This window comes from Passer montanus, unplaced genomic scaffold (assembly GCF_014805655.1).
Source record: "Passer montanus isolate IOZ18808 unplaced genomic scaffold, ASM1480565v1 scaffold68, whole genome shotgun sequence".
Taxonomy (NCBI): domain Eukaryota; kingdom Metazoa; phylum Chordata; class Aves; order Passeriformes; family Passeridae; genus Passer; species Passer montanus.
In genome coordinates this window covers 2,953,733-3,060,507 of record NW_024371926.1, presented here as the reverse complement: position 1 = coordinate 3,060,507, position 106,775 = coordinate 2,953,733, and the positions used below count along the sequence as shown (strand labels likewise).

The 106,775-nt window shown below is 52.3% G+C and overlaps 2 protein-coding genes and 1 non-coding gene across 8 annotated transcripts in view; all 3 read right to left on the bottom strand.

Annotated features, from left to right (window-relative positions):
• Window positions 1–3,847: 3,847 nt before the first annotated feature.
• On the bottom strand, window positions 3,848–84,447 carry PUM1 (pumilio RNA binding family member 1). Of its 6 annotated transcripts, none has more exons than XM_039729108.1 (22): window positions 84,196–84,447; window positions 79,818–80,191; window positions 64,615–64,683; window positions 56,145–56,253; window positions 53,693–53,871; window positions 51,460–51,626; window positions 48,490–48,760; window positions 41,554–41,647; window positions 40,171–40,275; window positions 34,600–34,751; window positions 31,487–31,625; window positions 29,961–30,104; window positions 28,332–28,628; window positions 24,237–24,473; window positions 18,747–19,014; window positions 17,314–17,443; window positions 16,321–16,449; window positions 14,852–14,989; window positions 13,015–13,140; window positions 11,918–12,039; window positions 9,534–9,726; window positions 3,848–5,670 (listed from the first exon to the last, which is right to left on the bottom strand). In XM_039729108.1, exons 2-22 carry the CDS (start codon window positions 80,178–80,180, stop codon window positions 5,539–5,541), a joined length of 3,564 nt encoding a protein of 1,187 aa, XP_039585042.1. In that variant the 5' UTR covers window positions 80,181–80,191; window positions 84,196–84,447; the 3' UTR covers window positions 3,848–5,538. The 6 variants fall into 6 exon arrangements, with proteins under 6 accessions (XP_039585042.1, XP_039585044.1, XP_039585038.1 ...); XM_039729110.1 differs by having other exon boundaries at window positions 56,145–56,250; XM_039729104.1 differs by having other exon boundaries at window positions 16,315–16,449; window positions 84,196–84,446.
• LOC120511763 lies at window positions 36,690–36,774 on the bottom strand. Its single transcript, XR_005629824.1, has one exon. It is a non-coding gene; the product is annotated as a small nucleolar RNA SNORD103/SNORD85 (small nucleolar RNA).
• Window positions 84,448–98,551: 14,104 nt separating the features above from the next.
• Window positions 98,552–106,775, bottom strand: part of NKAIN1 (sodium/potassium transporting ATPase interacting 1) — a 30,891-nt gene continuing 22,667 nt past the window's right edge. The window contains exons 2-7 of the mRNA XM_039729213.1: window positions 106,655–106,775; window positions 106,065–106,145; window positions 104,332–104,529; window positions 103,593–103,653; window positions 101,292–101,373; window positions 98,552–98,697 (exon numbers count right to left, since the gene is read on the bottom strand). The exon at window positions 106,655–106,775 is cut by the window's right edge and continues 17 nt beyond it. Coding sequence (XP_039585147.1) covers window positions 98,688–98,697; window positions 101,292–101,373; window positions 103,593–103,653; window positions 104,332–104,529; window positions 106,065–106,145; window positions 106,655–106,775 — 553 coding nt within the window. The 3' untranslated portion in view covers window positions 98,552–98,687. The remainder of the gene's footprint in view (window positions 98,698–101,291; window positions 101,374–103,592; window positions 103,654–104,331; window positions 104,530–106,064; window positions 106,146–106,654) is intronic.

Sequence of the window (106,775 nt, the reverse complement as noted above, 5' to 3'; positions counted from 1 at the left end):
CGGGCAGGGAGCTGTCCCCGGGCAGGGCTGTTGTCCCCACACAGTGTCCCCAGTCAGGGCTGTTGTCCCCACACAGGCTCCCCAGGCAGGCGCTGTCCCCACACGGGGCCCGTTGCTGGGCCTGCACCGCCCCGCCGTGGCCGTTTAGGTGAATTTAAAGAGGGGGGGAGAGGGGGGGGGGGGGGGGGGCAAAACCCAGGGAAAGGTGGGGAGGGGTCCCCGGGACTGGGGGTGCAAAGGGGTCCCGGGGACAACCCAGGGACACCGGGGGGGATCCCAGAAGGGGGGATCCCCGGACAGTGGGGTGGCCCCGGAGCAGGGGGGTCCCAGAGAGGGGGTCCGGGGGCGTCCCTGGGGCCATGGGGGGTCCGGGAGAAAGGGGGGTCCGGGGATAGGAGGTGGCTTTGGGAGTCCCAGGGACACCGAGGGGGCTCAGGGACAATGGGAGATGTCCCAGGGACACCGGGGGTGTCACAAGGCAGGGGGGTCCGGGGAAACAGGGGGGTCCCATGCAGGGGAGGGATCGAGGAGCAGGGGGCCACCGGTGCTGGGGAGGTCCCAGGGACGGGGGTCCCGGTGCCGGGGTGTCCCCAGGCAGGGCTGTTGTCCCCACACAGGGTCCCGAGGCAAGAACTGTCCCCACACAGGGTCTCCAGGTAGGGCTGTTGTCCCCACACAGTGTCCCAAGGCAGAGAAGTGTCTCCAGTCAGGGCTGCTGTCCCCACACAGGGTCCCGAGGCAGGAGCTGTCCCCAGGCAGGCGCTGTCCCCACACGGGGTCCCGAGGCAGGGAGCTGGGGCAGGGAGCTGTCCCCGGGCAGGGCTGTTGTCCCCACACAGTGTCCCCAGTCAGGGCTGTTGTCCCCACACAGGCTCCCCAGGCAGGCGCTGTCCCCACACGGGGCCCGTTGCTGGGCCTGCACCGCCCCGCCGTGGCCGCCGCCACCCCTGCAGGGCCGGGCCAGGGCCGCAGGGTCCCCGCGGGTCCCCACCGAGGCGCGGCACCCCAGGGGTGGCCCCTGAAGGGTGGCGGGGGTTTGTGGGACCCCTCAGGGGGAGCTGGGGGCGGGCGGAGGGCGCTGCCAGCGGGGCCTTGTCCCCCTGCGGCCGCGGTGATAGCGGCAGCTCCGGTCCCCTCGTGTCCCCTCGGCACGGGGTGGCACAGGGCACCCGGCTGAGGTGGCAGGTCGGGCTGAGGTGGCAGGTCCCTTCACACCCCTTCTCCAGCAGCCAGCACCAGCTGTGCTCAGGAGCAGCGAGGCCGGGCCCGTGTCCCTCCCGGGCCGTGTCCCCTCTGTCACCCCGCCGGGCCCGGGGCTCCGGGTGACAGCCGATCCCATTCCCGAGCACCTCGGGGTGCGAGCGGTGCCAGGGCTGAGCCCGGACCCGCAGGAGTCTGGGGGAGCAAACACCGAGCCTGGGCTCGCTGCCCTTCCCCTGCAGCCTGAGTGCAAGGCTCAGTGCTGAATTCAACAGCACAAACTGGATTGATCTCCCTTGTTTAACCGTGTTTGTCCCCAAACCTGCGGCTGACGAGCTCCACAGCAGCAAACACCGAGCCTGGGCTCGCTCGCCTTCCCCTGCAGCCTGAGTGCAACGCTCAGTGCTGAATTCAACAGCACAACTGGATTGATCTCCTTTGTTTAACCGTGTTTGTCCCCAAACCTGCGGCTGACGAGCTCCACAGGCAGCACCAGGTAAACGAGGCAGTGAAGAGCTCAGAGACACCCGAAGAGCTCTAATGCCCCTAAGTTCAAGTGCCCGTGCCCCTGGTGGCTTGGGGCCATGCTGGGGCAGGGTGGTCTCAAATGCTGGGCAGAAACGGAGTCAAACCCCAAATCTGCTGAATTTAACACCAACGGGGTGGGAAAAGGCCAGTCCCAGTATGGGGTCCCAGATCAGCACCGGTGTGGGAACAGATCAATCCCAGCACAGGATCCCAGATCAATCCCAGTACAGGATCCCAAATCAATCCCAGTACAGGGCCCCAGATCAATCCCAGTGTGGGAACAGATCAATCCCAGTACAGGGTCCCAGATCAATCCCAGTGTGAGAACAGATCAATCCCAGTACAGGGTCCCAGATCAATCCCAGTACAGGATCCCAAATCAATCCCAGTACAGGGTCCCAGATCAATCCCAGTACAGGGTCCCAGATCAAACCCAGAGTGGGGTGCCACGGGTGCTGGATCTGCTGAGGGGTGGGAATGGGACGTGGGAAATCTGGGCTTCAAACCCACCCTTTGCATGTGCTAAGCCAAAATAAGTAATTTCCTGTAAAATGGGAATTTTCTTGCCCTCCATCACCTGGCCACACATGACCCTGCCTCCACAAGTTCCCAGATTCATCAGCGTTCCCCAAATGTCCCTCTGGAAAAGGGATTTTAAATGCAGCAAGTGCAGTTAGGGATAGGGAAGGTCCTGGATGCTGCAAATGGGAGAAACTGGTGGGAAGGAGGGGCTGATTTTGGGGTTCTGTTCACACAAAGAAAGAAATAGGGAGTTGGAACTTCCTTAAATAGGGAATTTGGGGAATAGGGGAGACCAGGACAGCATGGGAACAGCAGGGGTGAGTGGGGGCAGAACCATCAGCTCCCTGGAGCAGCCTGGAGAAGCACCAGGGAATGAATTTCTGCCCAAAATCCCATCCATGGCTGCCCTCTGGCAGTGGCAGCCATTGCCTGTGTCCTGTCCCTCCATCCTTGTCCCCAGTCCCTCTGCAGCTCTCCTGGAGCCCCTTCAGGCCCTGCCAGGGCTCTGAGCTCTCCCTGGAGCCTTCTCCTCTCCAGGGGAGCACCCCCAGCTCTCCCAGCCTGGCTCCAGAGGGGCTCCAGCCCTGCAGCAGCTCCGGGGGTTCCTCTGGACTGGCTCCAGCAGCTCCAAATCCTTGATTTTGGGGGCTCCAGGGCTGGGCCAGCTCTGCAGGTGGGGGTCTCAGGAGAATCCTCCATCCCTGTGTCCCGGGGAGCCTGTTCAGGATGGGCCCCCAGTCCTCCACTTTAGAATAATCTCTGGGTGTTTTCTGTCCCCCAGAAAACACCAGCTCAGCTCCCTCCTTCAGCACGTCAGACTCACAAAGACAGAAATGAAGACATGAAAAACGCCCCTTTCCCTGCTCTCCATCCCAGCCCTCCCAGCTCCAGACAGAGCTCCAGCCCTTCCCTGTGTCCTGCTCCCACAGTGAAGCTCCAAATTCCAATTCAACATTCCATGAAAAACAGAACCTCAGCTCTTCCCTGTGTCCTGCCTCTGGACTGAGGCTCCAATTCCATGAAAAGCAGAGCTCCAGCCCTTCTCCATGTCCTGCTCCTGCCTCTAGAATGAAGCTACAAACTCCAACTAAACATTCCATGAACAGCACAGCCCAGCTCTTCCCTGTGTCCTGCTCCTGCCCTTGGGGTGGAGCTCCAAATTCCAATTTAACATTCCATGAACAGCACTCCTCCAAGCCTTCCCTGTGTCCTGCTCCCAACTTCAACGTCACATTCCATGAGAAGCACAGCCCCAGCTCTCCCCATGTCCTGCCCCCGGACTGAGGCTCCAATTCCATGAACAGCACAGCTCCAACCCTTCCCCGTGTCCTGCTCCCACAGGGAAGCTCCAAATTCCAATTTAACATTCCATGAACAGCACAGCTCCAACCCTTCCCCGTGTCCTGCTCCCACAGGGAAGCTCCAAATTCCAATTTAACATTCCATGAACAGCACAGCTCCAAGCCTTCCCCGTGTCCTGCTCCTGCCCTTGGAGTGAAGCTCCAATTCCATGAAGGCAGAGCTCCAGCTCTTCCCTGTGTCCTGCCCCTGGACTGAGGCTCCAAACTCCAACAAACGATTCCATGCAACCCCGAGCCAGATTCCAAAGTTCTGTATTTTTCAAAATAAAGATCACACGTTGTTTAGAGACAATCTACACAAGAGTTACAAAAAATAGTCGCCCAGGCAGAAGCATACACAGGTTTGTTAATTATACACATATGGTTACAAGTGTGCTTGCAAAAAAGTTCATTGGAAATATACACAAGGCTCTGTAAATGTACACCGTGTAGTGTTACAATTCTATATTCAAACGAGGAAAATTGACAGTATGTTACATTCACTTACAAGTAGACAAAATGCAAAATACAGTTCATCTTCTGTACAAAAAAGGGGGAGGTGATTCACACTTTACAAGGTGAAAAGGGGCTCTGATTGTAAGGAAAACTAGGAGGGGGCTGTACTTTTGCACTTTTTGTTTCTTACTGTCACAAAAGAAGCAAAACATTACTTTGTAAGATTCAAAAAAACACTATTTGGAACTGAATCAGGTCTGTAGAACATTTAGAAAGGATCTCTACCGTCCAACTAGGTGACAAATAAAACCAAGCAGTTTATTTTTCTTCCTTTTTTGTTTTTAAACATTAACTAGGCTGTATAAAGAGAACATTTCCTTCAAAAGAAAAAATTTACTTCTGGTTGAAATTACAATTTACAATATACAACACTATATGCTACGACCATAAAAGGTGTGAATATACACTGAAATGCACAGGTTTTGCTAAATTCTTTTTTTTTTCCTGTTTTCTTACCAAAAAACGGGTTTTATGTCGATTCAAACTTCTCCACATTTACATTACAGAGGTTTACAAATGTACAATTGTACAGTCAGAAGTATGTTCCACTACTAGGGTACATTATAGATACAGATCAGACATCAAAACAAGAAAATACTACAAATTTTTATATATGTAAAGTCTACACCAAGTATACACTATATATTTATAGAAGCAAGACCAAAGCCGAGTTGGATTTTTTTGTTTTTCCTCATGCTAAATAATCAAATTGTGTCTCTCCAGGTGAACAGAGGAGTGGGCATAAAAAAATCCCAAAATCCTCCACTTCTAGATCATCTCTGGGTATTTTCTCAAAATGCCAGCTAAGCTCCCTCCTTCAGCATGTCAGTCAAAATAAAATAGAAATAAAGCCATTAAAAAGTCCTAAAACCGGAATTTTGGTGTCTTTGTTTAAAACCTAACTTTAGCAAGTTGAATTTTTCTCTTTTTAGTATTACTACCAGTGGTGTCACTGAACTAAAATTCCAACTTCTTGCTGATTTTTGGGCTAAAAGGAGGAAAAAAAAACCCCAAAAAAAGGTATTTGCAAAAAAGGATGAATTAAAACTGGGTTTTTTTTCCTGTTTTGTTTGTTGTCTTTGAACCAACCACCCTGAAAGTCTCCACATTTGGAATATAGATACAACAGTGAACAAAAATGTGGCCTTCCATGTACATCTGAGACCTATGTACAAGAATTCTATACACCAGTAAAACAGCAGGGCAATTAGTTAATTAAAAAAAATAATTAGTACATGTTATGCATAATAAAATTAAAGAAATTTACAAAGGCTTCTCTTTTTTTTGTGGTTTTTTTTTTCTGCTTTTCTTTGTTTGTTTTTTTTTTGCGGGTTTTGTTGGTTTGTGTTTTTTTAGCAACCGTGGCGGGTGGTGTGGGTGGGTTCTGGGGTGGATTCCTGGGATCCTGGAGTGCCTCTGGAGCAGCCCCTGCTCAGATGATGCCGTTGGGGGGGCCGCAGATGGGCCCCAAATCCACCCCGTTTTTCATGTAGTATTTCTCCAGCTTGGCCAGGATGTGCTTGCCGTAGGTGTACTTGCGCAGCGTGGCGATGTGGGGCCGGATCTGGGGGAAAAGCAGCAAAAAAAGGGATTTAGGAACTTCAGCGGGGCTACACCCAGCCCCTGGGTCACACAAACTCCCCCAGACCCCAGAGGTGTTTGCTGGCACTGATGCCTCAGGTTTGAGCTTTTCTGTTTTTCAGGTTCTGTGCTGCTTTGGTGTGTGGGCCTGGGCTTTATATTAGAGTATGGTGAGCTCTCTGCACAGAGCAGGGAGACAAAACAATTCCTGCTCCAGCTGGGGACCAAGGACAAATGATCCCAATCTCAGCCCAAGAGCACAAACACCGTGGGCTGGAGAGAGAAAAACAAGCAGGATGGGACTGCAGGGGCTGGGGCTGGAATTGGACAATGAACTGCAATGTGCACATGGAGCAGAGCTGATCCCAGGGAGAGACCCCGGCAGCGCTCGTGCATTTTGGGACCATTTGGGTTCATCCTGGGTGCAGCCCTGGCTGGGCTCTTGTGCCACCCAAGGTGGATCCATGAATCCATTTCCCTTTTAATAAATCCCTGCTTTATTCTCTAGCTCTGTCCAGCTCTGTCCTAGGGCAGCCTTCCCAAGGCATCAGCATCACACAACTCCTGGAATCCAGGCCGTGTTCTCCAATGCCCAGTGGGATTCTGCTCAAGGCAAGCACTGGGGCTGTGACTTAAATGGATTCCACTGCCTGGGAAGGGTCAGAGGGGATACTGGGAAGGAATTCCTGCCTGGCAGGGTGGGGAGGGGCTGGGCTGGAATTGCCAGAGCAGCTGTGGCTGCCCCTGGATCCCTGGCAGTGCCCAAGGCCAGGCTGGACACTGGGGCTGGGAGCACGTGGGACAGTGGGAGGTGTCCCTGGGGGTGGCAATGGATGGGATTTAAGGGTTCTCCAACCCAAACCATTCCAGGATTCCATGATTTCACCATTTTCCCCTCTCCATGTGGGAACAGCCCATTGTGCAGGGACACAGGAGGATGTTCAGCATTCCCTGCTCCAAGGGTGGGCACATCCCACCACTGCCCACAACCAGGGATCTCATCTCCAACTGCTCGTGGCTCAGCAGCTCAGCCTCCAGCCCTCACATTCCTGTTCCATTCCAGGGACCCTTCCCAAAGCACAAATCCAACCTGGCTCCTCACTCCCTCCAGGAATGACTCCTGTGCCCAGCAGAAGGAGCAGAGAAGCTCCAATTCCAACCATTCCTTCTCTGTCCAGCTTCATCCCTTTCACTTTCTCCCTTTACTGACACAACTATTAAAATGACTTTTCAATTTTATTTTTTAAAATAAAAACTTCAATAAAATCCCATTTTTAGCCCCATCCCAAGCTGCTGTTTTCCACAATCAGCAGCCATTCCCACAGCCCCTGGCTCCATTTTTCCAGGCTTTCCTGCAGCCTGGGATCACAGCTGAAATCACATTCACTCAGGCCCACTTAGCTGTCAACCCTGAGCTATTTTTGACAGCCCCACTGATAATCTAATTTGCATTTTATTCCAAAGGCTTTGCTCCATGGGAAAAAGAAAGTAAGAAATGTTAGGAACAATAATTTGTATTTTTTTTTAATACACAGCTCTCTGTTATGGATTAACAAATCTAGGGCCCTTCTGCTGCCACAGATAAATTGGGTGTATCCTTTGCCAGATATCTTTATTTAATTATCTTTAGCATTTCTTGTGGACTAAAACAGATTTGGGGTTAAAAGAATGACTCTGAGTGGCTCCTAAACCTAAGAATTAACATCCCTGAGGATTATTCCAGCTGTTTGTGTTGGTTCCATGCATGTGGAGGTCAAAGCAGCTCCCTCCCACAAATTGCCGTTTCTTACAAAAAATCAGTCTGCTTTAGTCAAGGATGCTTAAATATAATAATAATAATAAAAGCTCCATTAGCATTTGAATACCTGGCATTGTTCAAAATAAATAAATCTCAGCTATTCCATGCCTGGGTCAGTCAGGATTTCATTTCTCTGTCTGTACCTGGACTTTTTCATCAAGTAACCCCACCAAATGTCACTGAGGAAAATTAAAATCCCCTCAGCCCCACCCCCATCTAAAGCCTGTTATTCTCCATCCACTGCCATTCTACAGCCCTGCAAATGTGACCTTTAAAGGCAGGAAAATGAAGATATTCCCTGTTTCCAGGGCTCCCTGCCCCTGGAGCAGCAGACACAGGGAGCTGGGGACAGCAGCAGGGCAGATTTCATTCCAAATGGCTTCATTTTGGATAAATCTGAACTCCTGGGATGGTTGTGCATTCAAACACTGCAGGGTAATGCTAAACCATGGAAGTTTAGGATATCAGGAGGATTTTTCTCCATGGGAAGGGTGTTCAGGCATTGGAACTGCCCAGGGAGGTTTGGGGTTCCCATCCTTGGAGACGTCCAAGGAATTCCTGGAGGTGGCACTCAGAGCTCTGCTGGGAACAAGGTGGGGACAAGCTGGGGACAGGGCACAGGCTTCACTCAGTGGCCTTGGGGGGCTTTTCCAGCCTCAGACATCCCAGGATTCTGGGAAGTGTCACACCAAGATTCATTTAAAAGTGAGAAACAGAGGATTCGATTAATGGCTGTGGGCTGGGAGGTGGCACCAGCACGGTGGCACCAGCAAGGCCAGTGGCCTTGGGAGGGACACGGAGGGACAGGCGGGGCTGGCAGCCACAGCCACAGGGACACAGCCACAGCAGACAGGCAGAGGGACAGATCCAGCAGGGACACTGCCACAGGGACACAGAGGGACACAGCCTGAGCGACACAGCTACAGGCAGAGGGACACAGGGACACAGTCACAGGATACACAGGGACACAGGCAGGGGGACAGAGCCCAAGGGACACAGAAGGACACAAGCAGCAGGGACAGAGGAGCACAGGCAGGAGGATACAGAGGGACACAAGCAGCAGGGGCAGAGCCCACAGGGACAGAGAGGGACAGCTTGCAGGGACACAGGCAGGGGAACACACTGGGACACAGGCAGAGGGGCACAGGCCACAAGGACACAGCCCCAGGGACACAGAGGGACAGAGATGGGGGACACAGCCCCAGGCCCGGGTGGCTGCAGTGTCACTCCGATGTCCCCAGCCCCAGAGCTGCAGGCCCAGCCCGCGCTGGCAGGAGCGGCGCCTGCTCCGTGCAGAACTGGGTCACTGGGACACGGGCACTGCTGCCAGCTGCAGCTCAAGCCCAGGGGCAGCTCCATACTCCTCCAGAAAGCTGGAGAGGGATTTGTGACACGGGAATGGAGCGACAGCACACGGGGAATGGCTGCACTCAGACAGAGGGCAGGGACAGAAGGAATACTGGGATGGAATTGTTCCCAGGGCCCCCAACAGCAGCAGCACCTGGAGCTGCTGGAGAGAGCCCAGAGGAGCCCACGGAGCTGCTGCAGGGCTGGAGCCCCTCTGGAGCCAGGTTGGGAGAGCTGGGGGTGCTCCCCTGGAGAGGAGAAGGCTCCAGGGAGAGCTCAGAGCCCTGGCAGGGCCTGAAGGGGCTCCAGGAGAGCTGCAGAGGGACTGGGGACAAGGATGGAGGGACAGGACACAGGCAATGGCTGCCACTGCCAGAGGGCAGCCATGGATGGGATCTTGGGAATTGGGAATTGTTCCCTGCAGGGTGGGGAGGGGCTGGGCTGGAATTGCAGAGCAGCTGTGGCTGCCCCTGGATCCCTGGCAGTGCCCAAGGCCAGGCTGGACATTGGGGCTGGGAGCACCTGGGACAGTGGGAGGTGTCCCTGGGGTGGAACAGGATGAATTTTGAGACCCCTTCCACCCAAGCCCTTCTGTAATTTCCACCTCCCAGCCAGTGAAACACTCCAGCCCCTCTGCCATCACTCCCTGCACGCCCAGCGTGGCAGTGCCAGGCTGTCCCTCCCTGGCCCCCAGTGCCCACCTTGTGCATGACAATCTTCCTCTGGGCTGGCTCTGCCACGTCAATCATCTTCTGCACCACGTAGTTGGCGTACTGATCCTTCATCATGGTGTATAAGGCACTGTGGGGGCCGTCGTTCATGGTGCACACCTCGTCGATGAGCATGGCCCGCTCCGTGCGCGACGCGTGCGTCACACACTTCTCCACCACATTGCTGCAAGGCACGGCAGCGTCAGCGCGACGGGGTGGGAATGGGGAATAAACGGGGAATGGGAAATGGGCATGGGGAATGGGAACGGGGAGTGGGAATGGGGAATGGGCAATAGGATGGGAACTGGAAATGAGGAATGGGAAATGGGAACGGGGAATGGGAACGGGGAACTGGAAATGGGGAATGGGAACAGGAATAGGAAATGGGCTTGGGGAATGGGAACAGGGAATGGGCAATGGGATGGGAACTGGAAATGGGGAATGGGAACAGGAATGGGAAATGGGCTTGGAGAATGGGAATGGGGAACTGGAAATGGGGAATGGGAACAGGGAACTGGAATAGGAATGGTAATGGGAAATGGAATGGGTAAGGAGAGTGGAGAAGGGGAATGGGGAACTGAGAAAGGGAACGGGAATGGGAACTAGGAACTAGGAATGGGAACTGGGAATGGGATTGTGAACTAGGAATGAGAACTGGATTAGGAATGGGAACTGGGAATGGGAACTGGGGAATGGGAACGGGAACTGGCTCCTCAGAGCTTTTCACCCAACCCTAAGAAGATCTCATGTGCTGCTACAAGGGCAGGGGATTTGTGCTGGCAGAGCTCAGCAATGTCAAACAGGGCTTGGGATCGCAGTGGGAATTTGGGATCTGCACCAGCTCATATTTCACCCCAATTTGTGCCTTGGGATCTGAGTGGGAATTTGGGAACTGGACCAGTTCAGGCCCGTGTCCATGACGCTCTGTGAGGTCAGTGTCCACTCTCGAAGGGGAATGGGGAACTGAGAAAGGGAACGGGAATGGGAACTAGGAACTAGGAATGGGAACTGGGAATGGGATTGTGAACTAGGAATGAGAACTGGATTAGGAATGGGAACTTGGGAACTGGCTCCTCAGAGCTTTCCACCCAACCCTAAGAAGATCTCATGTGCTGCTACAAGGGCAGGGGATTTGTGCTGGCAGAGCTCAGCAATGTCAAACAGGGCTTGGGATCGCAGTGGGAATTTGGGATCTGCACCAGCTCATATTTCACCCCAATTTGTGCCTTGGGATCTGAGTGGGAATTTGGGAACTGGACCAGTTCAGGCCCGTGTCCATGATGCTCTGTGAGGTCAGTGTCCACTCTCACAACAGAGAAGCCAAGTCGTTGTTTTGATTTTCTCCACGCTGGAACATGGTGGGAATGGACATCCAAGGTTAGAACAACAGGGAACTGCTTTTTCAGGAATGAAAAATCTCAGCCAAGCAGAGGATTTCCAGAATTCCTGAATATACTAATGAGCAGCCTGAGCTCTCAGGAGATCCAGAAGTAGGGTACATGAAAGGGGACCACGAGCTGTGCTGGGCTCATCCCAAGCCCTGCCTGACTCACAGCATCACCCAGCGGGTTTGCTCAGCTCGGGGGACCCTCCACTAATTAATGCTCCAGCTGGAAAGAAGTTTGGGAAGAAAGAACCTGGCAAAGCAGGGAGGAAGAACCTGAAATAACAACGTGAAGCCACTCTCTCCTAATGCTCATTAATGTTCCACTTCTCTCGTGTCCATGGGTACTCTCATCAGAGGAAGGGGGAATTCTGAGCCTTTGAAGAGCTCAGCCTTCATGTTCCAAGGGCTGGAAGCACATCCAGCAGGGATTCACACACGTGGGAAGCACTGCTTTGTCCTGACATCCACAAATACCTGGATCCTGCTTCACCTACATGTGGCTCTGCAGCATCTGGGAATGCTGCAGCTCCCCTCAGAGGGGTCCTTGGATGGGACTCAAAAGGGACACAGCAAAAAGCTGGGAATGACTCTGTGAGTGGAAACTCCTCTGGGAAAAGTGGGATGGATTGTTTCTGCACTGATTTCCCAAATCTCCCCACGGCTGGACACAGCATCCCAGGGGAATGAATGCTCTTCCTATCCAAGGGGCAGTGACAACTTAAACCCCATGAAAATAAACCAGATAAACCAAAACACACAAGAATTCCTGGTTAAATTCAGGAGCTTAGATTAGAACCACCCTCCACATGTCCATCCTCCTCCATGACACACCTCCATGGCAGACACACCTCAGTTTATAACTGTTATAAATAACATTTTTTTATGAAGCAAAATTAATTTTCACCTCCCCTACACCCACTCCTAAGTCTTTTGCAGCTCTTCCATGTGTCCATGCTCCCAGAGGAGAATTTAAGGAAGGCATCACTACCTGGCAAATTTATGTTGACTCAACACAAGCACGTTGCCTCTGATTTCTGCTACGATCTTGCTCTTATCCTCAGGCCGGCCGTGCTCCAGGACGTGCTGGATAACGTAATTCCCATACTGATCCTGGGGGGGAGACAGCAGAAATGGTCACAGAAGTGGGTAAGTGGACTAGAAGCATTCCCAGTAAACTGATTCCCAAAGTGCATTCAGAGTTAGAAGTTCAATTAGAGATTAATTATAATATTTACTGTACAAATCAGCTCGATACTTTCTATTTCTGCAAAAAATGTGCATTCTAGAGTGGTACCAGGTGGTAAAAATGATGCATTTTTGTAGAAATTCTATTATTTGTAAAACTCAAAATGATATGCTTGCACAGGGAATGTCCATATTGTGCTTATTCCCAGGTTCAGACCTACCAAATCCCACGTCCTGGAGGGGTGTGCCACAGGTCTGGCTAGGGAACACTGTTGTGAATTTAGGAACTTTCAGACCACAGGATATTTATTTTCCAGTTCAGGGCACAACAGGCATGGCTTGACGACCATGCTCAGCCTCTTCCCACTTCCCAGTGCTGAGCACACAGCACTTGGGCACTGGACCAGCTCATATTTCACCAGTTTGTGCCTTGGGATCTGAGTGGGAATTTGGGAACTGGACCAGGACTAGGTTTGCTGGCTGGGTTTTCTCCACAGGCCCCAAGAGCAGAATCTGTGTAAAATCCTGGCACAGCAGGTTCTCCCAGGGACTGCAGGGAGGAGGGAAGGCAGCCAGGAGGGGGCTGAGCACAGAACCAATTCTTTTTAAGAATTCCAGTGCCTTGGCACCTCCTTTTCCCTGGAGTGATCAGCTCCTGGCACCCCTCCTGCTCTTCCCTGCACTGAGAGAAGCACCAGGACACGGGGCCTCCTCAGGAAGGGAGGTGACAACACCCCTGGCACCCCCTGGACCTGTGCCTATGGCTGAAGCAGGCAGTGCTGGTGAAATTCCTGCTGCTGTGCTCACTCCCACCCCTTTTCCAGGTGGGAATGCTCCCTGCAGGAGCTGTCCCAGCGCTCAGCAGTGACCTGGGCACATTGCAGCCCCCTCCCCACTGACCTGCACCAGCTGCTCCGTGTGCTGGTGGAGCTCCTCCAGGATGGGCAGGGTCTGCTCGGGCAGACAGTGCTCCAGGATCCTCTGGATCACCCGGCAGCCGTAGGGGTGCGTGGACAGAGCAAACACCTGGGGACAGAGCACAGGCACCAACATGCCTTTAGTCCTTGAGAATTCCAGAAACTGCCAGGATTCCTGCAGGGAATGTCAGCTCCAGGCAGCACCAGCTGCAACTGGAAACACCCACCAGGGATCCAGGCACATCCCATCCCCACGTGGGGAAGTCTCAGCTTTCCCATTCATGAAAAACAAATGGTAAAACCTCTTGATTCATAAAAAAGCCCTGGAACAACCAAGCATTGCTAAAAGCTTGGTTATTCTTTCCAAATAATTCCAGCACATTGTTTGCCAGCACAAATTTTAAGCTATTTAAGAAATGCTATGAGCCAGAAAAGTTAAAAATGCCCAGCAAAGGATTTTTCTCAACTGTTTGGATTTGTTTAAAAGCCTTAACAGTGCTTAGGAGAAGTGACAACAAAGAATCTTTCTCATTTCTAATGGATTAGCAGATCTGTGGTGAGAACATGACACATTTTGTTATTGCTGCTCCGTTTTCTCTCTGAAGCACAAAGTCCCGTTTGGTTGCTTTGATTTAACAACAGCAGCAAATCCAAGCACTGAAGTTTAAATCAACAGTCACACATTTTTAATAACTGGTGAGTAAACCCTGCAGGGAAACAGGGCTTGGAGTGCAATTAACTGCAGAAAATCATCTGGAGGTGCTAAATTTAATCTGCCGTGAGAAGGTTCAGATTAAACTGCGTCAACTGGTCAAGGAAATGTCAGTGCCATCAGCTGAGCTCCAGAGATGTTTCTGCCTTCCCAAACACCCAGTGGAAAATCCATGCCTAAACTCTAGTCAGGAGCAAGTCTCCAGCCAGAATCCTGTTTGTTTTGACCCAACCAACCAAATCCCCACTTTCCCCAGACTCCCAGCTCCTGCTGTAACAGCCCCTGGCTGACCTCACATCCCTGGGGAAGTCCTCAAAACTTCAAAGTGCCCCTGCAAAGCCAATTAAATTGAGGTGGAACACCCAAAAAGCAGTAGTTTTGTACTGGTACCTGAGGCAGGCAGAGTAAAGCCAGCCACAACTATACCCAGAACATCGATTCAGGAGAGGACATCAATAAAAAACCAAAGAACTAAGGGAGTCAAGGACAATTGCCCATTTCTAGATACTCCTGCATTTTCCCTGCTCTGAGGCCCTTGGAAATCAGCATTCAGCATTCCTCTAAGCCACCTGCACAGACAAGGATCATACTGAAATGTTGCTCTCCTGCGCATCCCCCATTTTCCTCTCTGCTCCCTTCAAAGAGAAACAAATGTGAAATGCACAAAGTTCACCAATTCTCTGGGTTATCAGGGTCACCTGTCACTAAAAGGGGATCAGCCCAGGGCTCAGAACTTGCTGGAATTTTACACAGGCGAGGTGATAATTAAGGAATTAATGAAGTTTAGACATGACTAAGGTACCTCAGCAGCACAAAACTCTGCTCACCAACTTCACTGGGAAGATGGATTAGGGAGAGCCTTGTTTTCCCTCATCACTCAAAAATACTCAATATTCCAGGAGAAAAGACTCATGCAAGGAGGTTTTACTCTGACAGCTCTGCCCAGAAATGGTAACACAGATGTGACCACCAAGGAGTTTCTGGACTCTCACAAGGCTGAATCAACCCTGCAAGCAACAGCTGCTAAAATTGAGAATTCCCAGGAGTTGAAGTCCCAGGCACTCTGCGGCTGTTCCAAGCAGGCAGCAGGAGCTGGGCAGGGCCTCACCTGTCCCTTGAAGGCATCAATGATGAACTGCAGGGACTGGGGCTGCACACACTCGATGCACTTCTGCACCACGTGGTTCCCGTTCTGGTCCTTGACGCACTTGAGCACGTGCCCGTCCAGCTCCCGAACCATCTCGTTCTACAGAGGACACAGCACAAACAGAAAGCACCACCAGCATCCCCAGCTCAGAGAGCACAGGAGTGCTGGCCTGGGCAGGGATGGCACAGGAGTGAGGGGTGCTCCCATGGCCAGGAGATGAGGCTTGGCTGGACACAGAAACCAGCAGGGAAAATCCTGCACTGACACCCCGTTAGCAGCCTGGGAGGGGCCCTGGAACAGGAGCTTGGAGCTCCATTCCAACCCAAACCATCCTGGGAGTCTAGGAAGATGAAGCCCTCCTTCTTGATAAGCATTCTCTCCCAAGAATCTAAATTAAAGAAATCCTAACTGAGCCACAGCATTCCTGTGCATCCCCCATTTTCCTCTCTGCTCCCCTTAAAGAGAAGCAAATCTAAAATGCACAAAGTTCACCAACTCTTTGGGTTAACAGGGTAACCTGTCACTAAAACAGGGTCAGCTCTGGGCTCAGAACTTGCTGGGATTTTACACAGGTGGTAATTAAGGAATTAATGAAGTTTAGATATGACTGATGTACCCCATGTGCAGGGTGGAAGCTTCAATCACAAACAGAAATGACACTTTGGGGCATTTTAATGCTTTGACAAGATCTGGGTGAATTCAGTTTTATAACTGAACCAAACCCAGGAATTTGGGGAGCACTGAGTACTCAAAAATGCCACTCTGGAGGAGACAGTAAATCCTTGGAGCAGCAGTGCTGGAGCCTGGGAACAACCCTGCTGACACACTTGGCTCAGGCTCAGCCTAAAGGGAAGGACCACTCCTAAAGCCTCTTTCATATTTTTAATTTCATAACCTACATTGAGATTCCTGTTACAACCATTCCCAACCCTTCCCAAGCCAGCCTGCCCAGACTATTTTTCATCTCAATTCATTGTTCCTAAAACCCTTGAGGAAGTGCTTTATTAATGAGCTCTGAGTGGGGCTATCAGCCACATCTCTCCAAAGCCAGAACGAGGAGCTCCTCATCCATCTCCCTGCAGGAGCGCAGGATGCTGACCCACATAGCAATAACTCAGTGAATATTAAAGGCAAAACTCTTCCTTCAAGGGATTTAAACATCTCTTTTAATTCACCCTCATTTTCAGTTTTCCCTACACACATGATCTGCTTCCAGGGAATTAACAGAGAAGCAGCCCCATGGCCAGGGAAGAGGAACAAGGAGGTGACAATGACAACCAAGGACAGTGGCACGGACTCGTCACACACAAGGAGCACCACAAACATGCCAGGAACAAACCAAGGGAACACCAGGCACAAGAGGAACAGGAGGGGACAGCTCAGGAACATCAAACATCAAGAAGAAAGTTAAAATTGAAACTTACAATTACCTGCTGGTCTGGGGGGATGAACTCCAGGGCCTTCTGGATCACCCTGCAGCCGTACATCTGCAGGGCCAGGGACAGCACGTGCCCACGGATGCGCTCTGCCAGTGCCAGCTTCTGCTCCAGGCTGCCAAACTGGGACAGGAGAAACAGTCACTGCAAGGACAAACCCCTGCCCTGGTCACTGGCACTGCCCTCCCACCCTGGAGGCAGGAGCTGCCCATGGAGAAGGATGAAAGATCAGCTCCAGGGGAAAGGGGTGAAGTGGCCCAGCCAGACGTGCTCTGTGTCTGCCTGCAAACCCCAAAGGGGCTGGGGCCACCAGGGTGACCAACAACCCTGGACAGGTCACAGCCCCAGGGCTGCCAGAGCTCCACAGTGCTGGGACAATGGCTCAGGCATGCACAGGGTGGGGTGGGCAGGGCCAGGAGCTGGATTCGATCCTTGTGGGTCCCTTCCAGCTCAGGAGGTTCTGTGATTCTGATTCTCAGTTACTGGGCAGAAGCACCAGGAACACCTGGACCAGACCAGTGTCCAGAGAGAGGGGTGGAGGGACACAACACCTTCCGAGCAGCTGCTGTTACTGGAGAAGTTTCTCCCTTGTTCCCAAGTCCAGGAGCACTGACAGCTCAGCACAGCACCCTGGACAAGTTGTGCTGGATCTGCACCTCACAGAATGCCAGGGGGGTCTGGGCTGGAAGGGACCTTAAGGCTCAGTTCATTCCAACCCCCATCCACTTCCCACTGGAAATTTACATCTCCTGAACATTGCTGTTTATCACAAGACATTTTGCTATTAGAAGTGTTTCTTTTCAGATGAATCTGAGTCCTACCCCTCAGTCACCCCAGCAAGAAAGATCCAACAGCTTGTGGGGAGGAGATGGTGCCAGTGCTGAAGGTTAGCCACGGGTTTAGCCTCAAGGCAGGGTTTTCCAGGCTCATCCAACACCTCAGCACAGCATGAACCACAGGAAGAGCTGCAGGGGAGGGCAGACTCACCTCAAAGAACTTCTGAATGACGTAATTCCCAAACACATCCACCATGAGCTGATAGGCTGCCTGCAGGATCTCGTTGAACACCAGCTGACGCTCTGCTGGGGTGGCACGCTCCAGTTTCAGCTGAATAAATCTGAAAAGCAGACCTTGGAGTAATGCCACGGGCACATCTGTTCATTCAACCCCTTCCCAAAGCCTCACCCGAGTGTTCCAGAAATGACCATGAAAAATCCTATTATGGCGTGAAGATTAAGCACTTTCATTAACTTAAGCTTCCTATCACAAGTTAAATATTCACATTTAAGACATTTTGGTCATCCACAACTTGCAAGGCTCTTGCAAACACAGCTATTTTATCCAGCCATCTGAAAGCTCGGGGTGGTCACAGCCATGAGGTGCATGGCCACACGTTGGAAACTTCATTCCAAGCAAAGCAGATCTCAATGCAGTCATGGAGGATGGCCTCATGTCCAGCTGGCTTTTAAAATGGATTTAGCTGTGCCAGCAGGATGGGTGAGCAAACCACAAAGCATGGAAGCTCCTTTTCAAAGAATTCACACAATCACTGGGATGGAAGAGACCTTCAAGCTCATCGAGTCCAACCCAGCCCCAACACCTCAACTCAACCCTGGCACCCAGTGCCACATCCAGGCTTTGTTAAACACACCCAGGGATGGGGACTGCACCACCTCCCGGGCAGAACATTCCAGAACTTTATCACTCTTGCTGTGAAAAACTTTTTCCTGATATCCAGCCTGTATTTCCCTTGGTGCAGCTGGAGGCTGTGTGCTCTGGTTGTGTCAGTTCCTGGAGAAAGAGCCCGGCCCCAGATGAGCACAGGCACCTTTCAGGAGCTGTAGAGTGATGAGGGCACCCGAGCCTAAATCTGAGGCTAAATCTGAGGAGGAATTCCTGCTACCAGCACCCGTCCCCAACCCTACACAACATTCCTAGGCATGCACAGGGTGGGATCGTTGGGGTGCCTGAGCAGGGCCAGGAATTGGACTGGACAATCCTTGGGGATTCTGAGCGCGACACTGGCTTGACTGTCTTGCTTATTCCCTGGTGTGCCTCAGCTTGGGGAAGCGGGACAAAACACAACTGCGAAACTCAACTGTGAAACACAACCAACAAAACACAACTGCAAAATGGAACCAACAAATCAACAACCACAAAACAATCGCAAGACACAACAGCGAAACTCAAGCAGCAAAATGGGACCAACAAAATAACAACCAATAAAACTGCAAAACTCAACCAGGAAAATGGAACCAACAAAACAATAACCAATAAAACTGCAAAACTCAACCGCGAAATGGAACCAACAAAACACAACCACAAAACTCAACTGTGAAACTCAACCAACAGAACACAACTGTGAAACACATGGATGGATACTCCCGCGAGGAGCAGCGTGCCCAGGCTGCCCAGCCCACCTGGATCCGTGCTGATCCTGCGAGAACTCCATGATGTGGCCCGCGATCTCGCGCAGCTGCAGGTTGGGGTAGCGGTTGTTGCGGAAGTCCTCGAGCAGGCGGCTGCGGCCCGAGGGCATCACGTCGGACATGCCGTAGCGCAGGCGGGACGAGGGGAACAGCGTGCTGCTGGGGCTGAACAGGCTGGAGGCGCTGCTGGCACTGCGGTACTTGGCCTCTGCCCCCGGCGCCGCCGAGATGTAGCGGCCGCTGCCGTTCGTCAGCCCCCCTGCGAGGGAACAGGGATGGATGGGATGAGGGAACGGATGGGATAAGGAAATGGGGCAGGGATGGGATGAGGGAACAGGGCAGGGATGGGGTAAGGGAATGGGGCAGGGATGGGGTAAGGGAACGGATGGGATAAGGAAATGGGGCAGGGATGGGATGAGGGAACAGGGCAGGGATGGGGTAAGGGAACAGGGATGGATGGGATAAGGGAATGAGTGGGATAAGGAAACAGGGCAGAGATGAAATAAGGGAATGGATGGGATAAGAGAATGGGGCAGGGATGGGATAAGGGAATGGATGGGATAAGGAAATGGGGCAGGGATGGGATAAGGAAATGGATGGGATAAGGGAATAGATGGGATAAGGGAACAGGGCAGGGATGGGGTAAGGCAACAGGGCAGGGATGGGGTAAGGGAATGGATGGAATAAGGGAACGGGGCAGGGATGGGGTAAGGGAATCGGGCAGGGATGGGATAAGGGAACGGATGGGATAAGGAAACAGGGCAGGGATGAAATAAGGGAACGGGGCAGGGATGGATGGGATAAGAGAAGAGGACAAGGACAGCATAAGGGAATGGGACAGGGATGGGATAAGGGAATGGGGCAGGGATGAGATAAGGGAATGGGGCAGGGATGAGATAAGGGAATGGGGCAGGGATGGGATAAGGGAATGGGGCAGGGATGAGATAAGGGAATGGGGCAGGGATGGGCCTCATGGGGACACAGATGTGACACTGGATCCCCGAGTTCTGTTCCAGCATGAGTGGGGTCTGACATTCAGCTAAGCAGGACTTTGAGGTGGGATTTCTAAGAGAATTTCTAGGTGGGATTTCTGGGCAGGATTTCCTCACTGGAAGGGTGTTCAGGCACTGGAACCACCCAGGGAAGTTTGGAGTCCCCATCCCTGGGGGTGCTCAAGGAATTCCTGGGCATGGCACTCAGCTGGGTTAGTTGATCAGTCACAGGTGGGACTCAGAGGGCTTTTCCAACCTCCAAAGGGCTTTTCCAACCTCCATGATCCCATTTTGTGATTCTTGACCGAGCTGAGTGAGCTGCCCACCAAGGAATTGAGATGGGGATGTGTTCAAGCATCTGTGGCACTGCTGGATTAGGGTGGGGACAGCTACAGACTCCATGCAAGGACTCGGATGATCCCTTCTAAACCAAGATATTCTGTGATTCTGACTCTATTAAATGACATCAGATCTGTGTCTGAGGCTTTCTGACAGAGTGTAACAATTTCTGTTCCTCCTTCTGTGTCCAAAGTGTCTGCACCAGGCCAGTGGCAATCCCAACCCTCCCAAATTTTATCTTTTTTGCTGTTTCCACTGCCTTTGCCTCCATCCTCTCCTGCTGCCCTGGCAAGGACTGAGTTAAAAGAAGTGTGCTGGGGGATAAATATAAAAGTATAAAAAATGTGGATATAAAAGCACAAATCACTATTAAACAGGTAAATATAAATAAATTAAAACCAAGAAAGGTTTTAAACCCATGTGCTTTCACAAATGGCTGAAGTATCTGCAGCCACATTAACAGAGATGCTGTGGGACCCCAAACAGGAATATGGGGACAGGTGATGCTTCATCCCAGAAAGAGAAGCTTTGACAGGAACAAATTTGAACCTTCCAGTGCTGTTTCCCTGCTTGCAATTTTTCAGGATGTGGCAGAGGATTTGATTTCTGCCTTTCCTGCAGGGCTTGGGATCCCTCTGCTGGTGCAGGAGGAGCCTGCATGGATTTTCCTGGGTGGAACAAAGTCCTTCCAGGGAACACATCCTGATCACACAGGGACCTGCAGGGTTGAGGTGAGGCAGGGGAATCCCAGGGAAATGAGCTGCAGGAATCTGTGCCATGAAGGGGAGAGCCCCAAGGAAACCTTCGCAGAGTTGGCTGCAGAGAGGCAGCTCCTGGCAGCTGGGCTGGAATTCAAATATTCCATAAAAACAGAGCTGAGGGACCTGCACTCTTTGGCCATTGACACCTGGAGGAAGCACCCATGCAGGACACTGGATGAGAATTCTGTATCTGATAACAGACTGATTAACTACTAATTCTGACCTCCGTGGCTCACTTCCAGCTCAGGATATTTTGTGATTCTACATCTCTGAGCTGGGCAAATTTCTCTAGAGCTGGTGCCAGAACTCTCCTTTCCCAAGGAAGGGGAAGACCCTTTTTCCTCCTGTTTTTTCCCAAGGAAAAGGAGAGCTGAGAGCTCCTTGTGCTGCCTTGCAATGGAGTGTCCAGCACCTCCTGCACCCCAGCTCCAACAATGAGCAACAACTCCCAAAAGCCACCAGGTGATATTCCTGATATTCCTGTCTCCTGGAAGGAGCAGGATGGCCACAGGAAGAGTAAAGCACTTCCCAGGTGAGGAAAGCCAGGAAGGACAAGCTGAGCAATGGGGCATCGATGCTTCCCACACATCTGGAACTCTCACAATTGCCAATTTTGGCTCTAACAACTGGAGCAAAGTTAACAGTTGGTACTGAAGTGGAAAATGGTTCCTGATGGGAAAGGGGAGGGTTTGGCACTCAGGCTGTTATCTCTTGGTGAAGAGCACAATCAGTACAGAAAATCTGTCAGAGGTTTTCTGAGAAAGCCCCAATCACTTGGAGATTCAGAGTGACTCCACTTTCCCCCCTGTCTGTCTCTCCTGATGGGAATGCTGACTGCAGGCTTCCCCAGGATACTCAACATCATCCTGGGACCACAGAGATCCTGTGGGGAACAAGCTTCCTAAATGACAATTCTGAACCCCACCAAAGGCCTGAAATGACAGGGTACCTCCAGCTCCTCTGTGCCAGGGCTTGGACATATCCCAGACTTGAGTGGGATTTTACCAAAAACTACAAAGAAACTTCTGCTTTTTCCTCTGGAGCCACAGCTGCTCTGGCAATTCCAGCCCAGCCCCTCCCCACCCTGCCAGGGAACAATTCCCAATTCCCAAGATCCCATTCATGGCTGCCCTCTGGCAGTGGCAGCCATTGCCTGTGTCCTGTCCCTCCATCCTTGTCCCCAGTCCCTCTGCAGCTCTCCTGGAGCCCCTTCAGGCCCTGCCAGGGCTCTGAGCTCTCCCTGGAGCCTTCTCCTCTCCATCAGAACTGATTTTATAACAAAGGAAACCAGTCCCCCCTTCCCACTGCCCTCCATTACCAACAAAAGAGAAACTCTAAAAAATAAAATGATTTTTTTCATGGACTTCAAGGTGAAATCCCTCAAAATGAAATCTACCCCAGGTGACATCTGCCCTACAGCATCACCCAGCATGGAACCAGCCAGGGAGGGGACAAGGGCACAAGGACAGGAATATTTTGGGAAGATGGGAAGTCCCACATTGATCCTCTGGAGCATAACCCATTTCTGGGGGTGCTAATTCCAATTTCTTTCCGGAGTTTGTTCCCAGACAGATCCACCTTCCTCTGATCCAGAGGAATTCTTAAGATTCTTCGATTGCAAAGAATTTTTAAGTGGGTTTTTTTTTGGGTTTTTTTTTTTTTTTTGCTGCAAGGGCAACCAGCTTTTTCCTCAGTTTGGAATCTGCTTCCTCCTCAGGACTAATTTATTGTGGCTATTTAACTGTCAGCCAAGGCCTCCACAGCTGCATAAATAAAGTCAAAATCCTTCCAGTTCTATTACAGTTTTGAACAAGGCACGATGGTAAATCTAAACTTGATCTCCAAGAATCATATTTATGACTATTCCAGCTAACCTAGAGCCAGCACTGGATTTATCACACATGCATGGAATAAACATAATAAATACAGTGTCTGCTGAGGGGGGAAAACTGCTCTGAGAAGGAGAAGTTTTGTTAAACCCAGCAGATTCATGACAGAACCAAAACCATGTGAATTTTTGGAGGAAACATTAAATTACCTGCTGCAGGTGCAACAAATAATCTCTTTGGTTTGTTTATGAGGGAATGAACACTGCAGGAGGTTCAGATGGGCACTGCTTTATTATTTAGTATTTGCTTTATTTATTTTTAAGATTTATTTTATTGCAGGCCAGGCAGAAGCTTTTTGAGAAGATTCAGCTGCACAAAGTCATGGATCTTCCCAAAATGATTCCTCCTGTGCTTTTGATAAGGCCACACTGATGGGAAATTTTCCAAGGTAAACTCACCAAATCCTCAGCTCAAAGCTCAGCATTGCTCCAGAAAATACTGGTTAAAAGGAGGAATTGTATTCCAAGCTCATTATTTCCAATTTAATGGGTATTTTAAAACATCCCCTTTAAAACCATTTAAATTGAAGATCAACTCTCCTTATCTATTTTATTCCACAAACCATTGCTTCTGTTACCAAGACCAATGCAAGATAATCCTGTTTTATAAACACTTGGGAATATTATCCCTCATTTCAAGCTGAGGAAATGTCTTAGATTGGAAATGGGGGTGTGTGCCCTGTCCCCACCTGTCAGAGCTGGGCAGTTCTCTGCTGTTCTCTGGGCAGTTTTCTTTCTCTCTCCCACAGCCAATCCTCCCTCCAGGAGATCTCTGCTCTTCATGGCCACTGAGTGTCCCTGCATGGCTGAGAAAATTCCAGCATCCCACTGGGAGATGCTGCGCCCAGGGCAGGAGCCAAGCATTCCTACCTGGATCCAATCTGAGCCTGGAACAGCACAGCAGCCTTTGCCCACTGCATGCCCAGAGGAGCAGCTTTCTCCTGCCCTGCATTGCCAGAGGAAGAGCAGGCCCATCTCCAGCAGCCCTGGAGCTGCAGAGGAAAACTGCAGCCTTGTGCAGGATCCCTGCTCCAGCAGAAGCACAGCTGGCACTGCAGGAGGGCTGAGCCCCCATGGGATGGGACTGTGCCACCACCCTGACCCACAGGGGCTCAGCGCCTGCTCTGACTCTGCCAGGGTTGGTTTTGTACTACTGCATTTGTATTTTTAGTTTCCCTAGTAAAGAACTGTTATTGCAATTCCCACATCTTTGCCTGAGAGCTCCTTAATCCCAAAATTATAATTTGGAGGGAGAGGGTTTACATTTTCCATTTCAAGGGAGACTCCTGCGTTCCTCAGCAGACACTTGGCTGTTCAAACCAAGACAGGAAGGAGGAGAAAAGATGGAAACCTGTTCCCAGCTGAACCCTGTAGGACACACTCACCAGGAGGGCTGGAGCTGAATTAAAGATTATTTTCCACCTAAATGATTGTGAGATCCCCCACAACTCCAGCCCTGGGGAACCAGGGATACCCCAGGAGAGCAGAGCAGGGCTCTTACCCAGGTTGAGGCTGGAGGAGGATCCATGTGAAGACAAGGAAGGAGGAGGAGTCTGCGAGTGGCCGGGGCCTTGGCTGGGCAGGGGCATCCCCACGGGCCCGGGGGAGGAGGAGAAGCCCAGGCCGTTGTAGAAGCTGTGCCCGATGGGGGTCAGGCTGCTCGAGGTCCTCTTGTACAGGTCACTGCTGCCCGTCAGCGAGTCCCGGCGCGAGCCGCTGCCCGTGGTGGAGTTCGCCACTGCAAAACGGGAAAATGGGGAATGGGAAAGGGGAGATGCCACCAGCCCAACACTGGAGAGCCACAGCTCCACTGCACTGGGCTGCTGCTTGGGAAAGTGGTCAAACACAGTCATTAAAAGCAGTTAAAATCATCGAAATCAGTTAAAATCATTAAAAACCGTGTTGTTAATGATAGAACAGCCAAACAAATGATCTGGGATCTTGTCTTTGTCTTCAGTGCTTTGGAGGATTTATTGTGACAGAGCACAGCAAGAAACAGCTCCAAAATTCCCTACGTAGAAAGGTCAAAGGATAAATATCTCCCTAAAGGAAGGGACCACGCTTTGGGGGCACACTGAGACCTCTGAGGACATGCTGAGACCTTGGGGACACACTGAGACCTCTGGGGACACACCAAGCACTTGTGGACATGCTGAGACCTTTGGGGACAAGATGAGACCTTGGAGACGTGTTGAGACCTTTGGGGACATGCCGAGCACTTGGGGGACACACCAAGCACTTTGGGGACACACTGAGACCCTGGGGACACACTGAGTACTTGGAGACATACCGAGACCTTTGGGACATACTGAGCACCTTGGAGACATACTGAGCACCTTGGAGACACACTCAGAGCTTGGGGACACACCAAGCACTTTGGGGACACACTGAGACCCTGCGGACACACTGAGTACTTGGAGACATACCAAGACCTTTGGGACATGCTGAGCACCTTGGAGACACACTCAGAGCTTGGGGACACACCAAGCACTTTGGGGACACACTGAGCACTTAGGGACATGCTGAGCACTTGGGGACACGCTGAGACCTTTGGGGACACACTGAGACCTTTGGGGACAAGACGAGACCTTGGAGACATGCTGAGACCTTTGGGGACATGCCGAGTACTTGGGGACACACCAAGCACTTTGGGGACACACTGAGCACTTAGGGACATGCTGAGCACTTGGGGACACGCTGAGACCTTTGGGGACACACTGAGACCTTTGGGGACAAGACGAGACCTTGGAGACATGCTGAGACCTTTGGGGACATGCCGAGTACTTGGGGACACACCAAGCACTTTGGGGACACGCTGAGCCCTTTGCTCTGGCCCTTCAGGAGAAGGTGTGAGCTCCCCAGAGCACTCCTGGATGAGGCAGATCTGAACTCCCCCTCCTGTTCCCGGCCATCAGAGCTGAGCCCCAGCCCCAGGAGACTCTCCCCATGTTGGCTCAGGAGCGAGCCCAGCCTGGTGCACAGCTCTCTGAAATCCCTGTGCTCACCTTCCAGCAGGTGAGAAATCAGCTCCTGCTTGCCCCCAGCTTTATGGAGCTGGCAATCAGAATTCAATTTCACTCCTAACCCCCATGGTTTTTAAGAGCTGTCTCGATAGGCAAATACAAACTCTTTAAATGCACTGTCAACTTGCAAGGGGAAAAAATCAATTTTGCATTAAAATCTTGTTTAATAAACAGTGAAATTGTTAACTGCAATGAACTGATCATTTTTGGTGAGTGCACACAGGCTTCAGAAGCAGCAGGATCAAAGTTTTATTCATTGATTGAGGGAAAACATCTTTGTGAATCTTGGCACTGAGCAAACCACTCATGGAATTCAATTAGTTAAATAAACTGAGGTGAGAGAAGCAAATGCTTTGTTTACCTGGAACCAAGATGGTTCCAATTCTCAAGGCTGGGTTGAAGACAAATATTTAGAATAACTTTTTATTGCAAACTGTTCCTCTGTGAGGTAACAGCCTCTCCCTGAGCCTGTTCTGATGGAGCCAGGCTGGAGCCTGCCCCTCACTCTTGATGAGAGCAGCAAAGTTCAGGACATAATTACTGCACTGAGACTGAGCAGTAATTAAAACAATTGTTCCACTTCAAAAAAACCACAAACCTAAGGGGAAGAAAAACCTAAAAAACCACAGACATCTCTGGATGAGTTTGATTCTGAAAGGAGCCTTGGTCTCCAGCTGCCCAACATCATCAAAGCACGGATGGGAGGTGTCTACAACCACAGAGTGATTCTTTTGGTGTGTGATGGGAACAATTCCCAGGATAAAGCACAGAAACCACCTCAGATCAGCTTTTTTAAAGGCATGGGGAGTTCCTCAGCCTTTACTCCGAGGTGAGAGGGGTTGACACACTCTGGAACCAATTCCTGTGAGCCCAGTACTGCATATGCAGGGGAAAACACTTCCAAGTTAATTACTCTGCTACTGCTAATTATCACCTACTAAAAGCATTTTTGCCAAGAACTGCTGCAGATTTTGAAGCCTGAAGTAGTCCCTAAAGGAAAATTCCCAGTTAGGTTGGGATGGATGAGGAGGGCTCAGCTCAGAGCACAAACTCCTGAAATGTGGAGTTCCCCTCATGCTCCTTTCCCAGGTGTGGGAATCCTTAAAATCACAGGGTTTTGGGAAAGCTGCAAAAGGCAGGCCTCAGAGACAGCACAACTGTGATTAGAACTAAGCAGTAACCATAAGATCTGTCAGCAGAAAAATGATGCAAGATGTAGAAAGTAAGGACAAATAGAACAATGGTTTGTGTATTAACACTTGTCTAGAATCTAACTCCCTAAGCTACAGAAAAGTATATCTAGTGAGATGTTACGAAGTTCTAAGCTTAAGAATGAAGCTCTGTGCATTGTGTTTTAAGGCCTACAAGCAGGTATGGTATTAGAAATAAGCAAGCATTGATCTAGCAAAAGGTACATGTGCTTACAGTGGTTGGACAGAAGTACTGTCAGTGCTTTTGCTTTGTGTGATTGGTCAAAATTTATCTTTAGTAAGATCTGTCCAGCCACCGTGCCAGGGCCAACCCCTGAGTATTGCCCATATTTTTCCCATATATTGCTCATATTTTTCCTCAACCTTTCTAACCACTGTTGGGGTTTCTTCCCTCTTCTGCTGCTCATGCAAAGCCTTAAGGGCATTTTGATTACGTGGAGCTGCCTCTTGGATTCCTCTCATAATCATTGTTCTGTACTCCTCCATGTCTTGCCTCCCCCCTGTGCTGCTGTAGTCCCAGGCAGGGCACACTGTGGGCATTTTCAGACCCCCAGGGGGTCCTTGCACATGCTCTCTCTCCCATATCCATATCCCAGCTTTTAAAGTGAGTTGTAACATTGAGTTCTGTGTCTGCTGTTGGGGATGTGAGCTGCTGGCATCTTCCCATGTTACAACCATGTCAGGAGAGTGATGCTGGAAAATCAACAGCTCAAGAAACAGCCCTCAGCAGTCCCATCCTGTTGGTGATTCCTAAAATTCCCCCTCTTGGTTCAACTAAAAAGAAACCTCCATAACCGTGTCGTTCATTAACTACCTTGTGTTTCATAGCTTCACTAGAATCTATCTGCTTATTACTTGTTCAATGCATCTTTTTTGCTCGCATTAAGCATTGCTCTGTTACAACACAGCAATTTTAATGCTGTGAAAGTCCAGTCAGTTCAAAGGGTGTAAGTCATGTCTGATGGCAATTCCAAGTCATTGTTCAAAAAAGTCTCACTGGTTCCAGGGTCTTAATTCAAAACCTTCCTCCATGTCTATACCTTCATCCACTATCTCTGTAAGATTTTGAGACTCTCTCTGTATCCATTTCCTACGTCTATCTCTTGTATGATAAAAACTTCTTTGATAGTTTTCTCCATCATTTGTTACACACACCAAAGTTTGCAAGCTGTCACTGTCAGTATCACCACTAAAACACTCCACACATACAAACCCATTTCACAAAGCTCCCTTAGCCAAGGTGCAAAGCTCCATTCTTGGAACAAATCAGCCTGTGATGAACCAGAGGCGTGCTCAGCAGCCCCATCCCACTGCTGACCCACAGCCACCCCTGGCTGGCAGTCCCAGAGCTGCTCTCCTCACCTGCCGTGCCGAAGCCGCCCAGCGCCGAGCCCAGCGTGGCTCCCAGGGAGCTGCTGCTGCCGAAGCCCAGCGAGGTGTTGGCGGGCTGGGCCGAGCCCTGCGAGAACAGCGAGCTGCTCTGCGAGTTGCTGCTCAGGGAGTTGTTGCCGTAGAAGGAGCTGGAGGCCAGGTTGTTGGTGGGCTGCTGCTGGGGCTGGGGCTGGGGCTGCTGCGTGCCCAGGGGTCGGAAGGGGCCGTTGGTGGTCCCTGCCAGCCCTCCTGCTGCTCCGTTGGCCGACGCCGCGGCCGCCGCCACAGCTGCGGGACGCAAAAATGGGCAAAAAATGGAAAAGGCACTGAAAAAACTCATTTTCGCCACAGTTCTGGAAGTTAAAACTTAGCAGGTAGTTTTGAATTGCTACAATTTTTTTCTTTCAGGACCAAACTCTGCATGCATCTCTGTTTATTCTATCTGAGCTGTCCCCAGCCCCCAGACTCCAGCCATGCCCAGCTGTTATTGCTGCTCTTGTGCTGCTGTAGCTGCACAGATCAAAACCAGGAATTGCTCTTTCTCCAAAGACCCAAGAGCCCAATCAGTGCAGCCCCACACTCACAAGGGCCAGTTAAGAAACCAGAGTTTTGAAATAATTGAGATGATTCTTCAGCACATGAAACATGAACCTCGGTGCCAAGAACATCGAACCCGAGGATTTTTGGTTTTCAGCCAGTTCCAAAGTTAAAGAAAAAGCAAAATAAACAAGAGCTACAAGAAAACAATTAAAAGGCCCATTTCATAATCTGAGCCCAGTGCTGGCAGGGGCTGCTCACACCAACGGACTGAAAAATCCTTTTAAAAGCCTTGAACTCCCAAGGAACCCAAATAAATGCCAAAGCAACTCATGGCAAAGGCCTTTTTAGGCACGGTTGTGTCATAAAGCACAAATCATGGCATGGCTTGGGTTGGAAAGGACCTTAAACTCATCCTGTTCCACCCCAGGGACACCTCCCACTGTCCCAGGTGCTCCCAGCCCCAGTGTCCAGCCTGGCCTTGGGCACTGCCAGGGATCCAGGGGCAGCCACAGCTGCTCTGGCAATTCCCCCCCAGCCCCTCCCCACCCTGCCAGGGAACAATTCCCAATTCCCAAGATCCCATCCATGGCTGCCCTCTGGCAGTGGCAGCCATTGCCTGTGTCCTGTCCCTCCATCCTTGTCCCCAGTCCCTCTGCAGCTCTCCTGGAGCCCCTTCAGGCCCTGCCAGGGCTCTGAGCTCTCCTGGAGCCACTGGGAATTCTGAAGGCTCCAGCAGGTAGGAAAGCTGGTGCCAGGGGACAAATTTAAATACCTGCCATGAAACTCTACAAAATCACTCAGGCTTCTGCTCCTGCCCCTCTCCATGGCTGCTCCGGAGGCTCAGCACAAGTTGAGCACAGAGGATGTTTCTCAACAACAATCCCTGCATGGATCTCAGTGAGGGCAAGTTTGTCATCACTGCCAGCGGAGCACGGAGGGGTGGGGACACTGGGGACACAGCAGGCACTTGGTGGGACCAGAAGTCACCTGTATGAACCACTGGGGGGGAAGGACTCACCTGCCTGACACAGGGAGGGGACAGGACTCACCTGCCTGACACAGGGAGGGGACAGGACTCACCTGCCTGGGCTGCAGAGGAGCTGATGATGACAGGGGCAGGGGCCACCAGGCGCACGGGAGCCCCCAGGCCATTCCTGGCCCCAGCGTTGACCACCAGGGCTCCTGTTTGGTCATAATAAGCAGCAGGAGCCAGCACTGGGTAACCTGCAGAGGCAAGCACAGGTGACAGGGCAGGTGACAAACACATCAGCTATGTCCAGGTGAGTGCAGTGCAAGAGGGTTTTTAAAGGAAAAGCTGAATGGAAAAAAAAAAAGAAGGAAGAACGGCCCTGCTTTTCCCAAAAATGCCCCATATTTTACACTAAGAATATTGAAAAGACTTTTTGCCCCCTGAATCTTTTCTATTACACTGTCACCAGTGCAAATTCAGGTAAAAAAGGGTTTAAAATACAAAAGCACCATTTCTGCTTCACAACGTGTGCTGGGATTGCTCAGAGCTGGGGCTGCCAGGGTGCACCCACAGGGAACTTCCACTTCTGTATTTTGGAAGGTTGGTACCATAAAATATTTTTTAATACATGTAAATAAACTCTCATAAATGCTGGTGATACATGCAGCAGCAGCCTGACAGAATATAGTGATTTAGGCACGTCATTATGGAATTCTACATTAAATGAAAACAATAAAATTAAATGCAGTGACTCTCTGAGGTGGGGGGGTCACTAAAAGAATGTTCCTGGGAATATTTGCTTTGCAAATACAGGTACAAACATATATCTATAATTGTATATATGTGTGTATTTGCTTTGCAAATACAGCCCAAATAACAGAGATGAAAGGAAATCTGCAGACTGCTGGAAATCTGCACAGCTCACTTTGTAACTTAATACTGCAACATTCTTCTTTAACAACAAAAAAACCCAATTAAATGACGTGACAGTACCAGCAAGGAGATCTGAAACCCAAATAATCCTTTTTTCCTTACATTTGACTGGCAGGACCTATCTGAATGTTATTCTAATGAGCTCAGATTCGTCCTTTGCCATCACAATAATACCCTGAAAAACTGAATTTCAGCAGCTTTTTACCCCAAAGCCTCAGGGATCAGAGTCACAATTCCTACAGCAGCTCCACCAATGAAGAGCTAGAAATGAGAACTAAACCCTGCTCCCTTTTATCCCTTTTCTTTCCCTGTTTTTAAGCCTCTTGGAAGAGCAATCATGGAAGGAAGCCCCTGTTAAGTCAAGCACCTGGCAGGGATGGAGAGCTGAGATGAATGAACAGGACTAAGAAACCTCTGAGGTTTAAAATACAGATCCCATAAGCTTGAAGGATCCACAGAAAAATGTGGAGGTGATTTTCCAGAGGAGCCATCAATTCTTGGAGTACAATGCAGGCACAGGGAGATAACACTGCTGTCCCTGTGCCACAAGGTCCCTGCGACCCCTCAGCATTGCCAGCTGGGGACACACCCAACCCCAGAATGAACCCCCAAACCCAGCCAAGCAGGCACTGCTGGTGCCAGGCAAAGGCAGCCCTGGGACATGGCAGTTCCCAGGCTCTCCCTGGCCTGGGAGTGCTGGTACCTGGCATTCCTGCTGCCAGCCCCTGGCCGAAGGCGAGCGCGGAGTTGACGGCGGCGGCGGCCACCAGAGGATCCGTCTGCTGGCCCTGCTGGTTCTGGTTGGGAGTCAGGGGACGCTGGCTGGCTCCTCCACGGAGCACCTGCAGAGGACAGAACAGCCACTGGGTTATTCTGGATCCAGGAGACAGCCACTGTCACCAGGCAGGAGCAGCACCAGCGGGGGAAACTTCCCTCCTTCGCTCTGAATTCACTTCAAAAAGGGCATGGAGGGGCAGGGAACAGAGCTGGGAAGGGTCTGGAGCCCCAGGAGAGGCTGAGGGAGCTGGGAAGGGGCTCAGCCTGGAGAAAAGGAGGCTCAGGGGGGACCTTGTGGCTCTGCACAGCTCCTGACAGGAGGGGACAGCCAGGGGGGTCGGGCTGTGCTCCAGGGAACAGGGACAGGAGCAGAGGGAACGGCCTCAGGCTGGGCCAGGGCAGGCTCAGGGAGGATTTTTGGGCAAACTCCTTCACTGAAGGGTGGTCAGGCTTTGGCTGCCCAGGGCAGTGGTGGAGCCCCCATCCCTGAAGTGTGCAAAACACACACGGAGTGGTGCCAGAGTGGTGCCTGGAACAGGGGTCAGTGCTTGGACTCAATGACCTTTAGAGGGCTTCTCCAACCTTTCAACTCCCTGATCCCACCTCCAACACTCATCCTCTGCCAGAAGTGTGCACAAACCACCTGCCCACCCCAGCTCATGTCTGGTCCCTGTAACCACAGCCTCACCAAAAGCCCTCTGAGCAGACACCTCACAAAGCCCAGTTCAGGAGCTGGGGACAGATGACAGGAGGTGACCTGGGTGTCTCCAAGCCACCAGCCCCTGCTGGGGCCATAGATCTGGTGACACAAGACTTAAACCACAGGAAATCATGAGCACAGAGCCCACAGTGGGGTTTGTAGGGACAAGCTGCTGTGGTAGGAGTCCCTCAAAAGGGACAATGCAGAGTGGCCACCCTGCAATTACCTCGGCCAGGCTTGGTTTGGCAGAGCCTTGCTCAGAGCTGGTGCAGGAACCTGCAAGCTCAGCTTATTAAATGAGCCAGCCCCGTGTCCTCAGCACATCCTGCTGCAAAGGTGACATGGTGGGTGTCACCTGCTCACGTTATTAACAGGAAACACTGACTGTGTGCTCTGAGAGGCTGGGGAGGATCCCCAGGTTCACTGACTGGGAGGTGCCCCCCAAGCCTGCACAGGAACCTATTGGAATGTTGGGGGGCACAGGACAGATCATGGACTTGGGACCTGGTTGACACAAGAGATTTGATAACAGGATGCCTTGGCAAAAGCAAATGGAACTCTGAAAATTAGACCTGGATTGCAAGAAGATTCAATCAGCTGGATTTACCAGAAAAAGAAAATCCTATTAAACTCTGCAAGCAAGAGATGCTGTTATATGCATAAGTTTGAATATGTGATTTTAACCTGATCATTGTAGTACACATTACTAGTCTCCCTAAAAGAGTAACTAAGTGTTTGTATCCCACAATAAAATCACATTCTGATCACTGAATCAGTCCCCCTGTCTCTTCCCATTGCCAACAGGAACCCTCCAGCCCAGGGAATCTCTGGGAGCCAGGAATTCCAGGGGGTGCAGACTGCAGCACTGGAATGCTGGTGGGTTTTATTAACACTCTATTAAGATGTCACAAGGGTGACAAATCAAGCGTCCACACTCAGTGCTCCAGGTTCCCAAAGCCTCTGCCTCAGCACTTTTAATGCAAACAATCCCTGCTGCATCCCCTCAGAGCAAGGTTTGCATTCCAAACCCCGCTCCCGACCCCACTCACGCCTGCTCCACGGCCATAAAAGTAATGAAACATCCCATAAAGGCCACTGGCACTGAGATATTTTATTTTAATAGCCTGAGCCTTTGCAATGCTCTCTCATCTCATGCCTGCTGCATCTGTAAAGGCCTTAGAACACCTCCTGACACTGGGTTTGGTTTTCAGCGGGTTTTCAGCTTCTGAGCTGAAGAATTCAGCTGCCAGTTGCTCTTTATTCTGCCACCTCCATCACCAAGGACCAGACAGGAGTGCTGCTGAGGGGACTGAAGCCCAGCTCTGGTTCCTGCTGATTTCCCCTCACACACCAACAGCAGCAGAGGTTTGCTGCTGCACAGCTCAGGCCATTCCCAGCCTGACCCACTGGTGTTCCCCCAGCACTGACACTCAGTCATTCACCACCACCCAGCCACACGTGCCACTCTCCACATGCATGACAGATAAATCAAATTACAAACGTACAGATGGCTCCTGTCCCTTTGTCTTTAGGACAGGCTGAAGGGTTTTCTCCTCATTTAAAACTACCCAGAGCTGAGGTGAGGATCAGTCATAGAAAACATCAGGGTTTTGAATGGCTGGAGCCATGTCAGGGAGGCTTGGGTTGGGTTTTCCACAGAATCAGCTGGGTTGGAAAAGACCTTTGAGATCACCAAGTCCAACCTATGAGCTGACACCACCCTGTCACCCAGACCACGGCACCAAGTGACAAAGTGACATCCAGGTTCTCCTAAAACACCTCCAGGCACAGGGACTCCATTCCAGTGGGCAACCCCTTACACTGTCCCATCACCCTTCCTGGGAAGAAACTCTCTCTGATGCTGTTCCCTCAGAGGGAATGGGCATGGGAATGGGAATGGGCATGGCAATGCAAAGGGGCACAGGAATGGGCATGGGAATGGGCATGGGAATGCAGTTGGGAGTGGGGGCATGGGAATGGAATGGGCATGGGAATTACATGGGAATGGGAATGCAAATGGGAATGGGCACAGGAAGGGGGTGTGGGAAGAGGCATGGGAATGCAAAGGGGCACAGGAATGGGCATGGGAATGGGCATGGGAATGCAGCTGGGAGTGGGGGCATGGGAATGGGAAGGGGCAGGGACACAGGGAATGGAATGGGCATGGGAATGGAATGGACGGCCCTGAGGCTGCCGAGTTTGGACGGCGCTCCCAGGGATGCCCAGGCAGGGATTGCTGGGGCTCTGTGCAGGTCCAGGGGTTACAATCCAGGATCCCTGGGGGTCACTCCCAGCTGAGGCCATTCCCCACCCAGAGCCCAGGAGGTGCCAGGCCTTACCTGCTGCTGGCCCTGCTGCGTTTGCTGCGTGCTCTGCTGGCTGGCTGAGTTGGTGGCGGCGGCGGCGGCGGCCGCCTGCTGCTGGAAGAGGCTGGCAGGGTAAACTCCCCAGGGAGTGACTCCATAGTACTGGTGAGGGACCACAGCTGGACCTGGAACACAGCACGGGCAGGGTGAGCGCCTGGGGGTCAAGGGGCACACAGCACCCAAAACCACCTGCTAATCATGCCTAGATTAATGGGATCTGTGTGAAACCCTCTGCAAACACAGAGGCATTTGGCATTTGGGTCACACATCTTATAAAGTTTCAAGTCAGACCTGGAATTTCATCACTGCACAAGGTCAAACTCAGCCAGCAGCAATTCCATGTTTTTACTGGTGTGCCCTGGTTTTACAGAGAAGGAACAAAAATCTCCAAGCCCAACAGAGGAACCTTATTTCAAGCACAGAGACAACTTCTCATGCCAGCTGACATTCACAGCTCACTGCCATCCACCTTCAGCTCCTCAATAAATTACCAAACCTCTTCACAGCTGGAGTGCATCAACCCTCAAGTATTAAAATGCTCCTTTTCCAGCCCTGCTTTGCATTTGTAAATCTCCCCTAAAAGAGGCTGCATGATCCTGTCCCTTCCCACATTCCCTCCTCAAACTTCACATCCCCTCCTCAAACTTAAGAGGCTTAAAAATAATAAGAATCTTGGAGAGCAGCAGAAAAAGCCTCACTTTTGAAGACTCCTTGTGTTCATCAGGTCTCAGGAGACCACAGAAATTTGGAGATAGCAGAATGGCAGCCTCTGTCCTTAAATAATCCCAGTTAGAGTAATGCTGAGGAAGCTCTCAGTGCTGAAGGAGGAGCCCTTCCCACCCCATAACACGGATGGGAACCCAATAATATTTTTTAATATGACTGTTTGGTATCTTTAGAAAGGTCAGCAGAAAAGCAGCAGTGCTGCCTTTGATTCCCAAATACATCCCCTTTCCAAGGCTCCCTCCCCACAGCAGGAATCGCTCAGGCAGAGCCAGAGTCAGGTGTGACACTGGAATGAACAAATCTTTAGAGAATCTTGGTCATGTCTGCAATAAAACCAGGATTTTTTTTTTTAAGGGAGACACTCAGGACTTGGGTTCTGCCCAAGTGTGTGATTCCATGGAAAATGAGGATGACACAAAAAGGGAGGTGCAAACAGCGTCCTGTGTTAGCCCGGCTGAGACAGCAGGGGGAATCCTGGAAGTCCCCTTTCCTTTTGGTTTTTATTCCTTTCTTCTTGATTTTTACAGTAACAGGCTCAGCTGAACTCCTGCAGGATGTCAAGGAGCTGGATGAGCTCCTGCTCCCACATCCACACTTCAGAACATTCGTTCCATGTTTTGTGCCAAATATTAAATTCGTATTTCAAACACGTAAGAGTTACTCTCATCATATTCTGTTTTTAACTACTGTGCTTTCCCCAAATTTAGGATTGAGGTGCCCAGCTCTGTGCACAGCAGGGAGGTGCTGGCTAATTCCAGGCAGATGCTGAACACCTGGATTTGCATCTCACCCCAAAGCCCATCCTTGCTGGATTTACAGAATCAGAAAGGCTCATCTGCTTCTCCTGCTCCTGATCTGGAGCAGCAACCACTCATTTCTTACCTTCCACCCTGGAAATTCATGAGCAGTGCCAGCTAAAATGGAAAAAAACCCACAGCAAATGAATCAGTGCCGTGAAGGTGGTGCCTGTGGTGCCTCAGCAGGCACACACAGGTAGGCAGGGAGTGATTTTAACCTGTTTATAATCACTGAATGCACATCAGACCCCAACTGCCAGGGTTCTCGTGCACCCAACAGGGCAAGAGCTGCAACTGCTCCCTTTTAATGCAAGTCATTAACCTGCATTTGCCCTCAGGCTGCTGGAAGTTGCTGCAATTCCTTCATCTGGGCAAAATTTGGGCATCTCTCTGGGACATTTTAGTCTCAGCTCTAATTATCAACCAAGCACAACCTAGACGGGCTTTTCTCCTAGGCAGAGGCTGCTGCCAAAGCCCCGAGTGTACAAAAGCAGAGGAGACTTTGAAGTTTGCAGCAGCTGGGTTTGAAAGGGCTGCGAGTCTGGCTCAGCTGCTCCGAGCACAGGAGAGAGGCTCATTATTGAACAGAGTTCTCAGTGAGGGCAAGCGTGGCATCACTGCCAGACCCAGCAGCACCCAGAGCTGACCCCCTGCAGGACACACTGCACCTGCTCCTGCTCTCGTCAGAGCCGGGCATTCCTGGGAAAAGGAAAATTCCAGCGCCTCTGGAAGTGAGCATTGCCCATGCTGTGTCACAGCCAGAGCTGCTCCTTGCAGGGAACAGCAGCAAACCCAGCTGGGAGCGTGCTCAGGACATCACTGAGGGGTTTGAGCTTCCACCTCAGCCTGCCACCCCAAGCTCTCCTGCAGGACAGCAGTGACAGCAGCTCCAGCTGCCCCAGGAGCTCAGAGAGGCCGCAGCAGCAACTCAGCAACTCCAGGGATCTGTGGGGTGATCCCAGTGGAACTCCCAGTGACCTGTGGGGTGATCCCAGTGGAATTTCCAGGGATCTGTGGGGTGATCCCAGTGGAACTCCCAGTGACCTGTGGGGTGATCCCAGTGGAACTCCCTGTGACCTGTGGGGTGATCCCTGTGGAACTCCCAGGGATCTGTGGGGTGATCCCTGTTCCAGCTTCTTTTGCCTCTCCCGCCCCTGGCTGGAATTCCCAGCATGGCACCCACGGGTGCTGCTTTTAGGGATGGCAGTGAGCAGCTGAGCTCAGAGGTGCAGCCCTGGCCCAGAAGGGCAGGACTGCCCAGGCTGGCACTGCTGAGGCACCCAGGACAAACCCAACTGCAGGAGCTCCCAAATGCCAGTCCTGGCAGGGTGTGCACACACCCAGACCTGCTCCAGCTCAGCACCCAGGCTGAAAAACCCCAGAATGTGCAGTGGGAGGATCTGCTTCTCCTGCGACCAGGTCATCCCAGCATCCATCCACCTCCCCACAAAGAGCAGGAACACTCTGCTACCTGCAACACTCCACCCCAGAGGAAAAAATTTCCCAACTGGCCTAAAAAAAGGCAAGTTTTCAGTTTTTTGAGTGACATCTTTCTCAAATGATGGAAGGCAATTCAAAGGCAGCAGTATCTTCCCCACAGTTTAAAATCTAAATGAGGGTTTTTTTTTTAGGAAGCTCTTCCCTCTGCATTCAAATTTGTTCTTTAAAATGCTGCTATTGTTGGGAAGAGAAGAGCATTATCCTAGAGCTGCCAGTCTCACAATCATGACAAACCTGCCAAAATGGCAGAACTTTAATTGACAGATTATCTCTGCCATAAAACACACACCAAAAGTTTCCTCTCTGCTCTGAGAGGAACTGTGAGCAATAAACTCCAAACTCATTTCTTCCATCTCTGAAGCTCCTCCAAGTCCTCCCAATTTAACACTCCCAGGCACACTGAGGAGGCTTTTTGGCTTTGTATAAACATTTAAATTGTCTCATGTTCCTCCAGTGCTGCTCTCAGTCATGAGAGAAGAAAAGGGTTCTCAAACCTGCTCAGGCCCAGACAGGAAAGATGCTTTTCTGAAATAAACATCAACGTGAAGTTTATTTTGTCATTTCTAGGGTGCAAAGCCTGATAAGAGAGTTAAAATAACTCCTATTTCTCAGTGGTGTAACACTATAAATACACCCAGCACATTACACATTGTTTTGTTTCTTTCAAGAGTCATAAATTTAGAATTACTCAAGTAGAGGCCCTGATGCCAAGTTCTGGGATGCTTTAGGTATCCCTGGGGCGTTATTTCCAGTTCAAATGTCTAAAACCCGAGTTAAGCACAGCCTAAATGGAGTTTTCTTCTGGTCAGAGGCTGCAAAAGTTCAGGCAGTTCAGCTTCAGTAGAGCACAGAAAAAGAAAAAAACGCTGTGTTCCACACTTGGTACTTCCTGGAAACGTGGCCCAGCTCCATGAGGTCTTTCTATGAAATCAAGCTGCTGACCTGCTGCTGTGCACTCTGCTGCTCCCCAGAAAGGAGCTCTGCAGGCCCCGAGGTGATGCAGAAGGGCCCAGCAGGAGCCTCTCTGCACAGGAATCATTCACAAACCTCCTCCTTCCTCTGCCTGGAACCGGGGCTGCCGACGCCCTGGAGCTCCTCCTGACTGAAGTTCCCTCTGGCACTGGCCAGCAGCAGCTCAGCTCATTCATTCCCTGCTCCATTCACCATCCCAGGAGGGTTATGGAGCCCTGGAGCAGCAGCAATGTCCTTGTGCCCCTGCCCTTGGCTCTGTCCCACGGAACCACGGCGTCACTCGTTTGCCAAGGGCTGCTGCTGCCTCCACCCAATCTCCCCATGGCATTGCATAATCCCAGCACAAAATTCCCAGCAGCCCAGGCCAAAGCCCAGAGTATAACCCAAACTCCTCACACACATCTGCATGATCCACTAAAACCTCCATCCAAGGGGGCAGCAGTCGCTGAATTCCCACTTCAGAGCTGACCCCACGATGGCCTCAAAGCTTAAAAGCTCAGCAGGGGTTTTGTAAGAGCTGGACCAAAACTGTTCCAGACCACAGAGGGTCACATCCACACACACCCAGGTGGGTTTGATCTGGAACAAGCCATCCAAAAAGAGGACTGGAATGAGTTTACAAGCTGCAAGTGAAGCGTGGCAGCAGCAGGAGCCTCCACGAACAGCCCCACTCCAAACAGAGCAGTATTCATTTGCAGCACAGAACATTCCCTCTACCCTGCTCAAGGAAAGCCAGGCATGGTTAGAAAAATCCTCCTCTAAAAGCACATCCTTCCTTTAAAAATCCCTTCCTGAAAGCACGTTCTTCCTATAAAAATCCTCTCCTAAAACCATGTTCCTCCTTTAAAAATCCTCTCCTAAAAACATGTTTGTGTTTTCTCCCCAGCACTTGGGCGAGAGCTTTATGGCACCCCCAGCAGAAGTTCCACGCTCACCGTGTCCCCCACAGTGCCTGACAAGCTGTGGCACGGAGCTGGCACCTCCAGAATCACCAGTTCAGGCTGTGACAGCTGGGAGGAATTTGGGAACTGATACATGAATGGCTGGAGGAAGATCCTGCAGAAAGAGCAGAGGCTCCATCTTTGCTACCATCTGGAAAAGGGCATGTTCCCAGTGTGAGCCCCAGCAGATATGGATGTGTTCACCTCCTGGGAAGTGGAAATTTCCAACAGAATTTCAGGGAAGAGCTCATTTGTAGGATGCACCACACACTGAACAGAAAGGAGACACAACTTTCCTGGCAGGAAACACATCCTGCATCTTTCCAGCCTTTCAGAAGTCTGTTTTCAAAGATTTTCCTTGCTACTGTAAGTCACCAAAACACCCCAAAAACAGAGCAATATTTGTGTCTGTTCCCTTCCCATTTGCTCTGGGAGCCTTAAACAAAAATCATCCCATTTCATCTCCAGTTTTAACGACAAATTCTGGTCACTCAAACCACACCATTATTTCAATTCTCCCCCCACAGGAGCTGATGCTTGCCTTGCAGAGGCCAGAGCAGCTCTGCAAGCCCGTGGCTGGCAGTGCAGAGGGAGCTGGGAGGTCTCACCTAAGGTGGCAGCTGCCGCCAGCCCGGCCGCGTACGGATCCGTCCCCGGAGGCGCCGCGCTGATGATGTAGGGGTTGGGAACGAAGGCAGCGGGAGCTAAACCTGCTGAAAACATTCCTGTCAGAGACAACAAACCCAGCAGGACTGCAGCCCCGCCACAGCCCCCCTGCTGCTGCCTGGGCAACACCAAACTCGGGCTGGTTTCGTGGTTTTAAGGTTTTTATGGGTGGTTTTCTGTAGGGAGTGACAACAGTGAGTGTTGATGGGCAGAGGAGAAATCTGGCATTAAAAACCCCAATTCCAAGGATTCAATGCTCCTTAAGAGGTAAAATCCTTTATATCCAATCGCTCAGGTGCTGCTGCAGGGCAGACAGACCCTGTTCAGGAGGCTGGAGGTTGTTACTACTCTGTATTTCCTACAGTGAGTAAATCAGTACCCAAACCACCCCACCCTGAGCTCCGTGCCCACCACAGGATCCCAGCACTCCAGCTGGTCAGTGTGGAAAGGGCTCAGAGTGAAAAACATTCTGTGCCTCTGCAAGGGGACAGTTTAATCATTAGAGAAAGCCCAGGTGGGCGGGAGAGGGGTGTGCAGGGGAGGTGAAGGGGAGGAAGTTAAAAAGCTGGATAATTTCAGTCCCTGAACTCCACTGAGCACACAAGGGCACAGCACAGAGCTGGGAGAGCCCCAACACATTTATACTGGGGTTTTGGGCAAGAAGAAACCCAAATTCCCACCACAAATTGCTTATTGTGCTCAAAACATTAATACATTGTTTTCCTGGGTTTCTACACATGATTAAGTGCTTTATTCCCAGTTAATAAAAACATATATTTTATATATTTTAATGAATAATTTTTATGGATATTAATAATGTGTTTGCATAAATTACATTTTTAACTCATAAGACCCCTGGCTGCTCATTCAGTTGACATTAAAATGTGCATTTCCCCTCACTTCACTGTGCTGTCACCCTGATTTATGCTTCACTCAGAGGCTTCCAAAGCCTCTGCTGACTGACCAGCACCCTCAGGAGGGTGAGAGTGTCAGTCCTGCCACACAGGGAACTCCTTTAAAAGGCTTCTCAGGTGTGCAAGAGACACCCTCAAGCCAAACTGGAAAAAAGCACTTCTGCTCACGTGTTGATTATCAGCTGTAAAATACACTTTCATGAGAGTGTCAGTCCTGCCACACAGCCTTTAAAAGGCTTCTCAGGTGTGCAAGAGACACCCTCAAGCCAAACTGGAAAAAAGCACTTCTGCTCACGTGTTGATTATCAGCTGTAAAATACACTTTAAACCCTCCCAATCCTTTTTCCCCTGCAGTTTCCCCACGGATCAGGAGGAGGGCAGTGGAATAGGCAGGAGGAGAGGCAGACTCACCTATGTGTGGCTGGTGGGCAGCAGCCAGGGCATACTGCTGCTGCTGGGCTGCTGTCAGCTGCTGCACCGCCAGTGCATTGGGCCTCTGGAACAGCTGTGGGGAGAGCAGAAACAGCCCTTGAAGTGGGTACAGACAGCCCTTAAAGTGGGCACAGACAGCCCTTAAAGTGGGTATGGACAGCCCTGAAACTGGGCACAGACAGCCCTGAAACTGGGCACAGACAGCCCTGAAACTGGGCACAGACAGCCCTTAAAGTGGGTACAAACAGCCCTTAAAGTGGGTACAGACAGCCCTTAGAGTGGGTACAAACAGCCCTTAAAGTGGGTACAAACAGCCCTTAAAGTGGGTACAGACAGCCCTTAGAGTGGGTACAAACAGCCCTTAAAGTGGGTACAAACAGCCCTTAAAGTGGGCACAGACAGCCCTGAAACCAAGCACCAACAGCCCTTAACCCAGGCAGGGAGTACAAACAGGATCCTTAAATCAGGCACAAAACACAAACCATGTCTTTAAACTGGGCACAAATGCACAAACACCGCTTAAATCAGGCACAAGCACCCCCTTAAATCAGGCACAAGCACCCCTTAAATCAGGCACAAACACACCAACACTCCTAAACTCAGTCACAGAAACACAAACACTGTCCTGAAATCAGACACAAAATGCATCCTGAAATCTGGCACAAACACACCAGCACTGCTGAACTGGGGCACAAACACACCAAAAATGCTGAACTGGGGCACAAACACACCAGCACTGCTGAACTGGGGCACAAACACACCAACACTGCTGAACTGGGGCACAAACACACCAACACTGCTGAACTGGGGCACAAACACACCAGCACTGCTGAACTGGGGCACAAACACACCAAAAATGCTGAACTGGGGCACACAAAAAGCAACAACTCCTTCCTTTCCCAGCAATCCCTTCACACACATTTCCTTTAACCCTACAGATACTCCACTCCACACCTCAAAAGACCTGAACTCCTTTGGAATCAATGCCTGTGTTAATCCACCTGAAAAAACCCCACATTTCTGCAGCACAGCCAGCCCCAGCCCAGCTCTTCCCTCTGCTGTTCCCTCAATCCCAAAGGATTTATCCCAGCTCCTGCTCACACCCAGCTGCAGCCTGGGGGTCCCCAGCAGCACTCCAGTGTACCTTCCCAGTTTGGCTGAATTGGGAAATGGGATAGAAAGGGGACAGCAAAGAGATGCAGAGCCAAGTTTGGGACATCCAAGATCCTTCAGAGCCAGCAGAGGGGACACAGCCCCAGGATCACAAACCCCAGACCAAACACTTCCTTTACCTGCAGCCCCAAGCTCACTTCTCCAGGTTACTGAGAATTTATTCCCCACTAAGAAAAAAGAATACGATTCCCTTTAAGTATTTTTTTCTGAGGGTTGGGGTTTTTTTTCCTTTCTTCAGGGCCTTACTAAAAGTTTTTTTTTTCCAGCTTCTTTTGCCTCTCCCTAAAGGAAATCCCTGGATTCACCCATCTTCAGCTCTAATTAAAACATTTAAGAACAGCCAGCTGAATATATCCTCTGAAATTATCCAGCACGTCCATCCCCCCTCACTTCCAGGGACATTTCTGAGGTGGGAATGACTTCACAAAGCACTGTGAGAAATGTTTTCTCCCTCCACTCCCTCAGAACAGTCTTGGATGCCCAAATGCCTACGATTTTCACACCTATTATCCTGCCCTCCTTTCAGAGAAGTGAACTGCTGGCAGACACAGCAATAATTCTGCCCAAATTTTTGGCAGAAACCCACAACTATCAAGAAGAAGCCCAGAAACATCAAGAAAACTCTATTACTTATTTTATTTAGAGGCAAAAATTGGCACTGGTTCTCTTGAGAGCAGGGTGAATAAAGCTGTGTGAGAATACCCACCTTTATTTTTGTCTTTATACAAGTTCAGGTGGAGAAAACACATCTGAGGGATCAGCATTGGGTTTATGAGGTGGAAATGCAGCATTTAGGGAAGCCAGAATTAACCTGCTGTGTGCCAAACCCTCACCCTCACTACAGCTTTGTTTGCTCATCACTCAGAGGCTATCAGAATGTTCCTTGTGGAGGAAAATATCTGATCTACAGTTCCTTTATTGCCTCCTGGGCCATAAAACACCCTGAGCAGTCTGGGTGCACAACACACCTGCTTTTCCTGCCCTTTTTGTTGTTTTAAGGTGCTATTTGTGGTCACACAAAGCTGGGTGGCAGCTCTGCTCAGGTGCCACCTCTGCTCAGGTGCCACCCATCACCAGGAGTTTGGGCAAAGCTCCACAGACATCCTGGAACACAAACCCTGTGAGGAACCCCTGAGGGAGCTGGGGGTGCTCAGCCTGGACAAAAGGAGACTCAGGGGTGCCCTCATCACTCTGCACAGCTCCTGGAAGGTGCCTGTGCTCAGCTGGGGCTGGGCTCTGTCTCCAGGCACTGACACAACCAGAGCACACAGCCTCCAGCTGCCCCAAGGGAAATACAGGTTGGATATCAGGAAAAAGTTTTTCACAGAAAGAGTGATAAAGTTCTGGAATGTTCTGCCCGGGAGGTGGTGCAGTCACCATCCCTGGGTGTGTTTAACAAAGCCTGGATGTGGCACTGGGTGCCAGGGTTGAGTTGAGCTGTTGGGGCTGGGTTGGACTCGATGAGCTTGAAGGTCTCTTCCATCCCAGTGATTCTGGGAATTCTGGGAACATCCCTGAGTGCAAAGCACCAAGGAGATCATGGACAACAGGAGCAGCTGAACACGGAATGAGGGACAGTGGCTCTGTGGGAGTGACCAGCAGCATCCTACTGATCAGCAAATCTGGGGAAAAAATCCTGTAAATCCCCTAAACTGCTTCCTCCTGATGTGGGGATTGCTCTGCAAGATTCTCAGGTTTGGGGTCTGCTGTATTGGCCCAGCAATCTGAGCTTTTTAGCTTTCTTCAGCTGCAAAATTTTACCAAACCCTTGAGTTCTCACGTGTTTTTCCAGCCTGTTGATGTGGATTCCATCACAGTGAAGCAGAGAGGAAATGGCTGCATTATTATTTCCTTCTCCTGAGGGCATAACAAGCATTTACCTCCCTAAAAACACTTGTGCTCACTTTACACATGTGAGGACTTCCACACCTCCCAAATGCAACTCAATGAACCACCTGGGAATTAGAAAAACTGGGAGAAAGGAATCCACACCCCCTCACAGCCTCAGTACTTCACCATCAATATTTCACCTGCTGCTCTTGGCTCTTCTGTCGTCTGCCTGCTCTGGGGGCTCATCTAGTCCCTGCAAAATCTGACTTCCAGACATAAAAAGTCTGCAGGAAAGCTGGAGAGGGACTTCTTACAGCACAGGACAAGGGGGAATGGCCTTAAACTAAGAGAGGAGGGATTTAGATGGGATTTTGGGAAAGAATTTTTCCCTGGCAGGGTGGGAGGGGCTGGGATGGATTGCCAGAGCAGCTGTGGCTGCCCCTGGATCCCTGGCAGTGCCCAAGACCAGGCTGGAGCAGCCTGGAACAGTGGAAGGTGTTCCTGCCATGGCAGGGGTTGGAATTGGTTTCCCACCCTGACCATTCCAGGATTCTGTGACCTCTCCCCAGTTTAATTCACAGCCTTGCTCAAACTCCCTCAGAAGAAACTGAGCCCAGCTGAAGATTTCATCCTGCAGAATGTCCAAGGAAGCAGAGCCAAGAAAAACCATCCCAACTGCAGCCTTTGCTGAGCCAGACAAGCCAGGGGAGCTCTGGGAATCCTCAGCTCCACGTAAGGCTCGCTGTGCTGTCTCCATCTGCTGACAGCACAGCCCCACACTCCAAACCCAGCAATCAGTGCTAAAAGGTGGGGTTGGGGAGCAGAAAAAGGACAAGGAACCTCTGTAAAGGACTATTAACCTGAATTGACAAAGGTACCAGAAAATTGCACCTGGGGTGTTTCAGGCTGCTGGAAAATGCATTTGGAGTGAAAAGCTACAAAGCCCTGACACGGTTCTGGAGGAGTTCAGGGAGATCATCCAGCATTTCAGTGAGGCTGTTCCATGTGCAGACAAATGAAGGATGATTTCCAGCACGTGGAGGAGCTCACTGAGGGAATTCCAAAGAAGCAGAACCCCAGAGTTATGGGAATTCTGGAAGATCAGATTTCCCCCAGCCAGTTTCTTCTGCAATATCAACATGTGACATCTCTAATTAGATCAGACATGAGTAAAACCTTCCCCTTCCTCACACTGCCTTCAGCTGTGCTCGCCTGTAATCCCTTCCAAGGATGGGATGCTTCAACACAGCCCCAAAAGGCACTTTCAGGGATGAGATCCCTTGTTCAGGACAGATTTCCTGCTGCCAAAAGAATGGCCAAAGTCAGATTCCTTTCACGCAGGCTGAGAGTGGCAGTGGGCAGCAAGGACCCCTGGCTCTGGGGATCAGGAGTTAAGGGAACTGGCACAAGACCCCTGGATTTACACAAACCTGCCCTGAGAGGGCACATTTGTCTGGGGAGTGATTCCTGATCTTTACCACAGCACCTCAGGCTGACTAAAGGCTCCTGTCTGCTTTCACTGCAGGTGGAAGCTGCAGCAAGGGTGAAAACAAAAAATAACAGATCTTGTCTGACAGCCCAGCAGGGCCTGGGGGACCAAGGGACAGCAGCTGTGTCCCCACTGCTCCCCCAAAATCAGGGAGAGATCAGAGGGGACTTGGGTTTCACAACACAGAAATGGAGCTCAGAAGTGGCTGGAGCCCCAGGAGAGGCTGAGGGAGCTGGGAAGGGGCTCAGCCTGGAGAAAAGGAGGCTCAGGGGGGACCTTGTGGCTCTGCACAGCTCCTGCTCCAGGGAACAGGGACAGGAGCAGAGGGAACGGCCTCAGGCTGGGCCAGGGCAGGCTCAGGGTGGGCACAGCAGGAATTTCCCCATGGAAAGGGTGCTCAGGCCTTGGCAGGGGCTGCCCAGGGGGGTTTGGAGTGCCCATCCCTGGAGGTGTCCCAGGAATCCCTGGATGTGGCACTGCGTGCTCTGGGCTGGGGACAAGGTGGGGATGGGGCACAGCTTGGATTTGATGTTCTGGGAGGGCTTTTCCAGCCTCAGTGATTCCATGATTCCCAGACAGTTGGTGACACAGAGGTGACATCAGCTCCACATGGACAGTGCCCGTCCACTTGGTATGAAACAAAAAATGCAAACCCAGCCAGAAATCCTCACTGCATCACCCCTGAAACAGGGACCCTTCCCTGTTCTGCATTTCTTTGGGAGGGTTTATTTCCACCAGTGAGGTGCCAGACGTGCCAAAATTGAAATCTTAATTTTTAAAGGCTGAAAGAAATAAATAAAAACTCCTCAAACTTGTAAATGAGCCTTCACTTAAATAGAAAACTCTGACAAAATGCAAATTCCAGGCTTCCCACTCATGCTGTTCCAGTCCCATCTCTAATGCTTCTCCAGAAGGAGCTCACTAATGTTTAAAAAACCACCCAACTTTCCTGGTTTAGAAGTAATTCTGGCATCCCAGACCTTACACCAGAGCGAGACAAAGACTTGGAACTATCTCGTTTTTTTCCCTTTTTGAACTCTACAGCAGCTATTTAGTTTAATCATTAAATTTTCCATCATTAATTTCCCAAAGATGCTGTAGAACAGAGCAGCCAATTGAGCTCCAACACAGATATTTACATTGCTTTTAAGGCTGTGATAACTCAGCACAAACTTGGCAATGCTTTCCCTCACTCCAGAGTGCCAGAGGCTCTTCTGCTAAAAAAATCAGATATTTTAGGGAAGCCAGGGAGAGTTATAAATCCCTCCAATCAGCTACAACAAAGGATTCCCTTCCACTTTGAGGGATATCACACTTGCAAAGGGAGAGCAATAAAGCTTCCAATCATTACCCAAACGAGCAGGAACAGGAGCAGAGCAGGAGTCGATTGCTGGAGCCAGGCCCAGCATTCAGCAGGAGCCAAGGGAGTCTGGGCTTGTGTGGGAGAAAGGTCAAACAAACCTAAGCCAGGCTCAGATAAGGGTTTGTAGTAGTGGACTCTGCCCTCAGGGTTTAAACCAGGCTCAGCTAGAAGAAAGTTTGAACTTGTAATTGCCTCAGGCTGCTCTGGCTGAGCAAAGCTGATGTAGGGCTTAGTAAAGCACAATGTGGGGCTCAGCACGGCCCAAAGTGGGGCTCAGCAGGGCTCACACCTGGGTTCAGCAGGGCCCACCATGGGGCTCAGCAGGGCCCAATGTGGGGACCTGGAGGGTCCAGTCTGGGGCTTAACAAAACCTAACGTGGGGCCCAGCAAAGCCCAGTGCAGGGCTCACACTTGGGCTGAGCAGGTGTTGGCTCTCAGTCACTTCCTGGGCTCCAGGGTGGGTGTTTGGGGTTTTTTAGCACTTTTTGCTACTTTAAAGCTCTTTTTCAATGCCAGCTCCTCAAGACAGCCAGGATCACCAGAGAGGGCAGTGCTGTGGGAGCTGCTGGGAGAATTCTGATTATTCCAGCTGCCACGGGAGGCAGATCTGCTCTAGTTTCCTGGGAGGACACACACAGCACAAAGATGATGACAACACCTCCAATCTTCCTCCATCCCTTCTCCCACAACAGGACCTGGAGCTCATCCCTCTCCACACCGACCCCATTGGAGCCACAGGGCAGGATCAGGGCCCAGGATCAGGGCTCAGGATTAGGATCAGGGATCAGGATCAGGGCTCAGGATTAGGATCAGGGATCAGGGCTCAGGATTCGGATCAGGGATCAGGATCGGGGATCAGGATTAGGATCAGGGCTCAGGGCTCAGGATCAGGGCTCAGGATTCAGATCAGGGCTCAGGATCAGGGCTCAGGATTCGGATCAGGGATCAGGATCGGGGATCAGGATTAGGATCAGGGATCAGGGCTCAGGATCAGGGCTCAGGATTCAGATCAGGGCTCAGGATCAGGGATCAGGATCAGGGCTCAGGCTCAGCTCTGTACCTGCTGCTGGGAGTTGTAGTCAAAGAGCCCCACGGTGGCCGCAGCCGAGTCCACGGGGACCTGCGTGCCGGAATAGTCGAACTGCAGCGGCTCCATGCCCACGTGCTCCATGGGATCCAGGGGCACGCTCTGGGACTCCATGTTGGAGAAGTCCTCCACGGGCTTGGCCCCGTTGGTGCTGGCCAGCTGGGCCAGGCCCTCGGAGCCGTTCTGGTTGGGGCCCAGCAGATCCACCTCGCTCGCCGAGTTCTGGCAGTTCCCGGGCGTGCGGCTGCGGGGAGGGAAACGGGTCAGGAAAAGGGGCAGCAATGCTCCAGCCACCCTGCACAACTGCCAGGGCAGCTGGGGTACAGCAGGGAAAAATAAACACATGTTCATCTAATTAATTATATGGAGAATTGCCATATTTAAAAAAAAAATTAAAACCAGGTATGCTCCATCACACCCCAGACCCTGCAGAACTGCCCAGGGGTGCTGGAGTACAGGAGGGAAAAATAAAGACATGGTCTGAAATAGTTCACCAAATTAATTCTATGGAGAAATTGATGTATTTAAAAAAATAAGAACTAAAAGCAGGAACACTCCATCACATCCCCAGACCCACCAGAAATCCTTGGAGGTATTGTAGAAGAGAAGGGAAAAAACAGAGATGGTCTGAAATAGTTAATTCTGCTGAGAAGTTTATTTAAAAAAATAAAACCAGGAATACTCCATCCCAATATCACACCCCTAAATCCACCAGAACTGCTTGGAGGTGTTGGAGTAAAGAGGGGGGAAAAATCAAAAAGATGGTCTGAAATAGTTCACAGAGTGAATTCTACTGAGAAATTGATGAATTTTAAAAAATAAACAAGAAATCAAACCAGGAATGCTCCAGCCCAGCATCACAGCAGCAATGCACCCCCAGCCCCACCAGAACTCCCTGGAAGTTGTAGAAGTGTTGTAGAAGATAAGAAAAAAAAATAGAGATGGCCTGAAATAGTTCCCTGAGTTAATTCTACACAGAAGTTGATGTATTTAAAAAAATAAAAGCTGGAGTGCTCCAGCCCAGCATCAGACCCACCAGAAGTGCCTGCAGGTGGTGTAATAAAGGGGGGGATAAGTAAAAAACATGGTCTGAAATAGTCCCCTGAGTTAATTCTACATAGAAATAGATGGATTTTAAAAACAAACAAAAAATAACCCACAAGCCCCAGGCCCCAACTTCAAACACCTGTTACAGTAAAAATGTAAAAAATTCAGTTTCTGTTTTCTGCTCAGTTAAGAGGCAGACAGAACAAGCCACAATCTCCCCAGATAGTTATATTTAATGGAGTATTTGGTGATTTTTAACTGTGTGAAGCTCTGGCACCAAATCTCACTTAACACCACTCTCAGGTAGCTGCCATGGGCATGAGGACTGGACTTCATGGGAATGCTTCACACCCACGGAAGAGCCAGGAATGTGCATTTCCCAGCACTGTGTTTGGCTTTCACTTTTTATTTCACCATTTGTTTGGCTTCTTCAGTTTTCCTACAGACCATGAGGAACCACAAGAGATCCAGAAAATGAGCAAGGGACAGAAATGTATCAATGACATCAAGGGCCACAATTCCAGGAGGTTTTCAGCCCTGCAGAGCTGCAAGGAACAAACCCAAACTCCCAGCTGTGGTGTGGACAGGACAGGAGCAGAACCATGGGGGTCTCCATGGGAATCCCACACAGAGGGATGAAAAATGGGAGTGAAAATCACCGGGATCACACCCAGCCCTGAGCTCTCAGGTGTTCCCACCTTGTCCCCCTGCTTCCCTGAGGACATTTAGCACATCCTGGGGACACTTCAGCATGGAAAAACCTTTCCAAAGCCATCGAGTGCATGGGCAGCTTTGGCACTGGGCTGACTGCCCAGGGTGCCCAGAGCCAGGGGCTGTTCTGCTCCTCACCCCACCAGTGAGGGACGGGGGACACAGGGAGGGTGACACAGCTGGGACAGCTGATCCCAACTGATCGAAGGGTTTATAAAAGAGATTTTATAATTCATTTATCAAATCATCTGGATCAGATAAAGGCAGGAGTTTGTCACACTCAGGGTGGGGAGGGGCTGGGCTGGAATTCCCACAGCAGCTGTGGCTGCCCCTGCATCCCTGGCAGTGCCCAGGGCCAGGCTGGACACTGGGGCTGGGAGCACCTGGGACAGTGGGACAGTGGGAGGTGGCCCTGGATGGGATTTTAGATCCCTTCCAACCCACTCTGGGATTCTGTGATGCCCCAGCCCACAGCACCCAGAGCTGAGGGAAGAGGAGGGTGTTTGGAGGGATGATGTTTGGTCTGCACCAGTCCCTGTCACAGAATCCCAGACTGGGTCAGGCTGGGAGGAGCCCATGGGGTCACTGGTGCCACTCCCTGCTCAGGGCACGGCAGAGTGTCCATGTGGCTCTGGAATGCCCCAGGGAGGAGACTCCAGCCCCTCTCAGGGCAGTTCTGCCTCCTGGGCAGGGGCAGCTCCCAGGCTCAGGCCCTGCCCATGGCTCTGGGGCCATCGCTGGGCCTGGAGCAGAGCCTGGGCCTGCCCTGACCCCTGCACACAGGGACAGCCAGGGACACACAGGGACACACAGGGACACACCTAAAACCGGGCCCCTGTCAGCTGGGGCTCTCCTCCAGGCTGAGCAGCTCCAGCTCCCTCAGCCTTTCCTGGGCAGCGGGATGCTCCAGTGACCCCCAGTGGAGCCAACTCCTCTGAACAAGGGGGGCCTGATACCCTCCCTGGGATGTGCTGCAGGAATTCCTGCCTCAGCTTCACTTCCAGGCCCAGTTTTTCCTTTTCCCTTTCAAATATTCCCACCTCAGCCCAGGAATTTTCACTTTTCCCCTTCTGATTCTCCCCCCATGGCACTGCAGGGGATGGAGTGAGAGCCTGGAGAGGCTGAGCTTAGACCCCAACGCTGATTATTATTAACTGATTAATTACTAAGCACCCATGCACATACCTGAAGTCTTTGACGTCGGCGTCGATCCCGTTCTGAACAGGCAAACCATTGGATTTATCCATCACATCCCCCTCCTCCTTCAGATCTCCCAATTTATCTCCATCAAACGTGCCCTTGCTTTTCTTGTCCCCTTTGTCATTCTCATCACTCTCTGCATCCCTTGGCCCCTGGGCAAAAGAGACATTGTTTTAATAAGCTGAGTTTTCAGATCAATTTTCTGTTACCCCAAGATGGTAACAAATCAAAGACACATGTCACCATAAAAGAAGTTACTTGCAAACATTACTTCCTACAAAAAATAGCTAAAAATGCAAAATATTCAATAATAATCAAAGAAACAAGGGAATTCGCTCTTACTCTTCCAAGAGGTGTTTCATCTCTTCAGGTTTCTTCATTTAGTAACTCAAGGTTTGCTTTTATAGGCTCCAAAAATCTCATCCCAAAATAAATGTAAGGAATTCTCTTTCTAGATGGGACTTAAGCACTTCAAAATCAACACCAGCAAATGCTGCAGGGTCATAAAGTGAATTAGTGCCTCTCTGAAGTGCCTGGATCAGTGTCAGACACAGCTCTTGACTGGACAAGTGTTTGAAAATCACCTCAGTTTTGGAGGCATCAACAGTGAATTCCAAGGCACACCTCATTTAAAAGCACTCAAATAAATCACTGCCTCAATCATCAGCCCCTGTAATCCTGAAGCACATTTCTCTGGGAGAAAAGGGGGGAAAAAAGAGGGAATAAAAGGATTTCTGTTCTGTTGTGCATTCCATGAGTGGCGTTACATCTGCAGCGTGTCTGCATTTTATTGCACTTGGGAGGAGAATAAAGGGTGATGATGCCTGGGGCAGTGTTTTGAACAACAAAAGGGAGAGGAAAAACAACATAATTTATGATAAAAACCAGCAAGGGGCATATAAACATATTTATCAGAGGCAGCTTTGGGGCTGTCACAGGGACAGACATCCAAAGCCTGCCTTCCTCTTGACTGGAGGGAGAAGTGCTCTGCACACAGCATTTCTGCCTCTATCCACTGAACCCTTTTCCTACTCTCTCTAATTGGAGGGAGGGATTTTTCCCTCCTATTTAGAGAAAAAGAAATTGTTCTGAAATGAAAAAAAATCTTTTGGTGTTGCTTCTAAAAGAAAACAGAACTGTGTTTCCTTAATATTCCTTGGAAATGGCACCTCTAAGTGCAGCAATGGAGCAACATTCCCCCAGACAAGGGGGTGCTCAGCAGTGACAGCTGTGTCACCACTGTCACTCTGATTGTGCTGAGGAGCAAACCCCTCCCTGACCCTCAGCTGGGATACCCTGCCTCCTTGCCCTGAGTGCTCACACCCAAAAATCCTCCCAGCTCTCCAGGGCTCTCCCAGGTCCTTGGGCAGCCTCTAATGAGGGCCAGCAACCCCGGCAGGGCTGAGCAGCCAAGGGAGGATTTCCACATTTCTGTGCTGAGGAGCAAACCCCTCCCTGACCTCAGCTGGGATACACTGCCTCCTTGCCCTGAGTGCTCACATCCCAAAAATCCTCCCAGCTCTCCAGGGCTCTCCCAGGTCCTTGGGCAGCCTCTAAGGAGGGCCAGCAACCCCGGCAGGGCTGAGCAGCCAAGGGAGGATTTCCACATTTCTGGAGCCCTTTTCCCACTGCAGGGCTGGGCTTGATGCCAGCTCTCCCCACATGCATCACCTGGAGGCTGTGCCCCTTCCCCACCCCACAAAAGGGGTGCTGCCATTCCCCATGGGAAGCAGCCTGCCCAGCAATCCCAGCTGGGAAACACATCCAGCCACAACAGGAGCTCCAGGGAAGGGGGGCTGACACCATTCTATTTGTTAGGAGGGTGGTTATCCCAAAAAATAGCATGAGGAAAACCTCCAGGACAAGGATGAACACCATGCCAGGGCAGTTATCCCCAGGTAAAGGGTTTGCAGCTGGAATCCCATTCCTGGGATCAGCACCAAGGCAGCCACAGGCTCAGTGCAGGTTTGTGGGGCCTTTCCCAAGGATTAGCCTGGATGGGCTGTTTCTGCTGGGGGGCTTTTCCAAGCACCCAGGGAATGCCAGCACCTTCCCATCTCCCATCCCACACCCCCAAGCCAAGGACTAAACCTGCCCTGTTTGAGGAAGAGCTGAACTGAGAGCAAAGAGAGAAACCTCTGCCCTAGAAATGATTCACAACCAAGCAAACGAAGCAGCAAAGGGAGAAAAGAACAGCAAGGTGCAATCAGGCACTTACAAAGGCTCCTTTCCTTAGGCAGGAGTCTCCAGGAGATGAGCTCAGCACATACTCCACCATGCTCACCCCCAGCCCTCCGCTCTCTGACCGTGGGGACAGCACAGAGTTGACTTCACTGTTCACATGGAAGCCCTGCCCAGGTCTTCTCTGAACCATAATTGGCTGGGAAACAGAGTGATCTGGAACAGAAACATGGGAAACTCTCACAAGCACATCCAACTATTCAAAGGAGGCAAATTAAATCATTCAATATGTACTCCCCAGGGGCTTATTTGCACTCACGAGTGCCAACTCTGTGATTCTGCTGATGTCCATTAGTTAAACTAGGATGGCTTTCTCATTTTTTAAATACTACAACGTGTAAACCTGCAAGTGAGAGCTAGGTTTAAAATCTAAACTTAAAAAATGTCAGAAATTTAAGACTAATTAAAGGTTGCAATTAAAAAACCAAAGGTTTGGTTTTTAGTTTTAGTACAATTCTTGCATTAGCACAGTGAAAACAAGTTTTGGCTTGTCATTTAAAACATGATCCTGCTACTCCACCAGCCCTGTGCCCTGTGTTCCACCAATTGTTGTGTTCATGTCAGGATCAGAGATTTTTTTTGGCTGCTCTTTCCTCAAGAAAAGGTTTCTGAGGAGTTCATTTCTCCTTCCTCATCCCCCTGTCCTCCTGCACCCCTCAGCCCTTTGTCACCCCTGAGGCTTTGAGTCCCAACCAGGACAGACTTGGGGTCTCCAAATCCTGCTGGGCTCTGCAAAAATCCCTGGCTGGGCAGGAGAGAGTGACCCCGAAATGGGGGAAAGGGGGAAAGGGGGAAAAGGGGGAAAAGCTTCCAAAAAAAGGGGAAAAGCCAGTTTTAACCCAGCATTGCTGCCCAACTCTGTGTCACCAGGAGAAGAAGGAAGGGCAGGACTGCAGCTTTGAGCTGGGCTCTCTTTGAAGGGTCTAAATCCACAACTCTGGGGTAGAGTAAAACCCCAAATCCACATGGGAGGCCTGCAGTGCATCCTGTGGGCACGGATGGAGAAGGGATGGAGCCAAGGAAGATCCAGGCCTCACCTGGATGGACTGGGGGGATTATGGGGGGAAAACTTCCCAAAAAGGAGGAAAAGTTGGTTTTAACCCAGCAGTGCTGCCCCGGGAGTGGAAGGAAGGGCAGGACTACAGCTTGTAGCTTTTGGCTGCATGGACTGGGGGGTTTGGGGAGCAGAGCCCTCAGGTGCTGCTCTCTTATTTTGGGGGAGCCAAAGACACTCAGGGCTCTGTGAGCTGTGGGGTGAATGGGAACCAGCACCAGGAGGGATGAGAGGGGCCTGGGGGAGAAAATCCCAACCTCAGCCGGTCCCAAAGCCTGGCTCAGCCCTAATCCCTAATCTCAGCTCCAGGCTGGACTAAACCAGGTACAAGGTGCTCCCAAGGCTGGGACAGGCAGCAGCTGCCCAAAATTCCCCCAGCGCCCAGACTGATCCAGCCAGGCACGTTTGGAGAAGCTCTATCACCTTTGCATGGCCATTTTTCAATGTAAATAATAAAACAAGGCCTTATCACTCATTTAAAATTGGTATTTTCATCAGGGAAAATCCCACACAACAGTGAGGCAAATGCCATTTCCTGGGAGCTGCAAATGCCATTTCCTGGGAGCTGCAGGTTGTGGGAGCTGCACCAGACACCCAGCTGTGTTTCAGGAGCAGACTCATGACACAAAAACCATGGACAGAACAAATCAAAGGTCAGCATTTCAAACCCAGCACTTGCAGGTTTTTTTTCCTAAAACCAACCTGAATAGTCTCCCCCAAAGCTCAAAATCAGGGAGAGTCTCTGAGCCAAGAATAAAATCCTTAGCAGATAAAATTCAATACTAATTCAAAACCTCCTTTTTTTGCTTTTTAAACTGAATGTTGCTCTCCCATCAAATCCAAAATCAGGGACAGTCTCTGATGCAAGAACAAAATCATTGGCAGATTTAATGCAACACTAATTCAAACCATTAATTTTAATTTTTTAAATTTTTTTATTATATATTTTTTAAAAATATTTTTATTTTTATTCCGTTTTTTTAACTGAATGGTGGGTTCTGGTTGGTTGGTTTACTATTTCAAAAATGAAGGGATGTTTTTTTATTCATCTTGTTCTCCGAGACCTTTGTTCAAACTTTCAGCTGATCCATCCCAAGGCAGAAAACACATCAGAAATTGAAATTGTAAGGGTAATTTAAGATTTTTAAGCAGATAAACATGAATTTACACATATTCACATTACACTATGTTCTGACATCCATGGATATCCTTATTTTATCACAAAGCAAAGGCTGTTTGTTTTTTATTATATAAGCCAGATGTGGTTTTAAATCTTTTCAAAGCTGTTTCATCCAGCCTGGCCATGGACTTTGAGTAAATAAATTGCACATTTCTGTATTCAACCCCCACTAAATTAAGGAAATAATTGAGCTACCTGATGTTCCCCAAGCACTGTCTCTCCACTGATCTCCCAGAAATATCCCTTTTGGTCCATCTTTGCTGGAATCATCAGATTCCCAAAACTTTTTACCCGGCAACAGCTGCTGCAATTAAAAAAAAAACAAAACAAAACAAAACAAAAAATAACCAAAAAAAGAACAAAACAAAGCAAAGCATGATTAAAATAAGTATAAAATGCAAACATAAACCCCGTAAGCATCTCCCTTCTATCAGGTAACCATTAAACACAACTGAGAGAATCAAATACTTCCATCTCCCCAGTCCTGATTCTCCTCCCAGCTCCAGGAACCCCCACACGTCAGACACTCTCACAGACACTCTCCAGCCTCTCTGCACTCACAAGGGAAATAAAGGAGGGGGAAAACATTGTGAGTTTGCCTGAGCTCACCTGGGAACAAATTCCTGCCTCCCAATGGGAGCTGCTGCTGGAGAGGCAGGAAATTGGGGATAGAAAAGCTCAGGAGTTGCCTTTTCTCCCTTCTGCTGCAGAGGTTCTTTGGAACACTGATGGGAGGGAGGGCAGCACCCACCACGTGTGGAACGGGACAGAGCCATCCTGGGGCTGGGACAGCCCAGGAAAAGCTCCTGGGAATGGGACAGAGCCATCCTGGGGCTGGGACAGCCCAGGAAAAGCTCCTGGGAATGGGACAGAGCCACCCTGAGCTGGGACAGCCCAGGCAAAGCTCCTGGAAATGGGACAGAGCCATCCTGGGAATGGGACGGCCCATTTGTCCTGGCTCTGGAGGTGACAGACAGAGCAGCTTCTCTGGCAATTCCAGCCCAGCCCCTCCCCACCCTGCAGGGAACAATTCCCAATTCCCAAGATCCCATCCAGCCCTGCCCTCTAGCAGTGGCAGCCATTCCCTGGGTCCTGTCCCTCCAGGCCTTGTAAAAATCCCTCTCCTGAATCCTTCCTCCCATTCTTTGGGGGGTTTTGGGAACAGCTTCACCAGGGATCAGCTCCACACTGGGAATGGGACGGAGCCATCCTGGGAATGGGACAGAGCCATCCTGGGGCTGGGACAGCCCAGGAAAAGCTCCTGGGAATGGGACAGAGCCATCCTGGGAATGGGACAGAGCCATCCTGGGGCTGGGACAGCCCAGGAAAAGCTCCTGGGAATGGGACAGAGCCACCCTGAGCTGGGACAGCCCAGGCAAAGCTCCTGGAAATGGGACAGAGCCATCCTGGGAATGGGACAGCCCAGGAAAAGCTCCTGGCTCTGGAGGTGGCAGACAGAGCAGCTTCTCTGGCAATTCCAGCCCAGCCCCTCCCCACCCTGCCAGGGAACAATTCCCAATTCCCAAGATCCCATCCATGGCTGCCCTCTGGCAGTGGCAGCCATTCCCTGGGTCCTGTCCCTCCAGGCCTTGTAAAAATCCCTCTCCTGAATCCTTCCTCCCATTCTTTTGGGGGTTTTGGGAACAGCTTCACCAGGGATCAGCTCCACACTGGGAATTCCAGGCCCTGAGGTGGCATGGGGACAATATCCCAGTAAATCCTCTGGATGGGGTGGATGGAATTCCCAGCAGCAGATTCACAGCAAATTAACCATGAAATGAGCCTTGCCTCAAGCTGGGATAAAACTCAAGGTACTGAAGATGAAAAGAATCTGAAATTACCTGAAATTACCATGGAAGAAACAAGAATCATCAGTTCTGGGGATCTCCCCTCTGGATCAGGAGTGGTGATAAATCCTGATTGGTATCTGTTTCAATACCCTGACTGACAGCAAATTAAATATCCTGATAACCACTTCAATATCTCTATTTGATATCAAATTCAATGCCCTGATTGATATCAAATTCAATATCCAGACTGGTATCAACTCCTGCTGATAACTCCAGCAGCAGAAGTGCAAATCTAAGGCTGCACTTGAGGAGTAAATCAGTGGCTGGATGCAGAGGAAGCAGCAAGAACTGATTTCACAGCCCTGGGGTGCTGGTTTAAAGCACAATCACAAAGTTGTGCTCTCCATTTCCTCCCCAACTCAACAAAGAGCTGTTTGTTTACAAAACCAATCAGTCTGCAGTGATTTCAGACAGGATTTCTCCTCATACCCTCAACACGGTGTGGGCTGCTCGAGGATAAAAGCAGGGACCTTGCCCCATGCTCCCTTTTCTGCCATCCCAAAATAACCCCAAATGGAAGGGCAGGAGGCTCCCATGGGGAACAATCATTCCCAAACACAGATGAACCTGGTCCTCCACCTGCACCGGGAAGGAGGGAAAAGCCAAGCCACTGCTCTCCAGTATTTATAAATATCAACACACTTCAGGTGTCTTGCAAATTCTTTATGTCCTGCAGCCACAGCTCCACATGGAATCCCAGAATGTTTGGGTGTGAATGGACCTTAAATCCCACCCAGTGCCACCCCTGCCCTGGCAGGGACCCCTCCCACTGTCCCAGGTGCTCCCAGCCCCAGTGTCCAGCCTGGCCTTGGGCACTGCCAGGGATCCAGGGGCAGCCACAGCTGCTGTGGGAATTCCAGCCCAGCCCCTCCCCACCCTGCCAGGGAACAATTCCCACTTCCCAAGATCCCAGCCAGCCCTGCCCTCTGGCAGTGGCAGCCATTCCCTGGGTCCTGTCCCTCCAGGCCTTGTAAAAATCCCACTCCTGTATCCTTGAAAAGAAAATCATGGAATTGCTCTGGTTTGAAATTACTGTTCTGCTCATTCTTTCCTGCCTCTGCCCTGTCCTGCAAGGCCAAACCCCTCTATCCTTTACTTCTACTTGAGAAGAAATTCCTCCCTGGCGGGGTGGGGAGGGGCTGGGCTGGAATTGCCAGAGCAGCTGTGGCTGCCCCTGGATCCCTGGCAGTGCCCAAGGCCAGGCTGGACTGGGACAGTGGGAGGTGTCCCTGGGCTGGAAGTGGGTGGGCTTTGAGAGCCCTCCCCACCCACAGCACTCCGGGGTTCTCCCACACCTGCAGCAGCTCCAGCACACCTGGGGCTGCAGCAGCACTGCCTGCTGGAGGGAGAGCTGCAGCTAACCCAGCCCTTCCCTCTCTGCCCTGCTCTCCTCTACCCCTTTCCTAAGGAAAACAAAACCTTTACCAGCACAATCCCGCACAACTGCACCCCAACACCTTCTGAATCTTCCAGTGAATCACATCCAAGGCTCACAAAACATTTCAATTCTCACTGTCTCCTGCACACCTCCTGCTCCTGCACAAAGAACCCCAGCCCTGTTCCCTCCAGTTTAACCTTTCCCCACCAGAAGCACCAAGTTTCCAACTGGAAGTTCTGCACCATCAGCAGAAACAAACAGAAGAGAGAAGTTTACCTCACAGGAGATTCCAGAGCTATCTGCAGATATCAGGGAAACCCAAAGCCAATATTAACAGATGCTAACAGGGGAGGGGGATTTCATCTGTCAAGTGCTGCTCCAACCAGCACAGAGCATTAGCAAGCAGCAATCACCTGCAATTATGCAACAGGCTGCTAAGACAATGAATTTTTCCTCAGGGAAAGTTGTCAGATGCAATGGAAGACAAAAAAAAAAGGGTATTTTAAGTGACTCTCATGCAGTTCTGCAGGTTGGAAATTTCAAAAGAACAAGCAGTGGTTTAGAACCAGAGTCATTTATTCATTCCCTGGTTTTTATTAAAATTGACCCTATGCAGTATGAAAATAATCCTGCTAAGCCCTCTTACAAAGGACTTACGAGTTAGGCCAATATTCAATTTGGCAGAGCAGGGAGGAGGGGAGGACTTACCCATCATCAACAAAAGCATTTCTTCCAGCAGCCAGGGCACAGAGATCCCACTGAGATGGGATTATGAATTAGACAAATTAAGAAAACTGATCCCCCTCAGACAAGGCAAATATTAAGATAAAAGCAGCCATCTGTGCAGTGCAGAACTGGGTTTGTCTGCAGCAACAGGTAGGGAAGGCAGAGCAGGTATTTATGGGTGTTTACAGGTCCTGCTTTGTACCCAAGATGTTATCAGCCCTCCCCCCTGGGGCAGGGAGGGCAGCACCCAGCAGCAGTGCCAGCCTGCACAGGATGGGCAGCACCCAGCAGCAGTGCCAGCCTGCACAGGATGGGCAGCACCCAGCAGCAGTGCCAGCCTGCACAGGGAGGGCAGCACCCAGCAGCAGTGCCAGCCTGCACAGGGAGGGCAGCACCCAGCAGCGGTGCCAGCCTGCACAGGATGGGCAGCACCCAGCAGCGGTGCCAGCCTGCACAGGATGGGCAGCAGAGCCAGCTTGCATAGGGAGGGCAGCACCCAGCAGCAGTGCCAGTCTGCACTGCCTTGCACATGCCTGGAACATCTCTGCACAGCCCTGGGAGAGCCCTGCACTGCCCTGGGATAGCCCTGGCACTGCCCCAGGACAGCCCTGGCACTCCCCTGGCACTGCCCTGCAAGGAACAGGCATTCCCTGCCTGCTCTGGGACTCACACCGCTCCCAGTTTGGGGAGAGAACAGGAAAGAGAGATAGGATTGGCAATGTCTGACCATTCCTGTGTTCCTGCTCAGGTCTGCTCCCAGCCCTGTCCTGAGCTTTCCTGAAGTGCCAGGGGAGCTGCTGTGGAACCATCACCAACCTTGCTCTACTGATCCCATCTCACCCCGGCCCCACTGATCCCATCTCCACCCCGGCCCCACTGATCCCATCTCCACCCCGGCCCCACTGATCCCATCTCCATCTTGGATCCACTCCCATCTTCAGCACTGCCAGCGCTGGGGAAACTGAAAAACCCAACCCAAACATTATTCCCAACTGCCAGTACTCCCCAGCTGCCAATGAATCATAAATTTATGGGGCCAATAAATCATAAATTTATGGGAACACAACACATCAGTAGCATGGGAAGCAGAGGCACAGGGGTTTAGTTTGGTGTGGTTTTTTCCTTCATTTTTGATTGGTTTGTGGTTGTTTAATCCAGGTACAGAAGTGTCCAGCCCCACTGTCACAACCACTGGACTGAGTCCCTCTGCAGGGGCTTCTCCAGAACCCACCCAGCTGCACCAATGGGGCATTAACCATGGACATGGGCACACAATCATGGAATATCCTGAGCTGGAATATCCACAGGGATCACTGATCCAGCTCCTGGACCCCCAACAACCCCACCCTGGGCATCCCTGCAGCTCTGGCAGCCTCGGGGCCGTGCCCATTCCCTGGGAGCCTGGGCAGTGCCAGCAGCCTCTGGGGGAAGAACCTTGCCCTGATCTCCAGCCTGAGCTGCCCTGGCCCAGCTCCAGCCTTGCCCAGCCTGCTGTCCCCTATCCCTGTCCCTGCCTCTCCAGGTTCTGATGTCCCAGAGCTCCCCTACAATGACCCCAAGGGGCTACAGGACTTTCACTGCCCACACTCAGTGATCCCAGTACTGCCCTGCAAGGGCAGCAGCCCAGCAATAATTAAACACTTTCAGGGAAATGCGTAATAATTTCTTACCAGCATTTCTCTTCCAGGGCAGGCTGCAATTCCCTGCTACCCCCAGATCTGAAGTTAAGCACCTCCAGTTGCCTCATGGCTCTGTGTCCCCATCCTCCTCCCACCCTCGGGATTAAGTTTCACCAGCACCTCACCCAGCTGCTCCTGACTCCAGACACAGACTTTGCACAACCTACTCCAAATCCAAGGTCCCAAATGCCTGTGAGGGGTTGGGGACAAACCCAACTGCACCTCACAGCCCCTCTCTGCTGCCACTATCCCCAGAGACACTGCACCCACACTCCTTGCTGCAAAGCTACAGATCCAAGGGATTTCAGCATGCAAAAGCAGACATGCAGCTCCCCATCTGAGGCTGGGGAGAAATGGAACTTGCAGGGCTTGTGTTAAGCCAAAGATAAGGGTCAGAGCTGTGGGGTCAAGGCCTTAAGGGCCATATGTGATGGGTTGAGCCAGAGCACCAAAATCCCACATGGACCTGCCAGACAAAGCTCCAAGGTGAGTTCCTTCATCCCAGAGAACAGCCTGGCCAAGGTGCTGGAACAGAGGGACAACATCCCCTGCCCCAGAGCTGCTTCCAGCATTATTGACCACAGTCACTACCAACAGCACAAAGCTTTCACAGCTCAGAGTGGAGAAAACAGGGCTCTGGGACTCCTTTTAATTTCCCTGATTGAAAAAATATTGCACTTCCACTTGCTGGAAATTCGGGAATATGAGGCTGGGAGTCTGAGGATGGAAACAGCCCCAAGGGAGTAGAAGGCTGTGGGGGTTTTTAAAGTATTCTTAATGTTCCCAGATAAGGATATCTGTTGATCTCCAAGCATTATCTACAATTTGAGAGCAGGCTAGATAAGAGATTTAACTGTTTGACAGTGCCCTTTATAAAACTGCTCTGATGACTTCACAATCTCCTTCCATCACTGAAATTATGACGGTGCTTAACAAGGAGCAAGGAAACTAGAAGATAAAAGGAATCTAACACTAAATGCAGAAACACCCTTCCTCATCTTTATCCACTATCAATTTATTTCACTATCATTTATTTCAGACTCTCTGACTTTCTCCTGAAGTTTCCTTCTCATTCCAGGAGCAGAAGGGGTAGAAACCACCAGTGCCTTGTTAAGGCATCTAAACTGCACAAAACCCAGGTGAGGAACATGGTCCTGAAGCCAAAACAGATCCTGTGGGACCTCCTGAAATCACCCTTGGAGAGATACAGAGAATATTCAATGGATAGAGGATGGAAACCGTGAGACTGAGGGAGAAAAACACCAAGAGAAACAAGAAATAGTGCTTTAGCTGAAAGAGAAGGGCGAGATGTCACCTTTCCCAGAAAAACCTGCTCATTCCAGCATGTGGAAAAGCCCAGTGACAAAAGGATGCCATTGCCAAAATTTTCTGCATCACAGTTAGAAGAAGGGGAAAAAAATGAGTCATCACTGGGAGGCAAAGCTCCAAAACACAAATCCAAACTTGCTCCTCTCAGAAATGCCTAAATAAACCAAAAGCTGGGAGAACTCAGCATTTTTAGGAATTCCTTCAGGCGTTCCAGCTCCGTGACCTTGTGTCCTGACAGGCAAAGTGAGTGCTGTGCTCACTGGGAACCTGCTCTCAGCCAGCCCGGGCTCTCCCTGGGAAGGAACCTCCTGCCCAAATGAGGTGTCACAAACTCTTCTCCTCAGAACATTCCCACCCCCAGCATTCCACAGGCGAGCTGCACATGGAGCACAGCAGCTGCTGTGCAGCAGCTTCAGGCAGGTTTTTAATGTCAGGTTGGCTCCTTTGAAATCATTTTCACCTCCTCTTAGTCAATAGTCTTGGGGTAAATTAATCCAACCTGGAGAAATGGATTTTCCTCTCAAGTCAAATCAAAATCCAAACCTGTATTATGGTTTTTCACAGAAGGGGGAGAGAAGGAAGGATAGGGGGAGAGAAAGAAGGGGGAGAAGGAAGGCAGAGATGGAAAGCAGGGGTGGAGGAAGAAACAGGGGAAGGAAGGAAGGAAGGAACAGGGGAAGGAAGGAAGGAAGTCTTTGATCTGAGAGAGGGCTCCTCCCTACAAATCCCACCCAGCACAGTCCTGGTTTGCTCTTTTCTCCCAAAAAGCAACTTCAGGGTTCCAGGGGTTTTTATTTTTTACACTGGCTCACGCACTGGGTAACAGACAGGACAGATTAAACGTGGAGGAAATAAACTGGTCTGAGCTTGAGAGGAGCATCACACTTGCACCAAGCTGAGCTGTCACACATGAACATCCTCCTACCAGACATGATTTTCTCCTCTGTCTTTCCACAAGGGACTCACTAAAGGCAGAAGGAAACAGGCAAGGCAAAGAAGCCTTTCCATCCAGCTTCCAGGAACCTACAGGAACAAGCTATTCTTTCAGATCACCCTAAAAACAGATAAATTCTCTCTTTTCCAAGAAAACCAGTGGGCATTTCCCCCCTAAATCTGCCATCTCCTTGCTGCTGTGAGAGATTAAATGAACTCTGGCTGGGGTTCTGTGAAGTGCCAGCTGCAGGCCCATTATCTGTGCCCTGCTCTTATCCCTCCTGCAGCCCTGGCTCACCCTGCCCAGTTACTCCAAACCTTAAGCACAGTCCTGGCCTTTCTGCAAGAGCCAAAAAAAGGTGGCCAGGACTGAAAACAGAGCAGCAGACAATGCCCCACAGCCCAACGAGGTCTGAGCTCAGTGAATCCCACAATAAACCTGCTCCAAGGGTTGGACACCTGTCCCCAGACGGATTTTGAGCTGTTGCTGTGCAGCCACTCTCTCCTGCTGGATGAGCCAACAGGTGGAAATTGAACTGTTCCTCCCTCTGAGATGGATTCCAGCCTGGCAGGTTTGGGGCCTGGCAGGTTTGGAGTTGGATCAACCACACACACACAGACACACACACACGGACAGACAGACACACAGACCTTGCAGGCAGAACGAAGAACCCTCAGCATCACAATCATCCCAGCAGCCTCAAAAAGCTGCTATTTCATTTCTTCCCCCTCCCAAAATACAATTTTTTTTCTCCAGGCCTATCACTTACCTCTCCCATAGCCCGTCCCTCCAGAGCCAGCGCTTGGAAATCGTGATTCAGCTCATCCATGGAACGCACCTATTCACAGATGGGGGAGAAAAGGCCATCAGGAAATGCTCTTCTTTGCTGCTATTTTTATTATAATCACAGTTTATAGCCATTTTTCTGCTCCAGACTGAGAGCCTGTAACAAGGTTATGGAGCTCCAGAGTATGACTTACCTTTAACACTCCCATCAGTTACAACATTTATATACTTTTGTTATTATACACACACATGTATTACTACACACAGATTTATTTCTGTGTGTTAGATTTATGCATGCACAGGAAAGGAACAACCAGCAATTACTTTTAAGACACACAAAGCCTTAACACAACTGTCTCTGCTCATATTTCACAGTGGCTTCAGGTGAGGGAGTCAAGGCATGAGGAGCCAGCATCATTTCAGGTGGGAATCAAGGAAAATCTCCCGTATAAACCTGGCAAATTTACATCCAGGTTACACAGACAGGAAGCAGAAAAAAACAATGCTTTGATTTGATGAAAACTGAGTCATTTAGAGCAGCAAAAAAAAGCATAAACTTGAAACTATTGTATGAAGAAATTGACAGAAGCACAGAACGGATCCACAAGGATCCAAGTCCAGCTCCTGTCCCTGCCCAGGCCCCCAAAAATCCCACCCTGGGCAGCCTGAGCTGGAATATTCACAGGGATCACTGATCCAGCTCCTACACCCCAAACAACCCCACCCTGGGCATCCCTGCAGCTCTGGCAGCCTCGGGGCCGTGCCCATTCCCTGGGGAGCCTGGGCAGTGCCAGCAGCCTCTGGGGGAAGAGCCTTGCCCTGATCTCCAGCCTGAGCTGCCCTGGCCCAGCTCCAGCCGTGCCCTGGCTGCTGTCCCTGGCCCAGAGCAGGAATCAGTACCTGACATGCACTGGGTATGTTGAAACTGCAGGAAAACCCTTCTCCTGCTTCTCATTCCCAAATCTCAGCTGCTGAGCACACAGGAGGAAGCAAATTCAAAAAGAAACCCCAACTCTGGACTCGAGGCCAAAGCCCAGCAGCTGAGGCACGTGCTGGGACTGGAGCAGGTGACTGTCCTCCCCTGCCCCGCTCCAGTGTCCCAGCAGCCACAAACACCCCACACAAGCAGCACAAACTCCCCTCCTACTCGGTGTTTACACATCCCTGCAGCCCAGCAGGGCTGAGGCACCTCTGTGCTCAGCAGGGAGGAGCTGATAAAGCACTTTTAAATGAGTAATGCCCACACTGATCCAGGCTCCTTGCAGCACGCTGCAGGTTTACAGCAGGGTTTAGTCCTGGCTCTGCTCAGAGCCCTGCCAGGCCAAGGAAGGAGCTCAGCAATACCTGGTGGGTGAGCTACACAACAAAAAAAAATCCCAAAAACTGTTTGGATGCTCCAGTGACCAGCACTGTAATGTTACACCACCATCACTGACCTTAACCATGACTTCTGATACTGCAGCACCACTTCCAGCAGGACCTGGATAAAACTCAATGTTTTATTTTTATTCTAGGATAATATTCTATAGATCTCACCTAAGACAATATTCTGTAGATCTCATCTAAGAATCAGACAGAAGAAAGCACCACACTAACCTCTAGAAATCCCCTCCAGTCTAAATTCTTCTACTCCGTGGTTGTCATACTTTGCAAAAGATTAGTGGTATATTAGTTAATTATTTAATAGATATTTACATAATTTGCAAATTCTCAGGGGTCACTCACTCAGAATCCCAGTTTAAAAATCAGGTTAAAAACCTCCTGTTACTGTATCTCAGTTATTTTCAGTTCTGCCTCAGCCTTGCCACCTTTTGCAGTGACATCTGTCACATGGGCCACTGACACCAAGTGAAACCCTTCCCAAAACTGCAGCCCCAAGGACTTTCCCCCCTGCCAGCTCCATCCCTGCTCTGCAGCTGACACAGCCCAGCTGCCTGGTGCCACACAAACGTCACTGGGACCAAATTCTTCCATGGAGCACTTCAAGCTGAACTCATGGAAAGTGCTGCAACCTCCAGATGTGCCAAACCACAAAAGCTGGCAGAGAGCAAATGATTATTTCCATCAGACGTCTGAGGAATGGAGAAGTTGCACAGAGAGATTCAAAAGGTGATGTGAACTCACAGCTGCTGAAGAGATGTCCCAGCAAACCACAGAAGCCACTGCAAAGGCTGCTCAGAGTGTATCCAACAGCTTCCCCAAAACAAACCATCTCCCAGGGGTGGGTGCTGAGCTGTGGGAACCTCAAAATAAAGCTGCTACAAAGATCCAATCACTACACTTCCAGCAAAATCCAAAAGGATATTAAGTGGTATTTTTACTTGATTTGGTCAAAATGGAATCATGGAATAGTTTGGGTAGGAAGGGACATTGAAGCTCCTCCGGTGCCACCCCTGCCATGGCAGGGACACCTCCCACTGTCCCAGGTTACTCCAAGCCCTGCCCAGCCTGGCTTTGGACACTTCCAGGAGCAGCCACAGCTGCTCTGGCAATTCCAGCCCAGCCCCTGCCCACCCTGCCAGGGAATAACTGCTCCCACATACCCACTTTAAACCCATTCTCTGCCAGTCTGAAGCCATCTCCCGTCACCCCAGGCTCGTGTCAAGAGACCCTTCTCCATTTCTCCCTGCAGGCACTCCTGGAAGGCCACAATGAGACCACCCCAAGCCTTCTCTTTTCCAGGCTGAACAATCCCAATTCTCTCAGCAGAGGTGCTCCAGCCCTGGAGATGACTCGGTGGCTCCTGGACTCGCTCCAACAGGACAATGGCACAGGAGAAAGAGGCTGTCCCCATCCCCTTCCCCAGTATCCCTTACCCCAGCCATGATGAAAAGCAGAAAATAAAAACTGCCTTCTCTATCAGCTACCAGATGTGAGGAAATGAAATTATTCATTGACAGATATTTCACATCCCTTATCATTGCTCTTTCAAGAATCCTAACAAATATGGATAAAAGCATTTTCTAAATTGGGTCTTTGTGCCTGATTTTGGCCACTCTGAGCTCAAAGTGTCCATAAACAGCAATTCTCCAGCTCTTTCCCTCAGTCACACAGTTTCTTTACCTTCATTGATCATTGGATCTATTTATTTGATTTTCAAAGACTGCACCCAGAAGATCCTTTTCCCATTTCTCAGTAGCTATAATGTTAAACAGCAACACATTTTCACCTCATTGCACACAAATATCACAGGGCTCCTTCATTTTCCTTCCACAAAGATCAACGTGTCTGAAACAACAGAACACAAAGCCAAAGCCATGACTTCCAACACCTCTGCATTCCAGAAGTCAGGGATTCCTCTGGAATGCCCTTTAACCAAAAAGGCTGATCTTCCATCTCACTGGGATCTGTTCTTGTTACTGATCCCAGAGCTCTGAGGAGCACAGAGCAGAGCCAGGGTGGTGTAAACACAAGAAACAAGGAGGTCCACAGAGACAACTTCTCCCCAGATGAGCACTGACGCCGATTGGATTTGATTACCAGAAAATGTGGCTCACCACTGAAGCAGAGATTTGAAAGAAATCCAGAAGACAACGCCAGGATCAATCGGCTGCATGAGGGAGAGATGCCCTGACACCTGGAGCTGATGTGACATCCTGGGAGGGAGAGGTGAGCTCCACAACCTTCAGGAATCAGGAATCACACAAGGAGAGGGCAGCTGAAGCCCCAATCCCTTGGGAAGCGATCCAAGCAAACCCAACTCCTGCTGCTCTCAGCCAGCAGCACCCCAGGCTGCCCCTGCTCCGGGCAGGCTGTGCCTCTGGGAAGGGATGCAGAGTGCACATCCTCCCAGGAGCCAGCACCCGCCTTCCCGAGGAGGAGAGAACTCCTCCCTCCTGCTCACACACACCATGGAACCCCAGTGCACAAAATGAAGGTTCTGGACATGAGCACCACACTCCAGACCGAGTTCATTGCACAAGAATATTCCTCCCCTCGTCACTGAACGTGTGGATGCACTCAGGAATTATGTAAATCTCATTCAAGAAGAACGATTTCCACACACTAATACAGGAATGTGTGTCACTGTAACACACTCCAGCTCTGGCCACTCCACTGCCTCAGAAACCATCCCCTGCCTGCCCGGTGGGAGCACACATCCCAAAGTGGGATTTGCCACCAGCCATGCTGAGAAACTGGAGCAAAACCACGGGATCACTGCACCTCCCAAGGCTGGGGGAATTCAGCCCCTGCTCTGCACCAGTTCCCACATCTCTGCTGAAAAACATGGGGAAAAGCAAGACACAGCTGGATTCCCACTGCACACCCACCAGACACAGCTGGATTCCCAGTGCACATCCAACAGACACAGCTGGATTCCCAATGCACACCCATCGGACAAAGCTGGATTCCTCACTCACATCCCTGAGGCACAGCTGGATTCCTCACTGCACATTCCTCCCTGTCACACCTTCAAACCTCATTCATTCTCCCAGATCGCTGAGGCTGGAAAAGATCTCTGAGACCATTGAGTCCAAGCTGTGCTCCATCCCCACCTTGTCCCTAGCCCAGAGCACTCAGTGCCACCATCCGAGTCCTTCCTCGGGTTTCTCCAGGAATGGGCACTCCAACCTTCCCTGGGCAGCTCCTGCCAAGGCCTGAGCACCCTTTCCATGTGCAAATTCCTGCTGTGCCCACCCTGAGCCCGCCCTGGCCCAGCCTGAGGCTGTTCCCTCTGCTCCTGTCCCTGTTCCCTGGAGCACACCCCGACCCCCCGGCTGTCCCCTCCTGGCAGGAGCTGTGCAGAGCCACAAGGGCCCCCCTGAGCCTCCTTTTCTCCAGGCTGAGCCCCTTTCCAGCTTCCTCAGCCTCTCCTGGGGATCCAGACCTTTCCCAGCTCCGTTCCCTTCCCTGGACACTCTCCAGTCTCTCAGTGTCTCTCCTGTCATGAGGTGCCCCAGCAGTGGCAGCACAGGGACAGTCACTGCCCTGCTCCTGCTGGTCACACTGCTGCCGACACAGCCCAGGTGGCAGCGGCCTCTGGCACACCTGGGCACAGCTGGGTCCATGCTCACACTGTCACCAGCACCCCCAGGGCCTTTCCCAGCTTTCCAACCTCTGCCCAGCCTGGAGCTGCTGGGGGTTGTGATGACCCACAGGCAGGACCCTGCATGTCACCCTACTGATCCTCTCAACCCCCTTGGCCTTGCACGTGCTCCAGGGGCCTTTCACAACTCCAGACACCACAGACACCCAATCCTACTCCAGGAGGACAAAAAGCATGGAATGCTTTCAGCTCTCCTGTACCACAGCCTGCAACAGCTCAAACCCATTTCTCCCGTGGTCAATGGCCACTTGACACCTCACCAACTGCAGAGCAGCCTCTCAGCAGCTCTGAATCATTCCAGCCCCCCGAGCAGCTCGTGCATGTCAGGCAGCCACCTCACACAGGACAACTGCACTTTCTTGCCTTTTAAATAAGATTAGACAGCCTTAGCATCGCAAAACTCAGTGACAACAACTCAGAAGCAAATGCTCTCCTTGTCCCAAAGCTACCCAGATGCCAGCCCCTGTCCGCGTCTGGAACACTTCTGAACGGATGGAGCTGTACCAGACAGAGACAAAGCTCAATTCCAGCAGCTAGGTGGGGATGTTCTGTGTGCTGGGACCTGCTGCTCACCCACCAACCCAGGCAGACACTTTTCCCTGTCTCCAAGCCCCCCGAACAAACCCCGTCATGGATTTAAGTTTTCCAAGTTATCTCGTGCAGAAGAGCAAAGACTCAGATGCTCATCACAGACATCACCAATGATCCACGGGTCTGGATCAGCCTGGAGAGTGAGAGTAGAGGAACAACCCACACACCTGGACTGGGACCGAGCCCTTCCTGCCCCAGCTCCAACACTGCACCCCAAACCAGGCTCTGGTGTCCCCGGGGTAAAAAACTGCAACACAGCAAAGGGGTCGCAAAGATCTTCCAGGGCTGGAGCCCCTCTGGAGCCAGGCTGGGAGAGCTGGGGGGGCTCCCCTGGAGAGGAGAAGGCTCCAGGGAGAGCTCAGAGCCCTGGCAGGGCCTGAAGGGGCTCCAGGAGAGCTGCAGAGGGACTGGGGACAAGGATGGAGGGACAGGACACAGGCAATGGCTGCCACTGCCAGAGGGCAGCCATGGATGGGATCTTGGGAATTGGGAATTGTTCCCTGGCAGGGTGGGGAGGGGCTGGGCTGGAATTGCCAGAGCAGCTGTGGCTGCCCCTGGATCCCTGGCAGTGCCCAAGGCCAGGCTGGACACTGGGGCTGGGAGCACCTGGGACAGTGGGAGGTGTCCCTGCCATGGCAGGGGTGGGATGGGCTGAGCTTCAAGGTCCCTTCAGAACCAAACCAGCCAAGATTCCATGAAATCACAGGATGCCAGGATTCCCAAACCTGCAGCAGCCTGAGCCCAGCTCCAGCCAGGAGGCAGGGCACTGCTGGTGCTGCAAACTCCAGCTCACTGGAGCCCAGCAAAGCCAGGCCCCAGGGAATGGCACTTGTCAGAAGGGATTCTGCACTCAGGTCAATTAACAGCAGCCAGGGCCCCAAACTGTCCTTCTGATTACTAAACACTGAGCTGAAGCCCCAACAAATTAGCAGGAAAACAACAGGGAATTTACCTTGCAGATTTCCAGGACTGTATTTTTTATTCTAGAATAATCCAGGGGGGGGTTTTACATGCCCCAAGAGCGACCAGCAAAGCATGTGAATTGTAATTTTGGGTAAATATTAATGTCAACAGTCTGTGTTAATACTGCACCTTATATTAAGCAAATATGGTTGCTAAAATGACCTTTACATATAAATTCCAAGTGCAGGGCTGTATCACATTTCAGGTATCCCAGGGGATTGTACACCAGTTTTTTATATATTAAGGAATCCTCATTTATGTAGAATTTACATTCACCTGGGCAGACAGGCAGCCGAACTATCCAAGGCTAAATTTCACTCTCAACCCCAAAGGATTCTTTTTCTTTCTCCTTATCCAAGAGATGTTTCTCAGGAAGCAAAAGGCAAGTGGAATTAAGCAAAGAAATAAAACAATCTGGCATACAAGAGGAAAAAAACCCAGAAAACTAACTAGAAATTCCTCTGGAGAAAAAGAATCTGAAAAATATTTGCTAATAAATATTTGAGGTAATAAATATTCTAGTGATGATCTAAACTGTCTCTAAAAGTGCACTGTGAAACCAGATTTATGACTTTTTATTTTATTTTTTTATGTTGAACATTAAATAGATCAAATACCTGTATTTAATGGGGGTAGCAGTGACTGAAGAGGGTTTAAATAATCTGTTTCTACTTAGCCAATTCTCCACCAAAAGCAAACCTCTGCCAGCCCCAGCTCTCCAGGTTCCCATTCCCATTCCCTTCTCCAGCCCTTCCTCAGCCCAGGATCCCTTCCCTCCCTCACACTGGAGCATTTGTTCTCCCCAGTTCCCCTCGTGGCCAGGAGGGATCAGCTCCAGGATGGGCCCTGCAAAGCCAGAACTCCTGAAGCTGGAACATGCAAATGGATCATTTCAATATTCCTTTGATCTGCACCAAATTACAGGGCCCAGTGCTGCCCTCAGCCCTGCAAACCAACTCCAGGGAATCCCACAGATACTTCCACAGGGAATTCTGGCCTGAGCTCCTCTTTGCCACCCTGGCAAACAAAGGCATGGCAAGGGATGGCTGCTGGGACCACAAATCGTGGGAAGGACTCTCCTGCTGCTGGCTGAGCTCTTGGAGGGCCTGGGGAGCCTCCCAGGATTTCAGTTCTGCTCAGGGATCTCTCTTGTTTTGCTCCTCCACTGCTGCAGAGGAATGTGGGAAATGATATCATTATTATATTTCTCTGCAGAGACAAATGTCCTGATTTCTCAGCTCTAAGATCCCAGAATTCCAGACTGATTTGGGGTGGAAAGGACCTTAAAGCCCATCTCATTCCAGCCCTGCCATGGGCAGGGACTCCTCCCACTGTCCCAGGCTGCTCCAGTCTCTTTCCAACCTGGAAGATCCAACAGCATTTGTTTTGTTTGTGAGAAAACAAGATGAGATTCCAAGTTCTGCCTATTTGTACATGCCAGGTGCTTACCTAGAGCACCTCCAGAGTGTGATTCTTCCTTGGATATTTATTTTTAACTCCTGTACATTCTGCAAGTGTGAATGCAACATTTCCATCCATTTTGGCCTCTATATTTTAAGACTTGCTCAATTTGCAATTAAAAAAAAAAAAACCCACAACCTCCAAGCAAACCCTTCTCTAGTAAAACGTCCCTCAAAAAAAGGCAACATTACTACAGGAACACCAGAATTGAGACAACTGAAGAATAAAAATCATCAAAACCAAGAAAAATCCTTAGAATGGAGAGGAGAAAACAAAAAATTACAGCTGAATACTTTGATTTATATACTCACGATTGTTAAAACTCTTTAAATTAACTAAAGGTTTACAAATTTCAGATGGAAACAAATCCTCCTTCAGCTGGGGGAGGCTGCTTGAGTTTGAACAGCTCACAGAGGAGGTGATTTCAAAAAAATGCCAGATCTGAGTGCAGTCAGACAATTTACTGCATCCAGGAGAGGGGAAATGCATTCCCCAGCTGACAGCAAGGAAAGCATCACACTCCACAACAGGTTTGCACTGACAACCAGAGCCAGGGTTAAAATACCTTCTTCCATCAACTGATTACTGCCCTATTTTTAGCCTTCTCCCATAACAATAGTGGGTAAAGAAAGAATGTGAAGTCACAAGTATTAGACAGGATTAGGTGGTTTAACTACTATTTTTGTAGTAAAGGATTCATGGTTAGAATTGCTACTACCATTAGCACTGGAAGCAAAAAGCCATTGAAATTGCAGATTGGCTAATGCCTTCCCTGGCATGGGGCCAGGCTGATTAATGATTCAGGGGACAGAAATAACTGCAGCAAAGGCAGCCTTGCAGAGGGGCTCTCCTTCCTTAGCTAATTATGTTTTTCCTCCCATTTTATCCACCCAGGGAAGCGCTTCATTAATGTGGAATTTAGGTTACCCTGCCATGTCTCAGGCACATATTGGGGTGCAGGATTCAAAAATACTGGATTAGGGAAGAAACAACCTTAATTCTGTCCTGCTGGAGCTGGCAATACCTCGGGAAAACCATCTTCTGCACCCCAGGTGTGTGCCTGGATCCATGGGTTTGCACAAGAGCTTGGGGCCATGCTAAGATCTGACCTTGGGGGGCTTTTTCTTTTACTCCCAGCCATACTGTGACCTTCCCAGTTTTAAATTCGGAGGGAAAAAGATGTGGAGAGGGGATGCAGCAATGTTTAATTGCACTGCCAAGGCACCTCTGTCAGAACAGATGAGAGTGGCCTCAAACCACCCTGACAGGGACTCACTGAGGGTTTACCAACAGTCGAGTTTCACCCCACACTGAAAGTCTGAACAGGGCAAGAACCAAAGACAGATGTTCCCAATAAAAACAACTGCCCTGGAAGAGAAGTTATCCCTAACAAAGGCAGGAGTAACAGGAGAGCTGAGAGCAGCTCCTTGCCGGGAGGGAGCAGCATCACATGGCAGCAGCACAAAGGAGCATTTGTTCAGCCTGACATCAGCACTCGGGGAAAACAGCCTGGAAATCATCCCTGATACACCTAAGAGAGAGTTCTCTGAGCCAGGCAGGCCAGAGACAATGCTCAGCAACAGCTCTTTACTCCAGTGCTCTGCAACAGCTCTTCATCCAGATTTCTGATCAGCAGCTGGAATTTGTGGCAGTTCAGGAGGAACAGGCAACTGGGGATGGATTGGACTGGCTGGGGAGGGATTGTGGGACTCAGATGCACTGTAAAGCTTCACCCATTTACAAAAATGCTCCCAGGATCACAACCTGCTCTGCAGAAGCACAGGGAGGTCACAGCAACTCTGCAAACCACAAATGAGCTGCTAAGGGGAGAGCCAAGTTGGGAAGAGGGGAGGAGAAAACAAGCAGGACAAATTCTGTAATAAACCTCTTTTCAAAGCACACTCGTACAAGATATCCACCAAATTACCTGAAGTCTTCTGGAAGCACTGAATTTGTAAATTCAGTAATGTGAAAGTGTTTTTGCTCTTCCTGAGTGAGCAGCATGACAAGGAAGCAGAGCAGAACAGCAACAACCACAGAGAAATCCCAGCACCAGGTCACTTGGGCAAGCCCAACTGGACAATCTTGCAGAGTGGACAATCTTGCAGATTATCTGCAGCCTGCCCATCAGGAACAGTAAAATCCATGGATTTGGAGGAAACAGAGTCTCAGAGTATCTTTCTGAATGCTTCAGAGTGTTTTCTCTCCCCTGCATATCACAAGGATTTTCCAACCTGAAATATCCAACTAAGCCAATCTACTCGTCCTCCTTCTGCCTCAGGAGAAATTTTCAAGGAGCAACACAAAGTAGAAAACCAAATTAAATGTTCCAGTTCCCCTCCCAAGCTACCCCTCCACTACGGAGAAATCTCTGTGAAACAGATCAGTCAAACCAGACATTTCATTTCAGCAAGGAATTATGTTTCAAATTACCTGGGTATCAAATTAGCACAGCCTTTTCACTGCCAGGGAAAGGAAAGCCCTGAGCAGTTCACTGGGACACAAGGAAGTTCCCATGAAAACTCAACAGGTTTAATCAAACAGAGGTCAGAAACCACCTTCCAGAGCTGAGCCACAGGTGCTGTCACATGGTTTGTGTGGCAAGGGACTCACTCCATGCCTTCATCCCCAGCACAGACAATACATTCAATTATTTGGAGCACATATCCACAGGCACATCAGAAATCATTGAATGGTTTGGGTTGGAAGAGAACCCAAATCGCAGCTCATTCCACCCCTGCCATGGGCAGGGACACCTTCCACTGTTCCAGGTTGCTCCAACCTAGCCTTGGATACTTCCAGGGATGGGGCAAAATCTCTGTCCTAAGGAGTTAAGCATCACTTAGCCAGGATTTCCCTTTGGAAGAACAAACACCAGGGCTGCCTTTGCTTCCAGGACCTTTTTAGAGGCTCTTGCCACAATTTTCAGGCTGTGGCCACAGTGCCTGCCAGCAGCACCCAGCATTGTCAAACGTGCTCAGATCCAGCTGCTCCCAGGGCAGGAAGGAGCCTGGCTGGAGGAGCTGTGCCCCACGAGGGCAGCTGCCAGAATTACCTCCTGCCTTCGCCTGAATCCCGCTCTCACTTGGTCACACTGCCAAAAGGCAAAACTGAGCAGAAACCCCAGTCCCAGCCCTGTTGTGCTGACTATTCTTCACCAACTCCATGTGAAAAATTCCCCACATTCAACAAGACCATCCCTGCAGAGTTCTATTGTCTCCAATTATTAATTAAACATGCTCTGAGAGAAAGCAAATGCCTCAAATCATTTGCTTCTACCAAGCAACTCCCACACCACCGAGTGCAATTCCGACAGTCTAAGCAAATCCAGTGACTGCACTTCCAGAGGGACAGCACCACAGAACTCTCCCTTCACTCCAGTTCAAGCACACACACGCACGAGCCACAGGAGACCCCAGCCAAGAAAACCCAGCCAATTTTCCTAAAAACCTGCTCAGTGTTGATAACTTGTCTCAGCTGAATATCCCGAGTGTCTTTTCACCGCTCCCAGGAGCAGCAGAGGCTGTTTGGGTTTGTGAGGAGATCTGTGCAACCTTTCATAACCAAGGCAGACCCAACCCGGGCCATCCCTCACCTGGAGCCATCCTGTGCCCTCCCTCCACGATGTCCTGATCCCTGGCCGTGGTTTCTGCAGGATAAACAGCACACAAACACTCTCCTGCAGCCAGGGGAACGCTCTGCCCAACACCAACAGGCATCAGACAGCCTAAACCTGCTCACTCCAACGTTAAAATCACTGGGGACCCTGAACCTCAGCCTCATCCTGCTGCTTTTTATGAATAAAAGGAGAAAAATTTCCAGTTTGGTGTCTTCCATGGAAGTTTGGTGATTAAGGGTTTGGAGCTGCAAACAGCTGGGATTTTGCTCAGGAGATCTGAGAGACCACATTAGGAAAGCAAAAGTCTGATTCCAGCATCTTCAGTGTCTGCAGGGACAAAGAAAATCTTGCAACACAAGTTTTTTTGTATGGATGGTGAGGCTTTGACACCTAAATTTGTGAAATGACAGGGGCATATTTAATTGCTTCATTTTATATAAAAACCTGGCCCCAAACACACCTTCCAGAGGAGACAGGGAAAATGCAACAGGAAAAGAAAGTTTCTAAGCAAAACACAAACAGACACAGCATTTTCCTGCTGCTCACAAGGAGAAGACACCACCAGGAAGGAGCTTCTCTCTCCCCTTCCTTGGGAGAAACTTTTGCTTAAGCCATCCCTGCTAAAGCCACTCTCAGCCCAATTCCCAGAGCTGCCAGGAGGGAAAGTGACCGGGAGGAACGGCACAATGAAACCCATGGAAAATCAGGATACTGCAGCTCAGTTGTGACTCACAGCACTCCTGGATGTTTAACACCACCATGAAATGTCATCACTTGGTAAAAGCCACTGCAGTGTTATCACCAACAGACACACGTCTGTCTACACACGCAACAAAAGGAATCTGGGATTCAACAATTAAAATCTTTCTACCTTTAATTACGACCTCCCAAGCTCTAGGCAGACATTAACCTATATTAGCTGATAATTATTTTTTTTCTGACTTCCCATTATCTTTTAGCTACTGAGTTTCCTAACCAGTCTTCAAGGCTGGGCCCTCACTGAACCATCTCTGAAAGTCTAAAACGAAAAGTACAGTAAAAAAAGTGCATCCATAAGAAACAGAGTCAGGAGACATCCATAACGATTCCCTACCTCCCTGCATGTCCCAGCACTTCCTTCCACTTCTGTTCTTGCAGGCCAAATTCAATTCTACCCTAGCTAAACCCAAACTGAATTAAATCATTTTGCATGCATACGATTAGTCCTTGCTCCAAGGAATTTATAATTTAAGCAGCAGATGTGGAGGTGGCCAAGAAGTCAAGAAGAATGTGTAATCCTAGCACTGCCATATCCTGCATTCTGCTTCCCAGGAGTAAAACCCTGAGGCAAGAAGAGAGCCATGGAAAAAGAGGGATGGAGCACCAAACCCTGACAAAAGTGCCCATCAATCACTGGGCACCCAGTATGGAACAAGACAGAGTGCCCCACCTCAGAGCTGACCTGGAAGAAATTACAGACACACAGATTGGTTTGGAGATGAGCACTGAATGCAAAACCATTGGAACTACGGCTGTGCCCCATTTATCAGAGTGTAAAAGGCAGCAGGAAGCAGAAGAGATAAAAGCCCCAATGTTAATTCTGGCCTGGTGGGTATTTCCTGAGCCTCAGCTCACAGAATCACAGGGGACACTGAGAGCATCACACAGACTCATCTGTGAGCTCCATCCTGCAGGTCTGATCTGTCCACACAACCTTCTCACCACTGTCCTGCTGCCAGACAACACAGGAACTGCATTTGAAAAGTTCATTTAAACTAGCATAAGTTAATGAGCTTTCCTTTCATTAAGTGGTTTATTTATTAGGATCATTTCATTCCACAAGTTACTGAAGAAAATCAAGCTGAGCAACACTTCTGCTGACAACAGGACAAGCCTCTGAAACAGGCAGGATTTTTTTGTTTGAGTGAAAGTTTAAATCCTTCCATTATTAAATAAATATAAGCACAAATACCAGCAGAGTTTTTAATGACTGCAAGCTTGGAGTGCCTTGTCCCCACCCCCCTTATCTCCAGTGAGTTTTGTTGTCTCTGCTTTCAGGGATTTGCAGTAAGAGGAGGATGAAAGTGTGAGCTGGAGGAAAAGAGGATTGAGAATTTATGACATCATTTTAATTCATGAAGTCATCTTGCCACAAAATGCCCAAACAATAGCAGGCCCTGCCCAGGCATCTCCACCCCTCCATGGCTGCTTTGATTTGAAAAACCTACAAGTTTGCAGGAAGAAATCCTTGCTTATGGCTTCTTTCAGAACTTAAAAGATTAAGATCTCTGGCACTGATGTCTCTTGAAGCAAGTTTTACAGTTAGTGACTGAAAACTTGGATAATAAACAGAAAAATTACATCTGTTTCAATGCAGTTATTTCTTCTGAATTGATACCTAAATACTACATTTCTGCATAAGGGAATAACAACAATATTTTTCTAGCTCTTTAGCTCATGTTGCAGTATTTTATGTGATTTTTCTTCCAGAACAAATTAACAGGGCATTTGGGTTTATTTCTTTGTTGATGTACACACTGCTTCCAGTGAGGCTGCAAAATTCCCTGCAATGTTTGCTTTTAAATGCTCTGGTTGGCAACACATCCCCTGGGGAGGCACAGCAGAGGAGCCAGGGCTTGGCCGCTTTGATTCCAGAAACTGGAGGCAGGAGATGTTCACAAAGGTTGCAAAAGCTTTGTGTCTGCTGCCCTGGCAATATTTGTGGGGATCATTCTGCTTTAAAATGTGCTTACACTTGGGTTCTGCTGCCTCGGAGAGGAAGCACTCATGTCTTTGATGAGTGAGCTACAGGTCACAGACAGAGTGGAGTGAGTCAGCCACTCATTTAACTGCAGCACGAGTGACAATGCAACTGCTGAAAAGACTTCTAGTAAACACCACTAGCACACAGCCTGGCCCACCACCCCTCTAGAGACTGAGTGGCTCTAAGAAGTTCCTAAAACCACTGCTTGGTGACACTCTTAAGGCTGCTCTTCTCAGTTCAGCTACACACATCATCACCACCTTCCCCTGTACATGATAACCATAAAAACCCAACCCCAAAGCAAAGAAATACAGTCAAACATACAACCAGCAACTTCCACTCCTATGTTTTCCAATATTGGGAATGGTAAAAGCCCAACCTACATGCATTGGCAGTTTTGTAATACCATTACATAAGAATTATTTAACTACAGCAACAGATTTGAAAAGCAGCAGCAACAGCAGTCACGGCTATGCTGGTTCACACATCAGAAAAAAAAATCAATAAAGGGAGTGATGAATTTTGTAAACATGCATTCGACTGTCACAGGGAGTGCACTGGGATTTGGGATTTCAACAACCCTCAAGAGCAGAAACCTTTCAACTCAGAGCTACCAGGGCACCGCCACTCTGAAAAGAGAAAACAAACAGCAGCACTGCTGCCACTCCACCAGAACCAGCTCCAGCTTTAGAAGGGCACCATGAAAAGCACCTCTGAGAAGGCTGCAGGGCTGACTTGGGAAAGCTGGGAATGGTTTTCTACCTGATGCTCTGCATGGATGTTGTCCCCGGTGGGCCAGCGGTGTTTGCTGTTGTTGTAGCCGCCGCCGCCGCTGCCTCCTCCCCCGAGCTGCTCCCCGTGCTGCCTCTGGAAGAAATAATCCACCATGGCGTCGTCCTGGGAGCGCCCCGCCACTCCTATGGATCCGGGCACGGGGCTGGAGTGTGTCCCTGCTGCAAGGGCCTGGTTTGCAGCTGGCTGTGGCTGAGCCTGCGAGCCTGTGCCAGATGTCAGTACCACAGGCATGGTGGGGTTGGCTGTGTCTTGGGCGTGCTGCTTCAGGTGGGGGCTGAACGAGTCCTGCCACAGAACTGCTTTTCTCTTCAAAACGCACGCTACGCTCATTCCACCAACACCTGCAGGGGGACATGGGGGAAAGAGAGGGGAAAGAGACATGAAATCCTCCCAGCTGCAGCTTTGAGCATTAAATAACACACCCATCTTGTGACTGGCAGGGGAACATCGCTGTGGCAAAAGTGACTCCTCCAACACTCACTGGCTCCGTGAACCCATCAGCTAGAACAGCAATGAAAACAGAGATCCTACCAAAAAGGCACAGAGAGAACACCCAGAGATCCCATTGAGAACACCCAGAGATCCCACTGATAACACCCAGAGATCCCACTGAGAACACCCAGAGATCCCACCAAAAAGGCACAGAGATCCCACTTTCTGTGCTGCACGGGCTTAGCAGGATGTACAGGGTGCCCATGAAGCAGCAGCACAACAGCAATTCCTGCCAGGGACAACACACTGACTGGAAAACTCCTGGGAAAAAGCCCCTAAAAAACCCACAGAAGGCAGTGACACCACAACCTGCTGTGCCCATTTGCACCAGGCACAAGAGGCCTGGTCCCCCATCCATATAAACACTCAAGGGCCCCTGTATCCCACTGTATCCCAAAGTACTCCCTCAGCCATGCAAAGCAGCAAAGCAACAGTTTGGTTTGCTTTTTGTTTTTCAATGCAAACCGAAAATCTTGGATTTCGTACCGTTCATGCAGCCCAAACACAGCGTGTGCCCTCCCTGCTAACCCTGCTGTGCTCAGGAGTCAGTAAAACCCGTGGACAAGCTTTATGGAACTCCCTGGAGAAAGAACAGCAAACCTGGGACCTGGGTTCTCAGCAGAACTTTCCAGAGAAGGCACAGCCAGCACTGCTGGTCCTGCTGTCGATGGCACTGGGGGAAATCTGGACAACTCCAACACACTTTCAGTGCCCAGAGCACTGACCACCCCAATAAAATACCCCATTAAAGAAATGCCCCATATGTTTTGCACGCATCCAAATGATCTGCAAGCTGGAGGAAAGCCTGCAGATTAAGCTGACAGCAACTCACTAACTTCCTATTCCCCAAATATTTTGATAACATTCCAGCAGCACAAAACCACAGAAGTTTGTTATTTTAAGGCAGGACTATCAGAGCAATAGAGACACTACAGGTGTGAACAGCAAAGTGTTTTCCCCCCATTATGGAACACTCACACAAGCCAAATTCATTTTTAAAGGCATGGGATAGTCTGAATTAATCTTCACTAAAAAGATCAACAGTTTATGACTTGAGGTACCTAAATGCAGCCCCACAGAGAGCTCTGAGGATGAAATCAGGGTGCTGGAGCCCTGAGAAGCTCCTGGCAGAGCAGCCCCAGGATGTTCCACTGCCGTACCTTGGTGGCTGCAGGGCCTGGCCCTGCTCCTGCCCGCAGCTCCGAGGGCCTGAAAGGCGGCTCTGTTCCCTCCCTGCTCCCTGAACACACTCTACTACAAACAACTTCCAAGAACAATTTACTAATGGTGGGGAGACCAAAATAAAAAAAATCTGAGTCCTATCTTTGATCAGCCTTTGTCAGGTTTGCCCCACGAGTCGAGCATGGGGTTAATAATGAGAGGAAAATGACTCTGAAAACTGCGGAGATCAGGTTGTTTTAATTGCACCTCCAACATAATTTGGTGCTGCACACACAAAGCCCCCAGGGCCACTCTGCAGGGCTTTTTATACACTCACAACTTAAATACCAGGGACATCCAACAGGACTCACTCCTCCAGCTTTCAAAGAGTCTAGAAATCACCACCTTCCCCACATACTTGAAAAAACACTGAAAACACGATATGACTAAATCCTGACTGATTTCAAGACTTCAATTCAGTTTAATGGCATTTTCCTCTTAATTCCCCTTTAGCAAACAATATCAAAACCTTTCAGTAATATCACATGAAGCACTCATGGTCCTCTATGCAAAAAGAACAAAAAAATTAAGTAATTAATGGTAAGAAATTAATTTATCATCAAACTGAGGAGTGTATTAATTGCAGCAATGAAATCTGAGCAGCCCCTTGAAAGGAAGTTACAAGTTATCTCAGGGCACACTGTAAAAACAAAAAAAAACCAAACAAAGGAAGATACTATGAATCCCCACCAAAAAATTTCCAGTATCTACAGATTGTGACAAGCCTATTTCCAGTGAGAAACAAGGTACAAAGTCGCACTGCCACAATCTTTGCTCTTTCAAAAGGCTGCGGGTCCCTCTGTCCACATACACTAATTAATTTCTGTTAATAAAGGTGTTATCTTAAAAATCAGGAGGGTCCAGAAAATCTCAGTCAATGGATTAAGGAGAGGCTGCTCCCAGGCGCTTCCTCTTGGGCTGCTCCAAACACAAGCGGAAAACTTGGCAAAGGCGACATTTTGCAAGGGAGCAAAGGGGAAGGGAGCATTGTGGGTAGTTCAAGTTTAGTTCCAAGCCGTGTTTTTACGGGAATGCCGCGATCGAGGCAGCAGCGGGACAGCTGAATCCTGTCATTCAAAGCGCCGGCAATACGGGCAGCCACCTACACAGGCAAAGCCGCAGCTGCTCAGGGCCTCCAGAGCCTCCTGCATCCCCAAACTCTTCCTAAACGCAGAGGATCAACTTTTCCCAGGTGAAAGCCCGGGTTTGCAAACAAAGGCTCAGGGCAGGCGGCTCTGCTCTTCCCTGGCTGAAACCACGGCGTGGAAACGAGCTGCTCCGTGGTGTCACTGCGGCCAGGACACTGCAGATTATGGGACGTTCCACAAACAACAAAAAACTTCGGAGGAATCTCCCTGCGAGTTTGAAGTACCGGTGGTGACAAAACTGAATAAAGGAGCTTTAATCCACACAGAGCCCGGCTCCACAGCCAGATCCCCGGGCTCTGGTTCCGTATTACCCTCAAAATCACCGATTATTACAAAATTAACGCGGTGTAAAACGCCCGTTTCAAAAAAGTTCAACCCCAAAGCGGAGGAGTTTGGGTTGGGTGGGTTTTTTTTGGAAAGTTCCACTGGAAATGAAAGCAGAGCCATTGTTTGAGAGCTCTGTGGCCTAGCAGAACTTTTAACGTTATCCCTGTGTTTTCCTGAAAACCTGGGGAGCCGCAGCACTGAATTCCTGACCCGCTGGATTCTCAAAAGCAACATTAAAACCCAAAAGGACCCACGGTCCCCCTTTCCCCACCTCCATCCCTCTTAATAAAGGAAATTCCTTACTCATGATTTGCCTAATAAAATCTCTGCTCCGAACAAAGTTATTAAACATTGACCAAAGCAAACAACAACAATAACAACAACAAAAAAAATCAGAGCGTTTCTCAGGTTGGGCCGAGAGGCTCTCAAAATTCCAACTTTGCAGCTCACAAGGGCCGAGGCTGTCGTTATGTGAGCACGAGATAAAAACAAGGGGGGAGAAAAACCCCACACAAACACAAAACCCCCAGGGTCACCCAGCACATCTGAAACGATTGTCTGCTTTTTTCCTCGCTCCCGCTGCCAGCCCCGGCCCTCTCCTCTTCCAGGGACCCCCAGAGCCGCCGAAACCCCCCCAAAACCGGGGGGGACGGAACCCAACCACCCCCCGGAGCCCTGGGGGCAACAAAGCGGGGCCTGCTCCGGAGCCACGGAGCCCCCCGGGACTGAAGGCCCGCGACAAGGGAGAGCCCCCCCGGGATCAAACCGGTCCAGGAGAAAGGGGAGACCCTCCCCGGGAGAAGGGGGAGCCCCACAGACCAAGGGGCAGCCCCCGGCGGGCCGGGCCCGGGGCAAGGCGGCTGAGGGCTGCGATGGGCCCGCGGCCCCCAACAATAACCCCCGTCCCCGTTACCGGAGCGCCCGCGGGGCCGCGCTCGGGGCCCGGGGGTCCCCCCGCGCCCCCTCCCCGCTAACAATGGGCCCAGGCCGCGGCCCCGACAGGGAGCCGGGCGGGAGCGCCGGCGCAGCGCCCCCGCCGCCGCTCGCCTTCGGGGCGGCCTGGGGCCTCTCCTCCCGCGCCCCCCGCCAATATGCGCCCACGGGCGGGTCCGCGGGGGTCCGCGGCGCGGAGGGGCCGGTCCCGGACCGGTACTCACGGGCGGAGCGCTCGGATGCAGACGGATGCCGGGCCCCCCCCGGCCGCTCGCCGCTGCCTCTCCCCGGCCGCTCACTCCGACAACATGGCGGCGCGGCGGGGCCGCGGCCGCGCTGCACCACGGGAAGGCGAGGCCGCTCCAGCGCCGCCGGGACGGGGCGGGATGGAGCGGGAAGGGCCGGGACGGGGTGGATCGGGATGGACCGGACCCGACCCGACACGACCGGGACGTGCCCGGGCTGTGCCCCGACGCTGCCACACTGCCCAGGCCGGGGTCACCCGCAGCGCCCTCCCAGCGTGGCCCCTGCCCCGGCCGGGGTGCGGGCACAGCCCCGCCTCCAGCCCCGCGCTGCCGCTGGCACCGCCACCAGCGCTCGCCGGGCTGGCGGGGATGGGCTGAGCCCCCAGCCTGGGCACCCTGACTTCCCCCCTAGTCCGGGCATCCTGAACGCTCTGCACCCCGCTGCCTGGACATCCACAGCCCCCGAGCCCCCCCGGCCTGAGCACCCCGAGTCGCCCCAGCCTTGGCACTCCCAGCTTGTGCACACCGAGCCCCTCCAAGCCGGGACATCCTGAGCCCCCCTGGCTGAGCAGCCTGGACACCCCAAGCCTCCCAGCCTGTGCACCCTGAGCCCCCCAAACCTGGGCTCGGAGTGGTCCCCGTCCGAGCCCCCCTCTCAGCCTGGGCATCCTGAGCTCCCGGAGCCCCTCAGCCTCGGCACTCCCAGCTCCTGCACACCGAGCCCCTCAAGCCGGGACACCCCGAGCCCCCCGAGCCCCCAGCAGCGGTGATCCCCCTCCCGCCCCAGAACCGCACCGGGGGCACCGAGCGCCGGCTGCACAGCGGCGCCTCCTCGCCCTGCACCAACAGCCAAACACGATTTTGGGGCGCTTCTCCCTTGGCGCCTCCCCCTGCCCACAAAGCCGGGGCTGCGGGGGAACTACAGCCCCCGGCGTGCGGCGCTGGGCGCGGAGGCCGGGCAGGGCAGGGCGGCGGCGCTGGCCGCTGGGAGCGGTAGTTCTGCCCGGCTCCTCCATGTTAAAGGGGCAGCCCGTGGGCAGCGCCTTTGTGCCCTGCTGCCCCTCCTGCCCCGCCGTGCTGCGCTCCCGGCGCTTTGGGCCGGGCTGAGCGCTTCATGCGCTCATGGAATATTTTCTCCCCGTCTGGGCGAGGCACGCAGGGAGCCAGGAGGGAAGTGCCGGCGCTGGGGAGAGCTCGGGACGTGCCCTCACTTGCACGGAGACACAACCGGCAGCTGTTCCCAAGGGCCCCGGCCGGCCGTGGGGCACAGAGCCCGCGGCCGCAGCTTTTGTGGGTTATGAGGGTACAAGGATTCACTTCAAGCCCGGGTTCTCGGTCGTTAAAACACGTGCAAAGCTGGATCAAGCCGTGCCTTGCATCCATTTTCTGCTCGATGGGCTGCCGGGGTGATTGATGGGTGTTGCACCACCTCGCCGCCTCTTGCAGCATGCACTGCCTTGTGGGGCAGCAGGCCCTCACCCCAAAAACCTGGGGAAACAAGGCTTGGAGGGTTTGGTGCTGGGTGCCCCAGGCCGGGCGTGACAGGACAGTCAAGATAAACAGCGAGCAAAGGTTTTCCCTGCTGAGGGTGGGTTTGGAGCCGAGCCTTGTACAGACACCCAGAAGTGGCTTTGGCCAGCAGCAGCCTGGCTTGCGTGACCTGGCCAAGCCCTGCTGGGATAAACTCGGCTCTGCTGGGCTCGGTTCTGCTGAGTTCAGCTCTGCTGTGACAGCGAGCATGGACCCATGTGTGGCTGAGAAGTGGACATGGCTCTTCTGGGTCATTCCTGTGGCTCCAGAGTCTTGAATTCCATGGAGAGGGGAATGGGCCGGGGAAGGAGTCCTGTGAGGAAAGGCTGGGGGAGCTGGGAAGGGGCTCAGCCTGGAGAAGAGGAGGCTCAGGGGGGACCTTGTGGCTCTGCACAGCTCCTGACAGGAGGGGACAGCCGGGGTGTCGGGTTCTGCTCCCAGGGAACAACATGAGATGAAACAGACTCAGGTTGTGCCAAGGGAGGTTTGAGTTGGATATCAGGAAAAATTTGGATATCAGGCATTAGCACAGAAAGTGAAACCACGACCCCTGAAAGTGTTCAAAAACTGTGTGAATGTGGCATTTTGAGGATGTGGTTTAGTGGTGAATATGGCAGTGCTGGGTTAATGGTTGGGCTGGATGATCTTAGACGTGTTTTCCAGCAGCCCAAATATTTCCATGATTCTGTGGGGGCCCATGCAGTGTCCCCAAAACGCCAGTGGTGTGGGCAAGGCCAGCCTCTCGCTGGGGTAGAAATGTGAACGGTGGAACTGTGTCATCTGGGCACTGGACCAACTCAATCTGCCTGCACACCCTTCTCCTCTGGTTCCACCCATCTCCTGGGCACCCTGGGCTGATACAAGGCTCCAGCGATGGCTCCTGGCTGACAAAGATTTGGGGGGCTCAGAGGTCAGGAGTTCTTTCCCACACCGTGTTCTCACTGGGGACAGAGGGCCCTGCACTTCTTCTGGCCACTTTTGGGGTGTTGTACCTGCGAGGTGCCACCCTCAGCACCCCACCAGGCTGTCCCTGAGCTGTGCTGCTGGCGGTGGCCCTGAGGTCCCCAGCAGTGTGTCCCTGTGCTGTGAGGCAGAGATAAGAGCTCTGCCAGGTGGGCTCAGCACACACCCAGGCTGCTTGCTGACACTGGAAACGTGCTTTCTGTTAATTATACCTGGGATAATTACAGTTATGCCAGTGTAATGAGAGGGGGAGGGAAGGAGTCCTGCTGGGCATGAAGTGTGAGTGGTTCAAACCCTCATTTGCCAGTGAATTTTGCCGGATTTAGGGAGAAGTCCTGCGGCTGTGAGGCTGAGGGGGAGTTTGGGTCTCATCTCCAGCACTTCCATCGCTCCCACAGCCTCTCCTGCCTCCCACCGCCATCCTCTCTTCTGCCTCAGACCTTGCCCAAGCTCCCAGCTTGTTGCCATCCATGGAAAAGTCTCCCACTGGGAGAACATGCTGCTCCAAAAGCTTCAGAGCCAGAGTGAGAGGAACAGGCAGTAAAATAACTTCCACCTCCACAGGAAAAACCTTCTGGGGGTGGAAATGTCCTTCTGATCTTCCTCGCACCGTTGGCCACCAAGAGCTGCCTCAGCTGCCTGGCCCTGGCTGACCCCATGCCAGTCCTGACAGAAGATATCCTGGGATACATGTCATCTGCAAAGGGAAAAGGGACTCCAAGGGGGTGACTGGTGTCCTCCCACCTCCGAATGACTCCCTAGAATGCCTTTCTCCCTCTGTGCTCCACAGAAGGGGCTTCAATCCACATTGCCCTTCACTGAACATCAAAATTCCACATCCCCACCCAATGGCCAAATCCAGACCCTCCTTCCCTGCTCTGCCCAGATGCTGTGCCCGGTGGCTCGATGCCCAACACCACAGAATCTTCTCTTTGAAGGAGTCTAAGAGCAAACAAACCCAGCTCTGCTGCAGTGATTCATCCTCCTGGGAGCAGAGCTTCCCACAGCTCCACAGGGAGACACCTGCACAGGACAGGGGTTCACATGGGAGGAAAACAGGTTGGGGGGCTCCTAAAAGTGGCTTCAGTGCTGCCCCAGGGAGGCTTGGCTGGCCCCAGACTTGAGATATCCAATGCTTTTATTCAATGACAATTTAATGCCTGCAATTAATATCTAAATTGAAGGAAAGAGGATCTCCCTCTGTGTAGGGCATCAACATTTTCTTGGCCACCAGAAAAAAAAAAAATTAAAAATTCGCCGACTGACTCAATTTTTCCCAAGCCAAGCCAAAAACTGCTGAGGTCTTTATGCAGAATATTTTCAAAGTGTGCTGGCTTGACCAAAAAATCCTTACAGAGCCAAGTGCATCATTTATTTGCATCACTGGGGCACTGTTTCGTCAAAGCCCGGCGCCTTGAGACACAAAACAATGACCAGCTCTGAGCTGGGCAGCTCCAGTGCTGCTCCTGAGCACATCCACTGCTCCACCAGCTGCTCCAGACCGCTGAAATCAGGGGCCTTCCCAGTGCCACCTTCATGGAAACCCTTCCTGAGCTGGACCTGTCAGCAGCAGCGGCCAGGGAAGGTCCCTGGGCTCTGCAGCAGCTCTGAGCCATCAGATAAACCCCTGCTTTCCACCGACACCTCTCACCCACGGGCTTCTTTCCACGCTCGTGTTGAGACACCCAGAGCAGATGGGTTTTTTTCAAGAGTCCCAGCCAAGTGTCTAAAAGCGGCTGCTGAAATGTTGTGGTTATGGGAAGCTGCAGGGAGTTCTGGCTGCGGACCCACCTGGCAGCAGCAGGGTCTGAGAGTTTGGTGTTGGCTGCGGAGCTGCTTTTTCTTGTGAAAATACAGCCCCCAAAATTAAAGTTTTTAAGCAGCTCTGACCCACCAGCTGGGCTTAGGGCTGTGCTGAGCCGTGCATGGAGTCCCCAGTCCCCAGTGCAAGGACAAAGCTGCTCTGGGGGTTCCTGAGGCTGCTCAGATCCCACTGATTCCTCTCTGTGTTCAGGGCACTGCTGGCAAAGCCACGTCCCATGGTGAGGGAAGAACCCAGGGGAATGGGCTTCCAGCACAGGAGGGGCATGGAGCCACTGGAGGGTCCAGGGGAGGACACCAGGATGGACAGAGGGATGGAGCAGCTCTGCTGGGAGGAAAGGCTGGGAGAGCTGGGGTTGTTCAGCCTGGAAGACAAGCATCTTCCATATTATGACCAAATAGTGACAAATTGTCACCTTCCAGTGCCTGAAGGAGTTACAAGAAAAGTGGAGAGAGATTATTAATGAGAGTTTGGGGGGACAGGACACAGGGAATGGCTGCCACTGCCAGAGGGCAGCCATGGATGGGATCTTGGGAATTGGGAATTGTCCCTGGCAGGGTGGGGAGGGGCTGGGCTGGAATTGCCAGAGCAGCTGTGGCTGCCCCTGGCAGTGCCCAAGGCCAGGCTGGAGCACCTGGGACAGTGGGAGGTGTCCCTACCCTGGCAGGGGGTTGGATTTAGATTTTAAGGTCCCTTCCTACACAAACCATTCCATGGTTCTGTGATCCCAGTGATGTCCTGTGCTGTCCCTCCTGCAGTTTGTCACAGCTCACGGAGCCACTGCAGGAGAAGACAGCCAGTGGCTGGCAGTGAGAAATGCCCTGGAGAAGTGGGGATAAACCCAGGATGGATTTATGGGATCCATGAATCCAGGATAAAAGACATACGAGGCTTCTTTTCACTCTGTGGGGTCAAGAAGGTGTTTTCCCCAGAGCCCAGGCAGCAAGAAAGGTTTTGGTCAGGAAAACACTTGGTAGACAAATGTTTTTTGGTTTTGGAAGGCACAGAGGGTCAAGGGTAACTGGAAGGGACCCCCGAGTGCCCCTCTGCACCCCTCTGCCACACTGAAAATGAGGATGGAGTTCAGAAACCTGCAGGAATGGCAGCCACACAAACACCCAACAGAGCTCTAAACCAGGAAAAAGGAAATTCATGTTTGGTTTAAAAACCACCTGGGTTTTCCCCCTGATCCTTGCTGCTGAGACGTGTCACAGCCCTGCTCACATTCCCACCTTCCCAGCAGCCCTTTGAAGCAGCTGCCAAAGCCTGCAGGGATCATGGGGAGAGAGAGCAGGAGCAGGGAGAGAGGCTGAAGGGTTAAAAGGGGAGAGGCTGGGTGCCAGGGCTGCTCCCTGCAGACAGGGGAGGGTTGAGCTGTGGGCACAGCTGGATGGAGCACAGACCTGGGAGCTGGTGGGATCTGAACATCCCTGTGCCCTCACAAAGCAGCTCCAGGCAGGAGGGTTCAGGTGGTGGCACTGTCACCCCTTGGGGGAGGTGGCTGTGGTGTCCCTGCTGCCCTGGTGGCTGAGATCCAGCTGGGAAGGAGCTGCAGGATCCATGGCCTGGGGTTGAGATCCAGCTGGGAAGGAGCTGCAGATCCATGGCCTGGGCTTGAGATCCAGCTGGGAAGGAGCTGCAGATCCATGGCCAGCACTTCCATGGCCTGGAGGAGCCTTGTCCCTGCTCAGGACACCTCACCTGCAGCACGTGTACCTCCAAACACCCCAGGCCAGCCACAGCCAGGGCTGGCCCCATGTGTGGCCTCTCCAGGTCACCCTGATGCCCTAAGGAGCTGGAATGCCCTAAGAGGCTAGATGGAGTTAAGGGGAATAAAATGGGTATGTATTGAAGTGCCTTCAAAGGCCACACCCCGGCAGTACCAGAGCCACGGCTGTGGCTATGCCCAGGTGGCTCCAAGATGGAAGCAAAAGAGAGCTTGGTCAAAAGATCTCACATTTTTATAAGTTCTGCTTCATTTGCATATTGGAGTTCATTGTCCCATTCCAGCTGCAGCCCCTGCAGTCCCATCCTGTTTGTTTTTCTCTCTGCAGCCCACATTGTTTGTGCTCTTGGGCCTGAGGTTTGGATCATTTGTCCTTGGTCCCCAGCTAGAGAAGGCATTGTTTTGTCTCCCTGCTCTGTGCAGAGAGCTCACCATCCCATAATATGAAGCCCAGACACACACACTAAAGCAGCACAGAATCTGAAAAATAAACAAAACTAAACAAAACAAAACAAAACTAAAACCTGAGGCATCAACCCCAAAATCCCAGCTGGATCCTCCCACCTGCACACCTGCTCTGTGGGCACCAGGAGGGGTGGCTGGCACACAGGGGCTGCCCCATGGGTGAGGGATGCAGATGCTGCTCAGGGTCATTTCCCACCCAAGGTGCCACCTTGTCCCCAAATGCTGCCATGGTTGGAGTGACAGCAGCTCCTCAGAGGGGCTGGTGAGACTCCCCTCTTTGGGAATCATCCCCCACCCCATTCCTTGTCCCAGATTCTGTCATTAACGCTCTGAAGCAGGAGGCTGATTAAGGTTTCCAGCTCGTTTGTTATCATTAAGGACATGGAGGCTGGGTTTTCTCAACAGGCAATTACGTGACTCAGCCCTTTGGAAGCCTCCTGCCCTCCTGTCCGCATGACTTCTCCTCACAGCCCCACGGCCTGATTGCATTTCTGGGGAGTGATTTCCCTCTGCCAGCTCCCTGCTTCTCATTTGCATTGCATCAGCCCTTCCTTGGAAAACTGGAGGAGGGATGCTCTGACTTCCTCCTGCTGCTCTGACAGGATCATGGAATCCTGGAATGGGTTGGGTTGGGTTGGAAGGGACCTCAAAGCCCATCCAGTCCCATGGCAGGGGCACCTCCCACTGCCCCAGGTGCTCCCAGCCCCATCCAGCCTGGCCTTGGGCACTGCCAGGGATCCAGGGGCAGCCACAGCTGCTGTGGGAACCTGTCCCAGGGCCTTCCCAACCTCCCGGGGAAGAATTTCCTCCTAATATCTAATCCCAATCTCTTTCAGTTTAAAACCATTCCCCTTTGTTCTCCCCATCTCTCTCTCTTTGCAAAAAGTCACTCTTCCTCTTTTTCATCAACACCTCCAGAGCCAAGCTGGGCTGGAGCACAGCACTGAGAGCAGGGGACCCTCCCCCTGCAGCCAGAGCTGTTTATTGGAATTTCTGTCTGTGTTGGACAATAGTTACCATTACTGGAGCAGACTCACAGAGCAGCAAAGCTCACACAGGAGCCAGGGGTGAGCGGGGACTCACGAGGGTGCTGGCACTGCCCAGGCTGCCCAGGGAATGGGCACGGCCCCGAGGCTGCCAGAGCTGCAGGGATGCCCAGGGTGGGGTTGGTGGGGGGTCTGGGCAGGGGCAGGGGTTGGACAGGATGATCCCTGGGGGTCCCTTCATCTCAGGATATTGTGAGACTCTCTAATTTTACAATATTGGTCTGGCAGCTGGGTTTTTCTAGTCCTCAACCCCACTCTTTGCTTCCAGCTCCCCAGACCTTATTTATTGTTGTTCAATTTCTCCAAATTGCTCTGGTCCTTGTCACTGTGGAGAAGGTGACAAGGAGCTGGTGCTGCTGGGGTGGCCCTGGGGCCCTCCCCAGGGCACAGCTATCTGCTCCCTGCACCTTCCAGACGTTTCCTGTTGTGTTCCCAGCTAAGAGAAATCAACAGCCTCAAAACTGTCACGGTTCTAAGGCCACCACCCTGCCAGCTGCACACTCCTGGGCTCAAATTTAGGAAATAACAGCGTTACATTTGCCTGTAACCTTAATTCTGCCCCCTCGGGCTGTGCACCCCTTAATTACAGGCTCACAAATGAGGGGGTTTTGCATGACACCCCCGGCCCAGGCAGGGCTGGCTGTGTCCCGGGGCAGAGAGGGACAAGGGGACCCCCGTGTCCACTCCTGGCCAAGCTGGAAGGAGCCTGAAGGGCAGAAGTTTGGTGCTTGAAATGTTTCTGCTTTTCCTCTGCTGAGCAATTCTGCAGAAAGCCAGGAGGGTTTGCCGAGCAATGCAGGGTGAGGGGTGGAGGTTGAGCCTCTCTGCTCCCAAACCCAACCCCCCAGGGTCCCCCAGACCCCTCCCCAGCACTCCCGTGCTGCCCAGGGCTCCCTGGTGCCTCCTCCTGCTGGGGTCGGCTGTTGTCTCTGCCCCAGCACGGGAAAAGGTGGTTCTGGGCAGGCCGCGCTTTGAAGAAGTCTCCCCTGGCCCAGCGGCGCTGCTGCCACCCCTGTGCCACGGTCCTGCCACCCCAGTGCCACGCACACCCTGGGTTTGGGCACGGGCTGTGCCTCGGGGCAGGCGGAGGCTGCTTCATTCCGCCTTTCCTTGCCCCCGGCTCCTCCGGCTCTGCCTGGGGCTGCTGCTTCTCCCTGCTGCTGCGGCACAGCCCGGGGCACAGCCCGGGGCACAGCCGGACCCCTCCTGTCACTCCTGGCCCGTCCCCGCGGAGCTCCAGAACCTCCCAGCCCCAAGGAGCCGCCCGGGGAGCAGCTGGAGCTCGATGGTTTTGCTGGAAAAATCTCCCGCTGGAAAGGAGAGAGAGATGCAACTCCCTGGGGCCGGGAATGATTTATCCCGACCCCATTCTGCCCTGTCCAACATCCCTCAGCTCCCTCATCTTCCCCGGAGCTCCCAGCTCCTGCTGGGAGCTCAGGTACCCCTGGCTCGGGAGCCAAATGGCCTCGGTGTCATTGGGAGGCAGCAAATCCGTGCTGAGCAGGGCTGATCCATGCTCTGGAGCCGCCCTGCCCCTCCTGTGAGGCTGGAGAGGGAGGAGGGCAGGGAGCACCCCCGAGAGGTGACCCCCGGTGGCGCTTTTGGGTGGTGGTGGCACCGTCTGGGGGTTCCACTTGCAGATAATTTTTACAATTTACAATTTCACAGTCAGCAGGAGCCAAGCTTTGCTCACACAGAGGGACAGCAGATCACAGAGACCTCAGAGCCTGGCTGGGAGGGTTTGTTCAGCCAGTCCAGATGGGAATTTGCCTCGTTTTCCCTGTTCTTGCCCGGGCTGTAACCACAGGGATTTATTCCAGCCCACACTCAGGTCTTGCACTCATGCTGGCAAAGGGACATGAATCCTTCTGCCACTCCTGAGGCCTTCCCTTCCCTTCCCTTCCCTTCCCTTCCCTTCCCTTCCCTTCCCCTGTGGCAGGAGCAGGGCAGGGCATCAGGGGTGAGTGGGGTCTGCAGGGTGGGTTTGGGAATCCTGGAGGGGTCAGAGCTGCGACCAAAGCTCCCAGAGGAAGGGACAGCCTGGGGAATGGTGCAGGAGAACCGTGGAGCTTCTCCTGCCATCCGTGCCAGCGCCACCTGCCCCTGCTCCCAGCAGTGTCCCCTGCCCTGCCCATGGTGGCAGTGGGACCAAGTCCCTACCAAACTCCACCCTCACTGCCCACCCCGTGCTCCAGCTGCCTCCACCCCGTGCTCAGCCCCTCCCCGAGGCTCTGGGGCTAAACCCGGCTGGTTTGGAGCTGGATCTAGGGCAGGACCCGAGCAGGACCTTGCTGTGCTCCTGCAAGGGCATCCTGACTGCTCATCCTGGGGACTGGGGCCACATATTTATCTTTATCTATCTTTATCATCTTTATCTTTATCATCTTTATTTCTAGACATGTATTTTCTATATATTTCTATTTATATTTATTTTCATAAAATGTATTTTATATAGATATAGAGAAAGAGCAATAGAGATATATGGAGTGAAAAATTGTGCCTGTGCTGTGGCTGCACCACAGCCAGCAGAGAAAGCTCCAGATTTGTCACCAAGGCAGGTGTCACATCCATGCAGTGCCCATTCACATGTCACCTTCCAGCCGGGACCAGAGATGATGGGAGCCCTGAAAAGGGCATTTCTCTGGGGATGAAGGGCTGGGGAGTTTGGGGACACCCCAGCCACGTCAGGCCATGGTGATGTGGTTTTAGGAAGGTGTCCTTGGGATTGTCACATCTCCACCTGGCTGGGACCCCTGGAGAACCACCCCTGCTTGCTCAGGGACATTCACTCCATCCCTCCTTTCTCAGGGACATTCACTCCATCCCTGTTTACTCAGGGATGTTCCCTCCATCCCTCCTTGCTCAGGGATGTTCACTCCATCCCTCCTTTTGCTCAGGGATGTTCCCTCCATCCGTTTGCTCAGGGGTGTTCACTCCATCCCTCCTTGCTCAGGGACATTAACTCCATCCCTCCTTGCTCAGGGATGTTCACTCCATCCCTCCTTGCTCAGGGATGTTCCCTCCATCCCCGTTTGCTCAGGGATGTTCCCTCCATCCCTCCTTTCTCAGGGGTGTTCCCTCCATCCCTCCTTGCTCAGGGATGTTCACTCCATCCCCATTTGCTCAGGGATGTTCACTCCATCCCCGTTTGCTCAGGGATGTTCCCTCCATCCCTCCTTGCTCAGGGATGTTCACTCCATCCCTCCTTTCTCAGGGGTGTTCACTCCATCCCCATTTGCTCAGGGGTGTTCACTCCATCCCTCCTTGCTCAAGGATGTTCCCTCCATCCCTCCTTGCTCAGGAGTGTTCACTCCATCCCCGTTTGCTCAGGAGCCAAAGCAGGAAGGATCAAACCCCGATCGTGCCCCTGCATGGATTCAGTTCAGTGAGAACACCTCAGTGCTCCGTTCCCCGGATCCCAGCACACCTAGGAGCGCCCAGCTGCCTCCCCACACCCCCGAGCCCCTGAAAAGCGGCTCTATGCCTTTGTTGGAGGCTCTGAAAGCGGCTTTTTTACTCCTGAACATCTGTGCCTCGCCGGGCCCCGGCGGCTGCGCGGGGGAAAATTCATCCTTTGTTGCTCCTCCGCCGTTTCTTTGCCGGGCTTGGGACGGAAGAAAATCAGCTCGTGTTTCTGCCTGCCCTTCCCGGGCACGGGGGCTCCGCACCGGGGCCCGGGCACCGCTCGGACTCGGCAGTGACAGCTGAGCCCCAGGGGAGGGGACAGCGCTGGGAGGGGACAGGGAAGGGAAGGGAAGGGAAGGGAAGGGAAGGGAAGGGAAGGGAAGGGGCTGTGTGTAGGGACAGGGGTTTGGGGAGGGGACAGAAGTATGGAGAGGGCACAGGGGCTGTGGGGAGGGGAGAGGGACTGTGTGAGGGGACACAGGTTTGGGGAGGGGACAGGCCTGGGGAGGGAACAGGGGTTTGTGAGGGGACAGGGGCTGGAGGAAGGGGACCATGTCTGTGTGAGGGGACAAGGGTTCGGAGACGGGACAGAGGTTTGGAGAGGGGACAGGGACTGTAGGAATGGGACACGGACTGTGGGAATGGGACCCGGGCTGTGCGGAGGGTCCGGCTGGGGCCAGGGTGAGAGGGGTTCAGAGCGACCCCCCCAGACTCCCCCGTGTCTGGGAGTGTCAATGCAATCCCCACACTTACTGGATTTCAAATCTGGGGTGCCCCGATGGTTTTTTGGGACACTGCACCCGGCTCCAGGCTCGGCTGGGGGCGGGGTGGGGACATCACATGGCACAGGTGACATTTGGGACAGCTTTGGCCCCGTCCCAAGAATTCCCCCTGCTGCTCTCAAAAAACGATTGTGGCTCTAAAACCAAACCTGTGGTTATAAACTCGGAGTTGTGTCCCAAAATTAAAGGTTTTAATGGAAAACCACTTTACGGAGTCTATTCCAGCCGCCAGTTTGATGCTCTCCCGCCCTTCCCAGGAGGGTGAAGCTGCAGCTCTGCCTCCTCTGGAGGATGTCCCGGGGTGCCCGGCCCGGCTGCAGAGCCTGGATGGGCCGGGCTGGGCCGGGCTGGGCTGGGAAGAGGCAGATCCGTGGTGGGGGCAGGGGAAGGGTTCGCTCCTCCGGCCCGGCTGGGGGCCCGTGGGATGCTGGAGTGCTGTGGCCATGGAATGAACCCACCTGCAGAGCTGTCCCCAGCCCTGGAGCCCCCAAAATCAAGGACCTGGAGCTGCTGGAGAGAGCCCAGAGGAACCCCCGGAGCTGCTGCAGGGCTGGAGCCCCTCTGGAGCCAGGCTGGGAGAGCTGGGGGGGCTCCCCTGGAGAGGAGAAGGCTCCAGGGAGAGCTCAGAGCCCTGGCAGGGCCTGAAGGGGCTCCAGGAGAGCTGCAGAGGGACTGGGGACAAGGATGGAGGGACAGGACACAGGCAATGGCTGCCACTGCCAGAGGGCAGCCATGGATGGGATCTTGGGAATTGGGAATTGTTCCCTGGCAGGGTGGGGAGGGGCTGGGCTGGAATTGCCAGAGCAGCTGTGGCTGCCCCTGGATCCCTGGCAGTGCCCAAGGCCAGGCTGGAGCACCTGGGACAGTGGGAGGGGTCCCTGCCATGGCAGGGGTGGCACTGGGTTGGATTTTTCCTAATCCAAACCATTCCATGATATAAGGTGGGCAAATCTGGGGCATTCAGAGCCCTGAGGAGAGAGGTGGCAGTACTAAGGAAGGCAAAAAGAGAAAAAGAATTAAAAAAAAATTTTAAAACCACCCCCTTTAATCACCTGAACTGCCCGGGGAAGGGAAGTGCCCCGAAGCAGAACAGCACCAGCTGAAACTTTCCTTTGACTTTTATAATTACAGAATAGAAAAGAAATCCTCGATTCACGTTACAAAGACGGGCTCATAGAAAACCAAGCCAACGGAACAGAAACACCCAAGGTCCCAGAGCACCGTGCCCAGCTCCTGTGGAGCCCAGGGGAGGGGGGAGGCTCTTCCCAGGAGCTTTAATGCCAGTGAGCTCTTCCTGCTGGGTTTGGGAAGGGCTGGGAGCAGGGGAGCGTGTGCCTCTCCATCCCATCCCATCCCAGAGCAGCTCAGTGTAGCATCCTTGGTCCTGGAGAGGAAAATAAACCCCAGAGATGCTGCTGGCCCCAGGGCTTGGGGATGGGGATATGTTCTGAGGGATGAGGGGGATCACTGCCTGAAAAAAACCACGATTTTCCATGGAAAAAAGAGGGGCAAAGGGTGGAAAATTATTGCCTGTAGAGTTCACAGCTTGGCTGGAGGTGGCAGGGGCTGCGGGGGCTCAGCCCATCCCAGCTCCAGGCTCTGGCACTTCCAGGGCTTCATGTTGGGAAGGGCCAAGAAACCATTCCAGGGTGTAAAAAATTCCCCTGGCACTGGAGGAGAAACAGCTGGGAGGTAAATCCATCCAAATTCCCCAGCTCCCAGGGGTGCAGGGTGAGCAGATCCAGGGATCCTGGAGGAGCCACATCCCACGGAAAGGAGAGCGAGGAGGTTCTGGGGAGCTGGGACACTTCGGGAATCTCTTTTTGTCCTTCCAGTTCCTTCCAAGGCTTTTCCTTCCCAGCTGATCTTCCTTCTGCAAAGCAATCCCTGCCCAACCCACCTCACACTCCCCAAAATTCCCTCCCCGTGTGCCGGGTGCCGCTGGAGCTGAGGGATGAACTTGGCACCGAGCCCCCCGGGATGAAGGGACCAGGGAGGAGCCCCCAGCCCTGCTGAAGGCACGGTGTCAGCCTTGGGGGGGCCCGGCTCCGCCAGAGTCTACTCAGGCACTTCAAATTAAATTAAAACCCAAAGAAATGATTGGAAAGAAAAAATCCCAAAGCAACCCGAAACATTCATCAGATCCGTTCCAAGGGCTGGGGGGGGCTGGGCTGCAGCAGCCTCGCTGGCAGGGAGGGGTGCAGGGGGATTTCGGGGTCCTGCTGTCCCCCCATGTCCCCAGATCCGGGGCTCGAGGCGATGCTGATGGACGGATCCAGCTCCTCGGAGCATCCCAGAGCGAGTCCCTTCCCCGCTGCTTCATCCCAGCGTGGGGGGCTGGAGAATTGCTGCCGGGAGCACAATCCTCGCATTTGGAGCCAGTCTGAGGCAGATCCGCAGTTTCAGGAAATTGTCCCAACCCCTCCTGTCCCCAGGGCGGTGCCTGTCCCCGTGCCTGTCCCGAAGCCCCTCCGCTGCTCCAAGGAAAAGCCCGGCTGGGAGGGACAGATCCAGCGGTGTCCTGCGAGCGCTGCCACCTCCGCGCTGTCGCCGTGTCCCCGCCGCGGCCAGGGGGGTCCCGGGGGTGGCACAGCCCCCGCGGCTCCCGGCTGCTCGGGGGCTGTCCCGGGGCGCGGAGGGGACGGGCGCTCGCCCTGCTGGCCCCGTCGCGCCGGGGGTGGTGGCATCGGGGGGTGGGCGCTCCGCGGGGTCCTGGCGCCGCCGGCTCCCGCTTATCCCGAGCTGGAAGAGAGGGGACAGCAGGCGTTGGGAGAGACCCCGCGGGTGGGGACACAGAGGGGACAGCAGGCGTTGGGAGAGACCCCGCGGGTGGGGACACAGAGGGGACAGCAGGCGTTGGGAGAGACCCCGCGGCGTGTCCCCGCGTGGGGACAAAGAGCTGCGGCCAGCGAGGGGACAGGGACCTCTCATGGGGTCACTGCTCTCTTCCACCCCCAAGAATGTCAGAGAGCGGCTGGGGAGCAGGGCTGGTGTCCCCTCACACGGGGACACTGTGCTCTTGGGGCTCGTTCCTCTCTCTTCTTCTGTCTATTTTATTTTTATGTTTATTTTTATGTTTATTTTTATGTTTATTTTTATTTTTATGGTTCCTCTCTCTTCTTCTATTTTATTTTTATTTTTGGTTTTTGGTTTCATTTTTATTATAATCAGCATTGTTATAATTGCTATTATTAATAATTTTATTGTTGTTACTATTATTAATAATAATAATACAGTTGCTACTGCTCCTATTGCTAGTACTATTATTCTTCTTGTTATCTTGTGCTTAATTGCAATTATTACACTGTTGTTACCCAAAGGTTCTCCTTGTTGCTATTTTTATTTTTGTTGATAATAATGCAGCTCCTCCCACAACTATTACTACTGCTACTATTAACATTATTCCTGCTATTATGTATTTTTAATTTCAGTTATTAAACTGTTGTTACCCCACAGGTTTTCTCTATCATTGTTGCTATTTTTCTTCTTATTATTAATAATAATAATACAGCTCCTCCTACTATAATTATTCTCGTTATTATATTTTTCTTAACTTCAATTATTATACTGTTGTTACCCCACAAGTACTCCCTATTATTGTCGTTGCTATTTTTATTTTTATTAATAACAATAATACACTTGCTACTACAACTATTACCACTATTGCTACTGCCATTATTCTTGTTACTATATTTTGCTTCATTTCAATTATTAAACCGTTGTTATATCACAGGTTTTCCTTATTATTGTTGTTGTTATTGTTATCAACAGCAACAATACTAATAACACTAATAATACTAATAATAATCCTGATACTACTAATAATAATGCTATTACTATTTCCATTATTCTTGTAATTATTCCTGGACCTCCCCACGCTGCCGTTCATTCAATCACAGCTAATTAGAAACTGCAGAATGAGCTGTAATTGCTGCAGCCCGGCTGGCCCTGGGGACACGAGTGACCCTGGGGACACGGTTGGCCCTGGGGACACGAGTGACCCTGGGGACACGGTTGGCCCTGGGGACACGAGTGACCCTGGGGACACGAGTGACCCGCCCCACAGAGATGGGCCAGCCCTTGTTTGTCCCCTCGCTGGTGAGGGGACCCTGCTGTCCCCTCCCTGTGCCCTCCTTTGGGGACAGGGGCACCCCTGAGTCCCTGAGCTGCCACTGCTGACAGGGGGGGATGGAGGGACATGGAAATGACAACTGCATTAATTAGTCAGTGGGTCATTAATGAGCTGCTGGGGACAGGGGGAGCTGGCAGGGCGGGGACAGTGTCCTGGTGTCACCAGCACCCCAGCCCGGGTCCCTGGCAGCTGGGCAGTGCCAGGGGGACACTGGGATTGGCAGAGGGCACAGGGAGGGGACAACCTCCCGGGACAGGGACAGGGACTGGCACAGGTGTCCCCACCTGGTGACACAGCCCCAGCCTTCTCTGCCAGCAGCTTTTGTGTCCCCTGTGTGTCTAAAGCTGCTGTCCCCAGCACTTCAAATCCATTTTTCAGCTGATTTCCCCAAATCCTGCAGCTTTCAGCACTGACCCCTGGCACCCGCTGTGCCCTGGGGGTGACACCGGAGTCAGGGTAGGCTCCCCTGTCCCTCTGCCCGTGGTGGCTTTGCCCAGTCCCACCCAGGCAGGGCTGAAGGGACACAGGGGACAAGTCCCGTGTGTGGGACAGCACTCCTGGGTCCCCCCAGGTGGGGGAGGACACCCAGGAACCCCAGGATGTGGGTGCTGGCACCGGGAGGTGCCAATGCCCCATCCATGTCCCCGCCTGTGTCCCATCCCCACACGGGGGCTGGGGACTCCCAGGGAAGGACCAGTCCCGTGCAGGGGGGCACAGCACCCGTGGGTGCCCCTCTCCACCCCATCAGTGTCCCCAGGGAGGGCCCAGCAGCGTCACAGATGGGTTTGTCCCTTTGTCCCCTCCCAGCCCCTCCTTCCCTCCCCAATGGCATCGCCTGCCCTTGAATTTGCATACAAGGCTTAAAATATAATTAATTTTTGGCAGCGGGCAGAGCCTGCTCGAGGTTAATCCCTTTAGATTTGCGAGCCTTATCTCGCTGGAGTGTTTATGGAGCTCGGCTTAGCGGGGAAGGGAGAGCGAGGAGGAGTCGGCTGCGCTTATCTGGAGAGCCGCTGCTCCCCGGGCCGGCGGGGGCAGCTCAGAGAACAAAACAGCGCACACAAACCGAGAGCGGCATCCTCCCGGAGCGCCCAGCCCCGCCGGGGCAGCCTCGGGGTTTTGGGGGGATGCACAGCCCCCAAAGTGAGCTGTGACAGCGCCGTGGGCACACTGAGGATCCTGGCACTGAGCAGCCCGGACTCACGTGTAGAGCGGCTGTAGCTGCAGGTGCGACGTCTTCTGGGGTGCCTGGTACCCGTAGGAGTCAAAGCCGCCGATGAAATCAACTGGGGAGAGCCGGGAGAGCAGCGGGGTGAGCCGGGAAGGGAGCAGAGACATCCCCGTGGGGTGGGGATCATCCCGGGCTGCAGCTGCAGCCAGCGGAATGTGACACCCCAGGGAAACGCCACTGCCCAGGGCGCAACTGGGAAGTGCTCAGAGCCCCTCCAGGGCCTGAAGGGGCTCCAGGAGAGCTGCAGAGGGACTGGGGACAAGGATGGAGGGACAGGACACAGGCAATGGCTGCCACTGCCAGAGGGCAGCCATGGATGGGATCTTGGGAATTGGGAATTGTTCCCTGGCAGGGTGGGGAGGGGCTGGGCTGGAATTCCCACAGCAGCTGTGGCTGCCCCTGGATCCCTGGCAGTGCCCAAGGCCAGGCTGGACACTGGGGCTGGGAGCACCTGGGACAGTGGGAGGTGTCCCTGCCATGGCAGGGGTGGGATTTAAGCTCTTTTCCCAATCCAAACCATCCCGTGAATCGGTGATCCTGAGCCACCACAGCATCCCGAGGAATCCCGGTGCTGCATTCCCAAGGGAATAAATCAGAACCACAAACTGGATCAGATCAGAAGGGACCGCTGATGTCACCCAGCCCAACCCCCTGCTCAGGCAGGGTCACTTGGAATTCTGTCCAGGCAGCTTTGGATTCCCCCAGGGAAGGAGAGCGCTCTGGGCAGCCTGGAATGGAGCATCCAGGGAGGCACAGGGGCACCCCCGGCCAGGCCTTCACCCCAGGGAACAGCGGCCGGGATGGTGGCAGCATCCCGGGAGAACGCCGGGGGGAAGGATCCGGAGCAGCTGCCGCGGTGGCCGCGGCTCTGTTCCCTTCTCGTCCGGCACAGCCCCGCTGGACTGAGAGATTCCCCCGCTGCCCGCGGCGTGGGCACTTCGGGAGAGGTATGGGGGAACTGGCGCTCTTTGGGGCTGTCACCCCGGGGGATTGCAGGCATGATACATCAGCTTTCACTGCTGGGGTTCCAGCCTGGAGCCTCATCCCGCTCCCAGCCCGTTCCCGGGGGGATCAGAGCCCAGCCCCTCATCCTGAGCAGTGCCGGGGCAGCTCTGGGGGGCTGCGGGTACCCTGGGGGTGCCCTGGGGGTGCCCTGGGTGGGTGGACATGCCCCAGCTTCTCCCAGATCACCCCGTGTTTCCCCATACCTGACCCCTCTCCCTGGCACAGCCAGCACAGGGATGGACTCCAGGTGCAGCCAGGCTGGGAATTCCAACATTGCAGGATCCCCAGCACCACCCAAGTCCCCAAATGCCACACTGGGGTGGGCTGTCCCTGGGTGTCAGGGCTGAGAGCTCCAGGGCAGAGCCCCCCTCTCCCAGAATATTTCCCTTCCCGACTCAACATTCTGCCAGCTCTCGATTTTGACGCTATCCATCCATTTCCAAATCTAATAAGATATTCCATTAAAAAGATGCATTTGCATGCCGGGCTGAGGCAGCATTAATATTAAAATTGTGTTGGATGCGGGAGTTTGTGGGAGTGCAAATGTGCTCCAGAGCCGCCAGCGCTGGATAAACCCTTTGGAAAGGAGCTGCTCCCCCAGGCAGCGGCCAATTCCCCACGGAGATGTTTTATTTCCATGGAAAAGGAGGGAAAACACGGGGGTGCTGCAGCCCCGGGCTGGGCTGGGACCACCTGTGGGTCCGTGGAGTGCGGGGTGCTGGTCCCAGTGCTGGTCCCAGTGCTGGTCCCAGTGCTGATCCTGGGGAAGGAGCACACCTGTGGCCCAGCCCTGCTGGGATCTGCCAGCTGGTGGGAATTAATTAATGGCAGATGAGCTTTTAATGCACTTGGACAGCCACAGCCTCGACCACCTGGTTCAGTGGGGCCGGGGCGCTTCCCAGGGGGGTTTGCAGGGATCGGGTGGGATCAGGAGGAGCAGTCCAGATTGGATAAAGTTAGCCTTCACTTTGCCTAAAACGCTGTTTTCCCCCTGGTTTGGGGTGAAAACCTGGCAGTGGGGACACAGCCCAGGGGACACAGCATCCCCAAGTTGCTGTGGCTGTCACAGGGGGAGGGAGGTGACAGCGGCCCCAGCACCTCTGCCTCACCAGGGATGGGAAAATGAGGCAAAAACCCAACTAAAGGGATTTCCTCAGCTGCCTGGAACCTGGGCATTGCTTCCCCAGACCCCACTGGGAGCTGCCACCCTGCTCAGGGTGGCACCAGCCAAAGACACTGTGCCCCTGTCCCCCCAGCCAAGGCACTTACAGCTGTCCTCCTCCTCCAGGAACACTTTGCTGACGTAGCAGGCGTAGACAAAGCCGAAGAGCTGGGGAAAAACAGGGCAGGGAGAGGCTGGTTATGGGGTCATGGGCAGCACAACGGGCACGGTGCCAGCGGGGGCACGGCTGGGGGCCTGGGAGTGACCTGGGGGGGAGACTGGCAGTGAGCTGGAGGCCTGGGAGAGAACCGGGCACACTGGGAGTGATCTGGGGGCCCTGGGGGTGACCAGGGGGCCCTGGGGGTGAACGGGCACTGGGAGCAGCCAGAGCCCATCCCAGTACAGTTTGGGGTGCAGCAGGGTTGGGTGGATTCAGCTGCACAAGGGGGGCTCTAAGGAGGCTGGAGCTGGCACCACACAGAGGGTGCTGAGCCCCACACAGTGCTGGGAGCCCCTTTGGGGACCCCAATTCCCCTTAAAGCTCCATTCTAGGGAGCTCTGCCTCCAGGTGTGCCCCACTGTCACCTCCCCATAGGGAGTGAGAGTCACCGCCGAGGGCGGACCCTCCCTCCCAGCGGGCAGCACATTCCAGCTGCTCATTCCCAGGGAGTGGATCCTCCATCCCTGCAGCATCCAGCCCTCGACCCGACAAGTTTTGGGGTGGGACACACCCCTGGGGCGCTGGCAGGGCTCTGTCTGCTCCATGGCCCTCTGCTGACCCCAGCCCCACCACCCTGCCTGTCCCACTCCCGGTTTGGGATGGAGGGTGAGGAGGGGCCCCCTTACCGCCAGGAAGATCTGCGTGGCGCTGCTCACCACCTCGATGTACTGGTAGTCGAGCAGGCAGCCGCTGACGGTGATGACGTGGTGATCCTCGGGAGCCAGCTTGGAGTTGAGCACCGGCGTCACCAGGCAGCCCGGGCCGTTCTCCATCCACCACGAGCGGTGCAGCGAGGTGTTGAAGGTCATGATGAAGTCTCGGTCCTGCAGGAGGAAGAGGAGGAGGAGGATGGTGGGTCCGAGGCTCTTTGCAGGAGGGTTGCACAGAAAATGGGTTTTCCAAGGCAAGGATGTTCCCTGAGGTCAGAGCAGGGCACCTCCCTGAGCCCCAGCCCCGGGCTTTGGGGTTTCCTCCCGAGCTGGCACTGTGGACATCCAGGTGATGCCCAGGTGACAGGGTGGGTGTCACAGAGCAGGCACCAGAGCGGCAGGGAAGGTGTTTGTGATGGTGCCTCCTGCCATCCCGAGGATGGGAGCATGGCAGCACCCCACCAGCGTGTTCCAGGGATGCAGGGCAGCCCCTGCTGCTTCCCCTGGGCTATTGGGCTGCCGTGCCCTCATCCCACTCCCAGGGAGACCTGCAGGGTCCCCTTGGAACATGTCCCCCCCTTGCCAGCCCCCCACAAGCTTTGGGGCTCTGGCCAGGTCCTCTCCAGGAGCTGTGGGGTGGCCTTGGACAGGCAGCAGCCCCTGGCTGCCCCTTCCACCCCATGAGGGTCCCCCTGGTACCCCTGGGGAGCCCCCACCCCCCGGAGAGCCCCCCCAGCCCCTCTGTGCCCCCCGGCTGTGCTGGGGCTGAGCCTCCCCCGCAGGAAATCACCGATCGGGGATGAAAAGATTGTTGCTGCTGGGGGCGGCAGAAACCCCGAACGGGAGCGAGTGGGTTTGGGTTTGTGGAGCTGGAGGATGTGGCTGAGGCACAGGGACAGGGGAGCTGTGATGGGCACCGGGGATTTCCACAAAAACCCGCGGTGGGAGGGAATCCTCCCCCTCTCCCCATCCTGCTGCGCACCCAGCGCTCCGGGAGAGCCTCAAATGACCTGGAGCAGCTCGGGGGGACGTTCCCAGCCATGGAACAGCCCCAAGGCTTTGCCCTGCCTGGGGCAGCACGGAGAGAGCGGAGCTGGCTGTCCCCAGCCCTCCGTGATGCCCCCAGAGCCGGGGAGGGACGCACAGGGACCCTCAGAGCCCCCGGTGCTGCCCCATCCCCGCGGGAAGTTTTGCTCTTTTTGGTGTAAAAGCTGTCATTTAACAGCCAGGGTGTGGTGGAGGCACAGCCCCATCGCATCCTCACCCCATGGCCGCACGGTGACCTCCCAAAGCCGGGAATGTTGATCCCGGTGAGCTCCAGAAATCCCGGGAAAACTGGGAATACACAGCAGGGGGGTCTCCTCCTCCCCCCCACTGCCCTCCCCATCTCTGCCAGAGACCCTGCCCCGAGCTTTCCTGTCCTGCTCATCCCCTTCCCGGTGCTCCGCCTCTCCTTTATCCCCTCAGTGGAGATAAAGGAAATCCAGTTCGGGTTGGGAGGCGGCCGCTCTCTCCACTGTCGGTTTGTCCATCCCATCCCACGGGAATTCCGTGCTCCGGGGAGGCAGCCCCGGCATCCCCCGGGCCCTGGGGGGCATTTTTGGGGGAGAAGGAAGGGGAGGAGGATGAGGAGCGCAAGGGCGGGCAGGACGGAGGGAAGGATGGAGGGAAGGATGCAGGGAGGAAGAGGAGGAAGGCGGGAGCGTTACCTGCGACAGGCGCCCGACCTCCAGGTAGAAGCAGATGATGAAGGCGTTCCAGCCGACCCACAGCACCAACCACACCGCGTACTGCGGGAGGAGAGGGGTCAGGGCACGGGCACCCCCTCCGGTCCCGCTCCAGCCCCTCCAGCCCCGCCGCGTCCCGGGGGTCCGGGCTGGGATCGTAGAATCAAAATCACAGCCCGGTTTGGGGCGGAAGGGACCTTAAAGTTCATCGATCAGGGCAGAACCCATGCGGGCACCAGGCATCATCCCAGCCTGCGTTAGTGAGCCCTAATTGCAGGGGAGAATTAATGAGGTGGGGAAGGTGCTTGCCTGAGTTGTTCCCGAGGAAGTACATCCACCAGCTGTGCCTCAGTTTCCCCATGCATCAAACTCCAAACACTCACTGAATTTCCCATGTGAGGGCTCTAATTCCCACCCCTGCCATGGCAGGGACACCTCCCAAATCCCACTCCAAGCCCTGTCCAGCCTGGCCTTGGGCACGTGCAGGGATGGAGCAGCCAGAGCTGCTCTGTCCCCAGGGGGACAGGAGGGGCCTGGGGCTGAGCCTGCTGCACCCCCAGGGTGGTACCTACCATCATGAGGTATCTGGATCTGTACTGGATGGTCCCAAAAATACCCAAAATCACAGCCATGATGTGCAGGAAGTTCGCCAGGATGGGGGCCCACTGGTATCCCAGGAAATCAAAGATCTGC

What these genes read in the sequence shown, in the direction of transcription:
- PUM1 (XM_039729104.1), bottom strand. Translation starts at nt 80,180, where the DNA reads ATGAGCGTAGCGTGCGTTTTGAAGAGAAAAGCAGTTCTGTGGCAGGAC. An exon ending in ACATCCATGCAGAGCATCAG is followed by an intron (nt 64,684 to 79,817) that starts GTAGAAAACCAT and finishes ATCTGTGAATAG; the next exon opens with GTGCGTTCCATGGATGAGCT. An exon ending in CCCCAGACCAGCAGGTAATT is followed by an intron (nt 14,990 to 16,314) that starts GTAAGTTTCAAT and finishes TGTCCTCTGTAG; the next exon opens with AACGAGATGGTTCGGGAGCT.